Source organism: Halichoeres trimaculatus, unplaced genomic scaffold (genome assembly GCF_033239565.1).
Source record: "Halichoeres trimaculatus isolate MK-OKI-2021-1 unplaced genomic scaffold, fHalTri1.1 fHalTri1_scaffold_15, whole genome shotgun sequence".
Taxonomy (NCBI): Eukaryota; Metazoa; Chordata; class Actinopteri; order Labriformes; family Labridae; genus Halichoeres; species Halichoeres trimaculatus.
This window is the reverse complement of record NW_027437193.1, coordinates 9,083,572-9,199,126: the sequence shown is the minus strand read 5'-3', so window position 1 is coordinate 9,199,126 and position 115,555 is coordinate 9,083,572. Positions and strand designations below refer to the sequence as shown.

The 115,555-nt window shown below is 40.8% G+C and overlaps 4 protein-coding genes and 1 long non-coding RNA gene across 6 annotated transcripts; 4 read left to right on the top strand and 1 right to left on the bottom strand.

Annotated features, from left to right (window-relative positions):
* The first annotated feature begins 10,730 nt into the window (after positions 1-10,730).
* On the top strand, positions 10,731-28,097 carry jcadb (junctional cadherin 5 associated b). Of its 2 annotated transcripts, none has more exons than XM_074689502.1 (4): positions 10,731-10,857; positions 17,266-17,693; positions 19,737-23,656; positions 25,011-28,097. In XM_074689502.1, exons 2-4 carry the CDS (start codon positions 17,371-17,373, stop codon positions 25,043-25,045), a joined length of 4,278 nt encoding a protein of 1,425 aa, XP_074545603.1. In that variant the 5' UTR covers positions 10,731-10,857; positions 17,266-17,370; the 3' UTR covers positions 25,046-28,097. The 2 variants fall into 2 exon arrangements, with proteins under 2 accessions (XP_074545603.1, XP_074545604.1); XM_074689503.1 differs by lacking the exon at positions 10,731-10,857 and adding an exon at positions 11,098-11,347.
* On the bottom strand, positions 27,389-29,976 carry LOC141804855 (uncharacterized). The gene is made up of 3 exons (XR_012599661.1): positions 29,821-29,976; positions 28,603-28,691; positions 27,389-27,460 (listed from the first exon to the last, which is right to left on the bottom strand). It is a non-coding gene; the product is annotated as an uncharacterized LOC141804855 (long non-coding RNA).
* Positions 29,977-40,809: 10,833 nt separating this feature from the next.
* LOC141804236 (supervillin-like) lies at positions 40,810-90,627 on the top strand. Its single transcript, XM_074688570.1, is given in 39 exon segments — positions 40,810-40,870; positions 43,004-43,067; positions 44,800-44,891; positions 44,971-45,028; positions 45,135-45,283; positions 45,752-46,583; positions 56,480-56,650; positions 56,733-56,770; positions 56,894-56,955; positions 57,131-57,267; positions 57,476-57,571; positions 61,077-61,368; positions 62,039-62,104; positions 63,284-63,998; positions 66,231-66,729; positions 71,104-71,236; positions 72,527-72,583; positions 74,768-74,845; positions 75,376-75,523; positions 75,719-75,811; positions 75,997-76,077; positions 76,228-76,405; positions 76,485-76,657; positions 76,931-77,086; positions 77,293-77,429; positions 78,775-78,922; positions 79,203-79,348; positions 80,209-80,384; positions 80,856-81,003; positions 81,784-82,063; positions 82,234-82,385; positions 82,542-82,647; positions 86,291-86,498; positions 86,595-86,728; positions 86,826-86,981; positions 87,084-87,227; positions 88,095-88,216; positions 88,417-88,572; positions 89,800-90,627. Coding segments are annotated over 39 exon segments (6,729 nt in total). The 3' UTR covers positions 89,887-90,627.
* Positions 90,628-91,967: 1,340 nt separating this feature from the next.
* LOC141804555 (acyl-coenzyme A thioesterase 1-like) lies at positions 91,968-95,223 on the top strand. Its single transcript, XM_074689030.1, has 4 exons — positions 91,968-92,139; positions 93,135-93,638; positions 93,791-93,993; positions 94,081-95,223. Exons 2-4 carry the CDS (start codon positions 93,182-93,184, stop codon positions 94,687-94,689), a joined length of 1,269 nt encoding a protein of 422 aa, XP_074545131.1. The 5' UTR covers positions 91,968-92,139; positions 93,135-93,181; the 3' UTR covers positions 94,690-95,223.
* A 1,559-nt stretch (positions 95,224-96,782) lies between these two features.
* Positions 96,783-100,971, top strand: LOC141804440 (acyl-coenzyme A thioesterase 1-like). The gene is made up of 4 exons (XM_074688862.1): positions 96,783-97,116; positions 98,458-98,934; positions 99,085-99,287; positions 99,596-100,971. Exons 2-4 carry the CDS (start codon positions 98,484-98,486, stop codon positions 100,211-100,213), a joined length of 1,272 nt encoding a protein of 423 aa, XP_074544963.1. The 5' UTR covers positions 96,783-97,116; positions 98,458-98,483; the 3' UTR covers positions 100,214-100,971.
* The last annotated feature ends 14,584 nt before the right edge of the window (positions 100,972-115,555 follow it).

The following is a 115,555-nucleotide window of genomic DNA, read 5'->3' as shown; positions in this document are numbered from 1 at the left end:
TTCTCAGCACATGTCAGGTTTGGAAGCCCTACTTTAGTTAATGTTGCTGCTGGAGGGGCTAATTTTAACCACATTAAAATGTAAATGGCTTTAGGTTAAGCTTTGGTAATTTATCATGGTGCTTTGTGTCCAGAGCTGATCACACATTAAACATACAAACCTAAGAGCAGCTACATCTATAGCATGGTATCTAACCAGGGTAGTACATAATGATCTTATATGTGATTCACCCGCAGACGTATGAGTATGTACTTTGAAAATGTGTAATTTTTTTGCATGGCTACATGTTTAAGTAGCATTTTAATCAACCAATCAGTGATCGGGGAGTAAACCACCGCTCCCCTAATGGCCCATATTACACGTGTCACTTAGTCTAAAGCCCCTATAGCATGATGTATCTCATTATATATTCAGGGCTGGACTCCAGCTCCAGGAGAAGTCAGCATATTGAGTTACCAGGCAGAATCTTGGCTCAAAAAAAGTGCATGTCTTTCTTAGTCTTGGCTGCTAGATGGCGATAAAGATCCCCTGCTTCTCCCTGCAGCCAGTCACACAGCCCTATCGGTGTGTAATGAGATGGGGTCCCTGTCTCAGCTGTCTCCTAGGCAACCAGGGCTGGGGACAGGGAGAGGGCAGAGTGTGTGTGTGTGTGTGTTTGTATGTGATATTCTGTGTGTGTTAATGTGCATTTGAAGTGGACCTTCAACAACTGATGGGAGACTTCATGAGGATTGTCAGAGAGTTGGTGTGAGGCTGTAGTTCGATGTTTGTGTGAAAGAGGCGGGGAGGATGCACAAGAGTCACCTTCAGACAGAGAAAAAACAAATGCCCTTGACACTGAAAACAAGTCGTGAAGGCCAAAACATGTTTCTATTGTTTTTCTGTCACAATTAAACCACTGCACTACTCTGAAAAAGATCCTAATACCACAACAAAAGCCTTTTTTGGTAACTCGAAAAGATGACAGGGGAATCAAAAGCATTTTAGGGGGAGCCTGGACAAAATATTAATCATCTCAGAGGAGAAAAACAAGCTCGACCTCATGGAGAGCATGAGGTCAGAGGAGCATTGTTCACTCCCTTCAGGAAGCTGCTCTGTGACTGTTGTGCTCTAAAATGGCTGATTCCACCAGCAGCTTTTAAAAAAGTTGCAATGCAAGTCACAATATTTCTTAAGTTTCTTTGTTTTGTGTAAAATATCAAACAGCTGTTAGCCAGTGGGACAAATGCTCCACTAAAAGCAGGCTGTTTGTCTTCTGACGTCAATTCTGGGGAGCTTTCAGTGCCAGCTTGCAAACAAACTGCAACAACCAATGAAATATGAAACAAAAAAAACCTGCTTTTAAATTCTTGTTTCACAAAAAAATGTACCGTCCACAAGATCAAGTAGTCAATAAAATCTCTCCATTCTGATGATGAATCAAGCATTTGAAAGAAAGTTCTTACCGGTACAGTGCAGCTGTCTGTTTACAGCAAAAAAGAAAATCACTCTTGAGTGAACAAAATATACTGAAGTCAGATAAAGATCCCTGATGTTCAGGCAACGTTACGGACCACAGGAGACCAGTATTTAGAATATCAGAGAAGCCAATTTGACGATGTAATTGGGTAGAGAAGGGAGGAGAAAATAGGGTAATTGGTCAAATTTGCAGCAACGTGGGGGCCGGAGAACCTTGTGCACTCGGCTTTTGCCCCCTCATACTGAAACTAGTTTCTGTGCAGTAGTTCAGGGGTTCATATGGTCAGTTGGAAGACAGTTGCAGTGATTTATTGAGTTTGTAAGAACTCTCAGCTAAGCAGCTTTCTACATGAACAAGCTGGAAGTCTATTACATCTGTTCAGATATCTCAGAGTTCTTTATCAGGCTGTTCATACCCTAACCACCTGTTTTCGGCCTGAGGTTTTTTTTTCAATTCAATAGTAAAAGGATCCAGAAAGAATCAGGGAGTGTATTGAAAGCTAGAGGTAATCCAGCAATATATTGCGACACTTTGACCTGCAGTAAAATATTGAAATTTCAACTCTTAATATTGATATTTTTGTTAAAATAAAAATTCATTCCTCAGGTGATTAAGAAGTATAATACGTTTTCTGCACCTCCACTGTGGTAGATGGCGCTGAAGAGCTACTCCTCTGTTTGTTGCCCATAAACTGCATAATAATATAATCCCAAAGTACATTTCAAATATTTTATTCCTAAACTTGATGATATTGGCTCTGATGCCCAAAGCATCAATGTTTTCTCTCTTTTTCTTGGGTCAGTTAGTTTAAAATCATTTTAAGCTTAATTTTAAACTAATAAACTAATAGAACAATAATCATAGTCATGTTTTGTGCATTTTTAGATTTTTTTATGAGTAACATTGTTACACTAAGTGACATTTATCAGTTTCACCAACTGACCACGTCTTTTAACCCAATTTTTTTTTTAATCAACATTAGTTTAATGTCAAAGTAGTTTAAGTGACAAACTTAATGCACTTTATGTTTTCAGGTTAAGTGTATCATGAAGCACTGTTTTCAAATTATGTACTGTGGAGAATATGGAAATATATCACGATATTGTGATATAGTGATATTATTGTATTGTGGCCCAAATATTGTGATGCATATAGTTTTGTTCTTTCCAATACTTACCCCTATTTAAAACTAATATAGCTTTTATTGAGATTAACTTTTAAGCTGAAATCTTAGATAGAGCCCAGTAATTCTTCTTTAGCAGGCATGTATAAAATTAAGGATTTACAGATTAGATTCAGAGGATCAAAATTTAAGGAACTTGGAATATGAGGTAATGTGTGCAGTAAAAAAAAAACAAAAAAAAAACTACTTCTGAAAAAATATGTTAACATAATTTGTAATCACAGTAGTCATATATATTTGTCTCCTTTTTTTCTTATGAAGATATTTCACCATTATCTTGCATTTTCTTATGTCATTTCCTTCTCTCTCTCTCTCTCTCTCTCTTTTTAAAAAGTATTCTTTAAAGGGGCTGAAATCATCAAATAAAAGATCATTTTAAGCACATGATTCTATAAGACTGATAAAAAAAGAACAATGACTGGCTAAACAATCCATGACTTCAGAAATCTACTGAGAGAAATACTCCAGCGTGTATAAAACCCTTTCACTTTGCATATGTGACGTCACGACCATTTTGTTTGGGGGTGAAAGGCTAAGTGCAAGTTTAATAGTTTCTGGTGAATTCAGCTTGCCCTGCAGTTGAACCTCATGTGTCATTTCCAAGTTCTAATTATGTTTTTAATGAGAGGCTGTTTTGCATGATCCCCACAGCGCCAAAATCAATGTCTCTCTTCATGTGAGGAAGTCACGACAGTTGTTTTTCAGTCTCAGCTGACAGCGAGAGGAGGTGAGGGACACAGAAGACTTCCATTTAAAAACAGAAGGAAACAGATGTTATAGGATTTTAGACATCTGATAGATACCGAGAACAATTTCTACATTAGTGATTTGGCAGTTTGTCTTCTTTTGAGAGTCAAACTTGTTTCTTTTAGTTTTCTTGCCAGTAGTGATTAATCTTGACACCAAAAGCCCTTTCCCTTAAGTGCTGCACTTCCAAATAATTCTCAACCTTATCACATCTGGCTGCATGTGTGAACGCAAACAGAAGAACATTGTTTTTCCTATGATCACCCTGAACAAGAGAGAGTTATGCTTCAAAGGTGGCCTCTTAGCTTGTTTGCAATACTTGATCTGGTGTCTCCTATCTTCCTCTTGAAAGTTCCCAACGGATTCTCTAAAGGGCTCTGGTTTACTGAGTGTGCAGGCAAATCAAGTACATCATGGTCATTCATACAGCTTCTGAAAACTCCTGGTAGTGTGGGCAGGTGCCAAGACTAGCTAGGAAATAAAATCAGCATCTCCATTACACTTGTCAGTAGAAAGAAGTATGAAATGGTCTCAAATGTCCTAGTAAACGGCAACGTTGCCTATAGACTGTAAAAAAAAAAAAAGACGTCATCTTAATCCCAACAAAAACTGCTCCCCCTGATGGCTGGTGGCAGTATAGGTCAAAAAATCTATTTCCCCAGCCATTCCAGATGAGCTTTGGTCAAACTATTAAATATTAATACACCTGGTAGAAATGTTTCTCACATCTGATTGTTGTGGTGATTTGAAGATATTATCTGGCTGCCTTGTACTCAGGTCCTGAATACAAGGCAGGACAATGCAACGAGCAGAGCCATGCTGTCCACTCTTTATACAGTTAATGGCGTTGACTCAGGACTTTACATTGAACAACGAAAAAAAAAACTTTACCAAAAAAACTTGGATTCTGTGCCTCTCCACTCTTCCTCCAGACTCTGGGCTCTTGATTCTCTGACCAAATCAACACTGACTTTCATCTGAAAAGAGGACTTTGGACCACTGAGTAACAGTGCAGTTTTTTCTTCTTCTTAGCCCAGTTAAAACACTTCAATGTTGTCTCTGGTTTGTGGGTGACTTCCAAAGAGGAAAAAGACAGTTGTAGCAAAGCGCTTTGACACGTGGCCCTTGATGCATTCACTCCAGCCTCAGTTCACTCCTTGTAAAGTTCCCCCAAACTCTTGAATGGGTTTTGCTTAACAATACTCCCCAAGCTGTGGTTGTCACTGTAGCTTGGGCATCGTTTTTCTATCCCATTTTTTTTCTCGCTCTACTCAACCTTCTTGTAAAATGCTCGGTATAGCACTCTGTGAACAGCCAGCTTCTGTCAACCCTTTGTGTACTACTCGCCTTGTAGAGGTTCAATAACTGTATTCTGGACAACTGTCAGGTCAGCAGTCTTCCCCATGATTGTGTGACTTACTGAACCAGACTAAGAGACCATTTCAAGTCTCAGGAAACCATTGCAGGTGTTTCCATTCAACAAGCTGATTAGAGTGTGACAGTATTAGTTTACAATATCCAACCTTTTTACCATATTCTAATTCTATGATTTACTGAATTTATATCACAATTAAAATAAACGAATGCTTGAAATAATTCACTCTGTGCTAAATCTGAGTTTCTTTAGTATGATTGTATGAGTTGAATTTTTTGAGTTGAACTTTCCCAGGTTATTCTTATTTATTGAGATGCCTCTTTGTTTGAACCTTCTTGTCCTTGTCTAATCTTCCGCATGTTAAATTGAGAGAGCGAGTCTGACACTGTCAGTCTCCAGCTGTGAGGTACAGCATGAACAGTGAGTTTCTGAAAATATCAGAGCCTGAATGTCCTGAAATTATCCTGAAATGTCAGGGGTTCGTGCGTGAAAGGGGGTAAGGTTTGCAATACCAAGAGCGTACTAAAAATTAAAACTGGACAATGTGCTCGATCACCATTTGGTCCATTTATCCCAAAGCAAAACAGAAGACTTCTATGGCGGAAAATCATTGAGATTACAGATGTTGCGTCATTAAGTTATTTTCTTTTTTCTGTGTAGCAATTGCAGTAGGCAGATATTTTCATCCAATAAGCCAAATAACAAGTGACAATAGTCTGGGACAGTTTCTCAAAAACCTAGAGGGGCACTGATAGACAGATTTTCCATTAAGGGGTTATAGGAGACCAAAACAAGAGCTGAGAAGACAAATCTGAAGCTTAACAAATAAATACTAACATCACTTCCTGTCTGCTGAATGTGGAAGTTAGGCAACTGTAAAATACGTATTGTAATGACCACAGTCAAACCCTGTTAGCAACTAGTTTAGTTGCCCCATAGTGGGAAGAAAGCAGGGGTGGGTATTCACAAGAACTTCATGATACTTGGGTCATGGTACGATAGTATCACACTGTTGTGGTATATTGCAATATTAGATTGAAAACAACTTTTCTCTTTTAATGTTTGTTTAAACACTGAAAGTCAAATGCAGAGTTAACTACATTCACTTAACTTGAAAACAAAGTGCACTAAGTTTGTCACTTAAACTACTGTGACATTCAACTAATGTTGCAAAAAATCTTGTGGTCCGTTGGTGTAACTGATAGATATCTGTTGGTGTAACAGATGTTTCCCCTAAAAAAAATCTTTTAAAAAGTAACTATAATTTTGATTTGATCAGTGTTCTAAATTTTAAAAATTAAACTTAAAACAGTTTTAGACCAACTGACCCAAAAATAGAAAGAAAACATTTATGTCTACAGCATCAAAACCCATGTCATTAATTTTAGGACTTCGAAATTATATCTATTATACAGTCTATGGGCAACATAATACGGAGTAGCTCTTTGGCACCATCTACCGCAGTGGAGAGGCTCAAGTTGTATTTTCCTTCCACCTCCGCTAAAATATGAATTTTTATTTTTAAGAAAATATTGGTATTGTATCACAAGTCGAAGTATCGTAATATATTGCTGTATCGATATTTTTCACACCGCCAGAAGAAAGCTAATTTCTTTAGCAAGTTTTAAATGAGTGAAACAGCTCTATGTGAGACTAAGAAATAAGCTAAGAACCTTGTTTTTACAGTGTTTGGAAATGCAAGAAATACAACTGTTGGAGAGTTTTTGACGCAAAATGACAAGCTTATATGGTACAGTTTCCTATTTCAGTAGAACAAGTATAGGTGACAGATTGGAAATGAATGTCATCAAATGATAACATAATGCTAACTGATTATTTTTTCTGCTGCTTTCATTCTCCATATTCATGACTGTCTTCACTGAATGAACCACAAAGCTCCTCTATTGCTGTTTAACTCAGTCACCAACTGAACTATAATGAGACACAGCTAACAGCGAGATCTTTCTACCTTCAGTACCACAGATGTGAAAAACATGCAGCAACACCTCCTGTATGTGCAATGACTTCAATCTGAAGTGAGACATTTGCCTAACAGCTGCTCTAAGAATAAGCACAATTAGAGCCCAACACCCCATTAATGTATGGCCCGTTTCATGTGGCTCCAAAAAGTCCTGAGTTGACTTGTTTCAAACCCAGACTTTCCAAAAGGTAATGTACAGACACTTTACTGTCCACATGTCTCCAGGGCTTTAAGATGATTATTTAAAAAGCAGTAAATTAGAATCAAAGGCCTCCATGTAGTAAAAGTCAGCCAGTTATGTGAAGTAGAGCAGAGCTGATATGGGTGTTAGACCACCCACTGTAGCATGCAGCCGACTGCACGACCAGACTGGAAATGGCAAAGTAATTTTTAGTCTGCCAGAGGACATGGTTCTACATCACAGTGACACAGCAGGCAGACATAATCCTCAGAATACTTTAAAGTCAATCTCTGGACATGATTCAGTCTGGTCTACACCTTGAAAAAGGTGTAAAGGTGTTCAGGATTATCATTACCAGAGGAAAGCAAGGAATAATTCGGGTCGAAACATGTTGAAGTTGTTTTCATGATAAAGACTTTTACCAGCTGTTCAATTTGCAAAAGCCCAATTAAGGCTGAATATTAGCTATTAAATTTCTGTGCAACACTTCAGGTTCATGCTCTATGCACAGCCCAGTTCCTGTCAAATGAAATGAATTTGGTTTGATTTAAATCAATTTTAAGTCTTGAAATGTCAGCATGTTTTTTAAAGTCATGGTTGAATACAAGATCAAAATACCCTGATAAAACAAGTTAAACACTTCACTGAAAAACAAACTTAAATAAGCACCAAACAAGCTGCTGATCAATAACGTTCTCCAATACTGATCCTTCCATCATGTGCCTAAACCAGAGTCAGGCCTCTCCTCCCCGTCAGGCTTTCATACCAAACACGAAGCACACGAGCTCTATAAGGGACACGAGCGTCCCCTAAATGACATGATGTTATGTTGCCATAGAGATGGGTACTGCTGGCAGAGCCCTGATAGAGTGTCAGGAAGCAGGAGAAGAGCAGATATAGAGGTCTGTGATCAGCAGGTCTCCCATGCTGGCAGGGTTTAAAAAGCCCAGACATCCTACACTAGACTGCTGCGTGATGTGGTTTACTTTCTGTACTACACACGTCTAAATGGATCAGGTGTGACAAATTTACTAAATGAAAAACTAGACATTCAGTTTTTAAAACAGTGTGAAAACTGTGCAGTGTTAAACAAAACTACAGGAAGTAAAGCAGGTTTCGGATCTCCTTATATTGAAGCGCATTTGTTTGGCTGAGGCTGGTTTTTGCAGCGAGGGACTTCACAATCAGGGACATAAAATCTGTGGAGTCAGCATAGAAACGTTTAGTATGCATTAAATTTCCAAGATGTGTGATTAAGATGCAGACACCATAGCACTACAGCCAATCAGAGAAACAAAACATCTAAAACTGCCACCTGAGTCAGGTTAAACAGAAAGAAGTCTGTCTAAACTAGGAGGATAAAAACTGATTTATCATCTGCTGCTGACTGGTTACAACCTCCTCATAGAAATATCTGCATACCCTCACTGCGAGGAAGTGAACTTCTTTTCTAAAATATTCCCCGCCTGAGGGAACTTTTCAGAAAAGTCCTCAGGGACAGAATCTCAATCTCGAGATGTGCTCTCCCCTCCGCGGGCTTGGCATTTCACGCAAGCATGTGAAAGGGCAGGGAGCTCTGTGAAAAGGCAAGATACTTAATTTAGTTGGTCTGGAAAAAATTAGCTAACCTGTTTCTACTACAGGCTGTATAATTAACGAATGTAGGGTCTGTGATGTCACCCATCTGTTTCTAATACAGAGTTTTGAAGCCTATCGTTGATGGAAGCCATATTGGAGGCTAAACTCAAGGTGGGTTTTCAGCCTCTTCGCTACCAGCTAAAGAATGCTAGATAAAACAATACCTCCTGTACAGAGTGTGCCATTTGAGAAAGGAGCTGACAAGGTTGAACCATTTTGTGTACCAGGCTGTCTGCATGTTTATCTTGCTTTAAGATCAGCTCTTTTGGTTTGGTGTGTAAAAGTTTTCCAGTACTTTCACCTTCCATCCTCAAACAGACACTCAGTAAACTTCATTTTTTAGCGCTTCACAGCAAAGGCTTCATTTCTCTTGGCTGGAGGTTGCTGCTTGATTTGAACATGTTGTGTTACCTGTGCTGCTGTGAATTAAAGTGATAATCCAGGATGGAACAAGTTGGGTCCTATCACAAGGTTTAGGGCAGAAATTACCCCTACAGCAGTGTTTTTGTGCAGCAGAAGCCCAGGGCGCACGCACCAAACACCCCCTCCCTGCTCCTCTGCCGGTTTCCTCTGCACTCTGGACAGGGCCAATTTTTACTTGACCAAAAACACAAATAAACGGACTCCCACCGAAAAAATCTGATATCGGTCTGCATTCACGCTTTATTTAGAGAATTTTCAGCGCTTTACTTTCACACAAAAACACCACTAAATAAGGCTCTAGTTCTCATCGTGTCTCTTCGTCCTGGCAGGCTACCTGCGTTTGTTTATGTCTGTCACGCCGCGCGCGCGGACTGATACACTAAGCGGCGAGCGCCTCGTTGCCAGCTCTGCAGCAGAGGTAGCGCCGTTTTACAACACGATGAGAACTAGAGTCTTATTTAGCGGTGTTTTTGTGTGAAAGTAACACGCTAAAAATTCTCTAAATAAAGCGTGAATGCAGACCAATATCAGATTTTTTTCGGTGGGAGTCCATTTATTTGTGTTTTTGGTCAAGTAAAAATTGGCCCCGTCTGAGTGCAGAGGAAACCGGCAGAGGAGCAGGGAGGGGGTGTTTGGTGCGAGCGCCCTGAGCTTCTGCTGCACAAAAACACTGCTGTAGGGGTAATTTCTGCCCTAAACCTTGTGATAGGACCCAACTTGTTCCATCCCGGAGTATCACTTTAAACTTACCATAATTAAAGTGTAAACATGCTGTGAATGTCTAACTGTGGCAGATAACCAGACAAATTTCTGTTTTGACATACATGCAAGCCTGATCTGACCCATTTATAGTTTCTACGTTGTGCTGTTTATAAAAGACATGTATTTGCAGACCAGTCTAAGCAGGGAATCACACACAGTTTGTAGCTCTTGGGTTAGTTTTGCCAGCTAATCACAGCTTTAATCATCAGTTTGATGTGACGTGTCTGACAAAAAGGCACAAACATTGAGTCCAACTATTTTGGCTACTTGGAGTCAGTGAAACCCTCTGCTTGTGATGATTTGTGAGTCACTTGTAAAATAGTGCTGCAGGGATACCGTAGATCAGACTCCAACACTTTGTCATCAGTGAGTGGATCTCCGGGACGTGCATGTTGTCCTGTCACTCCTCCAAACAAGGGATCCCTCAGAGTGCGGCATGTCACAGTTGGCACAGGAAGGCCTGAGCCCAGCACATTTAATTAGCCAAGCTGTCTTGGCATTGGATGGGAGGGGGGACACACACAGTGACGAGTCATCAACATCACCAAGGGCGCGGTGCTGCTCACTGCCGTACTGCACACCCAAAACTTAACGGGATGGGAAGGGGAAACTTGTTACTGGGAAATGTAGTTTTCATTGGAAAATCATTTGAGTGTTGCAGCAAATATGAGAACAAGCAGGGGCAGAGCTTTCCTATTGACAAATTCAAGGTGTGCTCCTGACAGGTTCTAATCCACCAAACATGTGAAACAGAGATTAAAGCACAGGGAGAAACACGGACATCTCTGCTCCACATGTCTGCAGTTATCATTCAGATCAATATGTCAGATTGAATACAAAGAAATTACTGTTGCTATGAAAAAAAGCAAAGTTAGGGGAAACAGTTTGGAAGAAACCATTCTGACATCCCTCTCTGTGGCTGCCTGCATGTGAGGAGCCCACCCCACCTCAGCTGTAGTGAGGAGAGCCCAGTCCAGGCAGCCAGCAACCAGCGCGTCTCTGCCTACCAATAGGCATGCTCGGCTCAGGCTCTGTGCAGTGCTCTCAGTCTCAGCAGCTAAAGCTGGGCGCAGGGGAACTGCGACGGCCGCGCCAAGCATCATCCCAGGTATGCGTCTCTCTGCCGCTACGCCCTTTTCGTTTTTGCAATGTTATGGCATCTTGCTGCATGCTGTTTCTCTCATTCCGCCGGCACTGGCTTAAATCTAGGGAGGGGTTGCTGTGTCTTTTTTTTTCTTCTCTCACGTAGCCTCTGAGGTAGCGCAGGGCAGCGGGTCTAGGTAAACACAGTCAGCGGAGACGCATCTGCAAAACCGCCTCGTTAACCGCGCGTCAACTTGCACACACCTCAAAATGTTCGCCCTTCGACGGATGCGCGCTGAAACGCTGCCGCTGCTGCTGCTGGTGGTCGCGAGGCAGGGAAATGTGCTCGCTGCTGCGCCGCGTGCATTTCATGAGGAAAAAATTGCAACGAGGTTTTCATTTAGACAAGCTGCTTTCATCAAAACACAACCGCTGACTCTATTTTCAACTTGCAGCGCGTTCAGGTAGAGGATTTTTCTCTGTACGCGCTGGACTTGCGGCACAGGGCGAAGCAGGTATTGGGAGCTGATTTGAAAAATCATTTCATACTGTCAATTTCATGTAGGCTGTGCCATACAACACTGCAGCAGGCTATAGGAAGGCTACAGTAGGTCATACTGTGTCTAAGCACAGACAGCTATTCCAAAAGCAGTGATTCATTATTGATAGCTCTGTGTTATGATACGACGGATCTATTTCAAATCATTATTCATTCATACACTGAGTTCTCATCCAGGGGAAATGGAGGGGAGGGAGATGTTTTTCTGAGAATCAGGTGAACACAGTGCTCTGAAACCTGCTGAACTTGAGCTTTAAATGAGTTTTTTTCTCTGATTAGCCCTGTGTGCGTGCGCTCTGCTTTCCCTGTCACTAGGTAAGATGTAGGTACACTCCCTTAGCAGTTAGGGTGGTGCTGCCTGCTAGTGCTGATGTGTTACAGTGGCCACTACCTGTGCATGCAGTCTGCAAGGCCCGGCTGTACATTGGGGGCCTCCCTTCCTCCCTCCCTCAGCTCCGGGAGGGGTTGGTGGTCAGTGAAGCTTAGCATCTTAAAGTTGAAAGTGAACTCAGACAGACCCTTTAAGTTTAAGTTCTGTTTAAATATTTGCACAGAAAAGTTATTAATGAAAACTGCTCATAAATATTAATTTCTGGAAGCACAAAAGAACTTCAGTGATAAAAGCATTGGTTAGAGTCGGCAACTTTTCCAGCAGCAGACCTCTTTGTTAGGTCTCCTGACACACAAAGCCGCCACATCTGCCCCCGTAACAATAATGTGCATGTGGAAATCTGGCTGTGTTGTAGTCACTGATGGTACCTTTGTTGTTGCTATGCAAAAAAAGGCTCATGTGCTACATTTCCACTGCAATCATTTGAAGCTGTGACCTTGTCAAAAAGGGCCACAGTGAGTCTGCTTCTCTCTTCTTTTGTCTGATAAAAGTCTGCATAAAATGAAGCTTCTTTTTCCCCACCAGCTCATCTTCTCTGATCTTAGACTTTGCTAATTCAAGGAGCCCTCGAGTTGATTTTTGCTGCATTTAACACACTACCCATTCACTTGGAGAGCCGGGCAGAGTTGGAGGGCTTGAACGTCAGAAGCTCTGATGTGAACATGCTGATTCTTCATGTTATTTCAGGGTGTGCTCAGGCTTTTCTAGTCAATGAAGTTACACCAGCATTCATAGATTTGCATGTAGTCTTTCTGAAAATGTGGTTGGTTTCACACAGTGTGGTGTAAAGGGGGAGATTTTCTGCTGAGCATCTTACATCTGGATAGTATAAATTAGCTGGAGGCTATATTTAAAGTGTTAGTGTGAGTCACACAGTATGAAACAGGCTTCCAGGCCAGAAGCGACTCCAAAGTGCAAAGTGAATAAAGTTATGGACTGAGAAATGTTAAGGTCACCTTAAGGTCAAAAGAAAATTAAAGAGTTTCTTCAAATTCTACAAACTGTTAGCAGCTCTTTATCGGATAAATTTGCATCATAAAACAGTTGGAGTAATGAAATGTTTTAATGGCACTCTTGTTTTATGAGAACTTTTCTGTTCTGTGAATGAAGCTGCTGCTGTTAATCAAAAGAAAGTGAGTCAGCAACTATTTGCAAGTTGATTGCTTTATGCAAAAACATATTTTTCAACATGTAATATGATTCTGTTCCCATTTTCCTGACACATTGCTGTAAATTAAATGCAGTTTGGCTAAGTTTGCTTTTTAGATTAAGCCAAATAGGTTATGCATTTCTTTGAAGATGAAGTGGCATTTAGCAGACATGTTCAAAAAAAATATTGCAAATTATGTTCGAACTGAATTGTTATGTTCGTGTTAACTTTGAACGAGCCTTTAATACTCCAGTGGGACGAGGCTCCCAACCACAAAGGCCACCATCTTGTGTCGCCAGAATGGACAAAGAAGTAACAGGAGTGTTTTTGTATTTAGTGAGTGGCCACGGCAAAGAAGAAGAAGAATAGGGTGGTTGTGTGCAAAAGAATTTGTATTGAATCATACGCCTCTGAAGCGTCTCATCCTCTGAGGCCAGAAGAAAACACAGAAAAAGGATTGTAACTAGACATTACAGAAAATTCCCATTTCAACACACTGTACCTTCAGATTGATGATTAATCATTAAAATATTTGATGGCTTAAGTGATTACAAAATGAATCTGAAGCTGCATTCCAGTTTTTTTTGGAGCTGCTGTACTATTCAGAGAATTTCTACATTTACCAGAAGTTTAATTTTGATAAGTTTCTCCATGATATTATTGGCTTATTTCTATTTTCCCTGGTAAAACTTAAAAAGTTAATTATCAGTACCAGCTGCTACCTGCTGCTAATTGGTTGATATGTTAATTATGTGCACCTGTTGACAGCTTCCACATGCAGACATTGAGCTTCAATATGTCGGCCGTAAAGAAGTAGTTTGAAGTAGACAGGAGGAGCATTAGAGCACTCTTTCAGCAGTAGCAGTTAGATATGCATCTTGGGAAAACAGACTGTAATAAAAAATGTAGGCTATATCGCATGGCTCGAAGTGAGGTCTCTACAAAAATTGCTCCCCCTGGTGGCTAGCTGCAGTATAGGTCAAAAATTAATTTCCCCAGTCATTCAAGATGGGCTGTGGTCAAACTTTGAAAAATCAATACACCTTGTAGAAATGTTTATCACATCTGATTGTTGTGATGATTTGAAGATATTATTTGGCTGCCTTGTGTTCAGGTCCTCTTCTTTTCTGAAAAGTTTTGTTTTCATTAGTTATAAGAGGTTAAAAACGAGGCTTTAACAATAACTGACAGCTGCCGTTCTTATGTATTTTTTTCAGGGATTGTAGAATATGCTGGGAAGAAAAACCAAGATGAGATTAGACTCTCGAAAGAAAAAATAATTATCATTTTTGTCACCTGGCTCCACTCAGATTCTCTCATTTGGCTTCATTGGCAAATGACTCTATGTACAGTCTATGCTCAAGAATTGTCATTTTTAAGTAATTGACAAGATAACTTTATCATTTTTGGTAGAATTTAATGTTAATCTAAGTTAAAATAAGAGTAACAAGTTAATGCAAGGGTGCTACAGGGAAAACATTGTGTTTTCTACAAAAAAAAAGGAAAAATATTGGTATTAATATAAAAATCTAATATTTGCAACATCCAGTTGTCACATTGTCATATGTAAACGGGCAGTTTTAGCATCATTTTTAAAATGATCATAATTTTTTAATATTACCATATGCATGCATCCTAATAATGGACCACATGGAAAACATATATGGTTTAATATATATGTATAATGTATATGGAGCTAAGCTAAAATAAGTCATGACCAGCGAACAGTTTTACTTAATTCAAGAGTTAAAATTTTCATATTGCGTCAAACTTCTTGATTGTAAAAATGCTGTATGGAACTGAAGTATTTTGTTTGTTCAGTGATAAAAAAGACAAATCACTGTGATAAATTCTCTGCTCTGAGAAACTTGTGTTTTTACATCTTTGGATGGTCAAGTCAATTAGTCAGATATATCGTTTTAGGCCAGTTACAGAGTGTGTTCGTTAAAGTTTAATAAAAAACGTTTTGAAACATTTAAAGTAACTTAAGTGTGGAAATATCCTGACTTATGGTGGAAGTCTGCTCTCACACTAACGTCTCTGATTCAACACTGTACTTGTCCTTTTAGTGACACCTCCTTAATGGAAAGTGAATAGCCAGCCACTATTCAAGTCCAAACATGATTTAGCCAAAATGCTAATGTGTGCAAAGCCTTTGATCACAGAGTTACTGTTTTATAAGCCCTCCGCCGTCTTCTCCAGGCAGGACAGACTGTTATAGCCTCTAATTAATATACCAGACAAGGAGGGCTGCTTTTGTATTCACGTACACACACAGCAGAGCGCACACAAACCACAGAGGAAGTTAGGACAACAGTCCATTCTCATTTAACTTTTAGGCAATAACAAACAGTCATTCAACAACTTTTTTTTTTCTCATATGTCCCCACTTGTGTTGTATTGACAGATGGTTTTGGAATTGGTTATGAAATATGTAAATGAAAAGTAAAGTTTCATCGTCAAATCTGTCAACTCTTTTGACATTGATTAAGTCGTGTTTCAAGCAAAAATGCAAAAAACACCCCCATCAATCTCACTTCCAAAATAACCATCTGCTGATTTCTTTTCATCTTTTGTAGTTTGTTGCAAAATATTTTGGAGTTTGGACTGTTGGTTGAACAAAACAAACGATTTGAAAACATAATCTTAGGCTTCAGGAAATCATGATGGACATTTTTTTTTCTTTTTCTTTTTTTCTTGGCACGGACCAAACAATGATTCAGCAAACTTAGACAACAATTAGCAGATTAATCTTGCTGAAAATAAACATTAGCTGCTGTTTATTATATCACTTTGCAAGACAATATTGGCAGGACATCTAAATGCATAATTTTGTATTTTAATAGTATTGAGGATGCAGTGAAAACAGTTCAGTCAATGAGAAGTGCTGAAATAAAAATCTTTAAAGGTTCAGAGAAGGCAAAATTTTGCATGGTGTTCTGAAAAACTTCTGGTGTTACAGTCTATGCTTGAAAATGTATAAAAATACAAAATACCACATTACAGAATGAAATACAATAGACATAAGGATAGATGTAAAATGTTCTTTGATGATGTGAGTTAAATGAGTTAATTTTGTTTTTATTTTCAGCTAAAGTAATTTTCTAGTTCATTTTAAACCTTTGACTTGTCTAATTTGGAGTTTCAATAACTCTAAATAATACTTCAGCATTGAACTCTGAGTTTCTGATCAGGAGATGAGTCATATTATGTTTTTCTATATCTATTTATGCATTAAATATTCTTTTTTTGGCTTTTTGAACCATAACTAGGATAAGAAATTAGCTAGAGTAGAAGAAATGGGAGGAAGAGGAGAGCATTGCATGCCGCATAGCGCTTCATGTTAGAGTTATACCTGGCTGCCTGCTTTAAGGACCCTTTTCATGGGGTTCACATTTAACCACTGAGCTAAACTGACTCCAATGAATCACATGAATTACTTGTGATAAATGCCCTATAATTTTTTTCCTGATGCTTTTATGATCAAAGAAATACAAGCACCTTGCGCATTTATAGCGTGCTATCCATGTTGTACCACGACACAGTATGTCCATGTGCGCATACATGTGTGGATTACCTTAAGAGTATCAAACACAGACAGCTAGCATCATAAAGAATTTAATCTCCTCTGTCTTCTTAACGTTGAGGAGTTACTTTGTAGTTTCCGCTCTGTCATATGAAGTTATTCTCATCCATCAGAGACGGTGCAGCATTGTCCACAGGCATAGATAAGTGCAGCTGTCAAAATGCAGCTCTGACTGTCTGCAGAACAATACCCGTGATTGTAATAGCTGATGACAAATGTTCCACCTAGAAAGTGCTTGTGTTTAGGTTCAATCCCATTTTCCCCTGTGTTTATCGCAGACAATGGGTGGAAAATCATTATGTAGGCAGTTAAAGGATGGGAGCAAATCAGTTTAGAAAGATGTCTTCAGGAGGAAAGGTGTGGCCATAAACATGTCTTTTTATAGTGTCTAGATCTGAGCGAGGGTTGTTCATATTTAGGGAAATCATCCGGACTACAGAGTGAAACTAATGGGATGTTTAATTTGTCATGTCTTACCTTAAAACTCTTGTTGTGTGCCTCTGAGTTGCCCTTGGAGACACAACAACAGCTGCACAAAAGAGAGTGATATGTTTAGCAAATGTTTAATATAGAACGCTCAGAGAGCTTTCAGCAGTGCTAAAAGGGTGCTGCATTAACACATCTTGAAAGGTAACAGAGACATCTGTAAATCTCTGATTCTCTGACGCGAGCGATGAGAAAGACTTTTAGGTGCATGCAGAAAAGCTCTGTTCACGTTGTCTCTTCCCTCCCCTGTCCTCTCCTCAGTGATGGCCTCCGCTGAGCAACCGTGCTCCAGCTTCCACCAGCAGCACTGCGCATAAGGCAACACACCCACCTTTGCCCTCCTGCCCAGAAGTGAGAGACACCACCATGTACAGTGTGGAGGACCTACTCATTTCGCATGGATATAAACTGCCCAAGAGCGAGCCTCCGTCTGCCACGCCTTATGACAAGCGGCCTGCTGATTGCCAGCGTGAACTTGTGGACAACAGGGCTGGCCGGGGGACACTGAACGGGTACGAGGCAGACCGTGGGACATCTTTAACAGGGATCTATGGCAGCAGGCAGGCATTGGTGAAGGGTTACCCTGTCACTGACGAGAGCGGGGAAAGGATCCAAAGGAGAAAGGAACTCGGCATCGGTATCCTAGGTGACGCTCAGCCCTTGGGTGATTCTCTTGCCACAGATAGTGGGTGAGTGATTTTTTTCCCTCTCTTTTGCGATCCCCCCACACCCTTTACCTTGCCTTTTTTTCCTCTCCCTCCCTTCTCACTGGGGCCCTTTGGTATTGCATGCAAAACTGAGTCTGCACTGCGCAGGGTTTTTTTTCCTCCTTCCAGAGCTGCAGAACACTGTGGCTGCAGCAGAACCACTGACATATCTTATGCTGGGTTATGAGGAAATATGAAAGGTGCCTTTGCAATCTTCTGAGCTGTTTACATGCCTGCACAGAGGGGTGGCTTGCGTCTCTGTGGAGCCCACCCGTGTGCTGGTTTCATCTCCACAGCCTCCACCAGGCAGGCAGATGTAAACAGCAGCACTAGACAGTGAGCAAACTGAGGACTGAACATGCCTCAAGACAGGCGCGTAATCACTCCACTGTAAACACTGGCACACTGAATCACGCCCAGCACGTGCTCTGTGATGTAAGCATGTTGCTGGGCAAGTGTGCACAGCGCGGCTCCCCTCAGCTATACAGTAGCATATGCTGCTGAGGATGATCCATTGACTTTGCTGCTTAAATGAATGAGCAACGCGGTGATTCAGTGCAGTGCAGATAGGATGTGGAGCTCTTCGAAAGCACGACTGTAATTCATCTTTTTTGCAAATCAATTAAGATATTAATGAAACTGAATATTTTTAAGCTTATAGTATATCATTAAATGTATATATTTCACTTATTTTCTTTTTTATTTAGGCTTCATATATCTAACTGTGGATGAATCGAAAACGTGAATCAACCAGCTTAAAAAAGCTTGTTTAATGATTCACTACAACTGATAGAGCTCATGGTTTACATTTGAATGTCATGCAGGATTTTAAACCCACTCAGTCTCTCCATTACATCTGACAGTCATCAGGGAGGCTTAAAACAAGCTTTGGAGTGACTGATGACCTGCAGATATTCATGGACACCACAGTGTTTCTCTCTTTCATTCAGCAGCCCTGGATATCTCACCACCACCCCTTTACAAACTCAAAATCTAGAAGCTGTAGTATCTGAAAAAATGACCTTCCTGAATGCAAAAACTGAAACCTCTTTAAAATCTTAATCTGCTTAGATTAAGGAGGCCATCTTTAAAAGAGGACTGATTTTGGCAGCACATTGTGCATCTTTGCATATCCAGCACATAAGAGGTAAATATGGCACCATAACTAAAATCATCTCTAGACACCATTGCTTTTTTCCCCTCCAGCGGGACCGCTGTTATGAACGTGCCAGCGACAGCTCTTATACACTTGCCATTTTATGTTAAATTCAGCATGCATTTTTAAATTATATCACGGCTTGTGACGTTACATAGCATATTCTCCCTAGCAACAATCATGAAGGGCTGCTTCTGTAGATTTTCTCTATCATGTTTTATCGTATCAAATAGTAATACTCAAAGGAAGGTCAAGAGGTGTTTCCTAAAAGGGTACAGTCTAATCTTACTTATTTCCTTATGTGATCACTCAAATAGAGGGAAAAATGTACTTTCAGTCATTTTAGATTTATAAGAATTTGAGTATACAATCTCTGGGATCCACAGTCTGGCTGTCCAGATGACCAACTTTCAAGATAAGGTCAGCACAATTTAATATGCAGATCATATTGCAGTAGCATCACAATTTCATGGTTTCTTCAAGGGACTTAGGAGCCGCTGACTTAAGCACTTCTGTCTCTTATGTGCTGGCTCTTCCTGATTAAGTTGCATCAGAAAGTATGAGCCGCCAGACCATAATCTTCTAATGTTTGATGGTTAGAATAAAACTGAATTTTTCAAAACATTTTTTTTAAATATGAATACTAACAAACTGTGATCATATCAAAAGGATGTGATTCTGATAAAATTTTGTGTTTCCCTGTGTCCAAACTTAATGACTGTGAGTCAGTTGTGATATAACCTTCAACACCCTTTACCCCGCCCTGAGATATAACAGCTCAAGTGTTGACCTAGATTCACAGATCACCCAACTTTCCTTCAACAACACTCTAAATGCCCTTTTAACACCAAACTTGTCCTTTTTTGCAGGTTCTATGATGTTCCCAGTTTGACTTATTCTGAGCCACTGAGCTATGACGAGAGGGATGTTTCCTACTGGCGGAGGCGAGGCCAGGACTTCAGTATCCTTCTGGACTATGCTGATGGCAGGGAGCTGAGAGCCTCTGCTGGTGCATGGAGGCCACAAGCCCTGATTACAGCAGAGGAACACAGAGCCGAGAGGCAAGCGCAGCAGCTATGGGAGGAAATTTCCTGGCTAAGGGACCTGGATGCAGCCCCTGGTCAGCTGAGGGTGACTGGGGAGAGGAAGTGCCAGAGCCTTGGTACAGAGGAATGGAGGCCTGCTGTGGGCCTGGGGAGGCAGTTGTCTGATGGGGATGGGGAAAGGTGGGCTCAGGACCACTATCGCCTGAGAACACCAGAGGGTTTTTTTCACCCAAGAACTAAAGCAAAGTCTCAGTCTCTCCCCAGAGTTTTATCTCCTGATGGAACTAGCTGCAGAGATCTCATTCCATCCAGGCCTAGCCTTCCTGATAGACAACAGAGGATGAGCAGCACTGTCTTCTCTGGGCCCTATAGTAGGTATATTTACAGCGGTGCTGTTAGGGACAGGTGGGGTAGGAATGCTGGGCCAAGCAGCCATGTTGCACTTTTACCAAAGCCCAGGTTCAGCCGGCCGTTAAAGCCTCCGTCATATGAGATTCACCAGCAGACTAGGGGTAGCGCAGAAATGCTTGCTATAGAACAGGGTGCCAAACAAAAGGACAGGTCTATCTACTTTCCAAGGGGAGGGGAGCTGAGACATGACTATTTCGCACAACACTCTGCCATCACTGGAATGGAGCCCCCTGGGTACATCCCACCCCCGTCTTATAGAAGAGTCCCACCCCCAAGAGCAGTTTCATTCAATCGCAATGAAATGGCAAACCTAAGATGGAGGGCCGAAGCTCTGCAAATGCCCATGTCAGATCCTGGAAGGTGGTTATCAAGACAGTCAAGCAGTTCATGGCTGGAACAGTATGGAGAGCGTGTTGCATCTTATCGAAAACAGGTTCACTCTGGACATGAAGAACAACCCAGTCATGCCCGTCAGTTACCAACTGAAGAACCAAGAGTGAAGCAAATCTCAGGGGGGCCTAGCGGAACTTCTCTTACTGACTCAGACAAAATTCGTAACATCAACAAAGAGATCCCATCCGCGAAGAATCTAGGACAATCGACAAGTGATAGTGCCTTTCCTCCTCAACAGGGGCCAGCTCCTGTTCCTGTTCCTGTTCCTGTTCCTGTACCTGTTCCTGTTCCTGACACCCGAAAAACAGCTCCCAGTGAAAACGATAGCATTAATCGATGGTGCAGCAGGGGAATAAACAAAAAAAGTGACAGTGTAGCTTCTGAACAAAACCGAAGCCAGTTTTTTCCTTCATCAATTCTCGGTAAACCACCACCTCCCCCATGCAAGCCGGCTGACCAGGGTGTCTCTGAAACTGTGCCAGAGGTAAAAAAGGTGGAACAACCTGAACCCCTACCACTACCACCACCACCAGAGAAGGACAAATCTAAGAACCTAAAAAAGCGATTAAGTGAGACAATTTTTTGTTTGGTGTCTGTTCCTGTTACTCCTCAGCTTAGTGGGACAATCCGTGATCAGAACAACAACAATGAGAAGTCACCAGACCCAGCGGACAGTCCAAGTGATAACAAAACTGGCCATTTAACAAACCAAAGTCTCCAAAGCACATCTTCAGCTGAAGCTGAGCTGCAAGCACTAACTGGTAGCATAGCAAGCAGCAAAGCGAGCAGTAGAGCAAGCAGTAAAATGTTTAAAAAAGTATCTTGTAGACCCCCTAAGATAAATCATTACAAGGAGATGAAACTGTCGGGAACCTGGCCTTCAAACCAGTATCGAGACCAGGAGACACAAACTAGCCCAGAGGCCAGAAAGGCTGACCCTGAAAACAAGGAAGCACAACAAGACCCTGTCCCTCCTGGCACTGAAGTTCCTCCTGATAGTAGTGGTGCAGTGGGCACTGCCTTCAGTTTTCCTATAAAGGGAGTGAAGAGCCTGAAGCTCTCAAGCAACAGCGCCTTCTCCCTGACAGCCACTTTCTCCAACCAGCTGAACAAGAGCACAGCTCAGCAGCCAGCAGTCCCACCCTCAGGAAATTCAGAGGAGGCCAAACCAGCAGCAGCAAGCAGTGGACAGGAGGCATTTGAACCGTTTTTGCTGAAATCAGCCAGCCAGCGACCATGGGATGCTGTTAAAGAGCTGGAGACCATCAAAAAAGAAGTCCAGGATCAACAACAGCAAACGAGCAGCAAACAGCCCAGTGTTGACAAGTGCATAGAGGACCTAAATGAGGCCTACAAAGACATCTTGGAGCTAGGCACTGCCAGCAATAAAGTCCCAAATGGTTCTGTTCAAATCCCTGAGCGAATCAAAATCCGACTGACATCAGAACCTCTCAACAAGCCCAGCAGCCTTAGGCGCAGTGCAGTAAGCTGGTCTGTTGACCCAGAATACAGGGAAGTCAAGAGCGCCTTCTCCAGGCCTGCCACTAAGTCAGTTACCTTCAGCAAGCAGCTTAGGGAGGAGCTCCCTGTCCCACCTCGGGAAACAGGCTTCAGAGAATACAGGGTTGTTGCGCACCTTTCACGCAGGCGGAGCAATGATGGCAGGACAGTGAAATTGGACCTGCAGGATGAGCCTATAGAGACACCACTTTGTGACTTCAGTCCAACAACAAACACTGCAGCAGCTGAAGTGCCATGGGCAGACAGACAGCCAATGCAGGATGCCTCTACGCTCACAAGTCCTCCTGATTATGAGGACATATGCCAGACTTTGCGTCAAACGAGAGACCCTGCAGATGCCAAAGTGTCTGCAGGCAATGTAAAAACTAATGACGCAGAGACTCTTCAAGATCTCAGTATGGAATCAGAGGAGGAGTGCCCTATATGTAAAAGAGAGCTTGAGAATCAGATGAGACAGGGCCCATTGCCTCCACTTCATGAGGAGAACAGCTCGGACAGTTCAGCCAATCAAAATGGCAGTCCACCACAATGTTCTGCAATAGAGAGCCCAGCAGAAGATAAAAAAACAGAGGACCCAAACAGCTCAAGTTTAAATCAGGTGGAATCTGATGTAACAGGGGAGCAGCCGTCGTTGTCACAGGAAAATGAAGAAGGGGGTGAAAAAACAGACAATGCTCTGGCAGAAAACTTGAACAACCCTGCTGAGAGCACACAAGCCACTGGAACTACAGAGCAGAGTACATCCACAACATCAGCCACTGATGTTCCTGCAGACCCCTCATTAGCAGAAACACAGAGTGCAGGTGACACATTAACCAAGGAAATAGGAACAGGAGAGGGTGATGTCATTAGTGGAGAAACACCTGAAAGCAGTACAGACAAGCAGATAGATGAAGGAAAAAGTGAGTGTGAGGGACTGGACGATACAATGTCTACTGAAAAGCGGGAGCAAGAAAAGAAGCCATTCACTGTCCCAGAACATAGGCTTGGTCTAAGGACTCATCTGGGGCGAGACCACCCAGGGTTACCAGAGTTTCCACCAGACAGACTGCCACTCTCAGTCCCCCCAAACTTAGACCGCAGGCTGTCTCTAAGCCTTGAGGGGGAAAAAAGGAGCAAGGGCCCCTCCCACCGAATCGAAGCGTTGCAGAATAAGCTTGCCATTTCTCCAGGTCGGGTGGCGGTTGAGCGCCTGGCACGGATGAGGGACGTGGACATTATGTATCGTGTGAGGCGCCTTAGCATCAGGAGCACTGACTCTGGGGAGGGAGACGCAGAGGGGGAGGGCAAGGACGAACAAACAGAGGAGTTCCAACCTGCTCCTCAGACTGACAAGGGTAACATTCAGGAGGTCACCCAATCACAGCAGGTCTCTGAGGAAAAAGTGTTGCAAGATAAGCAGGAGTCATCTCTCTCAGGTAAGAATTAAAACTGTTTAACACTGAGAATCCTTGTGAATAGGTGGGTTAATCAGGATGGGGAACAATCTGTACAGCTTTGATGTTTCACCCTATATTGAAAAAAAATGAAGTGAGAGTAAAACTTGCATTTCTCTTTTGGTTCTTGGTCCACAGAATTCTACATCTGAAAACAACTTCAGAGTTATATAAAAAAAAAGCATAATGTATCATATGACTTGTCTCTTTCAACAGATTATAATGAATACCTCAGAATTATAAATTTGGTTTGTTTCTCTGAAGTGTGCAAATGGTATTAACAGGGGATGTCAAAATAATTGTTTTTATCACGATATGGTGAAAGTACAAAAAAGAAGAAAAAGCCATTTTTGTCCATGGGGACACCATAGCTAATGGCACATTTTACTTTGCGCTTTGTGTCAAACAGAACTGAAATATCGCTGAATTGTGTGAGCTACCACGTATGAGCTAAGCACACAGGTGCAACCGTTTACACTGATTTCAGCAACAGCATCACTATTTTGGAGTGTGCACATTACCACAAGACCTGTGGATGAAATGCAATCAAAGAAGTGAACTACAGTGCTTGCGAAATGGGTGGCAATTGACCGCAGGCTGGTCAGACTAGAACTCCTGAAAAATGCAGCTTAAACAGCTGAAGCTCTCTCCTACTTTTGAGACATGGTTTTAGAGGACACTAGTGCTGCAGTGGTGAATTTATTTGAATTATAAATGTAAAAGTCAAGTTCATAAACCACATTTTGTTGCTAGTTTTTGATACCTAATCAAAACTCTAGTATGATTGCCTCAAATGGTTAATACAGTTAGAAGTTTAAAAAAGGAAAGGATTTCACCTTGCAATTAACTTTGTAAATTCTGCAAATATCCTAATTTGAAAAATTAATCATTTGCCAGCCAGGGTATTTACTTTTTTCAAAGCAATTTTCAAAACACACAGTTGAAACGGATAAGTTAAAATGTCCCGAAGGGATGGGAGCACGTGTGCATAAAATCTTAGGAACTGTTGATCTATCTCTGGAGGGTGTGGTTATAAAAACTGAAGGGACTGCAGTTGGTTTTTCTTTTAAAACATCTTAAATGATTGTGTTAGTGCATACAGCCGGAACAAGTCCTCTTCACCGTTCAGAGATTCAAATATGTTTGCAAAATATCAAACATTTGTTTGAATGGAATAATAAAACCAATGCAAAGCTTATTTTCAAAACACGTTTTATGCTTGAGAGACGTATTTTTGAAATTTGTACATCATAATCTAAGACCTTATCATACAGTAGTAGATTAATACATCAACAGACGTTTCCCTTGATGAATCCTTCTCTTTCTCATGTCCCAGAACACCATGATCCCAGCCAAGCGGGGACAGTGTAGAAAGACTGCGTCTATCATCTCCATCTGAGGTTTTTAGCTCCAACACTGTGACCTGGCTGCCTACTAGAATGCCTTCATCTCATCTTGACACTGAAATGGCCTTCTTGTCCGACAAGAGCATTGTGTACACCTTCACCCTTGGCGCTGCGTTGACTTCTAAGAGTGCTGTTCCACTGCCAAAGGGAGGTGCCCTTTTAACTTGTGGGGCAACTTCCACCCCAAGTCCCTCCCCAGCCTTCCCAAACTGACTTCCCACTCCCCCATCCGTCCTCCATCCCCAAACCCATCCTCTTTTAGGGTTTCTACTATTAGTCTTCTTGTAGCGGCTTGTCCTTTCTATTCTATCCTCCCTATGCTTTTCTCATTGGCAGACATTATGCAATTCTGTCATGCATACAAGAACTCTGAAAATGTCCATAGTGAATACAGTCAAGGGATTCTTGCAAACTGAACAAATCTGTTCGTATATGGGCAAGCTGTAAAGGATATGAATGTAAGCATTTATGTTTAACTTAAAGTAGACATAGAAGGGTTATCGTCACAAACCTGTTCTGTTGCATTTAAACTACACCAAAATAAACTTTGTATCTGATTGTCGTGGTTTGGCGACAGCTGTTTTAGAACTGGACATCACTGTCACTGGCTTAAGAACTGTTTTGATTTTCAGATGAGATTAATCAGCCTTTCTTTTTTAAGATTTAATGACATTGTGCCCTGACTCATTGCTTTTGTACACACTGCTACCATGACCCATATTGCTCTTCAATGAAGAGTAACTCTGCACCACTTGACATGATAGATCAGTAACCTATTGTACGATACATTGGTTCTACACTGGGGAGAGGAAGAGTTGCCTTCTTTAACAAGATGTGTGTTAGTCCCCTAATCAATCCGATGTATAGCTCCTATTTCCAGGTAATTTCAGGAAGCAATAAAGGCACGGATTGAGTTAAAGAAGTGGTCGGCAACTTTGATTCAAATTAAAGATAGAGATAAGATATAGTAAAAAAAAAAAGAAACGTAGAGCAATATTGTTGTACAAACAGCTCAGTGGTGTAGTGGAGCTACCTGTAGGAACCATTTTCAGGAGTTTTAATGTGAACGTGTCATTTAAATCATATTACAGGGATATGGACTTGTGTCAGGGTATAAGGGGGCTTCACAGGGGTGGGTGCTTTACTTCATGATAAACTGTACATCTTTGTTCATACATCTGTATCGCAAAGAGACAACATTTCACTGAATATTTATTTTTGTTATCATCAAATTGTTAATCAGTTTGCATAATGTACAAAATAAAGTATATTTTAAATATTTTAAGAGATATTTTGTATTTAACCATGAAATTTTATTTCTCCACACTTCTATCTAGCTGAAATGATCATATGTCTGTATAGTATCATATTGAGAGTATACATAATTTTCTAGTGCTTTAAAATCTTAGAGGGTGGTTGAAGAAAGGATGGCCCTGTGGTGTGCCTTGTTCACACGATTTGGTAAGAGGAAGGGTTCATCACTGCTTGGCTAGAGGTGACGGAAACTTTTTGATTGTGCCATAATTTCCTATTTGATAGTGCTTTTTCATAAGCTAAAAGTCAAAGTTTTACGCTTCATGTGATATTTGAAACATCAATTCATCGCAGTTGTATTTGGTATGTTTGTTTGTGGTCAGAGCTGACCTGTGTCTCATTTTTGTCTTTGTGTGTCTTCCAATTCACACCATGTGTTGCTCTGTTGTTGGTTCCTCAATCTTGATTAGAAATAAAATTGGGATTTTTTTCTTTTGTTTCCACCTTCCCTTTCTTCTCTCCTTCTCCTCTGAAAGTCCTCTTTTTTGTTTTTCTGTAGAGGGTCTCTTATGGGTCATTTGTTCTGCTGTCTCTAACTCTTATTGCACTAAAAGATACAATGCAGTATGCTTTGTTGGCTAAAAACCACGTATGTGCAAAACTTGGAAAAAAAAATTTTGTTTTTCAAATACAGGGGTTTTTAATAAATCGAAAATCGAACCTAAAAATAAATTGTGTAAAAAATGTTCTTATGTATAAAAACAAGTTTGCAGTTGCGTGTTTTTTTTCCCACAGTAGCAGTGCTGCATTGATGAAAAGTATACACAACAGATTTGTAGGAATCTCTCGCTCATCAAGTATCACTTAATGTTATGTAGCATTTAACAGTTGTAGCATTCTATCAACTCAGAACTGTCTTAGCATTTCAAACATTTCTTGTAAATTTGCAAATATCATGTCGCCTTATTCAGTGTGCATTACATTATACTTTAGGCAATGCCAAATACTAACGTACTAAGCACTGTTCATACCTTAGGTTTTTACAAATGACTTACTGTTCTGCCATGCCTCTGGCTGGAGAGGTGCAGTAGCATTGTGGATAGTTTCTGCTCTTCATGCTGATTCTCTGTAGAAACATTGAATCAAAACTGTGAACTTTAAATTAACAGAAAGCATAATTTTAAAAAGTACAGCATGAGATTCAGTGTTTCAAGATGAGCCCACTGTCAGCATCACAGGGAGGACAAGCTGGCACGCCCATAACTACTAACACATCTCATTTTCAATCCATTATGGAGACTGGAAGGCCTTGCCTTGGTCTTGTGTGTAAACTGCCCCTGACAACATTTAAATACCTATTTCAGTACATATGCCCCCCTTAATAATTGGCATGTCAGGTACACTTGAACATTGTGTCATTTGACTTTTTGTACTGCAGGTTACGTGCAACATAAAGTGATTATGCACACTTGTAATATTTTCTATTTTCATATGAGATTTAAGTGCTTTTTGTACTCACTGACATCTTTTTTTCTTCCTTGCATGAAATGCAAGAGAGAGGAGGAAAAAATGTTTTTCATAAAGTATATTTGCATTTGGTACTCCAACAGTAAAACCGGTGGGCAAAACATTATGTTTCATAATTTAATTTACAAAACTATGCCAAGTATTTAAAAGCTATTTTTAGAGTAATTCAAATGAGAACTCATTCATTTTTTTCCTTTAAAACATGCCTTTATCTTTGTATCTATAAATATGAGCATAATCCATAGTCATATGATTGTGCTAATGTTGTATGATACTGCAGTCTGATTCATAAATAAACTCTTTGCATGAAAGCTGTGTTTGTGATCAATTTTCAACATGTACACTGGATTTACATTCAAAGATATCTACATTCCCTTAATTTCAAATAAGAGGTACATCAGACTCTTCTGAAATTCTTTGGAATGCATTAAGGCAATAAAAAAAGCCTCAGACAACTTTGTTATTTCCTCATGGGGCAATTTGTGCGGAGCAGCTTGTACAAGAGAGAAACACAAATACAAACGAAGATGGGTTGACATACAAGCAGAGAAAGAACTACACAAGGAGTTAAAAGCTAAGAACATACATAAGACTAAAGGAGATGATGAAATTCAGCCTATTTGCACAGTTGTGAACATATTTTCACATATGATCATGTACTAGCAATTACCCAGCCTGACTGTCAACCTGAGCCTCATGTGCTCAATCAGAGCGTTGGCAAAGACAATACTTGAGCCTAACCTTGTAAAAACCTCCCGGCAAGCTCTCTGATGGTTGGATGTCATCCATTCTCAGCCGCTGTTCAAATTCCTCTTTGTACCATCTTTGTTCTAAAAGGAGAGCGAGAAGTCAGATTAGCACTTCCTCTGATGTGATACTTTATTGATCCCTATATAGGTACTGTAGGCTTTTTTTTTCTAACAGACATTCCAGCACTTTGCTCTAAGGCAAATTGGCAGCTTCTTGAGACAGCAGAGGAGGCTGAGTTATGTAGGGTGTATATATAGAGGCATGAAACCATAGACTGTGTAAGTTCAAGCAATGTAAAATAAAACTGATGACAATGTAGTTATGAAATGTGTTTTTAGAAATAATGCAATGTCACTAAAAACGAGAAGCCCTTCGACATAGAAACTGTACAAAAGATTTAACAATACATAGTTTCTCTTGGGGTGTATGCACCCAAAATAGGCCAGAATGAAACACAAACAATTCACTTTGAATGGATAAAAATGCAGCCATATTACATAAAAGTTTTAACTATTTATTTAAAATAAATCAATAGATTAAAAAACACAACCACAACAACTAGTACTAAAAAGGAAAAAAAAAACTTAAAAAAAATATCAAAAATGGCTACTTTGATTTTTATTTACTTTAAAAAAACAAACAAAAAAATAGTATCATAATTGTATTAGATGTCATCTTTGCCTTCCTTTTTTTCTTTTTGCAAAATGTATTATTGCTGAAAATGCCCTCTAAAGCTGCAGGATAATTGATTCTCCTTTTACTAAACTACAGTTCAGTATTTTAGCAACCCAGTTTGATTACATTTTGATCTGCAATTAATTAAGTTAATTCACAAATGTGCTTTTTTTTTTCTCTGCATCTAAAACACCATCAGACAAGCCAGAGCTACTAGCTACTTACTTAAAAGTTATGCCAGGGTTTGCTCGGCTGTCTCTACTGGTTTAGTGCTCCCAGTCAACAGCATGGCTTACTCAATAAATTGCCCCCCAAAATTAAAAAGCTTACATTTTTCAGCACAATAGGACATTTCATGTTATTCACGTCATATGAGTGAATAAGTTTCCCGTTGTAGCCAAATTAAAGTGGTGTAAGCTAGTTACACTGACTTAACTTTGACCAACGGTCGGCCACAATTACGACGATTTCCGGTCTCTACGCATGATATTAATTTACCTATGTATTATCTGTAGCAAAGTGAGATGTTCCTACCTTTGAAGACAACCAAACTTCAGGAAACGTTAAGCGAAGCAAACATGGATTTTTTTGTTTTACGACGCGGTCTTTATCGCTGAAGAACACGGGCTGGTGAGAAGAAAACAGAACCTGCTACTTATTTGAGTTCGTCTATTTACAATTTCCAAAATGGCGGTCTCTTTTAAAAATACGCCATCCGTCATCTTCAGGTAAGGTTGGGAAGTAACCTGTGACCCAAATATGTCCCATTGTTTTCTTCTGTTTTGTGACTGTTGATAAAATTGTACGACACAAATCCAAAGCTACATGGTTAAATTTGCAACTTCCACTCTTTATGACTTAGAGGTTGTTTCAATACTGTCTGCAACTACTAAAGTTATAGCTAAAGTTTGCACTTACTGTCATTTGAAGGTAAAGCTGAACTCTCAAAATGACATATTTACCAACTAATGTAATTTTGATTTTGAAATGAAATGGTTACAGCCTGACAACATGTATGTTAATTGTTTTATTTTATCACACCAAGGTCAGAAAACTGCATAACTGTCATTACTGTTCACCTTTCAGACTACTATCTCAAACTCATCTTCATATGGCACCTTTCATAATTTAAAATATGCAGCCCAAAGTGCTTTACAAAGAAAAAAAGACAATATATTAAAGTGATATGTAAGAAGATTCCTTTAAAATAGTTATAAGAAAAAAAAAATCAGTGCACTAAAAATACAGAAGATCTGATGAGTAGCATATATGTCAAATAAAATGATTTTTTTTTAAAAAGTTAAATGAATTGAAAAGAGTTAAAGCTGAAATGATTTAGAATAAACATAAAATGATGTAAAATAAATTGATAATACAAGTAATACTGGGTCTCCATACAGGGAAGAGTAACAGTTTATTACTTCCCCACATATTCCAGATATAATTTATCATTGGTTGTAACACAGCAACTAGATACTCAGGAAGAAAACTGAGCTGAGCTCACTTCTCATGTATTTCATTTGTTTACTTTTCACACCACTAGCACAGAAAGAGACACCAGGGACTGTGTACACTGTTGTGTATTTTTTATGTCCACAAGATGGCGCCATGCTATAATAATGCAAAACCAGGAGCGACAGAACCCTGCTGTTTACCCTGCTACACTTCAGGTAAGGCATAAGGGTGTATACGTCTGTAACATTACATTTAAGTCCTTTTTAAGTTTTCTTTAGATTGTTTTTTTTTTTAATGGTCTTTATTAATATATTGTTTAATGGAAGAATGATTTGCGGTATTATTTCGAAAACTGTTGACTTGATCTGCCTCCTATCTCCATTTTTAGAGCTGATCAGAGGTGCACAACTTCTCACAAATGTTGTGGTGCACGTGTGCTTGTGTTGTTTAGTAACACAACTTTATCAGGAAAAAGATACTGTTTACCACTGCTGCCCTGTTTTATGCACTTTTGCAAAAGTAATGATAGTAAAGCAAAGTAACAACAGATTGCAAATAAATGATTGAACTATTTTCCTTTAATATGAATAAAACCCATCTTAGTTAAGGAATGCCAAATCCTGCATAATAGACATTCTTCTGCTGAGCTAGATGTTGAGATTTAGAAGAAAAACAAAAACATGCAATGCTCAAGGCAAAAGAAGGAAGACTCTGCAGAGCCTGATCAGACTGCACTGCTGGATTGTAGTTAAACAGCTGATTCGATCCCCTTGTGCTGTTAGCCCGATGCTTCTTGGCTATTTATGGCAGATGCCCCTACAACGAGGCCACTCTCTTCAGCCCATACATGGTTGCTGTGGGATGAGGTTACAACGCCGGTTTTGGCCCGCACTCCTCAAACCCATTCGAAGCAGTGTTGTGTTGACTTTCACTGTCAGTCTATACTATTGGACCAGTGTCCCTAAACAAGGCCTACAGGAATGGACATTTAAAGAACTAAATTTCTCAATTTTGGATGAGTTTGAGGAAACCTTACTCTAGGAGTATCAGCCTGTTTGACGCCCCTTTGGTGCATTTTTCATCAACTCCATCCTTCATCTCGATCCAGAATACCCCACTCTTGATCCCTCGCTCCCTCTCCCCTCTTCTCTTTCTTCTTAACTCTCCTGTTCCTGGACTGATTTATTTGTCCCCGTGCAGCAGAGCTGGTGGGAAAGCACCCGGCTATATTTGTCGGCAGCTGAGGTTGGACCTGCTTCATGGTGGATGACTCGGGATCTGCTGTTGGGGTTTACCTGCACACACCTGCGCCTCCTGCTTCCTCAGCATCTGTGTTGAATTGAAAAAGGAGCTATTCAGACCTGATAGTAGTACTATTACACTACTTTCAGGGTAGATGGACTTCACCTGTGACAGTCAAGGCACCGTAAGTGTTATTATTATTCCTATTTATAATTGTCATATGCATACCAGTATGGGAACGAAGAACCAAGATAGTTCTTGTAATACAAATCTGACAACAATTCCTCATTTAGCAAAGTGTTGCTTTGAAGATATGAAGATTTTAATATGCATGTTATGAAAAATAAGGGTATTTTTCCGTTGCACTATCTGTCTGTGTCTTCATATATTTGTATCCCTATTATCAGGCCTTTTTAAAGCATAATTGCCTAAATGGTAAAAATTTAAATGAAAACCCCCTGAACCAGCAGATTAAAAGAATAAGGCAGATTGATTTGCTTGGTCATTATAAATAGATACATGATGTATTGAAAAGTTCTGGATTTATTTATTTAAATTGGGACACATTAAGGAAATTTTCAGACTAACAGTCTTGTGTAAACCAAATGAAATGCATATCTAAAAAGTTCATGATGCTGAAGAGATTCATGCTAGTGTAGGCTCCTGGAAAAGTAATCAGTGCAAAATGACAGGAAGTGTGAACACCTTTCTATATCTGTGAAAGTTCTGAGTGGAGTTCAATATTTACACCAAAGAGTAACTATTAGGGAAGGCAGCTCTCCTTTTTACGATGGTGACAGTTTGACCATGTAGAAGTGAATACAATGTCCCAACCAAACCTCCTTCTTGTTTCTTCGTTGCGTCTCAAGTAACCACATGCGTATTAGCATTCCAGCTTCCAGATTATAGCGGTATAGCGGTATGTGTGTGCAGCTGACCGATCGGCTGCGTGTTGGGCTGGCGTGTGTTGTTCCAACTCTGTTCAGGCGTCACTTCTGTACAGTTTTGTTTTTATAGCATGTGTGTGAGTGCGTGTGACTTGGACAGCAGTTGTTAGTGCTCTGCACCTGCTGCACTCATCAAAATGAATAGGCAGGTTTACTGGCCAGCCTCATGCCTCTGAGATCCATCTGCATATTAGAAAACAGACTTGCACACAGACACTGAAGTGCTGACTTATAATTCTTGATGAGTCATTTCTCTTCATCGAATAGTTTAAACTAATTCAGGAAATTTGATTCACAGTAAGCTGCATTGTTTTGTTTCACCACTAAGCTAAAACTGGTCTGTTAGCTCTTTTTTAAAAGTGTTACTTCGATTCTTGCACTTTCCCTTTTTAGAAAAAGGTGAAACAAACCTTCTACTTTGAGATGCTGGTGTTTTGCTGCAGATGGCAACGTTTTTGTCTAAAAAATTTCAAAGTTTCTAGAAATTAGCATCATTCCTCTTCTTTTTTGGAAAAAAATTCTCCTGCTTCAGACCAAACCAGCTTACAAACTTTCCTTTGAATTTGAATCCAACAGGTGTGTTGCTTCTTGAATATGGCCCCTATGCAGTAGTTAGCTCATAGTTTGTACTCTACATCATCTCTGATTGTCCCTGCTGTCTGCGATCACTGTCAGCACTCAGTATGTGAGAGCAGAGAGCTGTCCACAGACTCTTGTCAGCCTGTTGAGCTCTTCAAGAATGTATGACTGCTGTTTGGGTTTCACTTGACTTGAATCGGGGATGATGACCCTTCGATTTTTACCTCTAAATACAGTTAGATTGCCTGTTTTACAGTAAAATAAAAATAATATGTTTCTTATTTGCTTTAAATGATATCAAATGCACTCTCAACTAAGTTTCTTGGAAGCTGTTTTTGCTGCAAGATTTAGCAGAGAAAAGATAAATATAAAGCACTAAGTTGTCTCTTCTGGTGGTGCAGGAACAAACCTTACCGAGACCGTGCTTACAGTTTTTTAGGTTGAAGGGTCAGCAAAAGTTCCCCATTGCAGATTATGCTGCACATCATTTTACACCCGTCATGTCAGGTATTTCTGCCTTCAGAAAACTGTGGAAACAATCTTGAGACATAGAATACCAAATGACTGCTTTCGTACTCTAAGGAGCTGAATACATTAATCAGTGTGTCTCTTTGTCGTTACCTCATCATATTACATAATGAGAGAGTGAAGAGACTGAAGATGTCCCTGGATGATGTAACTTGAAGAGAAGACAGCTAAAGCCTTTAACACCATTTCTAGCATGAAGTCCTTTCCTTCCTTCACTCACACTCACTTTCTCTCTTCGTCTCCTTCTCCCTCCTACTTTGTTTAAAAGTTTCAGAACTTCTCTAGTGTCTCTCCTCCTTAGCACCGAGCCCTGAACTCATTGATATCCATATAAGAGCAGAGCAGGCAGATTTCTGCACCCAGTGTCAGGCAGAACTGATGCAACACAGCAGAGAGGAATGCAGATCTGCATCTTAAGAATGAAGTGCCAGAGTAAATGTTTAAGAAAGGGGGAAGGTTCGAGATCTGGAGGAAGCTCAGGCTCAACCTTGACCCAATGTGTTTGTGTGTGTGTGTGTGTGTGTGTGTGTGTGTGTGTGTGTGTGTGTGTGTGTGTGTGTGTGTGTGTGTGCGCGTGTGCGTATGTGCGTGCACATGCATGTATACATAAGTTTGAGGGTTGCATTATAAATGCTTACAGTGCAGAGCTGGACTCTCTGAAAAATAAACTATACCATACTACTTTACTATACTATACTATACTTTACTATACTATAATATACTATACTATACTATACTATACTATGCTGTGCTATGCTGTGGTGTAGTATGCTGTGCTGTACTATGCTGTATGATACTATACTATACTATACCATACTACGCTGAACTACACTGAACTACAATGAACTATACTGAAGTGTACTGCACTGTAATGTACCATACAGTACTGTATGGTACCATACCATACCATACCATACCATACCATACCATACCATACCATACCATACCATACCATACCATACCATACCATACAGTACTGTATGGTACCATACCATACCATACCATACCATACCATACCATACCATACCATACCATACCATACCATACCATACCATACCATACCATACCATACCATACCTTACCATACAGTACTGTATGGTACCATACCATACCATACCATACCATACCATACCATACCATACCATACCATACCATACCATACCATACCATACCATACCATACTATACCATGATACTATACTATACTGCACTGTACTATACTGCACTGTACTACACTGTACTGTGCTGCATGATACAATACTAAACTATACTATACTATACTACACTGAACTACACTGAACTACACTGAACTACACTGAACTGTACTGCACTGTAATGTTCCGTACTGTAATGTTCCGTACTGTAATGTACCGTACTGTACCGTACTGTACCATACCATACCATACCATACCATACCATACCATACCATACCATGATACTATTCTATACTGCACTGTACTATACTGCACTGTACTACACTGTACTATGCTGTATGATACAATACTAAACTATACTATACTATACTACACTGAACTACACTGAACTACACTGAACTGTACTGCACTGTACTGAACTGTACTGCACTGTAATGTTCCATACTGTAATGTACCGTACTGTACCATACTGTACCATACCATACCATACCATACCATACCATACCATACCATACCATACCATACCATACCATACCATATCTGGTATTGGATCTGAATTAATTCTTTGTTGAGTGCATTGGGCAAGCTGGTTGTGCTATGGAATACTACAGGATACAACAGGATACGGCACGATATGCTACTATTCAATACTTATTATAATGGTACAATAATATTTGATACCATGGTATTCTGTACTACAATACACTATATTTTAAAATTTGATCTGATATCGTACTTTGCTATACTACACTATGTTATATAGGTGATCAGAGGGAACAAACAGAATGGTATAGAAAATACTTTATTTATCCATGAGGGGAAATTCAGGAATGTCACCTCTTATAGGGCATGGTATCGTCGGAAACGTTTGATTTTGATTCTTTGGGTCGTGATTTGAAACGTGGAAGGCAGCAAGTGTCCTTGAAGTCAGTGTGTTGAAGGCAGGAAAAATGTGCCAGTGCAGGGATGTGAGTGTCTTTATCCAAATGGCAAGATGATGGCTAGAAGCACCTCACAAAAGTGGAACAAGGAAGGGAAACATTAGAATTACTGACAGGTCACATGTGACCAAGGCTTACTGATGTGCATGGAGAATGAATGCATGCAGAGCTGTGTAGCCACACACCCTCACAAAAATATGCAATCAGCTTGTAATTTACGTCTTATTGGTGAATGTTTTATTTTTCTTTGTCACAAAAACATGCTGTTTTTTGAAAAATCTTGCTTTTTAAATCTGTAATGATAATTTTATGTGTTTCTAGTCTTTTAAAGCTTCATTTGTTTAGAATAGGACAATGGATAGAGCAGGAAACCGGCAGAGAGAACGGGGGAATGACATGTGGAACATTGGCCTCAGCTGGAAGTGAACTAGGGCTGCCCTCTGTATGGGTGTGGGGTTTAACTCGAGGCCAGACCCGCACCCAAGAATATGGTTTTAGTGGAATTAAAGTTAATGAGTCATGGGACATGCAGGTTTGATTTCTGACACGCAGATTTCACAAAAACTGTTGCCAATGTTGACATAATCTCTGAGAATTGTGCATTTAATAAGCTGTACTCACCCAACTCTATCAAAATCAATGTCTTGTCATCGATATGACCAGTTTTACGCCACCTTATCGTGATTAGTATTCCATAATCAGGTTTATTTGACAAAAGCTTGGGTAGAAAACTCTTAATTTGAACCAGCAGCAGATCTCAAACCAGTGTGTTGATAGTTTCAGTTTGGCATGTTAAAAGGAAGCGTGTGCTCAACTGGAGTGAGCTGTAATGTGCATCACATAAAGTCTTAATCTCAGTAAAGCTGCGGCTGTATATATACATACTGAAACAAAGCATCACGTGGTGCAGCTTTCCACAGGGAAAAGTTCATCCTTAGTTGAAACCGCTGTATGACCGGTACGCTGCTAAGCTTCACGGCTTAAACTTTGATTAGCAAAGAGATGCTTTGATGTTGAGTCACTCTGGGATTTGTTAAGGCACTGCCTCGTGCTGTTTATGTGATGTCATAGGTGTAAGACATCCTGTGTTGCAAGATGAAATTGTTGAGCTCAGTTTCAAACTATAATTGGGTCTTTGACCCAAGGGACGATTAGAGTCAGAGCAAATCCAGCCGAGTGGTCTCATCGCCCGAGGGTGTCTTAGTTGTTCTGGCTGGTGACGTGTGATCTGAAGACAATTCCTTATTTCAGGGAGAGAAATAGACCAGAATACTGAGAGGGTGAGTGACTATGAGAAGAGTGAGTATATATACTATTCATGTGCAGGAATAAAAAGCCAAATGTTTGATAGTATTTCTAGATGTATCAAGTAACTGTGTGTTTAAGTCAAATGATAATCAAACTTTGTTTAGGTGGTTCATTTCTCCCTTTTACATGACAGTTAAATGCTATAAAAGCTAACTTGTTTAGAACGAAAGTGAAAAATCACAAAATATTAAGTAAACCTGGAGATTATACAAGTTACTATTACATGTGACTTGATCGGCCTCTGAAGCAGGATCCTCCCTGAAATTAAAGAACCATTTTTTTTCTCAGATAAATACTGAAGAAGGTCTGATATTTAGATTCTAAAACATGTATGCTTGACACTGTGAGTCACAAAAGTCCCCATGCTGTCATTAACTTCCCTCCCATCATCACTTCTAGAGTTGCATCAGATTGTTTGCTTGAAGTGCTCTGTATTATGTGAGCGTGGTTTGCTTCTAAGAAAAGTTTTATGGAGTCTATGCCAGCCAGATGAAATTAGCTTTATAAATAAACTGGATTTGGCTTGACTTATGGATGTGTGTGTGACTTGTTTTGATATTGTAAAATGCGTGCACCCTGTGAGACAGAGAGGGAGCGGCAGGATGTATCATGTTTGTTTCTGCAGGAACATAAACAGAGGCATAAAAAGTGAAAGGTGAGAGGGATAAAAGAGTGTTTTCAGGGAAAATAATTCAAAGAATGCAAGAGAGTGAGGAGGCTTTAGGAGTGAAAAGGAGATGGAGTAAGAGTGGTTAGAGTAGCCAGAGAGATGGATGGTAGGGATGACAAATCTGCAAAAATGAAGATGAGAAGGAGGGAGAAAGAAAACAAGAGCAATGAGCAGGCGTGGAGTTGGTTTCCCCGGTAAACACGGACGGCTGGCTGACAGGGTGACCTCTCCTCGCAGCAGCCACTCACAACACATGTTGCCTTATTAGGGGCGTCTACAGGGAGTGGAGGCAGGCTGGGGTAGGTGGGGGGAGTTTATGTGTGAAAGGGTGAGAAAAGCATCAGACAGATGAGGAGGGGTGAGACTGCAAGTGAGCAAGACTGAGACAGTTTAGGAGTGTGGGTTCAGGTTGTATCAGATTGAGTTCAGGTTCCTTAAACCAGAGAGTCGTCTATATGTAGTGACATACTACAGGTGATTTACTTTAATACACGTCATTTTATCAAGTAACTAAGGGAAATTTTAAAGGAAAGGGTTTTTGTTTTTTTTTAAACTTTGTACTTATAGACACCTGTTGAGCAGACCAGCACAAGTTTATGACTTGAGATTGCTGTGCTGCTGTCTGCTGCTAGCTGCTGGGGCAAACTTTTAGATTGAGTCACTTGTTGCACCACATATCGACAAAACAAAATGTGTCATCTCTTTGCATGCATAAGAAGTATTTCTGCCCCTATGTGATCTTGTCCACCACTGAAAGGCTTTACTATCAGGGTGCTGCAGTTTCAACCATTAAAAATCACATTACAGGAATAGACGTTCTCCTCATTGATGATCCTGATTTCTTTGTCAAAATTAACATCACTTCCAGTCTCTTTCTTTGTCAGGCATTAACATCAGATTCAGACTGTTTCTAACCAGCAAAGAAGTTCCTCAAAAAACAAATAAATTTCAAAAATACATAAATTAAAAAAAAAACGCAGCAAAACAGAAATCCAGGAATCAACTCAGAGCTAAGGATGGGTACCTTTCACATTTCAAACAATACTGTACCAATGCCTGGTACCTGGTAATTGGTATCAGTACTCAACGGTACCAACTTTTGGTACTTTTTTGTGTTAATGTAGTAAGAATGATCAATTCAAAATATTAATTTGTTTAATAATATAGTACTTTTTTTTTTCAATGTAACATATTTATTCTTCAAGATGTAACCTTGCAATGCTGTGTTCATGTCCAGCATGGAAAATAACCTACTCTTCCACTCCCTCATAGTCACAAGGATGCATTTAGGTACCTAAACATGGTACCTTTTGATTTTAAGTGAATCGATACCCTGTACTTTTGACCAAATTCGGTCGGTACCTGAAAAAGTACCTAATTTGGTACCCATCCTTACGCAGAGCAAAAATTATGAGTGCAGTGTTGAATGTTAAGTTGCTCTCTTATTTTTCTTTTGATTCTACAAGGATGATGTGCCTGTGGATCAGTGGTGGAGTGGGCGATCTCTCTGTTGAGAGGTTGATGGTTTGATCCCAGCTCTCATAGTCAGATACAAAAGTGTCAAAGTGCACAAGATGCTGAACTCAAAATTACACCTGGTGACATAGTAAACTTAGAGTGTGTACAATTACCGATGGCTCCTTGCTTTAGTATTCTCTGCAGGTATCAGTGTATGTATGTGTTGAATGTGACGCGTGGTGCAGAAGCACTTTGAGTGTTTTTGTTTATCTCAGTACAAGGATCAAAGTGATGTAATGATTAACCACATGACTGTTTGGACTCTTTAACCTGCTCTGCCTCCTCCTCTGACTCTAATAAAACACACTCTACCTCTTGTGATGACTGAGACAAGGAGGATTTAGCTTCTGTTGGGTAACGCTGGGTTTTGGCCAACCTGTCACAGAGTATTATGGGCACTGGTCATTTTTACAGTTTGGTGTCAAACATTTCACAACATTCTTCCAAAAAAAGATTTCCATATCTTTTCTGTAGCACTGTATTTTGCAGCTTAATAAAAACTTTCTTACAGGCTGAACTGGCATTAAGAAAAATCAGTCAAAACCCCAAAACTATATAAATAATTTACGGAGAGTTATCTAGAGTTTTCTGATGTGGTGGACTCCAGCTGTGACTGAAAAACGAATAAAGAAAAAGATTTCACAGCAACATGCTAATGGTTTTGATTAGCATCTAATCTGCGGCATTAGTTTTGGGAAGTGTGATTGGCTCCTGATGTGTGTGTTTTCAGAAAAACCATCTGACTTCCAGAAGCCCTGGTCTGGACCCTATACCACCCCCTGCAGCCCTGCTGGCACCTTCCTCCAATCCTGTCCCAGTGTTTTTATCATCAAGGCTAATTTCTGCCTGTAATCTGATTAGGGCTCTGAGCTGCTTTAGCACCCTGCTGTGCTGTCTCTCCCTCAGCTTTCTTTGCGTGCACACACACACATACACACATGGACGTACTGAATGACAGGCAGGAGTTCGCTGCGTAGCCGAGGCGGTCATTCTGCTGTGCTTGTCCGTGTGTGTGTGCACGGGGTCGTGTCACCTCCATCCTTCCATCCCTTCCTGTCTGCTGTTAGCTGGGAGCAGCCCTCGCCTCCACCGCTGCCGCTTCTGTCGCCCTCAACAATCAACCACCGCTGTGACCGGAGGAGAGTCTAGCAGCGGGGCTTCCTTCTGTTCTTCTCCCCAAACATGTTTCGAAACCCATGGATCTCTAGTTACCATGTGAACCATGTGCAGCCCTGTGGCCAAGGTAAGGCCTGTAAAGGAAGAAGAAGGTTTTGTCTGGCTAAAGGATGACAGTGGAGTACCTTTTACCCTGCATGAGAGACTTGGCTCATGCAGTTTAGCTCTTCACTAAGAGTTTTGTGTCTGTTGGTGATGCAGTGGTCAGGGGGATTCAGCTTTGCAGGGACTTGAAGTTACCTGGTCGACTGTTTATTTTGCTCTTGTTTGCTCTGCTGGATTGCGTAAAGCGAGGATTCATGACGTAACATTGGAAGAGTCACTCATCCCCATTGGAAGTCTTCAAGGCTTTGGAGATAACTCAAAGAGATTCACCAGATTTTAACACTTTGACTCTGGGCAGGAGTGTTGGATGATGAATGAGCTTGAGGAGCAAAAGATCATTCATCAAATACTTCCCATCCAACGCTGCATAATCAACAGGTGTGTTCTGTAATGCATTTTCCTCTTTCCTGCTCTCTGATGAAATACCTTTATCATCTCCTGTGCAGATGAAAAGTGATGGCTTCGAACAGATTGTGTGCAAGCAAAGGCTAGAGAGTCTATTTGCACCTCTGAATATTTATAGAAAATCCCTCTCCTCACCACGCTCACTTTGGGACCGTCAGCAGCCTAAGCTGCTCTCTGGCACTGCCAGCCATCAGCCTTGAACGCTGCTTGTTGTGTTGACAACCTGCAGACGTTTCCAGGGAAAGCCGAACTGACTTCTTTGCAAGGGGCTTTCCAGTCAGAAAAATAGACAGATGCACATTTGCTGGACCTCACTCGGGGTCGCATGCTTCAAAAACCTTATGGGTGTAGATAATAAAAATAGAGATTTAAAAGCTGTCATCCCATCCCTTTGTGGGAACAGTCATTTAAAGTGAAAGTATGTGACAAAATAGTTGTTATCCTGATATTTTTTTTCATTGACCACTTTGAAACTCCACTCTTACATCCTTGAATTTCACAGTTTTGCTTCCCAAATCACAGAGAAGCTCTTGAACTTCATTAAAAGAGCATCAGGTGTGTGTGTTTTTTACCACACCTTTCACTTCCCCTCTGTCTGTCCTGCCAAACGTTCTTGCTGTGTTGCCACACAGTCTTTCTGGGACCAAAATAAGAAGGAGGTGTTCTGCAGGCGTCTGGAGCAGTAACAGGATCTGTCTGCTATACTGGAATACAACTTTACAACAAGCTGCTGTTGCTGCAACATAAGAGCGATGGGGTCAGCTATCAGCTGGGAACTGGATGTAAACTTTCTGAGGAACTTGTTTTTGGAAAGTGACTCAGACTGAGGCAGAAAGTTTCCTGTCAGGACTCACAGGAACATTGTTGATGTTTACTCTGAGAGAAGAACAGTGACCTCTCTTATTTAAACCTTAGCTAATGGTTTAAGACAAGCCAGCCAGATTATTTATAGATCACATTAAAAACAAGGTAATGCTTGACCAAAGAACTCAGACTAATGCACTACATTGAAAAAAGAAAGTAAGTGAAAAAAGCAATAACAACACCAAAAGCAATTCATTAGAGATAGCATTTTTTTTTAAAGTTACAAACCCCCTCAACTTTTCATTTTCAGGCACTAGACGTTCAGATTATACTTTTGTGGTGGTGCCTCTTGGGTCACACAGATAAAAAACCACACAGAAAAACACAGCATGCTAAACCAGTGACGACAAATTACTGAAATAAGATTAAAGAGGCCCAGTTTGGGTAACACATCTATGAGTTTAAAGGCTTATTCAACTCCCAAACACTGCACAGCAGTTTATAATGCTATTAGAGAGGCTTTTACAAGTCTCAGCAACAGTCATTTTATCCTTCCAGCTTGGCAATTTGCAAAACACACAGCAATGGTGCAGTCAATGTCTGTCAACTTTGTACTATTTCAGTGAATAGTTATTGGAGGCCCTTGCATTGGGACACATGGTGTGATAACACAATCATGGGTGACTTTTGTGTACATTTGTCTGAACACAGGCCTTTACTTTTTGCATTCTGCCTTGTTATAAATCTCAGGATAACGAGTAAATAGTAATTGTCTGCAGGTGAAGGAACTGACTTTCCAAAAGCATAAATAATGAAGAGCATAACAACTTACAATACAGACATCTTGATTTGATATTTGGTGTTAATTTTTGTGTCTTTTTTTCAGGATTTGAATCTGAAGCTCCAACAAGACTTTGCAGCTCCATCTCTCTCCCAACAGAAACCTTAAGGTAAGTTATGCTATTGTTTAATAAATCACACAAATATGTGTCAAATAGTGTGGTTTAAAAACATCTCTTTAAAGTACATGGATACATTTATGTCATAATAAACAGTTTATTATGAACATGTGGGGCTACAGAATCAACATAGTGTTTTCTAAGACTACTCACACTCCTCATGTTTTGCTTGGTCATCAGGATGTGGATATTATTGGCTATAGGTTGCTAACTGCTTTAGCTTACCATGCACAGTAAGAATTAAAGATGGAGGCGCCTGGGACAGCTTATACTAAGACCCTTTTTGTTTACATGATTATGGCTATAATACTACCTCTGATGTTATTATGTACATATTTTTCAGTTTAACAGTTTTAGACTAATTCTTCATCTTAGGATAAAGAGTCAGATGTTAACGTATGTATTTAGATTATATAAAGCTACATTGAAGAATCTCTTTTCTGCTTTTTCTCTTATCCTCAACTGAGTATGAATGAACCACTTCAGTCTGGTACAAAATCTCACAATTTGACCATAATTGTGTAAAAGGACCAAAATAAAAGACTTGAAGAATTTCAAAGTAAAACGTCATACTTACATAAATAATGATATATTTAAAAAAATGTCTTAGGACTCTGGCAAAAATGGACAGAGTACACGCAAACATCAAAGTTCCTTTTTTTTTTACATAAGGGTTGGTCGTCACCTCCTTGATACACGCTACAGAGTTCAAATTGTAACTTTTACTCATATTTTTATTCTATGTTTTATTGTTGATAGTGTGTTTCATTATTATCATGATTAAGACAGTACTTCAGGAACTGTTTTTCATTTTATTTAAAGAAATGATCTGTCTATGGATATACATATGTATTTTTTTTTTTTCATTCATGATTCTTAAGTTTTTTTAAATAAATTTACTACTTTTATTATTATTTCTTCACTTATTCTTGTTTATATACCTATAATTTTTCCCCTGGGCCCTCTTTAAGATTTATTTTAGATGTTTATCAAAAGCATATTTAGCCGAAAGTCCAGACTCTAGAGGAACCACATGACCACATGACAGACTCCTAAACTGACAAGGAAAAATTTATATATTAGGATGATTTTTTAAATTAATTTATTTTTATTTTATTTTATTTCTTACACTTTTCCTTGTTTTGTATCTAATCCATGTTATGACTTTTAAAGATGAACGGACAGAGAGGAAGAGATTGAAAAAAAAAAACAGGAAAAAATTGTATCTAAGGTGTATCAAATAAATGATATATTGACACAGTATTTCAATAAAAAGATAATTAAAAAAATAATAATTCTGTCTTAAGACAAAAAAAAGTACATTTTTGTCCCTGTGCAAGCCGTCGATTGTGACTCGAGGCATTAAGAGAAGAGCTTGATTGTCTGTTTCCACTTGGAGGAAAATCAGGACTCAATGACCGACTTCTTAAGCTGGATCCTGCTGGCGGTGACACCAGCCGGGCGTCACCTTTACCTGCCATCACCTCTTTAAGACACAGTGTTTGAGACAGAGTCCTTGGTGTGGCTAAACACTCAGCACGGTTATTGTTAGAGTTTATCCGAAGGAGTCAAGGAGCAAAATGCAGCACATGCTTATCCCTAGTAGGTTTTTTCTTTTGGTAGGAGTGTTTAGGGTTTATTCTAAGTAATCTTTTTCTTTCACAGTGAGAAACTAAGATTATCATTTGTCCACTTTGGTTTGTGACTTTGTCTCCATGTTCAGTTTTCAGAGTGACTTTTCCTTGGGCGACAATACCTCCTTGGTCAAGAGTGTTTCAACCACAGATGCAAAATTTCTAGCAGTTCTTCCAAAGGGTATGCAAAAGTTTCAACCTCAACAAAATGTGAAGATGTTGCCTTGTATACATTTTGTAACATCTGTTTTCATATTCAGTTTCAGAGTTAAAGAAATACTTTGAAAGACCTGCCACACAGAATTCAGAAATGAACAGGTACCCTCAGGACTCATTACTCTCAAACACATCCATCTGTTCTCGTGAAGTAAGACTGGAAATGAACAGCTGTTTACTTTTGTTCTTCTCTTCTGTTTTTTTGTAGGAAGGAGAGGATAGCGCGGCGTCTGGAGGGGATGGAAACTGATGCCCCGCCTGCACTGGTGCCTGGTGGTTTAGTAGCCAACAGAATGCTTGAGGAGGATCCTCCGCGATACACCCGCGCCTCAGATAACTGTGAGCCATGTGTGATGGGTAAGCATGGCGTGGTGCACTGCAGGAAGTCTGTAAATGGTGCTGCTTTGGTTGAAACTCCTGAAATGTTGAAATGCAGTTGGTTTGAATTGAAAACAAAATGGTCATTGCATGTCCTTGCATTTTGTGATGCAAGTATTTGTGATGTGTGATTGGGTAATCTCCATTTTTGTGCCATTTGGAGTTGGAGGTTACAAACCCCTCCAACATTATTCAAATCAAGACAACCGTAAAAATGAAAAGTCTATTATGTGTGCAAAAATGCAGAGCAAAAACAAGTTGGGATGTTGTGTAAAATGTTTGTTGAAGGCATCTCATGATTATTTAGATTCGTTTTTAGATGCCCATGAATGTGTGCCTGTTTTTCAGAAACTGATGAGCAAACAGTTCGCCCACATGACACAGATGTGGTAGAACTGTTTGTTGTCGAAGAATGTTGTTGATAAGTTTCTCCCCTTTCCAACACAGTAAGGCGCTACAGTCGAGATGAGCTGGAGGCCCCAAAGAAGCAGCTGTCACCTCAAGACAGATCATCGCAGGTCAAAAGCGGTGTTGGCAGCACCCGCACAGAGCCAGTGTTGGTGTACGTTGACCCAGTGACATTATCGACCTCCTCCACACCCACAACTGGCCCCACAGACCCCTCCAGTCTTAGCTCCAAGGCTGAACGCATAGCACGCTACAAAGCAGAGCGCCGCCGCCAGCTGTCAGAGCGTTATGGCATCCAACTGGATCAGGAGCTGGACATCGATTACAAACCACGCTACCGTTCGCGGCGTGATCCAGAAGCTTCTGAACCACAACCAGCTCCCAGGCGAGACAGAGAGAAACAGGAAGTAGAAGCACAAGGACAGGAGCCGAGGGTGCCGTACCGCTCTGGAGTGGGCAGAGTTTACATGAGGACTCACCCAGATGCTTCCTCTGTTCCCACTTCTAGCCCCTCCCACTCATCTCAGGCTCCTCCCCCTACACAAGAAAGATCCAGAGGATTTTCAGAAAGGGAAAGAGAGATGAATATGGAGAATTACCGCCGAGGTGGAGCACAGCATCGCTCAGGCAGATCGAGAACCCAGGAGTACCATCCTCTTCCGGCGCAACAACAGCAGCAGCAGCAGGTTCCACATCAGGACGCCAGGAGCCAGGAGCCAAGCCCCGCCTCCACCAGGGATTATAGTATTGCAGCAGTGCCTAGCTCCCCTCGTACTGCTCGCCGGGCCTCTCTGCCCTCCACTCGCTATGGCATCTCACCTGGGGATTTATTCATCGAGCAGCAGGCCCAGAGCATCCTCAACAGGCAGGGGTGAGTTACCAAACCCACTCACGTGAACTTTAAACTACATGGATCTGACACTTAAGATAACTGTTGGTGACATCTGTTTGCTTACCATTTCAAAGCTTCAAATTTGGCTTTTCAGTTTAAAATAAAGGATTTAGCCACAAAAGTTTGATTAGTATGCCAAAACTTGACCTTTGGCTAACACTAGCACTAGCTTTGCTAGCTAGTTGACTTTGCAGTTTCCTTTAACAGAGGTATAAATGAATGCTTATTTGCCTCGTAAAACATTGACTTTTAACCATAGACTGTATAAAACATGGATTAAGCAGCCGTGACATCACCCATGTTCCTGAAACCGTAAACTGAAGCCAATCCACGGACTTAGCAACATTCGCTATGGCATGCTGTGAGTTTTTCTTCGAGCAGCTACAGGACACCCAGCGGTCACGTGACCTAAGCTGTGCCTCTGATTGGAAAATCAAACGACCCCAATAACTTCTGAACCGCAGAGAAAGAAAAAAAATTCACTCACCGTCAGTGGCGTGGCGTGGAGATTTTTTTTGAGGAAGCCAAGTGAGACAAAGCCTGTTATCTGGTTATCTGTATTTTTTTTAGGGAGTGGGGTACATAAAAGGCTATGTTGCAGTTTGTATCGCTATTTCATGTAACGGACCTGTTAGAGTGCCCAGAGAGCGCTCGTTTTACTTACTTTGAACACCGACACACGCCCTTTAGCTCTCCCACCCTCACTCACTCATTCACACATGTACATTGTCCTCTTGACTTAGCTTAAACATCTTATTAATTCATTCAACCGCCCACTTAGACACACAACCGGCCGCTTCACGCACACTGCTAATGTGCCAACCTCCCTGATTTCATTCAGTGGCTTGATGATGACGATACTGTGATTTGATTGGTTTGAGGCCAAAGACGGGGTGGCTTCCCTTGGCACAGTCTTGGTCAATCACAGATGAGCAGTGTCATGACCACGGCCTCATCTGATTGGTTAATCATTCTTGTTTTTTTTCACCAAGGGATACCAACTCAGCTTGGCTTCCTTGCGGACAACAGCGTGCAGTATCGTATTTTCACCACGCATTCGCCACAGAACATTTACGAGGGCGCTGTTTTACACATTGTAAAATGCTCAATAACTAGAGGAGAGGGATAAGGAAGAGATGACGGTGACAAAACACAGAAGAAGTATCGAAACTGTTAAAAAGGAATATTTTCATTAAATCACAGCTACAGTCTAAAAAAAGAGAGGAAGCATGGCTTCCCTTGGCCTCCGGGAGAAAACGCCACTGCTCACCGTACAGTGTATGCCAATAGTGTAATCAGCGTTTTAGACCCAAGCCGTTTTTCTAACCAGGCTGTAAATATATTTTTAATGCCTTAAAAGTTTGTTTTTATGGCTGGGTGTGTACGTGAATTCTGGTCTTTCAGTTTCCAGCCTCAAGCGGATTCTCAATGAACAGCACTTAATTTTTACTTGCCGAATGTTGCCCCTTACTTAACGAAATGAACAGCAGATTCCTGAAAGTATGTTTAACTGAAACCACATGCTGATTGTAGCTTTATTCATGTTGCAGTGCTTTAAATTTAACCAGGCCAAAATCAGATCCTGTTTCATTGTTTTCCTGACAGACAAAGGAACTAGGGATGCATGATATTATTAGGATATTATCAGTATCGGCCAATATTGGCTTAAAAATAAAATATCAGATATCAGCCAACACACCCAATTCGGTCATTATGATAAACCGATAACATCATGGGCTGAAGCTGCATTTTTTTTGCACTTTTTGTGATTTTGTTTGCACAGTCCAGATTGAGTAGGCACATATTTGGCTCCTGCTTTAAGTTTAACTTGAATTTAAGCTGCAGTCTGTTGGGTAATCATTTACCAAAATAAGCCATTTTAATTAATTTGGGTTTAATTGATGTACAGCTGCACTTATCATGTATTGTGAACAGAGGTTGTGTTTACTGACTGTCTATTGTGAAATTGGCCAAATTTGACCTGGTTGTTGGACATGTTGTGATTCTCTCAGGAGGAGCATCATGAAGCTTTCAAGGAGTCTTTATCTTTTGGATATTTCTGTTTAAAAGCAATTGTCATGAATAAAACACAGTTTTAAGTATATATTTTTCTTTTTTTGCAAAAGAAATGAATATCACAAAATAAATGTGAATAGAGTATGCACTAAAATGCAATATGCTACTTCCAATACAGAAGAGAGTTGATAATTTCTGCAATTGTGTGGGCAAAAAAAAAAAAAATTGTATCGGCTAAATAAGTTGTTAAATATCAGCATATCAGATATTGGCCAAGAATCAAATATCATGCATCCCTAAAAGGCGCTTAAACTAGCAAAGCATTGCCTGTATGTTAAGTTTTCAGAAAGTTTTGACAGAGGTGGTTAATCAAGAGAGAAGTGAGCTGTTTTTTCATTAACTCTTGACAATTTTACCACGTTTGCCCCCTGCTGGCCACAGAAATAATGCAGGTTTCAAAGCACCACTGCGATTGCACCACTTGTCAAACCCCTTGTGCTAATTCAGGTATTCATACTCTTTGTATCAGACACAGAAGCTGAGGATTTAAATTTGTCCTCCTGCACATATTTGTCATTACATCATAAGCTCCACTTTGGCTTCAGTTTGACTCTATGGAAATCATCCAAGCGTAAGAGTAGCTCCTCATAAGAACCAAAATAACCCAGATCATTATTACAAGCCGTTAAACTCCTCTTCAGGTTGTTCAGCCTGCCGTATCGCTACCCGTAAAGAGCTGGCAGTGTATTTTTAGACTAATTGTAGACTCAAAGAGAGGGTTTAGATGACATTAGCCCCCATTTCTTCTAACTTTAGCGACACTGGTCATAAGACACAAAAGATCCATCACTATTCTTGAAGCTCCCCCAGAGTTTGTAAAGAAGTTTATGCAATGGTGCAGTTTTGGTTTGCAGCTTATCTAGTGAACATGCAGCTTTAACTGGCGTCCCCACCGTGAGGATCTTTCTAGACTGTAGGTGCAGTTACTGTCACACTCGCCCTGCTCCAGTTTCACATAGAGAGGCGTTCTGGGGAGCTCATCAGGGAAAGGTTGCAGGGCAGCAGGGTGGATTGCAAGGTTGGTGTTTGGAGGTGACACGACTTCCCTGCCTGTCCCCTGTAACCCTGATTTAACAGCAGCCATACTCTGAACATGAGACATAGCTTGTTTCAGAAACTCAGATATCTTACCTCAAAGAAAACAAGGGATTGTAATACCTGTGAATTTGAGTTGAGGCTCAGCATCTGAATATATTTACATTTATCTGTCCTTTATTTAACACTTATCTGTATGAAGTGATCAGAAGTTTGCCTCACACTCTCCCCACATCATCCCATAGCCTGGCCGCCCTCTCAAAGAGCGACTGGTCTCTCTACTCAGACTCTGAGAGGGACAGAGAGACAGACTTCATCTGCCCTTCCAGGTATTGTGACAGGACGACATCAGTGTGAAGATCTGACTCTCCCCTGAGTCCACTGAGTACATGTGCTTCAACTGGCAACACTGAATTCATGATGAATCCACTTCACCCATAATTTAGAAACTTTTTTAAGCAATCTGCAATTTTCAGGCCACTGCAGAAACCATACAGTGACACTTCTGATAAAAGCTACAAAAGATTATAACTGGGGATGCACCGATCTGATCCTGGTATTGGGTATGGGTTCGATACATTCATAAAAAAAGGTTGGATTTTTGTGACCAAGGGCTTATCCATTGGACAGATCTATTCTTCTCAGTTCTACAGCAAAACTTGTAGGTCTGTACATTTTTATTGGGCTGATCTAAAGTATCATGACAGAAGATAATTGCAGCTGCTTAGCAGTTTACAACCTGCAGCATGTGCAAATTAAACTATACTTTCTGTTAGTTTCAGAGATCTACTCACAGCACATTCACACATTTGTACATCAAAATACAGTTTGTTGAAATATATTTGTATTTCATTTTGGTTTAGAACACTGCAAAAAAATAAAATCTCATCAAGTGATTTTGTCTTATTTTCAGAAAATTCATATTTTGACTTCATATGAGCCACATTCCCCTGACCAGTCCAGAAAAAAACATCTTATTCAAGTTATTTAAAGACAAAAATGAGGTCTGAATTGCTTGTTACAAGTAAAAAAAATATCTGCCAATGGAACTAGAGAAAAGTTTCTTGTATTAAGACATTATTCTAATTTCTAGCTAATTTTTCTTGTTCTGTTGGCAGATTTTTTTTACTCGTTACAAGCCATTCAGACCTCATTTTTGTTGTTAAAGAGCTGTAAAAAAACACATCTTGCTGAACGTATATGTTGATTGTGGCTCATACAAAGTATATTAAGCCAATTTTTACTTGAAATTAGATGAACACTTGATTATATTTCTTTTTTTTTCGCAGTGCAGTACCATTCTTGTATTACGAAATAGAGAATGTTGAATTTATACTGATATATTTGATCAGTATCAATATCAGTATCTGCTGATACCAAAGCCCAGGTACCCGGACCTCAAAAGATGGATCAGTGCATTCTTAATTATATGCCAGCCTTTGAAAAACATGTTCTTGGTGGACTTATTCCAATAGACATCCCTCATAACTCAGATATTTTACCGATTTAGTTCCTTCCATAACTTGTGTTGTGGTCTCACATGTAACAAGTGTTTCAAGTTTGTGGATTCATCACTAATTTGAATATTTCCATCTTTCACTACTACTCTCAACTATTCTCAGGTTATCAATACCAGAAAAATTACTCAAAATGTGAAACCTGCTGTTAGATTCACTTTGACCTTTGAATTCAAGATTAAATTCAGTCTGTGTTAACGCTCAAACTTCTCCTGACCTGTAAGACCTTGAAACCAGAAACAGAGATCCTCTGTAACTCTGTTAAACTGACAGCTTTCCCAGCAACCCCTGCACCTACTTCCTTGTGAAATTAACAGAGCTGTGGGTGGCCTCTGCTTCACGGGCAGTTGGTCGGTGTTAGTGAACCAGAGTTGATGGGGTGATAACATTAGTCAGCTCTGTGCCCTGACCCAGTCAGTCCCAGATCCACCAGCTCAGCAGCTGGGACAGCTCTCAGATTCTAGCTTCTGAAATTACACCTGAGCCCTGAACCATCAGTGACTTTGACAATGTTGTTACATAAGACGTGCATTCTGCTTTTTCCTGATCTGATTTGACTCTGCAAAGATTATACAGAATGGGAAGTTGAAAGAAATCTTTAGTAGTCTTTGATTGTACTCAGTGGTGCTGTAATTTTTACAAGTTTGTGGTCTTGCATGTAGATCAGGGGAATGTGGCCCAGATACACGGCATAGCTAGTTCCCTGATCCCCTGATACCCTGAGGGTCAACCTTTAAGCCGTTGTGCGACATTGAGACAGGTATTAGTCAAACAGACCTTGAGAATGCAGCATATCCTGAAATCAGTGTCTTAAAAGAGCTCATTCTAGTTATTTTTGCTAAAAGTACCCCACTGGCCTTAACTGTGAACACAGCTCTATCAGCCCTGTGTGTTAGCATGTATAGCACTCATATCCTACATGCATTGAAAGCCCTTCATGCCGTGTTGGGTAGAGCAGAGGCCCATCAATTATGTCTGGCTTAGTGGTCTACAATGAGATTAGAGCAACCTTTGGCTACCAGAGGTCAGAGGGCTGGAGATGTAAATAGTTCTGCTTCTGTTACTTTTTTGGCACGCAGACATCAGAGAGAGAGAAAGAGGGAGGGAGAGGTGTTTGAACCAAGACTCAAATTTAAATCGAGAACATGCCGCTACTTGACCGTGCTGCAGTCTCACTGCTGCTGGAGGTCTGAAGTTGGCCCTTTGATTTCATACAAATAGATTAGCCCACCATATGAACTTGAAGTGTGTTATTGCTGAGATTCTTGACATGTCTGGCTGAAGTTTGTTGTGTAAATCAGTCAAATTCTTATCATCAAAATGTCCTACATTTGGCTGGTACAAGTTTGGATGTTAAAGGCACCGTGAGGTGTTTTTAAAGTGTTGATTTGTTGACCCCTCTGATTGAAATTAGTCATAGGTTTTGGAGCTGAAGACTACATTTCCCATGAGCACCATCACCCACTGTCCCACTTTAGTACTTTTATTCTTTGACCATGAGAGTTTCTTGCAGGATGCAGAGTGATGAATAATATATACTCATATGTAACTTCTTGAAATAAAAGTTTACTGTTACGCATCAATATTAAATCCAGTTCACAGCTGTTTTGCTCTTTCACCTTGCAAAGCCCTGGTTCGTCAGAGGTAGAGGTGAGAAAAAATACTGGTATGGCAATATATTGTGATACTTTGACCTGTGACAAAATATTGATATTTCAACTCTTAATATTGACATTTTTTGTTAAAATAAAGATTCATATTTAGCCCAGTTGGAAGTACAATACGTGTTCCACACCTCCACTGCGGTAGATGATGCCTTGGAGCTACTCCGCTGTATATTGCCCATAAACTGTATAATAAATATAATCTCTGAGTTTATTCAAAATATTTTATTCCTAAACTTGATGATGTGGGTTTTGATGCCATAAACATGAATATTTTTGCTGTATTCCTAGGTCAGTTAGTTTAAAATCATTTTAAGATTAATTTTTAAAGTGTAGTAAGGTCAAAGGTATCTTTATTGTTCTGACAGGGAAATTCCTTTGCAGCTAGTGACAGACAAATGCATAAACAAGACAAATAAAAACATCAAATTAATCCTCCACATCAAATACATATAACACGTGAAACATGAAACATGAAGCCCAACAGAGATTCTCCAGCAATGTGATATAAGACGATAAGAAGATAAAGACGATAAAGTGCAGTGCATAGACAAGCAAAGTCAATGGCTATTTAACAGGCCAATAGCAGCATAGTAGACTGATAAAATAATAATCATAGTCATGTTTTGTGCAATATTAGATTTTTTATGAGTAACATTGTTACACTAAGTGACATTTATCAGTTTCACTAACTGACCATGTCTTTCATTTAACAATTTTTTTGCAGCATTAATTTAATGTCACAGTAGTTTAAGTGACAAAGTGTATGAAACACTGCATCTGACTTTCATTATTTCAAGACAATAGAATAGAAAAGTTGTTTTCAACCAAATAGTATCACAATATTGTGATATGATGTATATCGTATTGTGTGGTTCTTCCCAATACTCAACCCTATTCAGAGGTGTGCAAACCTTTTTTTTAAAGAGGCCCTCATTTGATTTTGTGGAAAGGATCATGGGCCAGCAGCTCTCACAGATATGCTATGATATTATAAATTGTGAAATGAACATATAAATGCTCCATTTGGTAACTTTTACTTTTAATGATTTTGAATAAAAAAAACCCAGTCACTAGATGCATCAAAAAACTTGTAATGGTATGAAAATAGACCTTGTGCCATGATTGACCCAGGAGCCCGACTTTGGACATGCTGGACATGCTCATTGTGTCTAAAAGAATTTTTTACTGGGGGGAAAAAAAACCTCATGCTTGCTAACTTCTCACTGCCACCTGGACAAAACACCAGAATTTAGAATAAAGAAATAACCAGGCTTTGTTGTTGACAAATTCAATTCACTATGTAGGTCATGAAGGGGCATCATTTTATAAGAGACTATTTCAAAATCAGTGGATCAACTCCTCTTTGTGCCTTAAGGTTGTCTCCCAGACTTGTTGCCTTCACAAATGTGCTCAAACTTGAGAGAAGATTCTTCAATGAGCAGTAGAAATCTGTCAGCTTTACTTTATCGCTCTTTCATTAATTAAAAAAAAAGGTTTATGCTCTGAAGTCGTCCCTTGTCTGGATTTAATTAAGAGGCCAAAGAGCGATGCAACACTTGAATAAAGCTGATGCCTCAATGACCCTTATTCATTCCTTTCCCCAAGAATCCGTGTAAGAGAACGATTGTCAAGGGATGAAACTGCTCAGAGGCCTCCTGACTGGAGTCCAGACAGGCACCAGGCTAACAGGCACCGCACTCAAGGGAGCACTGCTCAGTATGCACCACAGCGTTCAGACCCCCACCAGCAGAGGACTGTTCCCCAGCCTCAGCCCAGCCCCAGCCATCATCCTGCCCACGGACAAACAGCCTCCGTCCCCTCCGCTCCCGGGCACCAACACTCTGGCCCTGCTGTTGACTCTCAGCCCTATATGGCCATCCCTGCACCAGTGTCATCCACCAGATTATCAGGACCTCCAGAGGTACAACCACGAAGGAGAGTAAGTGCTGACCAAATCCACGCCGCCCACAAGGAGGCGAGAGTGGAGGCGAGGCAGGTCCTGAAAGAAGAGGCTCACACAGAGGGTCTGCTGAAGAGCAGGAAAGCTGTGTTACCCTCAGAGATCCGCCGGAGGGAAAAGAGTGTGGATGACCCCCACAGGGGCAGTCATGAAGACATGGACTGGCAGAACTACAGCCCAGAGAGGAGGAGGATGAGCCGAGGTGAGGAAGACTGGGACAAGGAGAGGCCCAGGGAGAGAGGGAGGGAGAGAACTGTTGAGAGGATCAGAAACAGAGGGAGAGAGCATGATGGCCAAGAGGAGAGGGTGTTTAGGTCTTTGCAGCCTTCCCACAGTTCTGTCACCCAGCAGCCACGGCAGCACCAACCTACAGAGCGTGTGTACCATCAAGAGCCTCAAACTCAGCAGCAAGAGCCTCAAACCCAACCACAGTACGAGCCCAGACGGAGACAACATGATGCTCAAGTTCAACAACAAGATCCTCAGATTCAGAATCAGTACCAACACTTGAGACAGCATCAAGAGGTTCAAAGACAACAGCACAGGCAGCAGGAATATGACCTCCAAAGACAAGAGCCAACCAGTCATCATCAAGACTCCCTGAGAAAGCCCCATGAGACCCAGCTAGACAGGGACTCAGCATCTCAGCAGCAGGATCCACCAGTGCACCAGAGGGTTGACTCAGCCGTGTACCTCCAGAAAGGCTCCTCTCTGCCTCAGGCCAGACAAAGGAGCATGGAGGTGAGCGGAGGTCTCAAACCAAAGGTCCGAATCCGCTCCATGTCAGACATCGGCCTTAGCCAGCACTCTGCCATGTATCGCATGGACAGGGCCACAGCCAGAGGAGAGTCACTAAGGGCAGCGCCTCCAGCGGGGAACGCTAACGGAGAGATGAGCGGCCTGGACACCAGAGTGTCTGTTGCACAGCTGAGACACTCTTACCTGGAGAACGCAAACCGGAAACCTGAGTTGTAGGTTTATTCGCATGGACTCTGTGTGGGATCGCTGATGACTAACTGTGCATGTGCTGAGAGTCGGATAAACACTCTCCTAACATCAAAACACTAACAATGATTCTTCTCAACATTCCCTTTTATGTATGGCTTCAAAATGTGTGCTGAAGGGAATCAATCATAAACAGAACTACATTTCCCTACAATAATCAGATGCAGATAAAAAAGGTATTTCTATATTCATCTGTTTTTGTTATGCAGATGATACTCAGATTTATAATGCTCACACTAAAAAAAAAGAAAACCCTTTTTATCCCACTTAAAAAAAAAGAAAAAAAAAAGAAAATAAAAGCAGAAACTTATTTTTCATTAACAAGCTTTTTGAAAATATGTAGTTGAATATGCAAACAAACAGAATTTTATTCTTTAGCATGAAACGTGTCCGTCTGTTTTCTCTATTTTTGTTTTGATGTGTACTGTTTTGTTTTTGTGAAACATCTGTTTCTCAGAGTTTGGTTATTTTTTGCTGCTGCATGTTAATGAAAAAATGTACTCACAGCTGGATTGCAGTCAGTTTTTGTGCATCTGTAACAAACTTATAACTTATTTTGTTTCATAACTTCTGCTGTGTCCTTTCCATTTTTCTCATTCTCCTCTGGTTTCAAAGTGAGACTACCAAGGTAGATCTCTCAGCCATTGAGGTAGACCCAGTCGGCAGCAGCGATCGGGACAGGAATGCTCGGAGGCCGAGACGCTACATCACTCCAGGAGACACTCGCATGTCGGAGAGGTTTAGGACGCAGCCCATCACGTCTGCAGAGCGGCTGGAGTCAGATCGGTAAGAAAGGGGCTCCTCTCTTAATGTCTCAGAGTAAAATGACAGGATTAACATTAACATAATGTTAATGCTTTTCCTTTAGGTCTCGTTTAAGCCCAACGCAGCTGCAGGATGGTGAAGGTAAGTTCAACATATCTGCATGTGTAGTTCTGTACAGGTCAAGGACATTTTTGTGATTTTGTTACATAAATTCTAGTTATAAGTCCTTTCGTTCAACAAAATTCACCCTTTTTCTCTCATTAGATGAAGAAAAACTGGATGATAGAGCTAAGATGAGTGTCGCTGCGAAGAGGTCTCTCTTCAGGGTAAATTCTCCACTTAAAGTTTGCTTTAATCTCAGGGTCAATGAAAAATCTTGTGTATTACTGTCTGAATATTGCTTCAAAGCTCTCGTCTCAAAACCAATAACATGAACTTTTTATGCTTTAATTGTTAGGTTTCTTGAGGAAATAATGTAATCTTCCTGACTTATTCTTACAGGAGTTGGAAAGAACATCAGACGGAGGCGTTCCCAAACCACGCTCTCGAAATGCTGCTGTAGAACGGCGTCTGAGAAGAGTTCAGGATCGCTCGCACACACAACCTGTCACCAATAAAGAAGTGGTCAGTGCCTCAAGGTAGGTGTTGAATTTTGCATTTATGGCTGCATTCTGCATGAAACAATGTAGAAATAATCTATCTTTTCTACCCATTGTCTCCTTTTTTCACCTTCCTCTTCATTCTCTTTCAAGCTACATTTCATCACCTTTCACTATCAGATTCTTCGCTTTGCATTACCTTAACTTCACTTTTTCCCATCCTTACTTCATTTTCTTCACTTCAAAGTGAACCCGCCTCATCTTCACAACCTTTGGGCTTCAATACTAACGCAGCTCGTGTCCCGAGCCCCACTGGTGTCAGCACCAGTATAAGGTAAATAAAGCAGGACTGGGCTGCTTATGTGTATGTACTGTGTCTCAGTGTGCTTTGTGCCCCTGTCAGAAAATGGTTTGAAAAGTCAGATTTTATTAGTGTTAATAGTGTTTTCTAGTTGATTTCAGAAAGATAAGGGGATAATGTATGTCTTTAGACACTTTTCTTGTGTATTTCAAGTGAATTCTTTGAGAAAGCAACAGGAATCAGCACCATATCTGTTTTTACAGCAGTGCACTCATTTCCCTCAATGAACCCAGCCTGTCCTTTGCGCTAATCCTGAACTATGTAAATGTGCCTCAGAGATATTCTGCTCTCTGTCTCCCTCTCCTGGCTGCAGTCTTGACCTGCTCGTTCAGCTCATGTTACCTTGTTATTTCTGCCTCCTCGTGTGCTGCTCCTCAGCCGTGTGTGTGCGCCTTATAGGGGAAGGAAGTTGGTGTTTACACAATAACTTATTGAACACTTTCCATGTCCAGTTTCCAAGCATTCCTGCTGGCTGTGTATCTCACGAGCAGGTCAAAAGTGTCAGAGGAGGAATAGGTGGCATGTCTTATGAAAAGGTCAGAGGTTGAGCCAGTTAAAACCCTCTGCATGTCGGAGTGCACGTGTCCTGCAGTTTGTTTACCAACCCTGGTTCAGCTTAGCACACAGACTGATGATCTCTGATATCCCCCTGCTAACATCCAAGAGCAGTTTATGATTATCTCTGTGGCTGTGGCTGTTACCCAACAAAGCTGTCACTGCTGTTAACCTCTGATACCTTTAGACTTCATGTTTGGTAGATGCTTTATTTGATGACCCTGATGCTGTTGTTTTGAGGAAAGACCACAAACTGGAAATAAAAATGGATGACATAGGTGTTCACTGACTGTGAAGCCAAAAGATTTGTAACACCTCCTTCTGACTGGCTGCAGTGAAGGCCATAAACCCCACCTCCCCCATGTTAACAGATGAAACATGGGTTATCTATTTTAAGTTATTTTTTGGGGGGGGCTTTTATGCCTTTAATCAGATAGAGTCGAAAAGTGGATAGAGTGAGGCACATGGTATTTTTGATACATTTTTATCAAACATCAAGTTAAAAAAGACATAAGAAGAGACAGAACCAGATTCAAGCTATGGTCTACAATTTGAAACCCAGTTTGGCTGATGAGACACATTTGAAAAATGCAGCCTCACTTACCCCTCCCCTCCATGTTCCAAGAACCCGCCCCCCAGCTCTATCGCTCTTCTTCGCCTCCTAACAACACGCCCCCTCTAAAAGAACAAGAAGCGGCCGGCAGAAAATGTAACAAACAAGACAGTCATCCTCCTTGTAACACACAGTGGTAGCTTTTTCAATTGGACCGGCGTGATCAAAACCATGAGTTAGCGAGCAAAGCAGGTCTGGCTTTGCCACTGCCAGCTGATCAGAGCAGAGCCGACTGTGGGTGAGGCTTTACCTTTCTCGGCGTGTCTTCACCAGCTCAGTTTACAATGCTAAAGATGTGTGGCTAACTTATGCTAAAATGTATTGACAGAGCCGACCTGTTCCGACCAGCAGCGTTCAGTCATTAGCCAGTATAGGCACAGACTAACCAGAGTTATTCAGCTGACATCTCCCACTGTGGTAAACAAAGCCGTTACCTGTTCAACAGAAACTCAGCTGTCTTGGCGTCAGTCTTCAGTCCCAAATCCCTCTACAGCTTTTTCCACCGGTCATACATTTCTCCAATATTTAGTCTCTGTTGGCACCTGTATCGCTCATAATTCTTCCTTGCTTCAGCCTTTTCCTTGAAACTTTCTCGTTTTCTTCCATTCCCTGTGGAGGGTAACAGTAACAGTTTCCTGGTTTCCGTCTTCTCTGGCTCCATGACGCTTCGGTAGCTGAGCAGCTAGCTGACGTGAGAGGGGTAGTGGGGAAGGGCGAGGTGGGACCATGGGCATGACGGTGCGGAGCAGGGGAGACAGGGGATTAGATGGACTAACGCACAAATCCAAAATGAGGGAAACGGTGGTTCAGATTGGTCAATTATTAAGCTGTTTTGCAGCTGTACTGAATGGATTTTTTTCTGTTCTTTTTGGTTTTTATATTGTGTAGATCGGACCATCGGGCCATAATGGCCTCAAAACAGTGTTAATAATAATTACCTAGCTTCAAATCGTAGACTATAGCTTTAAAGTTAGGAATTGGAGCAGAAAAGGATAAAATCAAAATGAAGGATAAGAAATATTTTGGGCTGAAATGTTAAAATTGTCTTAAAAGTATCATAAAAAACAGTTATGATTAAATCCTGATCCTGATTCTGACATCAAAAAAATCCTGACATAATTTCCTCATAGCGCCCCCTAATGGAGATCACGAGAAGGGAAGAAGCAGAGTTTTCTGGTCCAGTACAAAAGCATGTGGATTTTGCATGTCATTCACGACATAAAGATTTCACTTTAAACTGCCTGTTTTAGAAACATCATTCTCTTTAAAAATTATGGTAAAGCTTATATCTTGAAAACTCAAAATCTCACCTTTACTGGTGCTCACAGGAAAAAAATAGGATTGAGGTGATGACTCAAACCTGAAATTTCTGATGTTTTGAGGCCGTTTACAGCCCTGCAGGTGTTTTGGCTAAAAAAAGCATCTTAACTATGTAAATTTTGAGATTTAACTAGATAATGGATCCACATGCAAGATTTCCAATACTGGAGATGCTTTAAACCAGCGGTCCCCAACCTTTTTTGTGCCACGGACCAGTTTGATATTCTCACAAACTGGCTTTTCTTCTGTCTCACCACTGGCTCTCTCCTCACTTTCCAAAGATGTGTGTTTTTTGACCATTTTGCTAGCTTGGGGGGTTTGGCGTCAAGAATGAATCATAGACAGGTATGACAGAGAGAATCCGATCATTTTTCTAAATAAAACATCATTCAAAATCAGATGATACATCAAACTGAAATAATGTAAGTTGAGTATTTCTTATGTGCGGCCGGTACCAATTGACTTGATTGAAGAGAAGGCGATGGCAGGTGAAAAAAAAAAACACTGGATGAAAAATAAAAATTCAAAATTAGTTCACTGAATGTGTCTCAGAATAATTGAATCCTCAGTACAAGAGGCTGACAGGGAGCACAGACACACACACAAAAGGAATGGGGAAACTGAGGTTGCAGCCAAAGCCGTAACAGTGAATTACTTTGCACATGTATTTTATAAAATAGATGCGTAGGAGAGGAGCAGTCCATCAAGAAATGCAGGTCAACTCCCACACTCCCTAACTCCCACACAAACATTAGATTTGTCAGCACATCATGTTTTCCTGCTGAACCAAGACACCAACAAGTAGATTTTGTGAGATAGACCATGTGCATGGGTTTACTGCATTTTCTGTTGTATAAAAGCGGTAAAAACAATAGACTTGCATTTACTGGAAAGTTTGTTGAATACATGTTGAAGCATCAGTCTGTAAAATGAGCTTTCTGTTTAATGACATCCATATTTGTTGACTTCACTCTTTTATTTTCTGATATCACCCTCCAGCCTTCAGGCCTCCTCTCAGCCGGGCTCAACAGTCCAGGATCAGGAGAAGGAGACTCATGAGCCGCAGAAACCAGCTCAAGCTCCCACTGCAGGGGTGGAGGCCGACGGGCAGGAGCTATTTTCTGACGAGCCTGACCTCTCCACCCTTAGCTTGACTGAGAAGATGGCTCTCTTCACCCGCCTCTCTCAGACGACAGACAAGGCTGCAGAGGGAGCCCGAGGAGAAACCCGCCAGCGCAGGGCTCAGAACCGGTTTCAGACTCAACCCATTACACTGGAAGAGGTGGAGCAGGTAAAACAACTGAAACTTTGAGTCCTTTTAAAATTAGCTATGGTTTACTAAACATAAGATTTTTTTCTTTCTGTTTTTATTTGACCCAGACCAACTCATTAACATATGTTGTGTCCATAAGAGTAGAAAAAGTTACTTCAAAATCACTGTGCGGACAACAGTTACCACAAAAACAAGGAAATCTGTGTCAGTTGTAATATCAGACAGCAGATAAATATCTACTAGACACAAGTTTACTTACTTAAATTTATTAAGTATAACAGAGGAGCCCTTACCTTGCAGTAGAATAGAGCACTAATGAGCAGATGTGGGAGATGAAAACCAGAAATGTTACATCAAAGTCCTGAAAATGAGGATTATTTGACTGTTAGATCTTGAAACAGGCCTGAAGCAACAGACAAGTCACTTCCAGGTCAGTTACACTGCGGCTACAGTGCACCAGTTTCCTTTGAGGCGTGAGGGATGAAGAGCAGTGTTCCCTTTGCAGCTGGATGACTTGTGAATCCAGCAAATGGAGCAGAGGTCACTGCTTTACTCTACATTTTTAGTAGCCACAGACGACAAAAATAACAGAAGTGTGACACATGCATCTCTTACGTCAGACATTAAGCTTTCAGAAACACTTTATATGAACCTTGTGTTAGAGAGTTAATCACTGCTGTCCACACAGGAGGCTGAACCACCTGTCACCTCTGAAGTGTGTAACGGTGACTTAGACGCCAAACAGGGAGGACATGTAAGACCCCTGCAACCTCAGCACAATCATCCTGCTCAACCAATGTTGTTTTGACATGTCAAATTATTTTTTGCAGCATCCGTGCTGAGCTTAAAAGTGTCTCAAGATGCTTTTCAGTATGCTAGCTCTTTGGCATTAGTAGATCTTGGGTAGGGGTACATGATGCTGCAGAATTAAGGGCACCTTCTGTGTTTTATAGGAAGCTTCTGTGATGTGCTTGTTCATTGCACAACAGGCATGACAACATTTGAGTGCAAGTGCATGGTAGTTTGTTCAGGTTTTGTCCAGAACCTGAAGAAACTGGCAGGGGAAATCTTTATTAAGGCAACATGTATGTGCATTGATATGTCCTTGATGCTGAATGTGAATGAAGTGAATGGGGGACGATACATGATGATGCACCAATAAACTGACTTCTAGTCAGAGTTTGAGAATCTCTAATTTAGTTCTTGGTAAGAGAGACCCAGATTATACTGTATACATGCTGTTTACTGGTCTTTTGAGCTTTTCATGGATTTAAATTCAATCTCATTTATTTGTTGCCATAATCTTTTATTTATCTTTATGAATCAATAACATTAGCATTAAAGCTATATTTAGCATAGCTTAAAGTAAAAAAGAAAAAAAAAAAACATCTACTTACTTTCACAACTTTTCTGTGTTCGTTAGGATAACTGTCCTCTTAACTTCTGTTGTGGCTGCTCTTCCATTGTTCTGTAGCGTTTGCATTCATGTTGTTGCTTTTGCAAATCAGCTCCCCCAGATGTTTTTGGTTTGTATAAAGGTCACAAAGTTCAGATATTTGCAAAGTTGAAAATTTTACTCTAGAACATCTGAACATAGAACCAAAGTTAACATGTCCCAAAAGTGAATAATTTACATTTAATGAATCCTATTTTTTTATTCCATAGTGATCCAACAATCAAAGGTCTTCAAACACTTAACTAAAAAACGGTTTATATAAAAAGAGAAGAACAAAATGGAAAAGTAAACCTACTAGACCCATTTATACCCTCATACAATTTACATATTGTATGAGACATTATAAATGTTGTTGAATAAGACAATAAAGGGGAAGCATTTTGCCTGTTTTGTATTGAGGATTAAGTTGTGATGAAATCCTTGCTCCTGATGTTTTGTCCTCTGTTCCGTCTCACATCATTCCTTTTGTTTCTGCAGCTGAAAAACGGAGATGAAATCAAACTCGAGCCCCTGTCAGCCTCCCTGGTCCGCTCCGTCACAGCCATGACCTCCCAGGCGTCAGTAACCGCGGTAACTGCCCCACCAGGCAGCAGCGGTGTTGCTGATGATGACGGTCTCCATCCAGGAAAGTCCACTGCCACCCCCTACATCCCTGCCCAACAACAGGCTTCCAACACCACGAGCCACCAGGAGAGGGCAGTGAGATATTTCTCTGTGAACCAGAGCGGGGACCCGGGCCACCCAGACTCTAAGCTCAACTCCTCCCCTCTCCTACTTGACAGCCAAGAGAAAGTGGGGGCTCCTCTTGCTCCCATCTCCTCTCATAGGCACAGGCAGCAGGGGGAGAAGGCGGAGGAGGGCTGGAGAGAGCAGGAGGAGGAGGTCCGGGGGAGACAGCAGGGAGGAGCTAGAGAGGAGAGCCAAGACGCTACTATTAAGGGAAAGCTCCACTCCCCCGACAGGGACCGGGAAGCAAGGCAGCGGCAGCAGCATCCCCAGCCTCAGCACTGGAGGGGTGAACCAGAGCCTGTGCCCAGCTGGAGAGCCGCAGACGGAGACTCCCGGGAGAATAAGGACAGAGCAGAGGGCGGAGGAAGAGGAAGAGGAGGCTACCTGAGAGAGACAGCTCACATCGCCTCCGCACAGGAGCCAGAGAGGAGCGCAGGCGGCAGGAGCCAGGCTGGCATCACAGGTAGGAGGCTTACTCAAAAAAGAGATGGAGAGGAATTATTAAAACAGAGCTGTCTGTGAAAGAGGGATGTAAAGAGAGAAAGAAAAGGAGGGAGGAAAGGAAGAGAGGAAAGAAGAGAGGAAACAATGTGCAGTGTGTTGTAGTATGTATAGTGAAAGACCTGTTCTCATTATCCTCATTGTCTTATGCAGCGTGCTCCCACGCATCATCGCCTTCTGCTGGCTGCACACACACTTTTCCCAGCTGGGGGTATTTGATTTGGCTGATACAGAGAGCCAGTGTGTGTGTGTGTGTGTGTATGTGTGAGAGAGAGAGACACAGACGTCTGAGGCTGCATCTAATTAGCATAATTTTCCATTTATTTGCCTCATGGCTCCTTTTGTCTGGGACCAGGAAGCCCTTTCCTGACATGCAGTTTGTCACCTAACAGGCGTCAAACGTTAATAAATCGAGCTGTGCGTCCTCGCCACCGTCGCCTTTAAAAGGGGCTGTGGTCTCCTTGCACCACATTAAGCCTGCAGGGTTCGGTCGTGCTCATGCTACAGAATAATGGACCTGACCTGTTTTCATGTGCTAACGCTGAATGTGTCCAGGGGTGGTCTTTTCCCATGCATGCACACAAACTACACACAGAAACATGAAAGCACTCAGTGACAGAGTGAGTGCAGGACAATTGGTCGACACTTAAATAAAGCAGGTAGAGGACTGCATGGATACAATGGAAGCCTTGTCTGCAGGCTGTACTCTTATTTAGTTCTGCATGGGTTGATCTTCACTAAAGTACCGACCATTAAACCTCAGTATCATGAGGCTGGAAGGACTTGCATTGACTTACACTAATTCCCTCGGGGACTTAACCAATACATGCCTAACACAACCCTTACACTGACCTTAACAAAAGACACTCATTAAACCTGGCTTTCCTTGTGGGGACCACAGCTCTGCCCCACATAGGGCCCCAAAACGTGACCATACAGGCAGATATCTGTGCCACAGTTTTAAAAATACTGGTACACACACACACAGCAGTACACACAGCAGGCTTTGGGTCATTTTTCATCCCTGCACACTCTGCTGCATGTGCAGGTGAATGCATGTGTTTCAGAGATGAGTTCTGGGGAAACACTTTGTGGTGCTTCAGGGGTGCCCTGCAAAAATCCAACCTGCTTTTGTTGTTTTGTATCTTATGGAGGTGTAGGTTTTGGTTTTGCAGAGGGACTCTTTTGGAAGTTATAAACCTAGCACAAAAAATCAGGATTTTTTTTTCCCCAAACACACGGCAAAAAACTGAAATCTGATTGAGTGTTTTTGTCTTATTTTAAGGAAAAATTGTCTTAATATACTTGATGTGAGCCACATCCAACTTATCAGTCAGGAAAAATGTCTGGTTTCAAGTTGTTCAAAGACAAAAATGCCAATGGAGTAAGAAAAATTTGCTAAAAATTAGATTAATGTCTTTATACAAGTAACTTTAACTTGTTTCATTGGTAAATTATTTTGTTACAAGCCTTTCGGACCTCATTTTTGTCTTTAAATAACTTGAAACAAGACATTTTGCTGGACTGGTCAGGTGAATGTGGCTAATATCAAGCCTAAAAAGACATTTTCTGCTGAAAAAAAGACAAAACGACATGACAAGATTTCAGTTTTTGCTGTTCAGAGTGTTTGTTAAATTGCAAATTTGTCTTGTTTCTTCAGACATCAATCATACAATCCACCAAACAAGAATCAATGGTAGAATAAGCTGTTTGGCATTGGCAGCAAAGGTTTGGCAAATTTTTCATGGATGCAGCCCACATACTCAGCTCTGCTCCACAAGTTGTGAAAATAAATAAATAAATAAAAATCTGAGTTTTCGTTGACATTTCCTGCAGTGTTTCACAATAAAAGCTTTGAAAGAAAGGGACCAAATCCACTTAGCTGAATTGGGTGATTTAGAATAAAAGGTCCCCCCTCTTTTACAAGCCTGCCTCAAATAGAGGCCTGCCACCATCTACACTCGACATAAACGAAAGATCTGGAAAGTATTTGATGGAACAGAGTCTATGAGTTTCAGATGACAAAAACAAAAACAGTTTATTTTACGTTTTACGTTAATGATTTGTTTTTCTGTGAAGGAAAGCAGTTGTTACAAGAATTGTGAGTGTCATTTGTCTGATGATAAAGAATTGAATCTCTGAAAGGTTCCCTCAATCAAACTACTTTATTATGTTCTCGTCACTCTCCTTTCAGACTTTCACGACCACCCTGCTCCACTGAAGCCACTCGTAGCCGTAGTTTCATCCAGAGCAGTTTCTCACGTCTCAAGCAGCCAGCAGCAAACTCACATCCAGCCTCCTCCAACTCTTCCCAAAACCTTCACACACCAGCCTCCTCTGACCCCACCAAAACCCTCATCAGACCTCCAACCTCAGCCCCCATCGACGTACCCCAAACCGTTCAATCAGTCCCCTCAGACCCCGCCCAAACCTCAGGGATTCGTCCAGCCTCTCCCCAAGCCTTTCTCACACACAGCTCCTCCAACTCCACCCAAACCCCAGGTGCCTCCACAAACACTGCCCAAACCACAGTCCTTCCCCCAGTCACTGGTCAAATCCCAGTCCATGCCACTGGACCACATCGAGGACTTCGGCAAGCATAGTGTCCATTCTGGAGATCTGCTGTCCCCCACTGAGTCTGGAGAGCAGCTGTGTGACGGCATGTCCACCAAACAGATGTCCATCAAGGAGAGGTGAGTGGCGACTGGCAGATTTAAGGTGATTCTTTTTTAATTTGTTTATTTTCTTACTTTTTCCTTTCGTTATTTTCATAATCAATGTGAAGAACCTCACCTCCCAGGTGAACTCAACACTCTGAAAAGAAAAAAACTCAGATTTTTCAAAATTCCAAGACTGCAGAAATGTTCAAAGTTTCAACAAACCTAAAGTGGGTACATTTTTCCGATACTTTCAAAACAAGCTTCTTATTCATGGCTTGCAACACAAATTTTGTTTATCCAGTCAGGCCATGCAATCAAATTTGGTAACTGTGATTATGTAATGCTCTGCTTGTGTGTGACTGTGTTTTTTTCCCACCATGCAAAACCAGCACCAGATCAGTGAGAGAGCTGGGAACATTTCCAACCAGGCTGCAGGGGAACAGGATATTTTGGCCAAAAATCACAGTGAAATGATGAAACTTCTGATTCTCATCCAGTGTTTTTTTTAGGCAAGGTGGAGCAAGCTTGTTTATGCAACACCATTCATATAAGAGCAATTTAAAGGGGTTTACAGAGGTGTGCACTGCAAAAAACTGATAACTTACCAAGTGTTTTTTTCTTATTTCAGGTAAAACTGTTTTTTTTTTTTAGATTTAATATGAGACACATTCACTTCACCAGTCCAGAAAAATGTCTTATATCAAGTTAGTTAGAGACAAAAATGAGGTCTAGAGTAAGAAAAATGTGCTTGTCAAGATTAGAATAATGTCTTGATACAAGTATATTTTCCTTACCCAACTGGCAGATTTTTCTTACTCGTTACAAGCAATTTAGACCTCATTTTTGTCCTTAAAAAAGTTGAAATAAGACACTTTTCTGGACTGGTGGAGTGAATGTGGCTTATATTAAGAAGAAGAAGATACTTTATTAATCCCCTTGGAGAAAATTCTGTTTTTACACTGAATCATATAATATAAACTCACACACATGTACACAAACAGTACTTTTTGCACAGAAACATACAACAATTAAAGAGGTCAGAGTGATGGTGCTGCACTCTCGGTGCGTGCACCTGAGCAGTTCGGGGTTTTTGGTGCCTTGCTCAAGGGCTCCTGACAGTGCTCAGGAATGTAAACCAACACCCCAAAAAGACATTTTTTTACTAAAATAAGACAAAAACACTTGGTAAGATAAATCAAGCACAGCAGCATTGTTTCCAGGCTCTCATAGCCCCTCTGTTCAGAACGCTCTGATTTAGTGGGCGTGGCCTTCATATGTAAATGAGCCACCGCTGATACTGCCCAGCTCTTCACCGTCACTGAGAGCGGCACCACGAGCACCAAGTGCACAATGTTTAGATAACAGCGAAGCTCGTCTACCGTAACATTAAAGGTTAACTGCAGCTAAAGTTAGCATCCTGAAGCTAACACAGAGACAGGGGGGGGGACACTGAGGAAAAGCTCTTACATCTGCTCCACAGCACACAGCATTTAAAATACTCAGATTTCCAGGGTCCGAGGTTTGTTGGCGGATGCATGTAATGTGCCTGGACTCAGGACCAGTCTATTCGCTAGCCCTCAGTTGTACTGTCCAAAGTTGGAAAAGCTGGCACATTTCCCTCATAAATTAACTCTAGCCACTTAGTCTTGTCTTCTTCCGAGATGGGAAGCTTGTGCATGGAACTATGTGGCTGTTTACAGCCAAAAACAAAGCAGTGATGGCTCTCAAAGACCCACAAATTTCACTAAAGACTTAATAAAGTGATTTTTGCATAATATGGGACCTTTAATGTGTGTTGAAATGGAAAGTAGAAACTTGAATCTAAACTGAAACATTAAAAAAAAACATAAACATATATTGCAAACAGGCTGATGAAATATTGTGCACAGACTTCATGTCTATCCCTGCACATCCCAGGTTGTGAAGAACTGTTGTCTTTGGCAGTCTGCAACAAAACTGTCAAAATCAAAGTCATGCTGGAAAAATAGGAAAATGCTTGATCTCGAAGAAAAAAACTGATATGCTGTAAGTTTAAGAGAGTAAGCTGAAAGCAAAGATTGTGTACAGATACTGAAGTCAAGGAACACTTCAGGTTTTTTTCTACCAACATCAAACTTTGAGTTCAACGGTGATTCTTTTTCAAAGCCTTGTCTTCTTGGTACAATAACTAAAACACTGTTTGTTTGAAATATATGCCTGAGTGCTTTGAGGAAAATATGCAAATTTCACCACTCAATTGGCACCATTTCATCTGAGGGTGGCTGATAGTTTTCTTAAGCTTCAGCTGACAGCTTCAAAATGGTGTGAAAGTATGGCCATCCAACATCCAGGGAAAATGCAACCATGTTAAGTAGGAAGAGAAGAATCTAATGTCTTCACTGCAACTAATATGTATGTATGCAATTGATGGATTTATTGCGCTGCTTCATTGTTATAGATATCAACAAGGAGCTATAATACTTGCTTTAAAGGTAGGATAAAGGCTAAACTGGAAGGAAATTTGAGGGTAGAGTTTCTCTTGGTATTCTAATGCAGGGTGACGCTGCAGACACAAGTCAACCTTAATCCCATTCACAGACCCAGGATCCAATCAGAGCCCAGTGCTTCACAAGGTGCAAACAAAGATGTCAGCAAAGATCAGTCTCTAAAGATCCTTGCTGGCCAGGTCTAAAGCCAGCGCCTCATAAATTAACAGTGTTTAATGGAATCAGACAGGAGTTACCGTCTGCCTGATTTTACACCATATAGGTTGGTTCCTCCCTTTGTTATATTCAGAGATAAAAGAGCTTTAATTATAGTAACGCAGTGTTTCTCCTCCCTGTCTGCAGAGATCTCATGTGGACTGTTTGAGTCCTCTGAGGTTTGGTAGATCCCTCATAATGCCCTAATTTCTGCCCTGTCCACACTCAGGAAGCAGCGATGACATACTTTCCGTTACCCCTCAACCATCCGTTATCAGCCCCGTGTGGAGATTTTTTTCTCCAACAGTCTTGTGCTGTAGTGCAGAAATCTCTGACCTGGTTTTTCACCCTTGAAGGAGTTTCATACCTCTGCGTCTGCGACAGCCAGGAAGAGGAATTATGTTTTCAGGTCATGAGTCTGTTCCTTTCTCCTGAATGCAAGATTACATACGTGTATGGAGGTCATTTCTTCAGATTCAAGAACAAACTGATCCAACTTTGGTGGTTAAAGGTCAGAGGTCATACTTACTGAGTTCTGTCTCAGTAAGTAGTACTGTCCAGAACTCATACGTTTGTCTACTAAGCTAATACAGTGAAGTCTCGACATCCAACATCCAGGGTCTGTATGCATGACCAGACATTAGCGAGGAAAACGGACCATTTGTACTATGCATGAGCCAGGTCAACAGGCCAAAAGAGCGTTAAATTTATACCCTACCATTACAGCAGGATTACAGCGCCTGTTCGGCTGTTTAAGGGGAGACATCGCGCAATGCGTTTCTAAAATATGCAAAGACAGTGGGCAATCCTTTGGAAAGGTGGCGATGTGTAGCCATTCAGCAAATTTAAATTTAGGGGACACAACATTTTTTCAGTGAACATATGAGATAAGGAAGACAATCAAAGTCTCAAACCGGTGAGGCTTGCTTCCGTTTTACAAGTTTGATTTACTCTTTGTTTTTATACTTTCCTTCCAAGATGTGTTTGGTGAAATGTTCATAAACTGCTGTAAGAGTTATTCACCACCACACGCATATACTCTGTTCAAGATTGCCAAGCTTTCTCTTTCTCTTTGTTTACCTGATTGACTCACTGATAACAGCTGTTTGTCCATGTTCATTTAAGCTTATGTCCATTTCGTCCTCAGAAAAATGTTTTTCTCGATCTTCTCTCAGTAACACTGTAACCGCTCGCTAGCTGTATTGCTGTTTATGAGTGGTAGGCATGTGCAGTTTCAAGATTTTTTGATAGGGTTTTACAGGAGGTTCCTCTAAATTATGACGTTATCTGAACCTGCGTCTCTTTCAAGGTGTCGTTAATTAACTGGCTGATTATTTGCAGTCGTACATGCAGCTAACACTGCAGCGAAAGGAGACGTTCCATTACTGTATGTTAGAACTAATGGTCCTGTTTATTTAATGAATGAATGCGCATACAGGCCCAGAACATTTAAGGTAATTTACTCTATGAAATTGTACATTTTTGCAAAACTGGTTGTCCTTGTGAGTATTTAAAACTGCAACTTGCCAAGTTTAAAGAACCATACAACTACTAGTATGAAAATCTGCTCAATGGCTTAAGCCTTAGTTGTAGATTTTTTTTTTTACCAAAGAGGGCATGTTAAAATAATTGAACTATGTATCCCTTACATTCATGCAGCCTTGATTTCATGAGGCTGAGCGATCGTACTGTTGTCTTATCAAAGTTTTGTCTTTGTTTCATGCAGAGTGGCTCTTCTGAAGAAGAGCGGTGAAGAAGACTGGAAGAACAGGATCAACAAGAAACAGGAGGTGGTTAAGGCGGCATCAGAGGAGCAGCAGACTCAGGTGAAGGAGAATGAGCAGACCACTCAGAAGAAGGTGAGTCTGAGCTGCATGACAAGTTAAGGAACAACACCACAGTTATTGTTTGCATTTCCATTACAAATTTTAAAAGATGCATGATAAAACATTTGTGACAGAAAACACTTCTTATACTGCAAAGAGATTACAGGGAACACTTTGTCCACAGGGGGCGCTGGAAATGTTGCAAGCTCAAGGTTCTGAAAGGTAGCTTTGGATGCAACACTCAGCTTTATTCACTGAAGTAATACGCAAGATGTATTGTTAGGCTTTGATAGATCTGATGTATGAATTAATTTCATAATCCAATCAGCGAGGTCGCCCCCTGCTGGCCATTAAAAAGACAGCATTAGGCATTGGAGGTGTTGTTGCTTTTTGGACTTACTCTTTCTTTTCTTTTTAGGTATCACTGTAAAGAAAATGTGCTTTTACAAATTTCTTTTTATGGTTGTTTTGAATAAATAATTTAAAAAATCACCAGCAAGTCAAACTCAGATTAAAAGTGGAGATTAAAAACTATTTATGTTCAAGTTCCCCTGTCTTGTTTGTCCTCCTCTTTAGGTATTTTTTCATCTCATTAAAGTTAGAAATATTAGTTTTCAAATACATTTAGTGCTTCTGAGAAATTTTTACCAGTTTTATTTGGTGTGGCGTTTTTTGGGTTGCAAAACAGCTGATTATAAAACTGGGTTTGATTTCCCTCTTTTCAATTTGAACAATCAACTAATAATGTTTGAATAGAGCTACAAAATTAACCATCCTAAACACCACCGCCTCCTGGTTACCATGCCAGCTCCTGTCTCTACTCTTTTAGCTAAGTGCCTCCTTTCATTTCCTCTTTTAGTCCATCTGTTGTTTGAGCCCAGTGGTCCAGATCAGAACAGCATCCAGCCCCCAGTAGGCTGTAAACCAGGAAGCATATGGGACCGTCTGCTTAGAGAATTAGCAGTCTGGGGGTTTGGCAGTAGATTCCTTCATTTTTGGACAAGCTTCAGTCTAAGTTTCATTAAGACGTAAAAAGGTGATTTCATGTAGAGGAACGGTTACAGAATCTGTGAATTAAGGAATTTTATCAGTTCAAACAGCTGCAGTTCAACTTTTAAGCTCTAAGAACCTCTCATTTAAAGATTTCCTCTGAACCTGCTGCTCATCTACTTCACATTAGTATTCTGTTGGGTGACACAGCCTGCTAAAACCCTGGACGGTAACCCTTCAGGCACTCTCCCCACCAGACCCATCAGAGCAACAATAGTCTGCCCCCTTTCCCCTCCCTCTGACTGAGTACTTCCCCTGTATTTAACCCCTCAGGAGGAAGGGGTGGCCGTTCAGGACCACTCTGCTGTGTCTGTGTCTGAGCAGCTATGGGTAAGATCTGTTGACAGCCGCACACTGACTCTCGACCAATCACAGCTCGTGTGTGGGGCCCGTGTTGTTCAATCACAGCTTTGTGTGGACTTGTGTGACTGCTGCTGCTGCTGAGTTTGTTGATCTGTGTGATTGCTCTGCACTTGATGAGATGAGATACTTACAAAGTTGCTGATGCAGTTGTCTTTGTAAGCTTTCCCGATGATCTGTGTGGAAACATAAATGTCAGGATTTATATAAACTACTTTAAGAAATGTTAACCCTATATTAAATTAGCTTTTTGGAAAACTTTTTAAATCACCACTTTTGTAAAACAACAAAGATTGTTCTCCTCCAGGTATCTGGTTGATTGACTAATTACATATTTTGTACTGGCAGTTCTTATTTTCAGTTCAAAACAAATGAACTTCAGTGTTTTCAGTGCTCAGCATCCTCAGCACAGAAACACCCACAGCTTCAGCTTATTTTTTTTTTCCACTGCACTCACGACACACTTAATTTAAAGTAGTTTCAACATCTCAAATAATGCTGCACTTAACTGTTACTTAAGCAGTCCCCCTTGTACCCCCTTCATGTCCAAAATATGTGAGGGTCAGACTGATTGGAGAAAGGCATTTACTTTGCCATTGTAAGAAAGAGAGATCTTTCATCTTCAGCCTGACCCAGGGATATTTTAACAGTGTTAATCCACAATGCACATCAGAGCGTTTCTTCTTCTTCTTGATTATTCTCACAGATTGGCTTCAACCTCTTTAGTTTGTGACCTGACCACCCGTTCTCGTCAGTGTGATGACATGTTGTCATGGAGATTGTTTTGATTATTTACCAAAGATGTTTAATTTACTATGAAAGGCCATTGCTCTGAGCAGCATTTACTAGACTATCAGTTGGCTGATCAATCAGTGCCGATTTCCTTAATTTTGGGAGATCAGTGATGGGTGGTGGGTGATCGACCCATCCTTACATATGAAACTGATCTTATATACCTCCAGGAAGGTCTGACAGCCAGCCATTGTTGCTTTTTGCTCTGAGACTTAAAACACAGGACACTTTATTGTTTAAGTTAAAACATAAAGATTTTATTGTTTCACAGGTATTGTTCAATGATTTTCAATAAAACAAGATTAGAGCATTGAAGGTGTATGCTGTCAGTTATAAAAAAATAAAAAGTAAAAATTGGTATCGGCCCAAATCGATATCCGCAGGTCAGGCTTTTTAAAGATTGGTGATCCATGCAACCCTAGCATTTACCAGTAATCACATTGCTGAAACCAGGACAGGACAGCATGAAACGTCCCCTACAGAGTATTCTCAGTTCTTGCTCTGTACAGTTTCCAATCCTCTTGATAAAGGCATTAAAAGTCCCAAAATAATAATAAAAGAAAAACAAACAAGAAGAAAAAATGCATTGATGGTAGTTCATGGTTGGAATGGGTATTGTCACAAAAAAAGTCCCATGCCAAAAAGGCCAGGAATCCATAATAATGCATCATATATGTAGGAATGTTGCATCAAGGACATTAGACTATACCTCTCAAAGCTGTCCCTGTGTAATTTAATCACATTGCTTGTGTTAAGCTCCACTAAACTAACAAGTATCAGAGACAAAGTGGCTGCAGTTTGCGTCTTTTCTACTAACACCAAATGTTACATTGACTTCAAATACTCTGAAGCAGGGGTCACCAACCTTTTTGAGGCTGAGGGCAACCTCAAGGGAAATGAGTGGTACGAAGGGCTACTTGACTGGAACATACTTCCTGGAAAAAATTGCATGGACTTGCATCACTTTTTAATAACAATAACAGTAGTAGTAGTAATACTTTGTGAAGAGACTGCTTGCTGACGTCTTAAGTTGTCCTTGCGGGCACCACCTTGGTGACCCCTGCCCTGAAGTGTATTCAAGGCGTTTTGTATAATTGTGAATAATTTAATTTAACTTTTGATCAGGATTTTGGGGTTTTTATCAATAAATATTTTTAGATGTATTAGGAACAGTATATGTTCTGCTCCTGCACGTCCAGCAGTGTCAAATAGCTGAACAGCCATGTTGGGTTTTCAGTTTCCTACCTTCTCTCCTTTGCATCCTCCCTCATCCTCCCTCAGCTGCATGCTTGTCCTTTTCCATCCCTCTCCTTCTACCCTCTTTTCTGTCTCTCACTTTTCCACTGAACTCTTCATCCTCAGGAGCCTGTCTTCTCCTCCACCTATTCTCCTCCTATCCCCCTCGGCCAAAAGTGTCAATATATTGAGCATCATAGCCAGGTAAGGACATGCACCTTGCACGCTTGAGTGCGCTGCAGACACTAGAGTTTCATCTCTTCTGCTTTGTTTGCAGTAACTGATGTGAAGGGTGCTTTGGGTGCTGTTGGTTTTCATTTGGTTCGTCCTGCATGAGGACAGCTCTCTCTCTATAGAGCCACTGGTCTTATTCGCGAATTAAAAAGATTACAAAGGCTGGAGAGGACATGTAGAGCTTTCTAAGAGCTTGAGTGCATCAAGTCTTTCTCTGCTTGCTTCATAGTTGCTCCTATGGGAAGTTGGCATCATGTTATATGACAGTGAAAGTTTGTTATGATGCAGTTCTGTTATCCTTTGTTTCAGAAATGCTTTAATCTTTTTTTGCAACTCTGAAAAGATGATAATTCCAACATAGCTGGAATAATGCTCACATCACAGCTGTCAGTCAGCCTGGTTGTGCAAGTTTTACTGCTTGGCATGTCAGCCTCTGCTCTCTAACCCACTAATCTCTCATTATTTAACAATTTCTATGATTTCCTCTTTTCTTTGTGCAGAAAATGGGGGAGGACAACGAGGCCCAGATGAGCATCGAGGAAAGGAAACAGATGATTTCTGTACGTGAGGAGGCCTGGAAGACAAAAGGCCAGGGAGCAGCCAACGACTCCACACAGTACACCGTGGCAGCACGCATGGTCAAGAAAGGTTCGGAGCTGCTGAGTGTTTTCTCACGTCACATTTAATGATCTTATGCTAGAATTTCGCATTTTAGGTTACCGTTAAATGAAAGCGTTAATAATAAAAGAGATAATAAGGTATCAGACACAGGTTATGTCTCTTTCTCTTCTTTATCTTTGCAACTTCCCTCTGTGAAATGTGTGTGTGCTTGTGTGTCTGCAGGCCTGGCAGCCTCTTCAGTTATCAGTCCCATACTGTCCCCGGTCTCCACCAAACTCAAGAGCAACTTGCCTGCTGTCAGCAAACCTCAAGAGGGTGAGAGCGATGAACAGGGCGTCTGTTATCACTGACTCCTTGGCTAAAGAAATACTTGACAGAGTGGTCTGAATAAAAAACACAGCAGCTGAAATATCACCAAAAAACAGACCAAACATTTGAGATTTTTTTTTTTGATCTGATGGAACGTGTTGACATTTCTACTTTTTTTGTCAAATCCTTAGAAATTGAAGCCAAACCAAACATGGAGTCTGATAAGAAACTGGACAAGTTGGAGAGCTTCTTGGGTCGTCTGAATAGCAAAGGTATGATTGTTTAATGATTTTACCTGAATGAGACCTCTTATTTGAGGCTTGTTATTTATCAGTTCTGAAAAATCCTCCAATTTTCATGTCATTTCTGTCACCGTCTCAAAGCATTTTATTGCTTCTCTTGTCTTCACCTTTGTTCATCAGTTGCCGGTCTTCAGGAAACCACCTTAACAGTGACCGAAAAGGCCGTGAAAGAAGTGATGAAGCTTGATGACGAGATCTTCTCCAAGTTTTACCGTCATGTTGCTGAATTTCCTCGCATGCCCACCAGGATCGAGATCAGCGAGGACTTTGACTCCATCTTTGGTGCCCAGAGTCCCAAGTAAGAAAACAATCAAGCTTTAGTTGATTCCCGCACAAATCTCAAGCACGCTCATACTCATCCGTCTTTATCGACCCAGGTTGACTTCAGCCATGGTGCAGCACAAGCGTATGGTGCGTCCGTCCAGGAACGTCCAGTCATCCAGGAACCCTCTGAAGATGTTGGCAGCCAGAGAGGACATCCGACATGAGTACACCGAGCAGAGACTGAACGTGGCGCAGCTGGAAAGCAAGAGGATGAAGGCTGAGAAGAGTGAGTGCGAAGATGACAGCTTGAGTTCATGTTTGTGTTTGTTGTTCCCATAGGAAGACTTAGAAATATTATCATTATTTACGGCTTACAAAACTGCATAAATTTCCATTAACTTACACGTCATGTAAACAGGGATAATTAGACTGAGGCCTCTTTTGACCCATTTTTGCTGCAGTGTTTACATCAGGGACTCAGTTTTGTTAAATTTTAATGAGGCAGTTATTTCTCTTCTGCCTGTTAGACTTTAATTTGATCAACTTTCCCTTATTTCAGTGAATAAAACCTCTGAGTACTCAGACGCTGCTCTGGCAGGTCTAGCCAGTAAAGAAAACTTCAGCAGCGTGAGTCTGCGCAGCGTCAACACCTCAGAGCAGATGTCCAACAACAGCGCTGTGCCGTACAAGAACCTCATGCTGATGCAGATCAAAGGTAAAAATCTGTTACAGCTCTCCTAAAACAGAGTAAACTGTGAGCTTTAGAAGCTTCTTCACAACAAAATGAGTTACTTTAAGATTTTATTTCATATTGGTAATTTAATACCGTTTGTACAGGAAAAATGAGTTAGTTTTGAAACTTATTTTTGTGGTTTATTTATTATTCCGAAGAAAGCCAATGAATAAGCTTTTTTTATCCAGGTCGTCGTCACGTTCAGACCAGATTAGTCGAGCCAAGAGCGTCCTCACTGAACAGTGGAGACAGTTTCCTGCTGGTCACTCCTGAGCACTGCATCGTCTGGATGGGAGAGTTCTCAAACGTCATCGAGAAGGCCAAGGTAAGATCAGAGACACTGATTTGAATATAAGAGCTGTGGTTTTAACATCCAACATCAGTGGTACTGTGATCTGTTATGACTCTGTCTCATTTTAACACAGTCATGTCAAAGTCATCACTGGATTTATTTAATTGTTAGCAAAAAAGTAAAAACAAAATACACACTGTGCACTGATGTTACCCCTACTGCCATTTTTAGAGCCAAAAAAATGAAAAAATGATAATAATAATGACAATAATAATGATAATAATGATAATAATAAATGTTATTTATAAAGCGCTTTTCAAGAACTCAAAGACACTTAACAGTTGTTAAAGGTCCCATATTCTGCTCCTTTTCTGCAGTTTAATATGGATCATTGATGTCTTCATGAAATGGTAGTAACATATTTTGGTCCAAAATGCAAATAAATCAAGCACAGCAGCATTGTTTCCAGGCTCTCATAGCCCCTCTGTTCAGAACGCTCTGATTTAGTGGGCGTGGCCTTCATATGTAAATGAGCCACCGCTGATACCGCCCCGCTCTTCTGCATCACTGAGAGCCGCGCCACGAGCTCAGAGTGCACAATGTTTAGAAAACAGCTAAGCTAGTTTACCGTAACATTACATGCTAAAACAACAGGCTAACCGCAGCTAAAGTTAGCATCCTGAAGCTAACACAGAGACAGGGGGGACACTGAGGAAAAGCTCTTACATCTGCATCACAGCACACAGCATTTAAGATACTCACATTTCCAGGGTCCGAGGTTTGTTGGTGGATGGTTGGTAATGTGCCTGGATTCAGGACCAGTCTATCCGCTAGACCACTGTTGTACTGTCCAAAGCTGGAAAAGCAGTCGGCCAGGAAGTGACGAGCACACACATGCACAGTTTTGCTGAGTGTAGCTGGCACATTTCCTTGATAAATGAACTCTAGACACTTAGACTTGTCTTATTCCCAGATGGGAAGCTTGAGATGGAACTATGTCGCTGTTTACAGCCAAAACAAAGCAGTAATGGCTGGGGAGGGGGTTTGGGGCTCCTCCGGTGGACCAATCAGGTCAGACCTGCTCCTGATTGGTCAAAAAAGTCAAAAATCGCTGACGTCTGCAAATCCCCAAAATCTAAACAGCTCATTTTAGGTCAGGATTTAACATTCACAAGCACTACTAAGTACAGGTTTTGTCATTAAATATCACATTTTGTGGGCTGGGAGGAAAGCCAAAGACCCACAAATTTCACTAAAGACTTAATAAAGTGATTTTGCATAATATGGGACCTTTGAAATCAATATCAGCAAGGAACAGAAGTCAAACAGGGCAAAACAACAGTACAGTCCCTCAAAAAACATTGTTTCTTGCCTGCAGGCCATAGATTTAGGCACCTTCATTCAGACGAAGAAGGACATGGGCTGCAAGGCGTCGCAGCTGATCACCATCGAGGAGGGCGTCAATCCACAGGGTCCAGAAACTCAGCAGTTTTGGACAATCCTGGGAGGACAAACCGCTCACCAACGTAAGACATGGGCGTCTCATTCGTGAATAAACTGGAAGGTTAAGGTTGATCTAGTTTGTAAAGATATCTGGAGGAAGAAAAATTACACAGAAGTACCAAAGTGATGGTAGTGACATCTGAAGCTGTCTTATTATTAGGAAAAGAGAGAACAACATAGAAAAAACAAAAATGATGTGAATTAGAAGGCGTAGTTATAGCATCTTATGTGATACAGAATGATCAGTCCTGATTGCTCTTTTTAGTCCTGATTTGACAGTATATTTGTCTTATGGTGCTCCAGCGGCAGGCCCACCAGAGGAGGACGAGCATTTTGAGAATGGGATCGTGGAAACCAACTGTATCTTCAGGCTGGTGGACGACAAACTGGTTCCTGATGATGACGTGTGGGGAAAGGTCCCTCGCAGCTCTCTGCTGTCGTCCAAAGAGGTCAGTGGATCTCTGTGTGTCTGTATTGCTCTTTGTGATGATAGAAAACAAATGAAACTGATGGATAGGAGCTACGACACTGTTTACCAAAGTTGCATAGACTGACTTTAAGAAAAACCTCACCACACATATATTTTTTAAAAAGTAGACCTATCTTTAAGCTTATAAATTTTGAACATGATGTATGGAATACTTTTTCACTCAGAGAATAATATTTTTTTGTTATTGTTGGACATACTTCAGCTGCTACTGTTCATTTTAATGTCATTAGTCTGCTGATGAACACCAGCTCTTGTAACACTCGTCTGGTGTTAATATGCCTACAGAGTGTCTTGCGAGACACTAAGCTCTGCATATTGATATTTGCAGTATTTCAGTTTACGAGACGCTCTGTGCTGCAAGCTGGTTTTAATTTGTTGCTTAGCAACAGCAGGTGCCATGGCAAAAAACCTCCTACATCCATCTGTGCAGAGCGGCTGCTGCTGACAAAATTAAATGGGTTCAGGACACCGGGGCTCAGAAAGGATCTGCAGATTCTTTGCTCATATAAATGTTGAACCATTTCACTTTGAAGTGTGTATTCTTCTTTGTTGGTTTGTCTTCTTCTGTAGCAGAATGTTTGTTTAGATTATGAGATGTATTTTACATTCTGTTAATCTGGCATTACTTTGATTAACATACAATAAACATATAACGTAAAAGAGGCTTGTTCAGGAAACTGGATCACACACGTCCAGGACAAATTGTTCTCATCCTGCTTTGAGAGGCATTGATCTAAAAATAACAGCTCTGTTTGAGTCAACACAGACAGAAAAACAAACTGTTTTACGTGCTTCCTCTTCGTCTTGTTCTCGCTGCAGGTGTTGGTGTTTGACTTTGGCAGCGAGGTGTATGTGTGGCATGGTAAAGAGGTGACTCTGGCTCAGAGGAAAGTCGCCTTCCAGCTCGCCAAACATCTCTGGAATGGGTTGTTTGACTACACCTGCTGCGACGTCAACCCGCTGGACCCTGGAGGCTGCAACACGCTCATACCCAGGTGGAGAAAAGAAACGCCCACACACACAATTGATTTTTTTTTTGCAGTTGGAGTTATGTCTTAATCACTGGAGTCTAGTTTCTTAAAGATGACTTTAACCTCACTAGAGCAGGACAGGGATTTAACTGGATTGATGTTTGTTGATGACGTGAAGCTTCAAAGTCTAGTGATCCTCGTCTTATTGACACTCACAGCTGAGAAGGCTTTAAGTTTTGACTCACTCACAGCGCTCTCAGCTGCAGAGTTTGACTTTCAGTAGCATGACTTCAGATTTGATCTCTGTCAGGTCAGCTTAGTCAGACTCATTTTGCACCATCAGTGAACACAGGCCCTAGCTCTAGTTATTTTTAGTTCATGTACACATTCAGATACACACGACTCAAACTGTCTGAAACTGAAATCTCTTTGTTATTCTCTAATCTTTACAACTCCTCTTTGTTTCTTTGCTTGTGTGCATCCAATTGTTGACAGGAAAGGCCAGGGCCGTCCTGATTGGGCGATTTTTGGCAGGTTGACAGAGCACAATGAAACCGTCCTGTTCAAAGAGAAGTTCATGGACTGGACTGAAGTAAAGCTGCCATCACCAAAGGAAGTCTGCGAGGTCGTACCTGAGCTGAAGGTGCAGATTTATCAAGAGTTTTCAGCAAATTCCACAACAGGAATTTTGGGCCTTGTCCACATGAAATAAACGAGTATCAGTCCCTCGTTCATTTTTAAAGATACTTCCGTCCCCACACAGAGGGTAAATCTGCTGGTGATTGCAGCTCAAAGCATGCCAAACCCATAATGGGCAGTGTTTTCCAGACGTAAAACCTGTGCCAGCCAATCAGAATGAGCCCCCGTCCTTCAGCTGTGACATTTAAGAAGCGGAAACTCTGTTTACTGGCGTCCACATGAAACCATGAAACCAGAGTTTTCCAAAATCTTCACTTTAGCCGGAGTTTTCAGAAAACATTGTTTTTAGTGACGTAAAACTGCAATTTTGTGTGGACGACAGGCGTAAACATTTAAAAATATATCAGGTTTCCTAAATACCTGGCTATGTGTGGACATGGCCTTGGTTGCAAATATTTTACATGTTCATTATCTATGATCTCTCAATCAGAGGCATTCTGAGCAGCTCCATCTGGACAAAATCACACTTAACACACCCCACACCACAGGAAAATCACACACAATGTCATTTGCAAACATCCGACAATTGGCCTTTGCTGGCTTTGATCATAAGGAGGAGATCGGGACAAGAATCAGCCTGATTATCCTGTAGTGTGTACCCGCCTTAAGATCTATTTCCAAGAAACTTTGCTACAAAAAAATAGTCAACTTAACACAAATGACCTTCTAGTTTAGACACACCTCACTGTACCTTTACAATCTCTCACTTTCTGTGTCTCCGCAGGAGGCTCCTGGGAGAGACTGCCGTCCTTACGATGCCACCCTCATGCTGCCTGTCCTACAGTCGTCCATTTCCACCATCTTAGATGGCGTAAACGTTGGTCGTGGCTACGGCCCCGTGGAGACTGAAGACCATATGAGGCTCCAGGAGATCAGCACCGTCTCTGTGGATGTCTGGCACATCCTGGAGTTCGACTACAGCCGTCTGCCACGTCAGAGCATCGGGCAGTTCCACGAGGGGGACGCTTACGTGGTGAAGTGGAAGTACATGGTCAGCACTTCAGGTTAGTTACTTTGGGCATTATTATGTTTCCACGACCCGAAAAAGAGCAAAGAGAGGTTGGCTGGTTCTTTGAAGTTTCACTTTACACAGGAGAATCCACTTTATGTTTTTTTTAGCAGTTTTAACAGCTAAGTGTCGTCTCTTCATGTCGTGTGTGTTTGTGTGTTCCAGTTGGTCGCAGGCACAACCCTGAGGCGAGGAGCACCGGGCCGGGGAAAGAGAAATGCTGCTACTTTTTCTGGCAGGGACGACACTCTACCGTCAGCGAGAAAGGAACGTCAGCGCTGATGACGGTGGAGCTGGACGAGGAAAGAGGAGCTCAAGTAAGAAAGACATTCATCTCTACAGACAGACAGTGATTTATGAGCCTAAATGAGTGTTCAGTTAATTGATTCATGGATTGCTGGTGTGAAAATAACAAGAAAGGTGTCTTAACTTAACATCTCACGCTGGTTCCTCTCTGTGTCCGTGTGTCACAGGTTCAGGTGCAGCAGGGAAAGGAGCCCCCCTGTTTCCTGCAGTGCTTCAATGGAGGGATGATCTTGCACGCTGGCAAGAGAGAGGAAGAGGAGGAGAACACTCAGAGTAAATATTACAACATTTCTGATTATTAACTCAGATATTCATCAGTTTGGTACTTGATTTCAAAGCTGGATCTTTGACAGTTGTGCAACAAAGTACAGTTTGTTCTCTTTCTGTAAGATGTGGGTTTTTTATTAGTGCCAAGGAGGCTGGTTGAGGAGGAGTAGAAGAAATGTGACAGCCACAGCAAAATCTACCAACACAACCTGCCTTGAGCATTTTTTTAATTGCATTTTTATTTGGTAAAGAGAGATTAATACAAAAGTATTACACTATTATTTCATAAATCAAGGTCATTCCAGTTTTATTTTGAGTCCAGAACAAAAAAAGCTGTAACATCAATTACTCTGAGAGAGTTCGTTAAGGTAGAGTCACAATCCACACAGTCCATTGATAGAATGCTATTGAATGTCCACTCTTCTGGGATATATTGAATTTCAACCAAAAGCTGAGAATAAACAAAAACAAAAAAAGAAAAATAAACAACAATAGTGGATGCTTTTTAACCTTTTAAAAATAGAAATTTTAGTTTACCCTGGATGAACTCTATCAGATAAAGCTTGAAATCTCAAATAACGAGAACTCTATTACTTCTTTAGTAAAGATAAAAAAAATATTTGCATAGAACTATTGACAAAGAGAAAAAGGAATTTACAAGAATCAAGTAAAGATTTAATGCTTAAATAACAAAACAAGATAACCAGAGGGATCAAATGAAGTCTGCTCTCTTAGTGGAAATAATTACATTCCAGTTATTCCAAATTTTGGAAAAATTTGTTTCATTTGGTTGGTCAAATTTTCCTTTTTTTAAATATGTCAAAAGTTATTCAATCATCCAGCGAGGGCTACATTAGTCTTAACCATCTCCCTCTAATGGTTTTCTTGCTCGCCGCCAAGAGTAAATGCATCAGTTTAATCTCACTTCTATGCTCTAAAAAAGAGACAAAACTTAGATAAAAAAAACTTCAAAGCCCTGAGGAACTTGAGTGTTAAAAAAAGAGCTTAGGGAAACCTGGATACCCCTCCAGAAAGCCTTTAACTTAGGACATTCCCAAAAAATGTGATAGTGTTTAGAGGGACACATTTTCTCCAGCATGGCAAATTTGTGCCTCTGTAGTGCTCCTGATGTGGTGATTTAGCTCACAGAGCTGGTTTTTGTCCTCTGGAAGGATCATATTTTGGCCCATGTCTGCGCAGACATCTTAATCCCCACCTTGAGCATTTTTAGAAATAAATTTTATAAAGACTGATTTTTTAAGATTGAAATTACTCTTTCAAAACAATCAGCTGACACATTTTATCTTTGATCTTTTGCATAAAAATATTCCAGATGTTATTTTTTTGATATACAAAGCCGTTTTTGTCTATCATACTGGCCTCCACTTATTTCCATCCATCCATCCATCTTCTTCCGCTTATCCGGGGTCGGGTCGCGGGGGCAGCAGCCTAAGCAGGGAAGCCCAGACTTCCCTCTCCCTAGCCACTTCGGCCAGCTCTTCCGGGGGGATCCCAAGACGTTCCCAGGCCAGCCGAGAGATGTAGTCTCTCCAGCGTGTCCTGGGTCTGCCCCGGGGTCTCCTCCCGGTGGGACGTGCCCTGAACACCTCACCAGGGAGGCGTCCGGGAGGCATCCTCATCAGATGCCCGAGCCACCTCATCTGGCTCCTCTCAACGCGGAGGAGTAGCGGCTCTACTCCGAGCTCCTCCCGGATAGCCGAGCTTCTCACCCTATCTCTAAGGGAGAGCCCGGCCACCCTACGGAGGAAGCTCATTTCGGCCGCTTGTACCCGCGATCTTGTTCTTTCGGTCACTACCCAAAGCTCATGACCATAGGTGAGGGTGGGAACGAAGATCGACCGGTAAACAGAGAGCTTCGCCTTCCGGCTCAGCTCCCTCTTCGCCACAACAGACCTGTGCAGAGTCCGCATTACTGCGGACGCCGCACCGATCCGCCTGCCGATCTCTCGCTCCATCCTTCCCTCACTCGTGAACAAGACCCCGAGATACTTAAACTCCTCCACTTGGGGCAGGATCTCATCCCCGACCCGGAGAGGGCAGTCCACCCTTTTCCGGCTGAGGACCATGGACTCAGATTTGGAGGTGCTGATTCTCATCCCAGCCGCTTCACACTGGGCTGCGAACCGCTCCAGAGAGAGTTGAAGGTCACAGCTTGATGAAGCCAACAGGACCACATCATCTGCAAAAAGCAGTGATCCAATCCTGAGGTCACCGAACTGGACCCCCTCGACACCCTGGCTGCGCCTAGAAATTCTGTCCATAAAAGTTATGAACAGAATCGGTGACAAAGGGCAGCCCTGGCGGAGTCCAACCCTCACTGGAAACGAGTCCGACTTACTGCCAGCAATGCGGACCAAGCTCTGGCACCGGTCGTACAGGGAACGGACGGCTCGTAACAAGCAGCCCGACACCCCATACTCCCGGAGAACCCCCCACAGGACTCCCCGAGGGACACGGTCGAATGCCTTCTCCAAGTCCACAAAACACATGTGGACAGGTTGGGCAAACTCCCATGCACCCTCAAGAACCCTGCTGAGGGTATAGAGCTGGTCCACAGTTCCACGGCCAGGACGAAAACCACATTGCTCCTCCTGAATCCGAGGTTCGACGATCTTACGGACCCTCCTCTCCAGTACCCCCGAATAGACCTTACCAGGGAGGCTGAGGAGTGTGATCCCCCTGTAGTTGGAACACACCCTCCGGTCCCCCTTCTTAAAAAGGGGGACCACCACCCCAGTCTGCCAATCCAGAGGCACTACCCCCGATGTCCACGCGATGTTGCAAAGTCGTGTCAGCCACGACAGACCCACAACATCCAGGGCCTTAAGGAACTCTGGGCGGATCTCATCCACCCCCGGGGCCCTGCCACCGAGGAGCTTTTTAACCACCTCGGCGACTTCGACCCCAGAGATGGACGAGCCCACCCCATCATTCCCAGACCCTGCTTCCTCCAAGGAAGACGTGCCGGTGGGATTGAGGAGGTCTTCGAAGTATTCCTTCCACCGATCCACAACATCCCGAGTCGAGGTCAGCAGCGCACCGTCTCCACTGAGCACAGTGTTTACAGTGCACTGCTTCCCCCTCCTGAGATGCCGGATGGTGGTCCAGAACCTCTTCGAAGCTGTCCGGAAGTCGTTCTCCATGGCCTCACCGAACTCCTCCCATGTCCGGGTTTTTGCCTCAGTGACCGCCGAAGCTGCATTCCGCTTGGCCTGTCGATACCTGTCTGCTGCCTCAGGAGTCCCACACGCCAAAAAGGCGCGATAGGACTCCTTCTTCAGCTGGACGGCATCCCTCACCACTGGTGTCCACCAGCGGGTTCGGGTGTTGCCGCCCCGACAGGCACCAACCACCTTACGGCCACAGCTCCGATCAGCCGCCTCAACAATGGATGCACGGAACAAAGTCCATTCAGACTCAATGTCCCCTACATCCACTTATTTCAGATTTTAATATTACTTCTACAAAAAAAGTCTTCAAAAATCAAATCAAATCATGCTAAAACCTGTTTTTAAAGTTGAACCTTTACTGTTTACTGCATAAACAATTTGACTTCACTAAAATTATATGTCATGTTTGTTTTCTTCTTAGCTTTTCTAACAATCTTTATCTCTGCATCTGTCTCCAGGTGAGTGGCGTCTGTACATTGTCCGAGGTGAGGTTCCAGTTGAGGGCCATCTGCTGGAGGTTGCCTGTCACTGCAGCAGCCTTCGCTCCAGAGCCTCCATGATCCTGCTCAACATCAACAAGGCGATGATCTACCTGTGGCACGGCTGCAAGACACAGCTGCACACCCGCAGCGTGGGAAACACGGCCGCACTCAAGATCAAAGAACAGTGAGTGTTGCAAGATACGTTCACTTAAATTATAGCCAATAAAAAATAAACTTAAGCTTCATTTAATGTTTTTCTTCTCTTTTTGTCTCCCCTCAGGTGTCCTCTGGAGGCAGGTCTCCACAGCAGCAGTAAAGTGACCATCAATGAGTGTGACGAAGGGATGGAGCCACCCGGCTTCTGGGAAGCTTTGGGGAGAAAAGACCGGAAGGCCTACGACTGCATGCTGCAAGGTAAAATCTGTGCTGACTAAAAGTTATTTTATATGAATACCAAAAAACTTTTAACTGATTTTCCTTTACTGTACTAATTTCTAATTTTCTTTCCCAGATCCAGGTAAATTCAACTTCACCCCGCGGCTTTTCCAGCTGAGCAGCACATCCGGAGACTTTGTTGCCAACGAGTTCTTCCATCCATCCAGAGCTCCCGACGTGGTCAGCTCACTGCCGTTCCTGCAGGAAGACCTTTACAATGCACCACAACCTGGTGAGGCCAACTCACACTACAACACAACTTTCTGAGGAGAGTATTACTTTAATATGTTGTAGTTCCAAACCTGAACATAACATTAATTTCTCCTCCTGACAGCTCTGTTCCTGGTGGATAACTTCCATGAGGTCTACCTGTGGCAGGGCTGGTGGCCTCAGGACAGCGAGAGCACTGGCTCAGCTCGTATCCGCTGGGATGCAGACAGGAAGTGTGCAATGGAGACCGTGCTGCAGTACTGCAAAGGTGAGGAGTGTGGTCAGTAGAGAGATATTTCTCAACGAAATGAATAAACTTTTAAATCAGCTTATTAAAGTTAAAGTTTGCAAATTTTGTTTTGTTTTGATTTTTTGGTTGATGACAGGATAGATTTTGGTGGATCAAAGATCAGTCTCAGTATTGCAGTATGCCATAAAGTAAAAACAAAATAATTAAGGGAAAGTAGTGATCATGTTTGATAGAATGCTTACTAGGGCTGTCACTTTAACACATTAACTAGATTAATGAATTACACCGCAATTTAACCGGTTATAAAAAAAAAAAACCGCAAGGTTAACTCATTAGCTGCCAGCCATTTCAAGAGTATCTTTTAAGACCCAAATAATATTGTTTTCTATGACGATTTAAACACCAAAACTACCTAAGAAGAGTGGACTCTCTTCTTTTATGTCTCTCCTCCTGTTTTTGATCCAAAAAACACATAATATGTACTTTTTTTGACCACGTTCATCTCGGGCGCTCCATCCTTTGATCCTCTCCATGATCTCCGTCATCTTTTCTCTCGATCACGCCGCTCTTTCTCTCTGAACTGCGACACATCCTCGGTTTGAGCATGAGCTGCCTGAACTTTTCTGGCTTGCAGCGTCTCGCTATGTCTTGGTCATTTCACGTCTTCTCCACATATCCATACTGAGCTCTCATCCAAAGAGCCCACCGCTCTCACCCACAGTAGTTTATAAGCAGGATTTTGATTGACAAGCTTCGCTAGACCCCAATTTTTTTAATTGCCTAACAGCACTAATTCTAACAGAAAAAAAGACCAAGAAAGTAATCATCTTTTTGTCGAACTTCTGTACCTTGAGATCCAAATTTTTTCTGTTTTTTCTCCTGCAGAGAAAAACGAAAAGAAGCCTCTGAAGTCGTATCTGATCCATGCCGGTCTGGAGCCACTCACTTTCACCAACATGTTCCCCAGCTGGGAGCACAGAGAGGACGTGGCTGAGATCACTGAGAGGGTCAGAAACACTCTTTTACACACACATGAGTCTTTTTGTTACAGCTTTTCTCTTTCTCTCTTTTTGTTCTTGTTGCATTTTTCCTGTAGCGCTCAGCTCAGGTCTTCTTTGCTATTTTTTACATATTTTCTGCCACACGTGTGATTACACCTGCTGTCACTGTAAAGCCTCTCATGCAGTGCCCACTGTTCTCCCTGCAGGAGGCAGAGGTGTGTAACCAGATCATCCTGGTGGAGGACGTGTTGGCTCGGCTCTGTCAGAACACCTTCCCTCTGGATGAGCTGCGGGCCCGGCCGCTCCCAGACGGAGTCGACCCGCTGCGCCTCGAGATCTACCTGTCCGACCAGGACTTTGAGGTCAGAAAAACTACACAAAAAAACTTGTTTGGTTTTACTTTAATCTGTTTTTTAAAGCATGAGAAGAAGGAATACATTTATGATCATTTTTGGAAAGCATGTTTCCCTCCATTGGTCAGACGTTGATAAATGTAAATCATTCAACCTAGAACAAAAATCTTCTCCAAAAATATTCTCCATCCTAACTCCATCCAACTCTCACTTCACAGACAAAGTTGTAGGTGGATTCAGGTAAGAAGAGCCACTCGTGATATCCATCAGCATTCAGAGCCTCTGATCCCCTCAAGCACGTCAGCACTCTGGTTTCCTTTCTGTGGATCTAAAAACTCTGACTCCCTCCTGTCTCCTCACTGCGGTGCTGGTTGGTGGGGAAGGTTTCGTGCTCAGCTGCACAATAAAAACTGAAAAGATCACCTTGATTACTCTGTTTGGGCTTTAGAGTCACAAAAGATTCAGCTCTGCAGAGTCTTCACAATGGACACAAATATAACTCACAAGGACACACAAACCAGACTCGGATCTAATACCTGCTGAGGAAGAAAGAGAAAGACACTAATAAAGGAGGTTAGGGTGAACTTTAATGAGTGAAAATGACTGAGTATGTAAACATGCCGTCACTAAAAATCTTGGATTCAACAGTTTTCAGGACACCTCCCTCAGTTTAACAGCTGAGGTTGTAAATGAGGCGTCTCATCACAAATTCACACCAAAGGGATAACAGATATATGAAAATTGTGCAGCTGTTGTTCCTCTTTTCTTCTCTCTTTTAGAAGGTGTTCATTCAACACCTTTTGTGATCCCACACTCCTGTTCACTTCTGCGCTCCTGCTTCTCCTCACCGCACACACTTGCACACCTGCCACCTGAAATTCTCTTTCCTCTGTTCAAACAAATGCACTTCTGATTCACCATCAGCTACACTGCAGTCTGACTCACTGTCTGCCTGAGGAGCACAAATGGAGGCATGAAAACACTGAAACGACTAAACCGTCCTTCAAAGATTACAAATGTTTGCTGAGGTTTGAGCGACAGTAATAACCCACAAAGTTTTTTTTTTATCATTATTAACATAAAATCAGTGTGATGGTACATGAAATGCAGTAACCTTATAACAAATGTTTTAAAGAAATGGTGAATTAACTCTTAAAATCAACAGATTTCCAGATTGTCACATCATTTCCACTCAGAATAACAGACTCTGCATGTGTCTGTTTTTTCTCCTTGCAGAAAGCTTTGGACATGAAGAGAGAGGAATACGAACGTTTACCAGGGTGGAAGCAAGTGAACTTAAAGAAAGCCAAAGGACTGTTTTAAGCAAGTTTTCAATCAATAATGGTGTGTGAAGGGAGGAACAAGTGAAGAACTGAGATGGCGACACTGAAAATGTCACACTAACCTGTTGAAGTGGACATTTTGGGCTGAAGTTCAAAGAAGAGGAATCATGAAGGATGAGACTGGAGATGCACTCGCCTTGCTTATAGTCATGTTTTACCTTTCATCTTTGTCATTATGATACAAAATTAAGATTCAAAACACCTTGTTTTGGTTTTTACCAGGTGTTCTTGTGTATTTGGAGTCGCCTCCAAAGACTAAAATCATGGACTTGCTAACAAAAATGTGCACACTAGGACGCTTTGTGTCAGAGTGCCATGCTATGGGTGTGTATGTGTGTGTGCGCGGTTGTATATAATGTTTGTGTGTAATGTTTATATGTGTAAATGTATGCGTAGGTGCGCTTGTGACTTTGTATCTATGTAAAAACAAACTCTGTTGCGTCACATGTTGTGGAGAAAGTTGTTTTTCCTGTCTCGATGCGATCAAGTGACTCGTGTTTCTCGACTTTGTTCAACTGCTGAAGCGACTCCGACTCACTGAGCGCCCGAGACGTAAAGGTTGTAATTTTAAAAGTTTGACTTTTACGTGACAGACAAACAGCGGCTTTGATGAATCTGAATGTATAGTGCCTTGCTTTTTGTGTACAGTTTATATACAGAATTCTAGTCTGCATTTTTAAAGACTTTCTTTGTGATATAAGACATAGTGAATTAAATCACAATAATGCTCAACTTAAACCAAGTGTCATTCTTCCTCTCCTTCCCTGTGATTAATTTGTAACAATTATTATTTTATCATTTATTTTTACTACATTGGACTCTGATAAAATAAAAGCAATACACACTGGCTGGAAATAGAGAGCAGGTTTAACCCATTCACCTTCACCCAGCCACCAACTGCAGTTATAAGCCAGATATGTTGATTGGAACAAGGGCACAACAGTTTTTCTTTAATTTTTCTTCAATTTTTATTCAGAACAAAAACTGAACAGGTTTTTCAGCATGTCATGGTAGTTAGGTTCCCTTCTATAATAGAACCTTATTACAGTACAGGAATAAAAGAAAGAGAAAAACAAAACATACATACTTGTGCTCAAATAAGTTAAAGATGAGGCAGTTCCATCTTTAGCTACACCACTTGGATACAGAAGACAGGAAGGCCAGAGCAAGTAAAAAAAAGGAAAAACAAATAAATTTATAGAAAATAATCTAGTTTAAATCAAATAAAAAAAGAGAGAATTAAATAAGAAACAAAAGTTTTTCCATTACAAAACTGACGAGAGTCCAAGGTATCTACACAACTGTTGTTTACTTCCTTATGGAAAGAAAAAAACAATTAAATTGGAAAAAAAACTTCTCGATCAGTGAAACACACTGCCATGAAAGAACTCTGTAAAAAAAATGTTTTTCTTTTTCAAAGAAGGTGAGACTGTTTTTTTTTTAAATGTATGTAAAGAACTTCAGTTGGAATCTTCTATGTAAAGGTTTCTATGCATAAAAGTAGGCTAAGTTTAAATGATAAAGTAAAATCTCCTGACCCTTTTGATCACTAATATGTTGCACAACAGTACAGTGTCATCTCAAAGTAGAGAAGAAGCTTGACACAACTTTTTGCTGAGAATAGGATTTTGCTCAGATCAACAGACATCAACTCTGAGTTCACAAATTTGTGCCAAAAGCACACTGTCTGACTGAAGTTGATGTTAAGTTTTGACCTGTCAGGGTGCTGCTTCGTTGTGGTAATCAGCTTTGAGTTAACTGGTGCAAATTATCCAAAGACCATATGTCTGTGAAATTGGGAGTGATGATTCAGTTGGTCAGATACTCTGTGGAAAGCCATAATATCACTTCTAATGCTGAAAGTTCCACTTAATCCATTCTTATGCTGGCTCCTGGCTCTTTCTATAAACACCTTGCCCTCTAATGCTAAGATTTCCCAATTTCCAGCCCTTCTTACTGGATCTCATTTCTTTTAATGAAGATGACAACTTGTGCGCATCCCGACCAGCAGGCGGCGGTAAAGCGCTTGGCCGCTGTTTGCAAACCTGATCTAAACTACCCTGGGACAGAAGAAGAATTGTGTACTTGAGGAAAAAAGTCTGGTTCATGCAACCTCGCATGACGGATCCCTGCAGAGATTTTTTGGTCTAGTGTTTATCACAACTTAGAAAAGCTGACAGGAAACTCTTCATGCATAAAGCAAACAGAGCTAACGACAGCAAAACAATTTTAAGTAAGTGACGTCGTTTTGTGGCACTTCGTTTGGCTCGATAACGTAGAGAAAACTGTTTTAACTATCAAAGCCTTTTTTTTTTATCACCACACTAATATAAATACTGAATAAAAAAGGTTGTATTAACACAGAAATCCGTTGAAGACATGAAAAATCCAACTAGTTTCGAACTAACGGCTGACAGTTTACACCGTACCGTTTCTGCGCATGCTCTTTTCTTGGGAAGTATAGTAAATCAAAACAGCTCAGTTCTTTCACCATCAATTATAAACAACCAGCACACAGAGATTCATATAGTGTCTTAAAAATGTATAGTAACAAATGTATTTACCGGATTTTTTTTTTATAGCTTATATACCGTGTTTCAGTCATAAAAATAACAATGTTGGGTTTGGAGAAGGTTTGCAAAGATGTGACAAATGTAGCCCTGGTTTAGAGGGAAAAATGTTTAAATATCCTTATTCCAGCTGTCATAAACGAGCTCAAAACGAGGATTTACTAGCCTACATTTTTGACTGACACCTAGAAGCAGGGTGAAAAGTCAAGTAGGTTTTCTATGGGAACCAGGATCCCTCTCCCTTATATTGTTCATATTTACATATTCTGTCAGACCTTAGTGTCTCTAACTTTAGTGTCATATATGGGGATCGTAATTAATTGTATAATTTATGTGGCAATAAATTGGGAATTTGAAAGTAAATGAGTTATGTTTGTGCATGTGTTATGAATCTTGAACCAGGAGCAAAGGCCACCTCATGCTGTTAGATATTACCAGTAGGGTTATAACACCAGTAAAACAAGATTATTCATTATTACCATGCAGTCCCATGTCTGTAGACTGTATAGTATAGGTCATTTCTCTTGGAAATTAAATAAAGGAACATCTTTAACCATGCAGTATTTTTTCAATGCATGCAAACAAGCAGAAACAAAAAAAACAATCTGAAAAAAATCTGACAAAGTGATGATGTTATTTGCATTTTGTTGTTTGACAGATCTGTGTCTGAACTTGTGACAGAAAGGATCCAAGGAATAAGAAGAGATGTCCTCTCAGGTCAGACTGAGGCTGCTGCCAAAAGCCAGATGTCTGTTCGATGACCCTGTTCAGGTGAAGGTGGCCGGGCTGAGGTCCAAACAAATGGTCACCATGAGAGCCAGAACAACTGATGAGAAAGGGGAGATGTTCAGCTCCTCAGCCACCTACAGAGCTGACGGAAACGGAGAGATCGACTTAGATAAGGACCCCTCACTCAGTGGGACGTATGTCGGAGTTGAACCCATGGGTCTGCTGTGGTCCATGAAGCCACACAATTTGCACAAAAGGTTTCAAAAAACTAATGCACTTATTCCCCATGTGGTGAAGATTTCTGTGCATGAGGAGGGGGAGGAGGGGGAGACGCTGGCTGAGGTGATCAATGAAAGGCTTATGATGGCAGACGAGGTCATCAGGCAGCCAGTCAAAGAGGGAAACATCCGTGGTGTCCTGTTCACTCCTCCAGGTTGGTCTCAGTATTTCTAATTCTATAAATCAAAGTCAAAGGACCACCATCTTCTAAAACCCACCCACCCTTACTTTGATATAAACAAGCAAAGTCCTACAATAACTGCAACATTTTCATGCCATGAGTTTTCCATGTGTCCCTTGCTCCAGGACCTGGTCCTTTCCCTGCTGTGTTGGATCTGTACACATCTGGCGGAGGTTTGTCAGAGAAAAGAGCATCTGTGCTGGCTAACCGAGGGTTTGTGGTTCTGACTATAGCACTGTACGGCCATGATGACATGCCAAAGAATGTGAGAGAAATTAATCTGGATTATTTTGAAGAAGCTATCGAGTTTTTAAAAAAACAAGATAAGGTACGTCATTTCTCCAAAACGTTCTTATTATATAAGCTGTGGAAATATTTTCTTATTTTATTTATCAGCAGTGATATTTTTCCACAGGTGGGCAGTAAAGGAGTTGGTTTAATAACACTATCAAAAAGTGGAGACCTCGCACTTTCCATAGCTTCCTACCTGTCAGGTGCCCAGGCCATCGTATGGATCAATGGCCACTCTGCAAACACACTTTTGCCTCTCTGCTACAAGAAGAGCCAAATCCTCCCTCCATTAATGTTTGATAAGAACAAGATCATTCCTGCTGAGTCTGGAGCCATCATCATCAAATATGGAATGCATGATCCCCTGGCAGAGGAGAACAGGGCCACTCTGATCCCCATAGAAAAAGCAAAAGGAAGATTCCTCTTCGTGGCTTCTGAAGAAGACCTGAACTGGGACAGTCTGGGTTACGCCAAGGAGATGATGGACAGGCTGAAGCGCCATGGGAAGGATAACTTTGAGAGTCTGATCTACCCTGGGGCAGGACATTACCTGGAGCCTCCATATGGACCCTACTGCCCCTCCAGCTTTCATGGGATTGTGAAGCAAATAGTCATGTGGGGGGGTGAGCCCAAGTCCCACGCAGCAGCTGAGGTCCACATGTGGGGGAAGATCCTGGAGTTCTTCAGAACCAATCTAAGCTGTGATGCTAAAAATGGCAACGCCAAGTTATAGATTCAAACAGACTGATGGGGAAGTAAACAGAAAACTGGAGCTGAAGAATTAGGATAATTCCAGGGTGTTGAAAAACACTGGAATCCACATCAAAATTTAAGTCAATCAGTGTGAATCAGTTTTACAGCACACTTTATCATGTCGACTTGCTTTACAAAAATGGTGCTTTAACCCCTTGGTGCCTTTTGTCTCAAATTTGAGATATACCCTGTCAGGTCTTGATGCAGTTAAAATGACCTTTGTATCTCATTATTACCTATTGATTCATACTCTACATATACCAAGTTATATCAGATCCACTATGTCACAATACATTGGTCAGGGAATAAACTTCTCATGTCTCTACATATGTAATATAATTTAGTTATAACTATTGAGTGTACTATACTCAAACTTAGAATCTCCTCTTAATTTCACATCTGTAAGAATGCAAAAACATAAAACAATCTATTTTTTATAATTGTTGATTAATTCAAGCAGTAAGGGGTTGAAGTTAAATTTGAGTTTCCTAATTGATAAAGTTGATGATCTAGTCAGTGGCCTTTTATATACATTATCTTCAATTTTATACATAAACATATTAAGCACTCAGTTGTATTTAACTATTCTTATGCAATCAGTCAAAATTGTGATTGCACCATAGATGTGAAACAAAATGTAAATGTATTTTTTTTGTTTATTTTTTTTAATGTAAATATGTTGATATTAATTATCTTGATCAAATTCTGTAGTCATGTTGAATATTTTGATGTATAACAGTGATGTGAAATAGCAATGCAAAATAACAGTAGGGTGACCATATTTTGATTTCCAAAAAAGAGGACAACGGCACTGGCCTCGAGGCACAAATTCAGACAGGCTTCTTATATTCGTAATATTTTCACTGCCCCGTGGTCACTCCCGTCTGTGGAAACACCACAGTACTGGATTTTTTTGAGTGCTTCATGAATGACTTCAACAGAATGGGGGGCTATAACATCTAGAGATGGGTACCGAATCAGGTACTTCAAAAGGTACCGACCGAATTCTGTCAAAAGTACCGAGTACCGATTCATGTAAAATCAAAAGGTACCACGTTTGGGTACCTGAACACATCCTTGTGACTGTGAGGAAGTGAAAGAATAGTTGATTTTCCATGATGGACATGAACACAGCATTGCAAGGGTATATACTGAAGGATATATATGTTAAATTGAAATATATATATATATATATAATTTTGTTAGAGAAATTGAAATTTTTTACCACATAACTACAAAAAAGTACCGAAAAATTTGTACCGTTGAGTACCGGTACCGATTGCCAGGTACCGGGCATTGGTGCCAGCACTACTAAACTTTTTAGCAACGTCAGAGTCAGGAAATGTCTTTTTAGAAAGGCACTGGTGCAATCCATGGACCTGTAGCTGTTGTGGTGTTTTACAGTATGAAATGCCAAACATGCCCTGTCATGTCATGTTTTTCGGTGTCCATGTGAGCTTTGAGATCTCCAGCACCTTCATTGGACACTGAGACATATGTGCCAGCTTTGCACACGGTTCACTCCGCCTCCCACTTGTCCCGACTGGGACGGTATGTCGGAATTTTTTTTTTTGCAGTTCATCTGTGAAGCTGCACTTACGCTTAGGCATCTTCCGTGCAATACAGCTCCGCTGTCTAAACAGCCCCGTCTTCTCCGCTCTCCGTCTATGTCTCTCTCTCTCTCCTTCTCTCTGATCTTCTCACTCTATATGCGTGTGTGTGCACGCGCAGAGCAGACCTGCCCACAAGGCAGCCTCTCGGTAAGTGATGCGCATGATAGTATTGTTTGCAGGCGCCGGTCAATTTACGGACGCGCGTAATGGTCCTATGAAAATCAGTGAACACCGGACATTTTCGTAAATGTATTAAACCCGCCCGGACACCCCGGACAGGACGTAAAAAGAGGACATGTCCGGGCAAAAGAGGACGCTTGGTCACCCTAAATAACAGTAATGTGAAAAAAGTGTGTTGTCATGTTTTGAATATTCTTTTGAAGTCACTGAACATAAACAAGATCGTGAATGACCACTTGTTCACCTTATTAATATAGTTTGTATTTAAGAAAAATGTGTGATCTATTTGAATGTCCATGTTCTCTTTTGCTAAAGGTGTTATCACTAGTGTACACTCCGAACGGTAGGTGGCAGTAGTGTGCCGGAACATTGTTTATCAACTGTACAAAAAAACCTCAGCAGAATAAGAAGTCATTTCACAGTCTGCACAACATTTCAGCAGACTGGATTTAAAACCAATCTATTAAACTAACTTTGTCTTTGAATTTCTCTGCCACCCGGTCGCGACACCTGTCTCTCTGAAACTGTCAGTCTCCACGAAGGTGAGCGACTCCACTGGAATAGAAGTAATCTGAGTCACCCCTAAACGTCTACTTTGGCAGACCTTCAGACAGGTGAGAATGACAGCATTTTGACTGCTTTTCTGCAACAGCAGGCTCCTTGCATTGACATAAACGAGCAACATTGTCATAGTGAGCAGTAAAATATGCGAAACTTAACTCGGCTCGTTATCCTCCATGCTAACCAACGGTTAACTTCAGTGTGACACGATGTTGGAAAAAGTCATATTAAAATTATCACCACATTCAGATGTATTGGACACACTAACACGAATCTTACATAAGATTCGTGTTAGTGGGTCCAATGGGATATCCCATTGGCTAAAAAAAGTAGGTGTAAACATCAGCTTCATTTCCTGACATATTAGTGTATACAGTGATGAAATAGGTATTTTAGATGACTACCTTTATCCTTTAGCTACAGAAGCCCTGATAGGTCATAACTACATTTGCTGAGGTTGATTCAAGTTACGTTTTTCTTTTTTCCCAACATCCAGGCTTATTTTTCTCATCATCTAAAAAAAGTAAAAAAAAAAAAAGAATAAATAAAAATAACAACAACAAAAAAAAAAACCCAATGGGATCTCTTTCTTGTAATCTAGAGAAACATCTTTTCTCTCATTTTCTAGCAATATAAAATCAGATCAGAAGGTTGAGTGCCTGAAGACAGCGTGTCGAGCTGCCTCGCTGACATATCCCACCTTGTTGAGTTAAGTGAAGCCTAAAAGCACATAAAAAAAAACATTGATTTGATTTTTAGATTGCCAGCACATCATGTTACTTTGGGAAATATAGCTTTTTTCCCCCTCAAGGTAACGGGATAAGTTAGCCCAGTATCTTTAGAAAAAAGTTTTATTTTCTCAAGATAACACAAAATTAACCTGAGATCTCAAAAAATCAACTCACTTTCTTTAGAAAATAGAAAAAAAAAAAAAAAAACGTGATTATTAATGATCTTGGAGGACTTCTGTATTCATCTAATAACGACCAATGTTCAGAATATAGGAGTACAGTTGCATGCTTTTTCTCTTTAAAGTGATGGACTCCTCTGAAGAGCTGAGATTAAACTGACACTAGGAGATAGAAATTATTTAAACACTCTTTTCTAAAACTTTTGTCCCCCACCCACTACTAGATTTATATATATTAAAAAAAACTGCTCCTGAGTCAGAATCATGCAGCACAAGAAAAGAGCAAAATGGTCTCAGTTGCAGAGCTGAAATTACAGACAGTGAAGGCGAACATTTACATTTACATTTACATTCACACCATTGTTGATGTGTTGACAACGCAGGAAGCTCTCTTGCGGAAGGATATTGCAGACGAAAGTGTAAGGATGTAGATTTGTCAATCATAATTTGTATATTTTGTTTATCACCCATACCTTTCTCCCAGGTCAAAGTCTAGGTCTTTCAGGGGAGATGTCCTCTCAGGTCAGACTGAGGCTGCTGCCAAAAGCCAGATGTCTGTTTGATGAGCCTGTTCAGGTGAAGGTGGCCGGGCTGAAGTCCAGACAGGAGGTCACTGTAAGAGCCAGGTCAACTGATGAGAGAGGGATGGCCTTCAGCTCCTCAGCCACCTACAGAGCTGATGGAAACGGAGAGATCGACTTGAATAAAGACCCCTCACTCAGTGGGACGTATGTTGGAGTTGAACCCATGGGTCTGCTGTGGTCCATGAAAGCAGACTCTTTGCACAAAAGGTTTCAAAAGAACATTTCTTTAAACCCACATGTGGTGAAGTTCTCTGTGGAGGAGGAAGGGGGAAGGACACTCGTAGAGGAGACCAGTGAGAGAGTTCTGATTGGAGACGGGGTCAGCAGGGTAACCGTTAAAGATGGGAATATCAGAGGAGTTCTGTTTGTTCCCCCAGGTAGAGTCATCCAACCACCCTTTAAATTCTTAACTAGTAGATTAAAAGAAAACTCCATGCTTTGCTTTATCTTTTTATAAACTCTATTTTCTTAACACTATTATACATTTTGATTTTATAAAATGGGTGTAATCATGTCTCTTGCTCCAGGCCCTGGTCCTTTTCCTGCTGTGTTGGATCTGCACACTTTTGGTGGAGGTTTGTCAGAGAAAAGAGCGTCTCTTCTGGCCAACAAAGGATATGTGGTTCTGACTGTAGCTCTGTACGGCCATGAGGATATGCCCAAAGACATCAAAGAAATTCATCTGGATTATTTTGAAGAAGCTATAGAGTTTTTAAGAAAACATGATAAAGTGAGATTGAAAGGATTTTTTCAACTTGTGTTTAAAGAGGGGGTAGTATGCTTTTTTAATAGGCTTTATATTGTCCCTGTGGTACCCCTGTAGTAGCTTTACATGATTTTCAGCTCAAAAAAATATCAAATTTTAGTCACACTGATGAGAAATGTTTCTTATCTGCTGTCTCTTTAAGGCATTGTTACTTTATATCCATGTTTTAGAAATGAAAAGGCAGAATACCCCCTCTTTAATCTGTATCTTTAAGAGTTTGGTTTTATTTACAAAAGTTAAAAAAGGCTAACTGTCTGTTTATTCTTTTTCAGGTCGGTGGTAAAGGAGTTGGTATCATGTCACTATCAAAAAGTGGAGACCTTGCACTTTCAGCAGCGACCTACCTCTCAGGCGTTGAAGCCACTGTATGGATTAACGGCCACTCCGCCAACACAATTTTCCCTCTCTGCTACAAGAAGAGACAGATTCACCCCCCTTTACTGTTTGACACAGGCAGGATAATTCCCACTGAATCAGGAGCCAGCATTGGGAAGTACGCTATGAATGACCCACGCCTGGAGGAGAACAAATCCACTCTGATCCCTGTTGAGAAAGCAACGGGACGTTTCCTGTTTTTAACATCAGAGGACGACCTGAACTGGGACAGTATGACCTGCATGGACATGTTGGTGGAGAGACTGAAGCATCATGGGAAGGATAACTTTGAGAGTGTGAGTTATCCAAGGGCAGGACATTACCTGGAGCCACCATACGGACCCTACTGCCCCTCCAGCTTTCATGGGCTTTGGGGTACACGGATCAAGTGGGGGGGTGATCAGCGGTCCCACGCTGCTGCTGAGGTTCTCATGTGGAAGAAGGTCCAGGAGTTCTTCAGAGCCAATCTGAGCTGTGATACAGAGATAAATAACAACATATCAGCCTCTGGTTAATGATGAAAACAATTTGGAGTAAATGACTGATGTTTGATTGATCACTGAAGATACTATGAACCAAACTGTGTGTGTTCAAATGAAAGCTCTCAGTACTGTACTAAAAAACAAAGTAGAATGAAGAAGCATCTAAAGCCTTAATGATTATGATGCTTTTATGATTGAACAAGAAAAATGAGCAGACCAGTTTAGCCTTAAACATGTTATAGCTTTTTTTTCTTATATTAAAAAAAAAACAAACATTTTAATTGCTGTCTTTTTGTCTCTTTTATCTTCACACACTCAACACAATGTTAAATAGTTCTTCTGATTGCTTTATCTCAACTCACAGGTCCATTTTTGGAGCCTGTCAGTCTTAAGTGCAGCCACTAGATGGCGGTGTTACTCTCTCAAAATAAGCAAGCTGGTGATACATAGATGAACTGTTCACTTAAAATTAAATTTAGTTTTGTTTTAACTGATGAATTATTAATTGATTTCTTATTTTTTATTTTCTAGCAGCAGTGTTTCAATATTATCAAAAGTGTGGAGGATAAACAAACATTAATTTGTATTGATTTTTCAGCATTTAGTTAACACAACCTGAAATTTCTTGCACCACTCTTCAGTGTATGTTTATCTTATTCTTGGTCTGCATGTGGAGCGTCACTCTGTGGCTTTAAATCCTCACTCTTATAGCTGTTCTGGAAATCTTCTTTCTGATACCTTGCTTGCCTCCTTCCCTCCCTGAGGGCTTGTAACCTTTTATAAGATCTAAACCAGCTCATCCTTTTTTCTGCATTTGGGTCTGCTTCTTGTAGAGTCAACTGAAATCAGGCCCGTTTTCTAATACAGAACTAAATCTGTAGTTTGTACAGTTTCTTGGAAACATTATTATTAAAGTCTCCGTCACTGAGTGGATCTTGTGATCATTTGTTGATGAATCACTGAAAAGCACAGAAGTCTCGGTTATTATCTGCATTTGGACTCACTAGTACATATAAATGTTTCCTGGAAACACAGCTGCTTTAACCTTCTGACCTTCAAAGATTCAAAACCTTGATTCTTCTACCTCATCACATCATCTTTTTTAATTCATCAGAGCTACAGAAACTCCTACAGCATTTTCTGCATTTGGGTCCACTTACAGTTGTACTGATTACAACAGCAATACTTTACTGAAAAATGGTCAATTGATACATTGAAGCCAACGTTGGGATCAGTTTTGATCACAACATGGGTGATGAGATTGATACTTAAGTTTCACTTTCTTTTCTCTACATGTGCTCCTCTTAATCGCTCATGTGTTCATATCTATCTATCTATCTATCTATCTATCTATCTATCTATCTATCTATCTATCTATCTATCTATCTATCTATCTATCTATCTATCTATCTATCTATCTATCTATCTATCTATCTGGATTGGCCACCCCTGCTCTACATGTTTGCCCTGTGATAGGCTGATTTATCCAGGATGTACCCCACCCTATGCCCAAAGACAGGTGTAACAGCCCTCTGTGACACTGAAAGTAAAAATTAGATAATTATTATTATTATTAAATTAGATCATGAGATCCTCCCTATTGGTTTAAGCTTTCCCTAATCTGAGAATATCTCAGTATAATTTTTATGAAACCTGTGTTTTTCTTGTGTGCAAAGGCTGTCATTTCAGATCATGATTAAAACTTCATAGAAACTGTGAGGCTTTCACATCTTCACTCTCGTCTTAACACTCCCCCTTTCAGACTCCTCATACAAACCTCAGCAGCTTGTCACCTCGAAACAACCTTGACAAAACACAAGTGAGGAGAAATGAAAGGAAATGAGAGGTGGAAACAACACATGACTTATAGGAAACTATCTCAGCCTGATCTTTGCATCCCGCTCCCTCCTGAGAGTCAAAAGATAACAGGTTATTGGTCCCAGCAGGCTCACTACAGTGTAAGTTTATCAAGATAGCAGCACCAGCCCTGATCTGCCTTTCTTGATTTATTCAGCAGCATTGTTGAAAAGCTCCTTCTCCACCTATCTCTGGTCTTAATGTTTCTGTATCTGAGTGCTCCCTTTCTGTCATTTCAGTTTGACTGAGCTCCCATCAGCCCCTGGCTTTGGAGACACAGGGAATTATTTGTTCTACTAATGTACCTGAACTGCAGAGCGGTGCAGGCAGCAGGGACCAGGGTTTGAGGATGAATTCAACCTTCTCCGTAAAAAAAAAAAAAAAAACACTTTTATTTTGTTATAAGGATTGAACAGTCAGTGCAGAGATCTCTGAAGACTGAATGGAAAATGTGAGCAACAAATTCATGCGTTGATTTGTAGGACGACAACTACTGGTGCACAAGAAGGACAAACCTCATGGGATTAAAGATGTTATAATACTTGCTTCTCTTTAACGTCCAAATCTGAACTTTTGAACTTCTCATCAGGAGTTCATCCTCCAGCTCACTACTTCCATCCTCTCTCTGATTTTAACCAAATACAGAGCAAAGAGAGAAATCATCACGAGCTGTTTTGTCATAGTTTGTCTGTTCCACCTGTGCCTAACTTTATAAACCTGCGACATGAATGTCAAGGCTCCAACAGCAGCAGGATAAACAACAACAAAGACTCTACTCCAGTGCTGTGTTTGTGCTTTTTTCACAACATGACTCTGCTATTGCTTTCCTGATTGCTGTTTCTTCTCTGACAGGATATCCATCACGATGCTGTGTTTTTGTGATTGTGGCTGCAGGCGCCTCGTGTGTACACACTCTATGACGGCTGTATTTGTAATGAGCGGTAATGAGAAGGAAGCAGGCCGCTGTGCTGAAAGGGAGACATAATCAAAGAGCAAACATAATGAATCTGAAGCGAGGTTTTTAAAGTGATAATGACCTGTGACCTGATTTCTTCCCTTTCATACATAAAGTAAAAGCTTCCAACAAAAGTGTTCACAACAACTCAGGTCTTAGAGCCAGTACGGCTTGTGCTCCACAAAAACATCCGTCTGGTGTTGTCTGGTGAGAGTCTATAATCCATTACCTGGAAGACTTGAGGTCAGAGGAGGATGAAGAGGAGTGAGTTGACTCTCCTCCATCAGGACATCTAAACACTCGCACGCTTCAGAGCCAACAACAAAAGAGCTCTTTACACCCCAGAGTAGAATAACTGCTGAAGTTCAAAGGTCATGGACAGACAAGATGAAACTGACTCACTGTTCTTGTTTGGCTGAAAAATAACTGTTTGCCAAAGCAGCAGAGCTCGGTCTGAAAACTGTTTGATTTTCACCACAATAAGACACATAAAACATGCAGATTGAAGTTACTCTGGGTCTCCTCTTTTTAAGCTTTTGAGCCCATGATGCTGTTTTCAAAGGGCGCTGTTTTTCTCAAAACACTTGTAATGCTGCAGTGTTAGTTGAAAACATAAAATGGCCTTTCTTAGTGGCTTCAATTCTCACATAACTGATTGAAATAGAACAAATAATCAGCTTTAAATGAATATTTATGTCTAAATTTCATTTACCTTACTTAACAGGATTAAGGTATTTTCTGTATTTATTTTTTTTATTGATGAATTTTGTATATAACCAGGAACCCAACCCTAAACCTAGCTTATCCTAGCTAACCCTAACCCTAACTCTATTTTTAGTGATAAATTTTGTATATAACCTGGCCCCTCCTTAACCTTGCTAACCCTCACTCTATTTTTATGGATAAATTCATATTTAACCCTTATCCTAACCCTAAACCTAGCTAACCCTAGCTAACCCTTTCCCCTAACTCTATTTTTATTCATAAATTTATATGTAACCCTAACCCTAAACCTAAATCCATCCAACCCAAACCCTATCCTCAAACCTCTCCAACCCTGGCTTCAACCTTAACCCTTTCCTTAACTAACCCTAACTCTATTTTTAGTGATATATTTTAGCTTTAACCCTTACCCTTAAGCTAAACCTATCCCACCCAAACCCAAACCCTTAACCCTTTCCAACCCCATCCAGCCCATACACTAACCCTAACCCTAATCTTAGTCTGAACTGAACCCCAAACCCTTACCCCATCTTTTTTTTTTTTTTTTTTTTTTTTTTTTTTACATTAACACTGAAAAAATTCAGGTCCAACCAAATGCTTGTGCCTTATTTCTCATAGTCAATATCTTATCAGACTCAATATGAGCCACATATACCTGAAAGTCCAGAAAAATGTCTTATCAAAATACACAAAAGACAAAAATGTTGTCCATGGTCCCTTGTTTCAAGATATTCATATTTCAAGAAGATTTTTCTCACCCATTGGGTAACCAGAAATTCAGGCATAACTTTTGCCTGTAATATTGTGACTTTCATGAAATAATACTTTTCCTGAGCCTGTTGGGTAACTGTGTCAGTTTTAGTTTTTCTTATTTTTTATCTTTTATTTTTATTTTTTCCCGCAGAGCAGGCTCCGCAGCTTCCGCAGCTTCCCTTCTTCATATTCTTAGAGCTCCAATCTGAATGCAGACATTCTGAGGATGGTGTTTAAAATGTGGGAACTACTAATTAACTTTAAGCTCATCTAAAAATAAGTAAATGTAAAGCTAAAGACAAGCCCACCTGCCAATCAAATCAGCCAAGCCCTTCATGTAAGTCATACATAACTCCCATTTAAAGAAAAAATAAATAAAAATAAAAAAATCAAACTATTAAACTGGTTCAGAGCCAGTCTCAAGTGAACACTGCAGCTTTTGCACTTCTGCATGAGCAAACATTCAACACCAAACGTTGCTGTCTGGATTATGGTGATAATATGAGAGAAAGTGTAATATAATATTAACTGTTTTTAGATGTAGTGTGAGAACACAAAAAATAAAAAATAAAAAATAAAAAACCCTGTATCTTCTTTTTCAAGTGTAAGCAGACATATAATGCCATAAATATCTACCATTGTTGACATTGAACACATCATCGCACAGACTTTCTGAGTCTATTTTCCCGAGGACCACTGGTTGTTAACTAGAGTAGAAAACAATGTGGGTTAAAAATGTCTCATGCTGGAGTAAATTAGCAGGCTTCTGTGTCAGCCCCTGTGTTCTTAGGCTCTGTACATGAAGTCAACAGTGTGTAATTAGCTCTGTAAGCTAATGGGAGGAGCAGATGGTTACCAGAATCTGTACTACCATCTGGAGTAGACTTATGCATTAATTTAATTCACTGTATACGATAAAGAGGTGATCAGTCTTAGGTTACATACTGCTGGAGATTATGTTGTAATGTAAGGAGCAGCAGGATGACATAAAGAAACTGCACAGTGCCCCAGAAGAAATAATCTCTTACGTTTTGCTGCTTCAGGGGTAAACTTCTTTTTCTGCAGCATTTCAAGCTGCAGGAAAAAAAAAAACCCTGATTATTTCACGGAGATGAAAAAGATTATTTTAGGTTTTCTTTTTTTTTTAATTATATATGTTTAAGGTGTGTTATTGGTTTGTTGTTTGAACACACATTGACAGTATGAGGTGATGGACGACATGAGCTCCTCAAGAGTGAAGCCATAGACTGACGTAGTCTCCTTGAGTTTTGAAACCTTTCTTCGGAAGCCTTTATTTAAAATGCTGACTTTGACTTAGCTTTGTCTGAATTAGTGCTAAGTAAAGAGGCCTACCTTTAACCTCTTTACAGACAGCTACAGAGTGCCCCGTCAGTAAAGTCAGCCATGCATTTACATGGGCAAAACTCAGAGGTTAATTAACCGAAAACAATAAGTTATGAAAACTAAAATGAAAAAATTCAACCCTTTTTTTTATTTTTTTTGTCTTGGGTATATATTTTTATTCCTCCTGCTAAGACTGGCTTTTTTAAAATTAGTGTGGATGCGGTTTTCTGTGTTTCTGTAGCCAGCCTCTAGTGGACGCTAGAGGAACTGCACAGCTCCCCCTTGTGACTGGCTGCAATATCAGCAAAAAGAAGGTCTCCATGTGAACGGATAGGACATGGGTCAAACTTCCTGTCTGTGAATTTCCTGTTTTTCATCCAAATATTGATTCATTCAGGAGTTTTGTTTCATTCAGTCATATGTTGCCATCAAAGTGGGGTTGGTGTGTGTTTCCAGCGCTGGCTTTAAACTGTCGTTTGTTCGCAGCGATCTATAAGGAAAACGTCATGTTTGGCCTAATGAAGAAACATCAATGAGAAAATGGAGCATAAAATCCGCTCTTTGCATCCAGTAGCATTAATTACCCTCTCATTTACATTACCAAGAGCTCAAACCCTTCTTTATCTGTGGTCCTCGTTTCTCTTGCTGAATTATACATCCAAAACAAACAGAGCAACCGTATCATCTCCTTTAAATTCATTTAACAAGGAGCCGAGGAGGCAGCGATTCCACAAACATTTATTCAAATCCCTGAGCAGTTCAGCGGCCTGTGTGTCTGGCAGCGCTCCACGAGCCTTCGCCAAGATGCAGACGACAAAACATGAGAGCCAGGCTTTGAAAAACAGCGTATCAAAGACCTCCATATTCCTGCTAAAAGCATAAAAAACACTTGTTTATTCCACAAATTTGGTCGTTTAAAGGGATCCCTGTGAGACCTGCAAGGGTTCACTGAGAATCAGAAGCATGGAGGTCCTGCTCAGATTTCTGAAGTGGAGTTTCCTGAGTCATGTTTGTGCTCTGAATATTAATGTAAATATAAATATTTATGTATTGATGCATTAATTTGAAAACATTTGCACTTTCTCTGTCTCTCAGAGAAAGAATGAGGTCACATGCATAGAGTCAGATTCAGTGAATGTCATGTTGTACCATCTTCAGCCCTCTGTCATGAAGAATTACTCATCCTGTAATACCTTTAATAACCTCGCAGTGGCGCTAATGTCAGCATCTTTGACTCAGACACATCATTAGTGTCAGTGTCCCAGTTTTAAAGATGAGACATCTTTTTGGACTTAAAGAGACTAAAACATCTTTACCATCCTTTAACTCCAGCTTCACAGAGAGGAGAGAGGATTTTTCTCTCTCATCTCATGTGTTTTTCTTTTTCTCTCTTCCTTCTTCTCGACTTTTATTAATGACCTGTTTTTTATGTTTTTCTCATGTGTGATATTCAGCTGAGTGCCCTGTTTTTACTTTCTTTGTCATTTCTTTTCATGCCTCTTTTTAAAGATTCAATTCAGTCTTTTTGATCTTCTTTTCATTCCTCTTCCCTTCATCCTTGCTCTCCTTTTCCTCCTTAGTTTTCTTCAAGTCGTTCCCTGTTCTTCTCCTTCTCTTTCTCCATCCTCATCTTTCTTGTCTCCATCTTTTTCTTGCTCTTCAGCCTCATCTTCTCCTCCTTCTTTTTTTTCTTGTTCATTATCTTTTTCTCATCCTCCACGGTCCTCTACTCCCCTACCTCCTCTACCTTTATTTCCTCCCCAGTTTTGTCCTCTTTTTCCTCCTGCTTAATCTCCATCTTTATCTTTCTGGAATAAATCTTTGGTTATCATCTTCCTCTTCTCCTCATTTCTCTTTTGTCCTTTAACTATTTCTCATCTCTACTTTCCCTTTCCTCTCAATGTCTTCTTCTTCTTCTTCTTCTTCTTCTTCTTCTTCTTCTTCTTCTTCTTCTTCTTCTTCTTACTGCTTTATCTTCTTCTCATCCCCCATCTCAATCCTCTTGTTCATCACTCCTTCCTTCATCTCCTCCTGCCCAGTTTTGACCTTCTCTTTCTTCTTCTTCCTCCTCTGCTTCTCATTTATCATTTTCTATCTCTTCTTTCTTCATCTTCCTCTCCTTTATTTCTTCTTCTTTCATCTGAAACCTCTTCTCCAACATCTTATTTGTTCATCTCCATCTTTCTTGCCCCTTCTTCTTGTCCCTTTTTTTCTCCTTCTGAATCTTTCTTGCCTCCATCTTTGTTTTGTTCTTCTTCTTTCTCTTCATCTATTTTTATTCTTCTCTCTTCTTTCTTTATCTTCCCTCTTTTGTTCTTATTAATCCTAGTCCTCCTTTCTTCCTTCATCTTTGTCTCGTTCTTCCATATCACCCCCTTCTATTTCTTCTTAATTATCCTTTTTTTCTGTCATCCCATTTGTGTCATCTCCTCCTCTTCTTGTCCTTTTCCCCATTCCCCATTCATCCTCTTCCCCTTTATTTACTATATCCATCTCCTCTTTTAATTCCTCCTTTTCCTTCTTTATCTTCTCATTCATCTGGCTCTGGATTAAGATCAGAGGGTTGAATCTTTACACACATCTGAAACCAACAAGTGAAGATTGACGCTGGGTTTGACTTATTTGTTCCACAGAGACACTGAAAAGGAAACCACAGCTGAAAAGTGGTTATCACTGATGGTGGCTCACAATGAGGCCTGATGAGGAGGATAGAGAGCATAAAGTACGGACTGCACTTCAGCAAAGATAGAAGACTGGACCAGTATCTTCCTTTTCTTTAGCTGCTGCTTCCAATCAATGACTCTGAATTCACTAAAACCTTCAACACATCACGAGTGCTGCATGAGATAATAACTTACTATGAAAAAAGGTGTGTGTGTGTGTGTGTGTGTGTGTGTGTGTGTGTGTGTTTTCAAACACAGCAGCCTCAGATGAAGCTCTGTCCTCATTTACAGAGCCTGTGACAGCTGAGAAACAGGAGTTCAAAGCAGAGAGGAAGTTATATAATGGCTCCTATAAGAAGAAAAGAAAGACGGATGAGAAGCGTTTCATTGAGTAACAAACTCATGAAGGGTGACAACTGCAGCAACACCTTCAAATAACCCAGTCGCTCTCACAGCTGGAAGATAAGGAACAAAGTTAGGCAGACGCTGCAGGTGGGAAAAGAGTTGGAGGAAAAAATCAACACGGGCAGCAAAGAAGTGAAAGGAAACTTTGATGAAGAGAAAATATCTGTGTAGGTTTTTCTTATTGCTGTGGCTACCAGAAGGGTTTGAAAGTCCTGGTGTGGGTGGAGTTTTCTTTTTAAGGATCAAAAGTGAGTTAAGGTGACTCCTCCCCCCTGTTTCTCCTGCATGATTTAAAGCTTTCAGAGAACACTTCCTTATTCCCAAACGACAGAGCAGGTTGACTGAGACGACCCTCACAGCAATATACTTTTTTTTCCCCCAAAATGACACAACTGGTGATTTCGGGGCTCAGCACAAACATGGGGAAATTCATTATTATTTTTATTTGTTTTATTTTTATTCATATTATTTTTTACCTCCACCAAGGAGGTTATGTTTTTGGGAGAGTTTGTTTGTTTGTATGTGAAAAACATAACTCAAAAAGTTACATCTTGATGAAATTTTCAGGAAATGTTCAAAATGGGATAAAGAAAAATTGTTTAAATTTTGGAGGTGATCCAGATCACAGTCTGGATCCAGGACTTTTTTAAAGGATTCTTTATCATTGTGAGATAGGGCCGTTTTCACCATATGTGTATATAACTGCACTAAATGGTCGGATTGCTTTGCAAAACACTACAAGACAAGGTCACTATAATTTCTGACAGATGTAAAAGTATGATCCAGATCCTGGTAATATTCTGGATGCTAAGATCCAGAATATGAAATATGAACTGGGTCATCATCATTTTCAACACTGTCAGGTAAGAAATTATCGTACAAACCTGCAACTAACACCAAATTGTAGCAGACAGTCTGCTGAAAGGGAGTATAACATTAAAGTAGGACTAAAGTGTTGCGTCATAATCACAATATGCTTGGTGGAGGTCTGCAGTCTCTGAGAGCTTTTCTAGTTATTATTTCTTTTCCTTAGTCCAGATACCCAAAGCCAGTAGTGTGTGTATCTCGTCTTTATTTTTTTCCCCCCTTGAGTCCTTAATAGAAAAGTATTGTTATTATCATTGTTGTTGTTGTTGTTGTTATTATTATTATTATTATTATTATTATTATTATTATTATTATTATTATTATTATTATAATTATTATATTATATTATATCATTATTATATTATTATAATTATTATAGAAATAATAATAATACTTATTATTATTATTATTATTACTATTATTATTATTATTATAAATGATATTATTATTATAAATGATATTAATATTAATAAAAAAATTTTATTTTTTATGCATATTTTTATTAACGATATAGCATCATATCTTTATTTTATTTGAATATTACATAGATTTTATAAATTTTACTCCAACAAACAAAGTGAACAAGCTCACAATCTCCCACCTAATCAACACAACCTACCAAGTTTGTATATGTACAGGGCACAGCACAGTTTTCAACCACTGACAAGATGAACAAGGCAAAATTACACAGAATAGACATAGATACACACAGGAAGTGAATTGATACAGACAAAGGAGGCTCCACTTCTCTTTCAGCTGTCATTCTTTGGTCTATAAGCATCTGCCCAGAGTACCTTATATTCTCTGACCCACATGATCAAAAAACAGAGTCCTTATATAATGAAATGTTCCAGTTTTCCCTTAGGACCAATATGTCAAATACTCCAAAGGAAGCAGGTCAAATGGAAAATGATTTTCAGAAAAAAACAACTCACTTAAAGCTCATTCCTGCTGACATGTTTGCCTGTCTGCCCCCTTGTGGCTGTGAGAAATCACAAAAGTGTGAAACAAATAACTCAAGTAGCTGAAGATACATAAAAAAAACCCTTTGATTTGACACCAGAAGAACTTTATAAACAAGTGTCCCTAGTTATGTTTTCAATGCCCTTACATTTTTTTTCTTAACTTTTTTTTGTTTGAAACAATTATTTATCATGCCTTTTTCCCCCTGCGATTGCAGCTAATTAGCAGAATGAGAGGATGAATAAATGAAGAGTGAGGATCCACACCTCGACGTGACACATCAGAAAAGGAAAGATCATAAACCAACTGTGCTTTCTCCCTTTAAACTTTCAAACCTGTTTTTGCTTCGTTGTGTTTATTAAACCAACAGTTTGTGCCTCTGGCCTCATTTCCCTTCTTAGTGCTGCTGATTTAACCCCACTGAGGTCATTAAAGTTTCATCTCCTGTTATTGCTTGAACCAAAGATGCACACAGTCACACAGAGACAAGCTGATAGCCATTAGAGTGCGTTTTATGATCTAAAAATCAACAGGTATTCAGGAAATATGAGGAGACAATTATGTGAAATTGTTTTTCTGAGTGTGTGCTCCTGCTGTAAGGAGGCACTTGGGTTAAAGGCTGATTTCCTCCAGATTGCAGACATGAGGTTGAGACCCAGCAGCAGTCATAACTCAGCGTCTGCGCGGTAACATTGTGTGTGGGTGTGCTGAAATGTTTCCTCAGGTGTTTGGGAGCGTCAGGTTTGGAGCTCACACCTCAGTGCTCTGAGCTCTGTGTGAGCCGTGGAGCTGCACGGGAGGAGAGGAGAGGCCTGAGGATGCCATCCTACCAGTCAGTCCTAACACACATCCACAGACTGGAAGCCATGCAGACGTGGTCTTGAGCCACACATTATCCTCTGCTTCTCTTTCATATTCCATGCATGACGATAATTTCATGACAGACAATATGGTAAACGAAAATATGTTGGATATTTATATGTTCCTCATAAATAAAAACACAAACATCCATGTGAACAAACAGGGGAAATGCTCCTGCACAGGCTGTCAGATTACACAGAGACAGAAAGAGCATGTTGTCGCAGACGGTCACGCCCCTGTCTGACTAAAAGAGCAGCAGGAAGGCCTGTAAACACAACACTGCCATTTTTTTTTTTTTTTTTAATCAGCTGTGTGTGTGTTTCTGTGTGTGTTTGTGTTTGCATGCAACCTGAAAGGTCTGGAAATAATTAAGATAAGAGCTTGAGGGTTGGGTGAAGGGGGAGGGAGTCTGACAGACATGCATCTCCTGCTATATTTAGCCAAGGGAGGTATTCAGACCCAGGTCCATTCCTCCGTCGCTACAGTTTTTTTTCCCTCCCCTCTGTGCGTCTTTGACCAACCTACCTGAGACACTCTGAGACAGGAAAGTAAAAGTAAAAAACAAACAGTTTTCTCCAGCTCTTGACTTTCTGAAAACAGTTAACCTCGAGTAAAAACTTTGTTTGTGCTCACAACAACAGTTTGTGTTATTGCTGCATTGAGAAAAGACAGGGCTTTTGAAAACCACAGTATTTTTCCCCATTATTATCTGCTTTTGCTTTGTCTCGAGTAATCTCTTTCTTAACGTAACATGACAGAAAAGTAAAGGAAGATTCATGGCTCTTAGGAGACCAAATCAACACAGCTCAAAGTTGAATTTATGGGCTACAGAGGTAGAAAAGGTACTCTGAAGTGCAGTAGAGTTCAGTAGCGTTCATATGTAGCTTCATATGTATGTTCTTTCTCTAATATGGAAAACTGACAATCATGGTTTAAGGTTTTTGAGGTAGCCAGTCAGAAATCAGAGGTGTCCCATGCCACCTATGACCCCCCTGGATGCGTTCCTGGTCTAAGTAGTTTGTAGGGACGGGTACCTTTCACATTTGAAATGATATGGTACCTGATATGGTACACCAAACTTTTTGCGGCTTCAGTGATATTTTTACTACTTTTTCTCCTGTGTTTGTCTGGAGATCCTACATGTAACCATGGCTGCATTGTTTACATCTGAACCCAGCTGTTAGCAGCCTGGAGCATGTCAATGCTAACTGGTGTACGGCCTGATGTCTTCTCACAAGGTGAGGAGAAGGAGGTGAGGATGACGTGCTGGTTCTCAGGTGTGAGCTAAGAAGAGACGACATCGACCTGTCCTTCCATCCATCGTTATTGGGAACATAAGATCTATCTCCAATAAGATGGACGAGCTAGCTGTGCTAACCCAGCAACAGAGGGAATACCAGAAGGCAGAGCAGCATCATGCTATTCATAGACAGGGCTAACGGAGCTAACATCAGACACCAACGCCACATTGGAAGAACTTCACCTGCTGTGAGCAGACAGGATCCAGGAGACAGAGACTGAACAGACTGCTGAAGAAGCTCAGTCCTGGACCCTGTGGAGGTGGAGGCTGGCTGAACTGGGGAATGATGGACAAGCTGGATGATGGATGATGGATCTTTTAGCACTTTCTAAACACTTTCTTACTTTTGTTTTCTTGATTGCTGATATGACTTCGATTTCGTTGCACTTGTTACAATGACAATAAAGTTCTATTCTATTCTATTCTATTCTATTCTATTCTATTCTATTCTATTCTATTCTATTCTAAACTTTGGAGAAAAGATCACAGATCTTTGGTAAATGTAGGCTTCTTCAGTACCTCTGTCTCTTCATGAAATCCCGGACTTATATGATGCATTCAACCAGCATGTTGCTCAGCCTATTCACTGTTTTATGCACTCTGTACAGTCTGTAAAAACAAAAGAACAGTCAAGATACTTGATATTATGTCAGGACTTGTTTAAGAAACGGTTTAATAGTTTGTTACCTCCATATTCGTGCAGCTGTCTGCATAAAATCTTTGTTGCAGTAAATTACCGCTAATACTTCCTTAATAACAGTTTTTTCTCAGAGGGCTTGATATTCTCATCTCCAATTATGAAAACAAAATATTGAGCTGTGCCAATGCTGCTCAACAGAACAGCTGTTGTTTGATTGAGTCTGCTCTCCAATAAACCTGAGAAAGACTCCTCAGGCCTGAAGCTGCCATGCTGAAGATCAGCTCCATAAAATGTTTCGTTTTGATCCGACTGAATCACTAAATGAAAGAAACTGTAGCTTCTGCATTTCCATCCTCTCTATCTCCTGTAAGCATTTCACCACAGGCCTTCAGGGATTCACTCCTGACTGTTCACTTTATGAGAGTCCTTCACACTAACACTGTCTCTAAATGCTGATGTGTTTTAAACCTTATTGCAGGTTTTGTAACGTAGGTCTGTCATCAAATATTGTGCTCAGCTACGCAGCTCTGTGCCTGTTTGGAGGAGAGCATCAACATGAAGACGGAGCGCCTGGAGGCATCATAAGCAGCACATTGTAAAGACAGACGACTCCACCTCAGCAGTGTTAAGAGCAGAAAGAGGCAGAGAGGGAGACGCAGGAGGAGATGGAGGACACAAAGAGAATATGTAAACCACAGGTTCATGGGAACAAATGTAAGGGAAGTTCAAGAGCCAAATCTTCCATTTACAGCAGCTTTCAAATTTTTCTCCTCCTTCAGCAAAAGAGAAACATCCATCTCAGTAAATTTGCAGTATGAAAATAAAAAAAGGAGAAAATGAGATTTCTGAATTCCATGTGCAAAAAAAAAGTACACACACATGCACACACACTTGGGAGCAGCAGGAAACTGGGAAGGTTTCACATCAAGACATGAGCCAACAACCTGGGGAATAGAGCGCAGGAAACATGAAACCCAACCCCTTCCTGTACTTGTCTCAGGGTGTGTGCCTGCATGTGTGTGTGCATGAAACAGATCATATCATATCAAGTATGTGTGAGTGTGTGGATGCATGCAGCTGTACAGATGTGTTTTTTTTTCTGCTGACTCCGATGCTACTGAATAAATAAGTCTGAGATATGCATTGCATAGACTATCCCTCTTTGTTCAAGCTGAATAATTTTACAAACCAGAGCAGAAATCTGTCATCAGTCTCAGCTGACTCCGTTCTGCAGGTTGTAGGTTATTCATACTGTTTGCATACTGTGTGATCACTAAATAAGGCGTGCCTGATCACATACATCAGTCAAACCTCTTTGTAACACCGGTAAATGTAGCCTTCAAATCAAAGAGAGCAACACCTCTACCAGGAAAAACTGAGGGATATGGATCATGGTTTGCTTTTTGTTTCTTCTACTCCTCATCATCTTAGAAGTTTTTATTAAGATTTTTAAGTACTCAACTTTTCTGGTTGAGTTCAATTAACCCGTTTCGTGTCAGTTTCAGCAGCATCGACAGCTACTTTGGATGAAAAGAAGTAAAACTAAAAATGCACCTCCATGGGCCTAATGGTCGACTAAAGAAGTTAGAGTTATGGATGTATCGTCTACAAATGCAAACAGATGCATTTCCTCAAAATTTACTAATTTGTATTAAAAATAATGCTTTACTCGCATATACTCTCAGACCAACTTTCTCAATATTCTCCTAAAAACTTTCATATTTTTCCCTAAATATACTTATTTGCAGGTTTTCAAAAAATATATGATTAATTGAGTTTGATGCCAGCAGCACTTTAAAAAGAAGTTGTGCTAGAAATCAAAACAAATCCAAAACTAACAGAAATACATGGAGGAATGTACCCCTGCTAATTGGGTTAATTTGGAACAGGTTAGCCTCCAGAAAGGCTAACTCTCAGAAGTTAAAGGGGCTTTGAAGAGTTTGAAAGTGATCCTAAAAAAGGCTCCCTTCTAGATATATGCCTGATCATAATCCACATCTTTAAATTAGGTTGTGTGCGCCAATAAAACTGGTTACAGGTTATT

Coding starts and splice junctions, on each gene's coding strand:
- jcadb (XM_074689502.1), top strand. CDS start 17,371: ATGTACAGTGTGGAGGACCTACTCATTTCGCATGGATATAAACTGCCC. Junction 17,694..19,736: donor TCTCTTGCCACAGATAGTGG/GTGAGTGATTTT, acceptor CCTTTTTTGCAG/GTTCTATGATGTTCCCAGTT. Junction 23,657..25,010: donor GCAGGAGTCATCTCTCTCAG/GTAAGAATTAAA, acceptor CTCATGTCCCAG/AACACCATGATCCCAGCCAA.
- LOC141804555 (XM_074689030.1), top strand. CDS start 93,182: ATGTCCTCTCAGGTCAGACTGAGGCTGCTGCCAAAAGCCAGATGTCTG. Junction 93,639..93,790: donor TGTCCTGTTCACTCCTCCAG/GTTGGTCTCAGT, acceptor CCCTTGCTCCAG/GACCTGGTCCTTTCCCTGCT. Junction 93,994..94,080: donor TTTTAAAAAAACAAGATAAG/GTACGTCATTTC, acceptor ATTTTTCCACAG/GTGGGCAGTAAAGGAGTTGG.
- LOC141804440 (XM_074688862.1), top strand. CDS start 98,484: ATGTCCTCTCAGGTCAGACTGAGGCTGCTGCCAAAAGCCAGATGTCTG. Junction 98,935..99,084: donor AGTTCTGTTTGTTCCCCCAG/GTAGAGTCATCC, acceptor CTCTTGCTCCAG/GCCCTGGTCCTTTTCCTGCT. Junction 99,288..99,595: donor TTTTAAGAAAACATGATAAA/GTGAGATTGAAA, acceptor ATTCTTTTTCAG/GTCGGTGGTAAAGGAGTTGG.